The sequence below is a fragment of the Mucor mucedo genome, assembly GCF_025094135.1.
Source record: "Mucor mucedo strain NRRL 3635 chromosome Unknown EV154scaffold_80, whole genome shotgun sequence".
NCBI lineage: Eukaryota > Fungi > Mucoromycota > Mucoromycetes > Mucorales > Mucoraceae > Mucor > Mucor mucedo.
Window position 1 is genome coordinate 1 of NW_026252364.1, and position 104,363 is coordinate 104,363.

General features: G+C 35.6%; 26 protein-coding genes and 3 non-coding genes across 29 annotated transcripts; 11 read left to right on the forward strand and 18 right to left on the reverse strand.

Moving 5' to 3' along the window:
• Nucleotides 1-2,071: 2,071 nt before the first annotated feature.
• On the forward strand, nt 2,072-3,402 carry EV154DRAFT_604503 (uncharacterized protein; the record flags this gene model as incomplete). Its single annotated transcript, XM_051607404.1, has 2 exons — nt 2,072-2,759; nt 3,335-3,402. The coding sequence occupies 2 exons, from the start codon at nt 2,072-2,074 to the stop codon at nt 3,400-3,402; spliced, it is 756 nt and encodes a 251-aa protein (XP_051455205.1).
• Nucleotides 3,403-5,853: 2,451 nt separating this feature from the next.
• Nucleotides 5,854-7,898, reverse strand: EV154DRAFT_544778 (ribosomal protein L1-like protein). Its single transcript, XM_051604622.1, has 6 exons — nt 7,431-7,898; nt 7,282-7,371; nt 7,110-7,208; nt 6,988-7,047; nt 6,313-6,805; nt 5,854-6,232 (listed from the first exon to the last, which is right to left on the reverse strand). Exons 1-6 carry the CDS (start codon nt 7,876-7,878, stop codon nt 5,911-5,913), a joined length of 1,512 nt encoding a protein of 503 aa, XP_051455206.1. The 5' UTR covers nt 7,879-7,898; the 3' UTR covers nt 5,854-5,910.
• A 571-nt stretch (nt 7,899-8,469) lies between these two features.
• EV154DRAFT_516479 (uncharacterized protein) lies at nt 8,470-9,214 on the forward strand. Its single transcript, XM_051602393.1, has 3 exons — nt 8,470-8,542; nt 8,604-8,759; nt 8,812-9,214. Exons 1-3 carry the CDS (start codon nt 8,488-8,490, stop codon nt 9,174-9,176), a joined length of 576 nt encoding a protein of 191 aa, XP_051455207.1. The 5' UTR covers nt 8,470-8,487; the 3' UTR covers nt 9,177-9,214.
• Nucleotides 9,215-9,327: 113 nt separating this feature from the next.
• On the reverse strand, nt 9,328-10,417 carry EV154DRAFT_425032 (uncharacterized protein; the record flags this gene model as incomplete). The annotated part of the gene is made up of 2 exons (XM_051596221.1): nt 9,328-10,298; nt 10,381-10,417. The coding sequence occupies 2 exons, from the start codon at nt 10,415-10,417 to the stop codon at nt 9,328-9,330; spliced, it is 1,008 nt and encodes a 335-aa protein (XP_051455208.1).
• A 271-nt stretch (nt 10,418-10,688) lies between these two features.
• EV154DRAFT_516482 (histidine phosphatase superfamily) lies at nt 10,689-12,504 on the reverse strand. Its single transcript, XM_051602394.1, has 9 exons — nt 12,427-12,504; nt 12,328-12,353; nt 12,061-12,268; nt 11,926-12,006; nt 11,709-11,864; nt 11,454-11,638; nt 11,124-11,361; nt 11,019-11,063; nt 10,689-10,955 (listed from the first exon to the last, which is right to left on the reverse strand). Exons 1-9 carry the CDS (start codon nt 12,483-12,485, stop codon nt 10,730-10,732), a joined length of 1,224 nt encoding a protein of 407 aa, XP_051455209.1. The 5' UTR covers nt 12,486-12,504; the 3' UTR covers nt 10,689-10,729.
• A 1,022-nt stretch (nt 12,505-13,526) lies between these two features.
• EV154DRAFT_516487 (uncharacterized protein) lies at nt 13,527-14,886 on the forward strand. Its single transcript, XM_051602395.1, has 2 exons — nt 13,527-14,256; nt 14,323-14,886. Exons 1-2 carry the CDS (start codon nt 13,554-13,556, stop codon nt 14,748-14,750), a joined length of 1,131 nt encoding a protein of 376 aa, XP_051455210.1. The 5' UTR covers nt 13,527-13,553; the 3' UTR covers nt 14,751-14,886.
• On the reverse strand, nt 14,731-17,168 carry EV154DRAFT_516488 (uncharacterized protein). Its single transcript, XM_051602396.1, has 4 exons — nt 16,533-17,168; nt 16,175-16,458; nt 16,014-16,111; nt 14,731-15,938 (listed from the first exon to the last, which is right to left on the reverse strand). Exons 1-4 carry the CDS (start codon nt 17,146-17,148, stop codon nt 14,861-14,863), a joined length of 2,076 nt encoding a protein of 691 aa, XP_051455211.1. The 5' UTR covers nt 17,149-17,168; the 3' UTR covers nt 14,731-14,860.
• A 964-nt stretch (nt 17,169-18,132) lies between these two features.
• EV154DRAFT_425029 (uncharacterized protein) lies at nt 18,133-19,050 on the forward strand (the record flags this gene model as incomplete). Its single annotated transcript, XM_051596220.1, has 4 exons — nt 18,133-18,213; nt 18,264-18,352; nt 18,419-18,558; nt 18,620-19,050. 4 exons carry the CDS (start codon nt 18,133-18,135, stop codon nt 19,048-19,050), a joined length of 741 nt encoding a protein of 246 aa, XP_051455212.1.
• Nucleotides 19,051-20,847: 1,797 nt separating this feature from the next.
• EV154DRAFT_425071 (PIN domain-like protein) lies at nt 20,848-22,154 on the reverse strand (the record flags this gene model as incomplete). Its single annotated transcript, XM_051596228.1, has 5 exons — nt 20,848-21,110; nt 21,180-21,561; nt 21,626-21,749; nt 21,821-21,940; nt 21,994-22,154. The coding sequence occupies 5 exons, from the start codon at nt 22,152-22,154 to the stop codon at nt 20,848-20,850; spliced, it is 1,050 nt and encodes a 349-aa protein (XP_051455213.1).
• A 6,143-nt stretch (nt 22,155-28,297) lies between these two features.
• Nucleotides 28,298-28,379, forward strand: EV154DRAFT_t87. The gene has a single exon. It is a non-coding gene; the product is annotated as a tRNA-Ser (tRNA).
• A 3,492-nt stretch (nt 28,380-31,871) lies between these two features.
• Nucleotides 31,872-36,388, reverse strand: EV154DRAFT_593328 (raptor N-terminal caspase like domain-containing protein; the record flags this gene model as incomplete). The annotated part of the gene is made up of 10 exons (XM_051606945.1): nt 36,074-36,388; nt 35,992-36,022; nt 33,346-35,942; nt 33,065-33,291; nt 32,880-33,004; nt 32,611-32,828; nt 32,427-32,557; nt 32,164-32,373; nt 31,945-32,113; nt 31,872-31,889 (listed from the first exon to the last, which is right to left on the reverse strand). The coding sequence occupies exons 1-10, from the start codon at nt 36,344-36,346 to the stop codon at nt 31,872-31,874; spliced, it is 3,999 nt and encodes a 1,332-aa protein (XP_051455214.1). The 5' UTR covers nt 36,347-36,388.
• Nucleotides 36,389-38,419: 2,031 nt separating this feature from the next.
• EV154DRAFT_425038 (PCI domain-containing protein) lies at nt 38,420-40,294 on the forward strand (the record flags this gene model as incomplete). Its single annotated transcript, XM_051596223.1, has 11 exons — nt 38,420-38,461; nt 38,513-38,591; nt 38,660-38,738; nt 38,807-39,251; nt 39,306-39,405; nt 39,455-39,542; nt 39,597-39,665; nt 39,715-39,806; nt 39,858-39,991; nt 40,043-40,155; nt 40,204-40,294. 11 exons carry the CDS (start codon nt 38,420-38,422, stop codon nt 40,292-40,294), a joined length of 1,332 nt encoding a protein of 443 aa, XP_051455215.1.
• A 13-nt stretch (nt 40,295-40,307) lies between these two features.
• On the reverse strand, nt 40,308-41,411 carry EV154DRAFT_425019 (Vta1 like-domain-containing protein; the record flags this gene model as incomplete). Its single annotated transcript, XM_051596218.1, has 5 exons — nt 40,308-40,808; nt 40,856-40,931; nt 40,991-41,118; nt 41,172-41,266; nt 41,321-41,411. 5 exons carry the CDS (start codon nt 41,409-41,411, stop codon nt 40,308-40,310), a joined length of 891 nt encoding a protein of 296 aa, XP_051455216.1.
• A 1,960-nt stretch (nt 41,412-43,371) lies between these two features.
• Nucleotides 43,372-44,206, reverse strand: EV154DRAFT_425064 (uncharacterized protein; the record flags this gene model as incomplete). Its single annotated transcript, XM_051596227.1, has 3 exons — nt 43,372-43,539; nt 43,598-43,744; nt 43,799-44,206. 3 exons carry the CDS (start codon nt 44,204-44,206, stop codon nt 43,372-43,374), a joined length of 723 nt encoding a protein of 240 aa, XP_051455217.1.
• Nucleotides 44,207-44,304: 98 nt separating this feature from the next.
• On the reverse strand, nt 44,305-44,559 carry EV154DRAFT_425026 (uncharacterized protein; the record flags this gene model as incomplete). Its single annotated transcript, XM_051596219.1, has 1 exon — nt 44,305-44,559. The coding sequence occupies one exon, from the start codon at nt 44,557-44,559 to the stop codon at nt 44,305-44,307; it is 255 nt and encodes an 84-aa protein (XP_051455218.1).
• Nucleotides 44,560-44,656: 97 nt separating this feature from the next.
• EV154DRAFT_516513 (kinase-like domain-containing protein) lies at nt 44,657-46,943 on the reverse strand. The gene is made up of 7 exons (XM_051602397.1): nt 46,752-46,943; nt 46,454-46,671; nt 46,182-46,400; nt 46,046-46,124; nt 45,671-45,962; nt 45,238-45,617; nt 44,657-45,183 (listed from the first exon to the last, which is right to left on the reverse strand). The coding sequence occupies exons 1-7, from the start codon at nt 46,780-46,782 to the stop codon at nt 44,762-44,764; spliced, it is 1,641 nt and encodes a 546-aa protein (XP_051455219.1). The 5' UTR covers nt 46,783-46,943; the 3' UTR covers nt 44,657-44,761.
• An 889-nt stretch (nt 46,944-47,832) lies between these two features.
• Nucleotides 47,833-49,317, reverse strand: EV154DRAFT_483755 (uncharacterized protein; the record flags this gene model as incomplete). Its single annotated transcript, XM_051598598.1, has 4 exons — nt 47,833-47,895; nt 48,073-48,327; nt 48,350-48,735; nt 49,191-49,317. The coding sequence occupies 4 exons, from the start codon at nt 49,315-49,317 to the stop codon at nt 47,833-47,835; spliced, it is 831 nt and encodes a 276-aa protein (XP_051455220.1).
• Nucleotides 49,318-50,362: 1,045 nt separating this feature from the next.
• Nucleotides 50,363-52,852, reverse strand: EV154DRAFT_301038 (acetyl-coenzyme A synthetase). Its single transcript, XM_051594859.1, has 4 exons — nt 52,571-52,852; nt 51,707-52,506; nt 51,221-51,650; nt 50,363-51,159 (listed from the first exon to the last, which is right to left on the reverse strand). Exons 1-4 carry the CDS (start codon nt 52,751-52,753, stop codon nt 50,563-50,565), a joined length of 2,010 nt encoding a protein of 669 aa, XP_051455221.1. The 5' UTR covers nt 52,754-52,852; the 3' UTR covers nt 50,363-50,562.
• A 1,976-nt stretch (nt 52,853-54,828) lies between these two features.
• Nucleotides 54,829-59,251, reverse strand: EV154DRAFT_424999 (uncharacterized protein; the record flags this gene model as incomplete). The annotated part of the gene is made up of 12 exons (XM_051596216.1): nt 54,829-54,953; nt 55,016-55,097; nt 55,152-55,313; nt 55,365-55,529; nt 55,592-55,690; nt 55,763-55,870; nt 55,961-56,098; nt 56,155-56,597; nt 56,656-56,778; nt 56,918-57,103; nt 57,160-57,307; nt 57,401-59,251. 12 exons carry the CDS (start codon nt 59,249-59,251, stop codon nt 54,829-54,831), a joined length of 3,630 nt encoding a protein of 1,209 aa, XP_051455222.1.
• A 3,684-nt stretch (nt 59,252-62,935) lies between these two features.
• Nucleotides 62,936-68,082, forward strand: EV154DRAFT_447271 (uncharacterized protein; the record flags this gene model as incomplete). Its single annotated transcript, XM_051597128.1, has 4 exons — nt 62,936-63,492; nt 63,544-63,584; nt 63,641-66,748; nt 66,806-68,082. The coding sequence occupies 4 exons, from the start codon at nt 62,939-62,941 to the stop codon at nt 68,023-68,025; spliced, it is 4,923 nt and encodes a 1,640-aa protein (XP_051455223.1). The 3' UTR covers nt 68,026-68,082.
• A 1,559-nt stretch (nt 68,083-69,641) lies between these two features.
• EV154DRAFT_516524 (uncharacterized protein) lies at nt 69,642-70,939 on the forward strand. The gene has a single exon (XM_051602398.1). The coding sequence runs from the start codon at nt 69,687-69,689 to the stop codon at nt 70,797-70,799; it is 1,113 nt and encodes a 370-aa protein (XP_051455224.1). The 5' UTR covers nt 69,642-69,686; the 3' UTR covers nt 70,800-70,939.
• Nucleotides 70,940-71,884: 945 nt separating this feature from the next.
• On the reverse strand, nt 71,885-73,803 carry EV154DRAFT_424989 (Endonuclease/exonuclease/phosphatase; the record flags this gene model as incomplete). The annotated part of the gene is made up of 5 exons (XM_051596215.1): nt 71,885-71,987; nt 72,039-72,659; nt 72,709-73,024; nt 73,075-73,137; nt 73,197-73,803. The coding sequence occupies 5 exons, from the start codon at nt 73,801-73,803 to the stop codon at nt 71,885-71,887; spliced, it is 1,710 nt and encodes a 569-aa protein (XP_051455225.1).
• A 1,690-nt stretch (nt 73,804-75,493) lies between these two features.
• EV154DRAFT_468329 (exocyst complex component Sec6-domain-containing protein) lies at nt 75,494-77,924 on the forward strand. Its single transcript, XM_051597795.1, has 2 exons — nt 75,494-75,832; nt 75,886-77,924. The coding sequence occupies exons 1-2, from the start codon at nt 75,539-75,541 to the stop codon at nt 77,827-77,829; spliced, it is 2,238 nt and encodes a 745-aa protein (XP_051455226.1). The 5' UTR covers nt 75,494-75,538; the 3' UTR covers nt 77,830-77,924.
• An 845-nt stretch (nt 77,925-78,769) lies between these two features.
• Nucleotides 78,770-79,980, reverse strand: EV154DRAFT_516530 (uncharacterized protein). The gene is made up of 3 exons (XM_051602399.1): nt 79,933-79,980; nt 78,862-79,864; nt 78,770-78,807 (listed from the first exon to the last, which is right to left on the reverse strand). The coding sequence occupies exon 2, from the start codon at nt 79,643-79,645 to the stop codon at nt 79,166-79,168; it is 480 nt and encodes a 159-aa protein (XP_051455227.1). The 5' UTR covers nt 79,646-79,864; nt 79,933-79,980; the 3' UTR covers nt 78,770-78,807; nt 78,862-79,165.
• A 216-nt stretch (nt 79,981-80,196) lies between these two features.
• Nucleotides 80,197-80,562, reverse strand: EV154DRAFT_516533 (uncharacterized protein; the record flags this gene model as incomplete). Its single annotated transcript, XM_051602400.1, has 2 exons — nt 80,304-80,562; nt 80,197-80,217 (listed from the first exon to the last, which is right to left on the reverse strand). Coding segments are annotated over exons 1-2 (251 nt in total), but the record flags the coding sequence as incomplete, so codon positions are not given.
• Nucleotides 80,563-81,552: 990 nt separating this feature from the next.
• On the forward strand, nt 81,553-82,410 carry EV154DRAFT_516542 (uncharacterized protein). Its single transcript, XM_051602401.1, has 3 exons — nt 81,553-81,691; nt 81,756-82,036; nt 82,208-82,410. The coding sequence occupies exon 2, from the start codon at nt 81,786-81,788 to the stop codon at nt 82,023-82,025; it is 240 nt and encodes a 79-aa protein (XP_051455229.1). The 5' UTR covers nt 81,553-81,691; nt 81,756-81,785; the 3' UTR covers nt 82,026-82,036; nt 82,208-82,410.
• Nucleotides 82,411-88,495: 6,085 nt separating this feature from the next.
• Nucleotides 88,496-88,567, reverse strand: EV154DRAFT_t90. The gene has a single exon. It is a non-coding gene; the product is annotated as a tRNA-Glu (tRNA).
• Nucleotides 88,568-95,173: 6,606 nt separating this feature from the next.
• Nucleotides 95,174-97,054, reverse strand: EV154DRAFT_483764 (uncharacterized protein; the record flags this gene model as incomplete). Its single annotated transcript, XM_051598599.1, has 1 exon — nt 95,174-97,054. One exon carries the CDS (start codon nt 97,052-97,054, stop codon nt 95,174-95,176), a length of 1,881 nt encoding a protein of 626 aa, XP_051455230.1.
• Nucleotides 97,055-97,212: 158 nt separating this feature from the next.
• EV154DRAFT_t88 lies at nt 97,213-97,284 on the forward strand. The gene has a single exon. It is a non-coding gene; the product is annotated as a tRNA-Asp (tRNA).
• Nucleotides 97,285-104,363: the final 7,079 nt, after the last annotated feature.

Sequence of the window (104,363 nt, forward strand, 5' to 3'; positions counted from 1 at the left end):
AAAAAACTTACTTAAACAGAGTAAATGCGGACGAATGGGCGAATAGTCGTCTGGGGGTAAGCATCCGTTCAAATCTGAGCGGATAGTCGTCCGTGAGCGAGTATCCGTTCATTTTGGGTAAATAAACAATGGTACACAAAAAATAAAATTACTTCATTTACTCAAAAAGGGCAAATATTCGTCCAGGGGTAACTGTTCGTTCATTTTGAGTAAAATATAAACGTTGCACAAAAATTTAAGCTTTTTTATTCGTTCCATTTACCTGCAGTAGACGAGTATTCGTCTATGGGCGAGTACTTACTCACATTGGGTAAATAAAAATTACTTTATTCGTTCCATTTACCTGCAGCAGACGAGCATTCGTCTATGGGCGGATACTTACCCAGATTGGGTGAATAAAAATTGAGATCCACTTAAAATTACTCATTCATTCCATTTACCTGAAGCAGACGAGTATTTGTCATAGTGTCCTGTTGTCAAGAAGCCGCGTATACAAAAAAATTATCTGCCTCCAGTCATCCCTCCGTCGTAACACCAACCTCTAAAAAGTACATATAAACGGAGTCTTTTTTTTTTCCTTTTCTTTTTCATTTTCCTTTTTCCTTTTTTCTTTTTTAATATCTATTTTTTATCTTTTTACCTCAATAAATCAGTTTTTTTTTAAAAAAAAAATTACTTCTATTCGTTCTTGTTTCTCGTAACCATGTAACTGAATAAACGTCTGGGCTTACTTCTTTTGCAATTACACTCTGGTAAACTCACCATTCCATCTCTGAAGTCCCTCCCCTTGCTTATCTCTCTTTAAAATCAGCATAGACAGGTGTATAAAGGCCGTGCTTGCAGTGTACTACGCCAGTGCTATAAGTAAGTGTTTTTTGTTTATGGCTTTTCCTTTCTCTAATTATCTCTTCAGACTTACGCTTCCTGCTTTTACCGTTGTGGCGGCTACTCTGTTTAGAAAAGGAATTAGTACGTATCGATTTTGAGTCTTCTTATCATAAACTAACCTAATATTCATTTAGAAAACTTTGGTTATCTCCCTTGTTTTTAGATTATACGTTGCTTCCTACACAGAATAATCAATGACTTCATGTTATGCCATGTACCGTTTACTTTTTAGCTCATTTAAGTAGTAATCCATCTACATAGCAATTTGTCCTCAAGTATCAAAATATAAATAAATCTTACTTTCATTCTTTTAAATAAAATATATAATCAACTTTTAAAACTGCAAACCAATTTTTTCAAACGAATGAATGTATTAAATAATTCAATATGTATAAACGAAAGTTTTTTTATTTCGCTGAAGGCTGAAAGGGAGAGCTGATTTTAAAATATACACCCCCTTAATTATGCATTTAATCCGGTTTTTTTTTTTTTTTTTTTTTTTTTTTTTTGGGTAAATGGGTTAACGCTTACTATAAATTCGTCTAAACGAGTAAATGGGTAAATTTACCCAATTCGTTTTTTTGGGTAAATGGGTAAACACTTACTAAAAAATTCGTCCAAACGAGTAAATGGGTAAATTTACCCAATTCGTTTTTTTTTTTTTGAGTAAATGGGTAAACACTTACTAAAAATTCGTCCAAATGGACGAATCAGGCGAAACATTATAGCCTTGGTGCATACATTTATTCCAGATAATACAATCCAATGATATGATCGCTCGTCAATAACAAGATTCTCGAAGGTACCATGAGATGCTCGATCTTTAATTGACAATACGCCTATTGTATATTTGACAGGTTTCGCTTTAATGATTGATATTCAGCCAGTCCTGAATATGTATATAAAGAACCCAATTTATTGTATAATAAAGACTTTAGTTTATTTTTGCAGTTTGATAATTTTACTTCGTCAAATTTCTTTATTTTTATTCTTAATTCGTAGCTTTATCTCTCGAATTTCTCAGATCGCAGCAAATAGAAAAAATTCTTGCTTCATTGATGCGACTTTCGAGCTGTTGTGGAATGCTGTCCTGCCTTTTGTCTCCTTGGAAGGTTTGAAATACAACAGGTACAATTCAATTTTAATTGATTCGTACAAAAAGTATACTTCCACTGTTGAAACCATGGATCAAAAAAAGCTTGTTGTCAGGGAAGCATCAGCAATGATCAGGGGGTTTGTTTGGGGAATACCCAGTTCCATCGATGATGATAACAGCCCACACCAATTCACAGACGGTGAACCTGCCTGTGCTATAGAGCTGTTGATGTTATTTTTTAACAACATGTCTGTTGAGTTTAAAGCACGAATCGGAGGGTTTAAAGACAACGTGAGCCGCATTCATCTTTGCTCTGAAAATCACGAACATAATTACATCAGTGATACACGTTTTGTAGATCTTCTGGACATTGATGACTTGATGCGAGACTTTTTATTAGATACGCAAGAGTGTAGCTCGGAGGAGGAGCAAGAAAAAGAATTTTGTTCCGTTCTTTTACATCATTTAGTTGTCAGGGAGAAGAAATTCCCCTGCACATACGAAACTGATTGTAAAGGAATGGTAACCGCAACAAACGAGATAATTGACTCTCATACACCTCCTTTTCTTTTCATCACCGATCCCACCAATTTTGTGAGACGCCATGAATCATTTTCAAGCAACAGCGAAAACGCCAACATTAACCACTCCAACATATATTTTCCAGAAAATATATCATTAACCAAAAACTCTCAATACCAATTACACGGAAGAGTTTACTCTACCTCTTCAACAGGAGAGCATTTCTTTACAGTCTGTTACAAAATTATCGATGGTATTAATTTTTTCGTTCGCATTGACAATCTCGATAAAGAAATCAAAATAATCACATCAGACATGAACAAAGCCCGGCAAATCATTAAAAGATGCCGTGGAACAGTTTATGCCTGCTACAAAAAAAAAACTTATAGACATTTTCTTTCTTTCTTTCTTTCTTTTCTTTTAAAATATATAATATAATCAATAAACATTTAGATAAATTCACTTTGCATTAAATTCATGCACCTGTGAGGTACATGCCTGAGTGACCGTTTTTCCTATAAACTTCGGTTAAACTAAATCCCGCGAAATTACAACATTTTTCCCCACCCTCCAAAACCAGAAAGGTTGACTCATCATTAAAACTCAGGAGAGTTGTGCAATATAAAAAGGATCAATTATTTCATAGCAGCAGAGTTTTTTTAGTCTATTTTTACCCCTAATAAAAATATACTTTTATCTCATTACTTTTCTATGTAATATTTTGTCAAATACCACAGATATTATCACAATTGCTATATGGATAAATGATTTCTCTGCTAAAGATTCCGGACATACGAACATAGGCTTACATAAAGTATATTTTATTAGCCGTTACTGATTTATATCTCAAATCCATCAATTCCCAGTCTCTGGAAATGTTAATTCGATCTACGTAGAAATTAATTAAAGTATTAATTTAATATAAAAGGACATATTTTTTTATCATGACAAACTCTCCAACTTATAATAAAGGATTAAAGAGTCTCATTTCTTTACTTCTGTTTATTTTTATATTATATTTTTACCCTTTTGTACTCAAATTATCACAAAGTGTATTATTTTTGTCAGATACCACAAGCTCGGCTCGGTTTTACAGACGAAAGATCGAGCTTGATCGCGTTTTTTATTACACAAAATGCACGTGAAAGTGATGACAATTGCAGAAAGTTATGATTATTAAATGTTATTTATTAAAATGCGACTTGACTTAAAATACTAATTATAAGAATAAAATTGAGAGGTCTCAAAAGGTATTATAAAATACGGCGTATAATGTAATACATAGAGTAAAGTGTAAACGAGTAGGATCCTGTAACCAAGAAAACTTATTGATGGTTTCTACTAAGTACAACCAGTACAAGTGCTCGGCTTAACCAGGTTTAGCTTAAATTTTTGTATCGTTTTTGTAAGAAGTCTGAATTTTTTAAACGCGTTTCTTGATTTACATCCGATTTTAAATTTGTGCCATTAGAGTTAGAAATTAAAGAGCAAAAAGAATTATGAAGTTAAGAGAAAATTTTATTATCCGTCCTTTTACAGCCTTGAATTTGAAGTGGCTACCTTCAATTTCAGAAGTTGTTTTTCTAATAAATAAAATATACAAAAGACTATCTGCTGAGTGCTAAAATTGCACTTATAATATAATAAAATAAAATGAATAATCGTCGATCCCACATGATCGACTCAAATACCAAATACAATATCATAAATGAAAAGAACTCATCAATGATAAATTCTGAGCAATTGCTTTAGAACTTAAATTTGACTTAAGATTTTCTAGAATCATCGTCCTCTCAATTCTGACAGAACAATAAATACAGATCATTGTTTACGAATCAATCCAATTATAAAGGCAATGTCTGCTTAAATTTAAGGGACCATCGGACAAGTACTATACCACCCAATGGTACCTCCACTAATAATTAGATACCGTTTTAACCACAGATCCCATTAACTATAAAAACCCTACCTTCTACCATAATGTAGAAAGGGATTCAGTTTTAAAAAATTATTAATAAGAATGAAAGCCTTTAAGCACTATTAATCTTATTTACCTGTTTTTTATCTTTATTTTTTGTACTGTGCTAAACCGAGTTTTTCCACATGCTGTATTCTACCTCTTGTGTAATCTTGGACTTATCATTGATTGACCAAATATGTCAATAAAACCGGTGCATAGTCACTATTTTAGATTTGTACTGTAAGATATAAGTGTCCTAAGCTCTGTTTGCTTTAAACGTAATCTCAAGAGTTCCTCGGGTGTATTAGAGTAGTCTTGTGATGTAAAGTCTTATTTGTAATAATTATCACATTTGGCATTTATCTTTATATCACAAATGAATGAATTTTTGTCAGCTCAAATGTACCTATGGCCTTGTTACATCACCACATGAAAAGAACAAATTTAACGAAGTAGAATTATTGTATTGTGGAAATAAACTAAAGTCTTATTGTTATACAAATAAGTTGAGTTCTTTGTATACATATTTAGGGCTGGATGAATATAAATCCCTGAAATAAAAATTGCCAAATAGACAATAGGCGTATTTTCAATTAAATTTCTAATACCGTCATGGGACATTTGAGAATCCAGTCCTCAACGAGCGATCATATTTTTGGAATATATTATCTGGAATAAATGAACGACTTGTTGTATTTGATGCCTATATAATATGTCTTGAGTCATAAAATACTTCGTATATTTTAATAAAGACTATCGAGAGTGCAATCCCTATCATCTACAGATACACCAACTTTCATATTTTTTTATCTTAGAGATCACATCATATATTTGACTCGGGTTGGCTGTATCTTCTAGCATCTATTCCAATTATTCAAGTAATCCAATCACCGTAACCATTGCATGAATGAATAAACTAAACGTATAGATATAGTCTTACATAGTATTATATCATAAGTTTTATTACATTTCGTCAATAATTCATGATCTAAATCCAATAAGTCTTACTTTTCTAAAAACATTGGACCGATCTACACAGAAAATAATTGAAGTAATAATTTTGATATAATGATAAACTCTCCTAACTAGTGATAATAAGGACTTAAGATTCTAGTATCTCATTTATACATATCAAACAGCACTTCATATATACAAACGTATATTTTAAATGACTGAATGAATTTTGCAGTTGTTCAAGATTACTTTTTATTTGTATAAATTGATACTCTTTTGTGTAGACTATGATCCTCTTCTATTCTATCACACTTAATATACTATACAAGTTGTGCATGCTGACTTCAACCTTTTACTAACAATATCACAAGTATCTGTCCTCTGTCGTTTTAACATTCCAATTAATCTGGGAAAACCATCCTCTCTTGTTTTTGTCTAAATTTTTAATATTTTTTTTTTTATTTGATCTTTTAAAAAAAAGTGCAGGAGATTATTTCTTAGAAGTGGTGAATGGTACAGAGAAAGCGGAAAGTAATAAACGACCATCTGTGTTTGTATAAGCAGTGGTGTTGAAGATGACATCGAAACCAGTCATTTTGGGGTAGACATCAAATGAGCCTTCAATTTCAGGGAAAAGAGCAAGAGCAGAAGGAGGGAAACCAAGTGCGATATTACCGTTACCATCACCAGCTGTCATTGAAAGGCCAGGCCATTCTTTAAGACGAGGAAGAACAATTTCGACTAATTTATCCATGAATTGATACATTTCTTCGCCACGAAGAGTCACCTTTACACCTACGGGCATACCCTCACTACATAAAAAAGAGAACGTCAGTTCATCGTAATTCTTTTTCTTTTTTTTCTTTCACGCACACACACATGTATAATTTACCGTAATTTCCAATTAGCAACAGAGTTTCTTGCATATACAACATCAGGTCGGATACCTGTGATACTTTGGAATGCCATAAAGGCAGATAATAAATTACTCTTGCTGTTGATAGAATCCTTAATCATGGCATGAAGTGTGATTTTATCGAGACTGGGGATCACTTTAGCGCTCTTAAGGGGTTGAATGGGTTTGACAGGTTTACCACCTTTACGAGTACGAACAGCGTCAGGGTTATATGTGGAAGATTGTACAGTTTTTTGTTGTTGTTGTTGTTGTTCTGTCTCTAAGGCGTTTTTAATTTGTGCTTCAAGGTCGGGATATCTTGAAGTAGGGGGTGCAACACGAGTGTGATCATAACCTAATACCATTAAATCTTCAGACAGGGTATGATCGTAATATTCTTTCATTCTCAATAAGCCATGAGAAGAACTGGCCTTGACGGCACTGGTGCTAAAACTGCGTGCAGCTAAAGGTCTGCAAAGTCTTCTTAACGCTAATGAGGCCATGGCAAGTTATAAAGAATAATTCCAAAGAAGAAAGCAAAATTATCTTCTAAAAAAAAAGTTACCCTGGCAGTTTTACAAGAGTCACATTTTAAACTTCAGCATCCGGGTTTTTGTACATTGGGTGAGATTTTATTAATTTTTTTTTTTTACACAATCTAAAGAGAAGAACCACCAGCAATAACAATACCAGGTCCACGGGTTGATGAGATAACTACGTTTTGAATAAAAGCTGTAGTAGAAAGTAGAGATGTTAGTTATGGTAATTAGAGCAGATATACACACTTTATATACCTTTCAAGTTGTTGGTCTTTCCAAACACCTTTAATTCTTCGAGAATTGCCTTGAGATTGGCCTCGATATCCTTTTCTTCAAAATTGACTTTACCGATACCTACCAAAAAAAAAGAAATTGGGCAATTAATGCTTTTTAATCCTTTCTTTTCTCTCTCTGTTGTTGTATGTACCTGTATGCAAAACACCAAATTTATCACCCTTAAAATCAAATGCTCCCTTGGATGTAGTGACAGTGTTGGTAATATCGTCAGTAACAGTGCCTACGATCAAATATGAATATCTCATTCTCTCTTTTTTTTTAATCACGCATAAATTTTACCCTTCTTGACGGTAGGCATTAAGCCCTTGGGACCCAAAATACGAGCAATTTTGGTAACCTTGGGAAACATTTGAGGTGTGGCAATACACTTGTCAAACTTTAATTCACCATTTTGAACTTGCTCAATCAATTCCTCACCACCCACAAAGTGGGCACCAGCAGCTCTGGCTTCATCGGCCTTTTTACCGGTGGCAAACACTAAAATAGTAGCTTCTTGCTTGATATTTTTGGGCAAAACAATAGATCCACGAATCAAGGGAGTGGACTTTTCGATTTTACATTGCACATGGGCTTCGATTTGATGACTGGGGTTACCTACCTCAAATGCTTTTAAAATTTGAACAGCCTGTGAAAGTTCAACAGCATCGGGGTTGTGACGAACGAGCTTCTTTTTAGTGGCGTAACTGCGAACTTGTGTAAAACAACGGGCACTGGTGCGTGAAAACATTCTATATTATTGACAATGGAGTTCAGCTAAAAAAAAAAAAAAAATTCATACAGGGTTTGTATCATAGAAGAGTGTGCGCGGAGTTTTTGACTGCCTTTTTGCTCCCCCTTTTTTTCAAGGAACACATAACAATTGGCTTGAATGTCATATCTGATATGGCATGACCTATTCATATCTAGCTTAAAGGGTAAAAGAAACACCTGCTTAATTTTCCTTTTGTTTTCTATCAGTTTCAGTACCTTTATATTATCAGGGCAGATACAAATTATCACGTCAAACGGGTCATCTTTATTGTTAGTGTTTTGTGTTGAATGTAGCAAACTCGGAATTTCAAATATGTTTACATGCATGCGCAAATGAAAAATTAGTGTTAGAAAGAGTCTGTTACTTTAAGCTCTTCTCAAGTGACAAAAGGGTGTACAAATCAAAATACACTCGTGCGGGTTCCCATCATTAAAAAGTAAGAAAGGACAATTTTCTTTTAATAAATAGATATCCAACAAATGGGTCGACTTTTTTCATGCGCTGTGACTAGTTTAAAATTCAATTTGTGTGTTTTTTCCTACAATAACTTTTTTTCTCGGTTCTTTGTTTTTTTTTTTTTTAATAATGTGGAAACGAGCAATTGCAAATACAATTTTACAACAGAATCCCGGTCTCGATGGTATGGAAAGGAGAGAGAAAAGATAGCTAACGCTCTTTGGAAATTAATTTTTTGTTTTCAGTTGATTGCAGTCAGTTTCAGACTTGTGGGTCTTGTATAGCACAAGAAGGTTGTGGATTTTGCGGAGGGTCTGGGAGCTGTGTAAGCGGTGGATGGTTTGGGGCATTAGATAAATCTACATGCGGTTTAGGCGATTATTATTACCACCAATGTCATAGTGAGTGAAAAAAGAAAATATAAATGTGTTATATATGGCTAAATCATCACAGTGTCTACTTTACCGCTGGGTATTATCATGATTGTGCTGACAAGTATAGTGGTTATTGGTGTTCTGATTGGCATGGGAATATTGTGCTGTTGTCTATGTTGCAAATGTTGTGGTGATAGCGATACAGAAGAAGACGATACAGGCGAGGATAGACCGTTGTTAGGGTCCCGTTATTTAAAAAGATCGTCTACGTACTACCAATGGAATCGACCCCCACCCCAGCAAAATGAAGAGACCAACAAAAAAAAGATGGCAGTATTAGACGAGACGAGTCATAATGAAGGGGACACGAGCACTAATAAGAACTGGGAAGATAGACGTAAAGCACTCTTAAAGAAATATTCACGTGAACCAGTGACAAATTAAAAAGGCTTGCATGTGAAAAAGCGAAATAAAAAAAAAAGAGGTTTATTTTACATGAGAAAGAGACGGGTGATACAAATAAATATATATAAAAGGTAATATTATTGAATATAATAAGGGTATTAAAAAGTGTGGAGGGGGGGTGGAAAGGGATTTAAGCAGACACAGTAGGCTTATTATCTACTACTTCTTTATCATTCCATCTTCTTTGCTGTTGAGCAATCATCTTTTGATGTAGTTGTAACTTTTCTTGTAATTCCATCAATTGTCTTTGCTGAGTTTTGTGCTGAAGTAAAGCCGCAGAAGCAGGTGCTACTGAATCAGTTGTCTTTTGTGGGTAGTTACCATTATATCGACCTAAAACACCCATACGACCTTCAACTTCAACACGAACTTCCAGATTTTTGATCTTTTCTCTCAGGTTTCTGTTTCTCTTTTCAAGATATTTAACATAATCTACCGCTTTGAATAATACGGTACTCTTTGAATTATTAATGTTCTTGAGAGTAGGTACAATCTCAGTCAGATCCTTGAATCCTGATCGAATCATGCTACGTCTCTTTTGCTCTGATGCAATATGATTACTTCTCTTTTCTTCTTCAGTCAATAATTCTTTATGAGGCTTTCCTCTTCTGATGGCACCACCAGAGGTAGGGCTGCTACTTGTGCCATTATTGCTGTATTCCTCTTCCTTTATTGGGCTGGTTGTGGTGGAAGAGGACTCACGTAAAACTGGTTTTATATAAGGTGCTGTGATACTATTGCTTTGCTGAAGGTAAACCACCCCAGGCTTTTCATCCTTTTGGTTGAAATATCTCTTTTGCTCATCCAAAGATTGAAGTATATGTGTTTGACGATGATATTCTTGATAATTAAGTGACATGGGTGGTGGTTCATACATGTTTAATTGTGAATCAATTTGCATCGTAGGGTCAACAAAAAATTGATCTAAAAATTGACTAAAAGCCTTATGATCATGTTCATCTAATACAGCGTTATTCATTGGTGTGGGTATATCTTGTACAGAAAATATCTCATTTTCTGTCATGGGTGGTGGTGGTGGTGGCATATCAAGTGGAATAGGCATAGCAAACTCTGGGTCAAGTCCTAGACTAAACTGAAAATCTAGTAAAAAGAAATGAACGTTAATCGCCATGTCGACTTTTTAACAAGATGACCACTTTTTTTATTGTAATATGTTTATTACCTTCAAACGCAACGGGTTCCTGTAAAGGCTCGTTCATGTTCTGTGAATAATTCATAAAGTTCCAATCATTATTATGATGGCTGCCTGAATATATATTATTTGAATAGTTCATACTGTGGGGGGTTTTTATGTATATATGTAAATAAGAAGGAAAGGAAAGAGAGAGAGAGAGAGAGAGAGAGAGAGAAAATAAAAAAGTTTTATAAACGGCGCGAGCGCACCACCACACACACACACACACACACACACACACACACATTTTATAAACACTTGTAATTTGCCCCCGCAAAAAAGTGTTACACCTAATCTAATTTTAAAACCAATCGTTTTAATTTGTACTTCCTAATTTTTAAATTGTGCATTCTTTTTCCCAATCAAGCGGTACTTGGTCTTTGACAATTTTGTTGAATGCTTCAAGCGTGCAAAGACTCTTGTCGCCATCCTTGTGTTGACCCTTTTGGGAACATCCGGGTAACTCTAATGTCTTTTCATTATAACGAACTCTGACAAAATGCTGTTGGCTTTTCTTTTGTTTGAATAGTTCGAATAAAACTGCACTACCAAAAGGAGGCCATCTATATATGTACACATGATAGCTTGTTAGTACGTATTCTTTTTTGTTTATATATTGGATATACCTATCATCAAATGCGTTTAATATGATTAAAAGTGGACCCACAGTACTAAAAAAGAAAGTTAAAGACTCAGTTTAAAAATATATAAATAAAGGGTGCACCACTAACGTATCATGACCAGAATAAATCGCCAACTTTAGCTGATCGTTCTTTCCCTGTTCTTGAAGAGTCATACGATCTCTTATTACACCCATCAATCTACCCAGTCCTAATCGGCGTACTTCCTGTGATTTCATAGAGCCATAAAACCACTCCTTTACCACAATCTCTTCTAAATCCTCAAACACCTCATCCGTAATATCGGCAGGTATCTTGAATCCATGGACCTTGGCTGCAACAAGCGTGTCTGAAGGGATAGATGTGTGATTATTATTATTATTTTTTTTTTTTTTTTTGGTAAGTTCGGCTTCATTTCCTAATGGAGCATGTTTGACCTACCTAAAATTCCATTTGCTGAGGGATGACTATCCAAGGAAACACCAGAAACATATTTTTCCAATTTCTTGGAAAGTGACTTGAATTTATCTTGCATCATGTCCGACACAGTCTTGTTAAACTCTTTGGTCAATTTACGAAGTCGATAACAGTTGGGATTAGGAAACATTAAATCATCCCTTGGATCTCTAATCCAGTTTCAGTGATCACTTAGTTACACACAGTTTAATCTTTTTTTTTTTTTTTTTTTTGGCCTACCGGATTCGAAGCTTTAACAAAAAGTCGCTTGGTCGCTTATCCTGTGGGTATAGGCCTCCTGCTACCAACTGCTGTACAGATTCCTGCGTACGAATATAATCACTGCTTCTCACATAAATGCTTTTCTCATCATACACATCAGGTAAAAAGTTTAACCTATCATAACTAAATAAGCATCGTGCATCGACATACTATATATCAACTTTTTCTTTTTTACTTTTCAATGTACTGGTGTCGGATACGTTGGCCCAAAGTTGTCATTCTATATCTTCCTAAATTCGTCAATTGACCATAATAGCTATCGGGATAGGTTATTTTTCTTTACTTCTTTTATTATACTTGTTATTTTTACCATCCACCTGATTCGATAGGCACTGAACGACTTTCTGTTTCTTTTGTCTCGACCAAGCGTTCAACGGGCGCTACATCTAAGCGAGATACAATCTCATTTTTCTGTTCAAACTGAGCAATAGTAGCAAACATGGCAGAGTTGGCTGCACATAAGTTCCAGACAGGAGGGATAATACCCTTAAGTCTTCTTCTCACAGGTGAGCGCTCACCTGATATGTAAAAATATTTAGTATGCAAGTTCTTGCTTATAACGTGTAAGTTTACTTACCGTGTCGATGGACTATTTGTAATAGCCTTTTTTTGTTCAAGTAAAAAATTATACCGGTTAGTTTGTGGTTTGACATGACAAATGACAAATGGGGTTTACTTCAATTCCAGATCAGCTGGATATTGTTCTTTTGTGAATTCAGGCAATTGTGCAGACATGGCGAACAAAGAAAGAAAAGAAAAATTAGGGCGGGAAAATTAAGCGATGACTAAACATTGGGTGGGGGGAGGAGTATAGAAAATCTGGGGAAAACTGAAACCTTATTCAAAGGGACAATAACAATATTAATGTCAAAATCACATCAGCATCAATCATTGTACGGACAGCAAAAATTGTTTGCATAAGTAAACAGTGTTGCATATGACTATGAAATTCCTTATAAGATTAAACCTATGCCTGAATTGACTGTTCTATTTATACAGTCGACATTTATTAAAATGTTATGGATAACTGACCATAAAGGTTGAATGTTATCACACACAATGGACAATTACATAGCTACTTGGGAATGCCAATGAATGCTTTATTGTAGAAGATCGTCTGACGCGATGAATTTTAACATGGCAAGCGCGTCAAGAAGAAAAAAAAATGGTGATATTTATGATAAAAAGACTAAATTGTGGTTTATTATCACCCAATCTCGCGTTACACTCTTGTTACAATGAACCACTTAATTAATTTACAGTTTTTATGTTTATTGTGTATGAACACCACGTGAAAACGTAACCTTCCTTATGTTGTTTTTTTATATGAGCACCATCAATCATGATTCAATATTATATGTACAAGAAGATGACCGACTATATGCTTGCAGTGAGCTAATATTACTGTCATAATACCTTAATTGTATCGATATAATGCGCATGTTAAATGACTCTAGAAATAAAAGTAGTGTCAACTACTTTCCATGTTTATAATTTTAAACTGACAGTGAAAAAAAAAATAACCCAGTTTGATATGACGCGCTTGAGTTTTTTTTTTATTATTAACGTGTGTAGAAAAAAAATACACACACAAAAAACTTTTTTTGTAGTCTTCATTTAATATCAGTCAGTCAGAAAAAAATATACAGTGGAACCTATTGAACACACAATGTAAAATAATGAAAGAGGAAAAATAAAAAAAAAAGTTTGACAAGCATGTTAATTTGTTGTTTTGCCCTTTCCCTATTTTCATTTAATTTTTTATTTCTATTTCTCTTTTTTTTTTTTTTTTTTTTTGTAGTCATGACGACAGCATTAACAAACGAAAATTGGACTTGTGGACAAGCACCAGATAGTCCTGATTATCACGATAAAGAGTTTACTAATTCAGATGATCTTGAAGCCACCTCCAATCTGTATGGTTCATCTCTTTTATTGAATCAACAAGCAGTACATCAACGTCGTCAACATTTAGTGATTGTAGGTTCTTTTGATAAATCAGTCACTTTGGGTAGAGGTGGCGCTTCCACCGTCAAGATTGGTAGACGTAACCGACAAATCAGTCGTATTCATGTTTCCATTACCTATTCCAAAGAAAATGAGCAGTTTGAATTACTCGTGGTTGGCCTCAATGGTGCTTGCGTAGATCAAATTCAATATGCTCAACATCAAGTAGCAGCACTAGAGAACGATAGCTTTATTGATATTTTGGGTGATCACTTTTACTTTAAAGTGCCTCCTTCTCCTATAAATTTTGATAATATCAAACCCGATATCATTGTCAACAAGAAGGATATTTTCAGAGAATTATCTCCTGAAGCCGAAGAGGTAGTTCAAGAAGAAGAAGAGGAGGAGGAATATCCAGCTGAATTGGTACCAGAGGACCCATTATCGAGTGAAGAAAAGGAACTATCTCCTGACCCACCTGTAATCGAAGAAGAAGAAGTGAAAGAGACCTGTGATGAAGATACGAACGATTATGCCGAAGTTATTATTGATGCACTTGGTAAATAATTTCATCACTAACAAATTTTGTTTTATTTATTTATTTATTTTTAATTTTGGACCCTAGTATTCTCTCGTACTTCATCCATGCCAATTAGCGACATTTGCTCGCGTATATTAAAAGGAAATCCAACATATGCTAAACAACCTCGTGCTTTATGGATTGAACGTATTCGCACCGTGTTGAAAGAAAGACCTTTCTTTGGAGAAATCCAGCGTAAAGGAAAGACGGCTGATGGATCACCCACCGAAAACTTATACTATTATAACAGCGAATTGGATCCTGTTGAATGGCGTCGTTCTACTTACACTCAGGTGGGTCGTAGTGCTCGTAAATGTACTTTGAAAGATAAACAATACTTTTGGAAGATCCCTCCAAAGCTTGGTCGTCATAGAAGCGCCTATATTCCTCCCCCTGCAAATGACAAAAGACAACGACTAGATACAGGAGATCATCAAGATGAAAATGTTGATCCTAAAAAGACAAGATATTAAAAGAAAAAAAAAAGTGAAAGGACCTGTCAAAGTACATATCATTATTTCCCCTTCTTTTATTTTTTTTTTTTTTATTATTTATTTTTATTTTATTCGTAATAAAAAACATTTTAAAGCTTTGCTTCATTCTTTAAAATAGAATCTGCAACATGTAAAGCAATGGCTTCCACGGTCACCATTGGATTCACTCCAGAAGCTGTTGGAAATACGGATGCATCAGCAACAAATAAATCTTTTACTTCCCAAGTCTCACCGGTAGGCTTAGTCACAGAGACCTTGGGTGAAATACCCATACGATTACTTCCCATTTGATGTGCACAAAACACACCAGCTCCTTCGTGTGGGAATCCGTACTTGATCACGCTTGCTTTCCATTGGATAAATCTGGGGTTATCTGCTCTAGATGGCTCATCCTCCTTAAAATTGAAAGGTTCAACACCAAATTGGCCTGTATGAATTTCACGTGCACCAGCAGCAGCCAAGATATTAAGAGAACGTTCAATACCATCCATCAAGGATTCACGATCACGGTTTGAAAGAGCATAATCTACCACACAATTATCATTTTCATCATAACGAACAACACCAGTGGAGTCCTTATCACGACTCAAAACCAAGATAGGTGAACAACGATCATAACGCATCATCAAGTCTTTATGATGCGCAGCTCCACGCCAAGGAATAACAGAGCAATAACTACCAGGGGGGAGACAAGGCACTTCCAACTTAGCACCATAACCATCATTCTTGATACTTTCAGAGACAGTACTCACGGCGGTCATGATAGACCCTTCAAATGTACGAATAGGACGATCAAAGTAACCAAACGTAATCGTACAAGGATGGATTTTTAAATGACGACCGATATTCTTGTTCTTTAAACCACTTCTTAAAAGAACTCCAGGGGATTGCAATGATCCAGCAGCAACAACCACCTGACTGGCCTTGATGTTAAACTTCTTGTCATTGGCAATACACTCAACACCTGTCACTTTACCTCCCTTGATGAGTACACGGTTTACTTTGGTCTTGTCCATAAATTTCGCATTATGTTCGTAGGCATCACGAAGCCAAGTATTCATCGATCCGTTCTTGAGACCGGCTTTACAACCGGCAAAGCAAAAGCCACAATCATGAGCATTATTTCCAACGTTTTGAGGAATATCTGCTACGGGATAACCAAGAACCCTAATAAAAAAATTGTTGTAATATTAGAAAGAAAAGTCATACAATTTAAGGAAAAGTATAAAAAATAAAACTTACTTGCAACCATCAATTAAGACTTGATTTGAGTTGTTATGAACAATACCTTCTGTGGAAGCACCAATACGTTCAAAGACACGATCAAGGTCTTGAGAAAACTGTGAATAGTTAGAATGAATGAATAAAAATAGCTCGTGGGCGGGGGAGATCACTAGACTTACTTTGGGAGACACAAAGTGGGACAAGCCTTCTTTGGCCCATTCCTCGCGAACAAAGTGCTGAAGTTTAAGAGATGCACACCAATTGATTGTGGTACCACCACCAAATACACTACCAGCAAAAATAGAAACAGAACCTTCATAACTTGGTGCAATGCCACCGTGTTCATATAGATTTGTCAAGGCTTTAGATTCATCCATAAGGAACTCGTCTTCATGATGATAATCACCTTTTTCGATCACCAACACCGATTTACCTGCTTGAGCTACCTTACTTGCAACAACACCTAAAATTTTATGTGTTACTACTATTTATATTTCCCCCACACTTTTTTTTCGAAAATGAATGATATATGTATACCTCCTCCAGCACCGCTACCGATGATGACTACATCAAAAGTAGCATCTTCTCCAATTTCATTGGGTGAGAGCATAGGCAAACGTTCCGGTATATTTTCATACTGAGCATCTAATTTTGGGTTGAAATGCATAGCGGCGCTCAATTGTGTCGAATGGGCAGCATAAATAGGATGACAGGCCAACGAATGAAAAGTCTTGTAGAGCAATCTTAACTGGGGTAAAAACGAATTTTTCCAATTTAAAATAACCTTTTCACGATCGGCAATTGATAAATTCTTAAATTCGTCGAAATGACCTGTCAGGGCAAATGTGCCTGCACGAGTAGATAAAACAGACAAGATCATCAAAAGTTCTTTGCGCTTTTCAGGTAAAACAGTGCGGTTAATAAAACCCCGCGTGGTTTGGATTGACTCCAAGCTGGAGGCGGATAATTGACAAAATTGACGGACTTGTTCTTCTGTATGTGTAGCTTGTAATTTAATCACAAGTGCATCTTCTTGCTCTTTGCTAAGTGGGGCAATAAAGGTTTCCACAATAGCCTTTAATGTACCTAACTGATCATTATTTAAATCAATATCAGCTGAGACACGGTAACGAAAATTCTCTGTAGAAGACATTCTCTAGAATAAGAAAGAAAGGAAAAGCTAAAGAAAAGAAAAAAAAAACTCCACCCCTTTGTACGCCATTAATTTTTATAGTAGGGATTTACATCACGTGTTTTTTGATAAAAGCGATACTATTATGCATAAGTTTTTTTTGGCTCTTTTGAGAACCTATTATTATTTTCCCACAAAACCTTGAATTTTCTTCTCACTGAATATATTAGTTTGTTAAAACACGATGTTTGCTATTTTGTTACAGGTTACACAGTATAGACAGAGGGTCAAATCTAAATAAGAGGTATATCAGCCACGTCTTATTTTTCAGCTTTACGTGTATGGGCATTAGGCAAATATGTACGTTTAAGACTTATGTCATATTCGTTTTCTTTTGATTTAAATCAGTTGATTCTGTACCTAGATCCCATTTATCAAATAATTAGGCTACCGTGCGCTTTTTTGTAATTTATACATTTCTGGCCTTAAACATATAAGCTCGAACCAATGTACTATTTTTGCTTTTGTGTAAAGCAACAGAACAGGTTTTTGTAATGATAGCATAGCAATCGGTTTCATCAGAGACAAATAATTAGTTAAGCAGATATACCAATTACGCCCTGGAGCTATTTTATTGATTTATACAACATATCTCTCTCTCTCTCTCTTTCTTCTAACCCCAGTTTTTGTTTTTTTTTTTTTTTTTTTTTTTTTTTTTATCGAAAGATTTAATTCTATGTAATGGGATTCTCACATTCTCTTACCCAAATACAATGGTGGTTGTTCAGGTGTTCAATGAGTACAATGATGTGTCTGAAATAGAATTCCCCGATCTGATATGGTCCTCCCCCTTCTGTAAATGAATCTTTTGTCCAAAAGACGCATATTCATTGATATTGATTCTACCCAATCGTTCGGATTTGGCTAGTCTACCGGGAACAGGTGCCTAATTTGAGTTATTATGGAAAACTTTAAATTTTATTTTTTCATTCAACATTTGACAAAATGAGTAATGAACGAGATAATTTAGACAAGTTATTGCTTGTTTTTGTTCATGGTTTTCGAGGTTCAGATACCAGCTTCAAGGTAAATACTTGCAGCTTTGTTGAAAGACAGTATATTAACAGTAAACCCAGGACTTTCCGAATAGACTTCAGACCATTCTTACAAACACAGTCAAAGCCGATGTGAATGCTATTGTTTATCCATCTTATAAAACGGCTGGGTAAAGTTCAGCCAAATATAACAAATCTCTTCCTCCCATCCCACAGTCTGACATGTATTCATGTAGAGATCTTCGAGTTGCAGTAGATAATTTTTCGACCTGGTTGTGCAATGAAGTTGCCACTTTACAGCAGGAGCTTGAACGGTTCAATAGTACCGGGAAAATCATGGTTGTACTATTAGGTCATTCCATGGGTGGCATTGTCTGTAAGTTCCTTTTTTTTCAAAATCTCATGTCCATTCCACTTAAAGTAATTGTTTTTTCTAGCCGCAGAAACGATTTTACGCTTTCACGACAATAAAAACAATGAATTGCTTGGCGCCAAAATTATTGGCATGATTGCTTATGATACGCCGTTTTATTCCATCAATCAAAATTTTGTTGCGGATAAAGCTTGGTCAAGTGTCGACCAGATGAATAAAGAAGTTGGACGATATTGGAATACAGGTAACTCGGCTGCTGCTGTGACAGCAGCGACGGTGACTACAAAAGCGATTACTGCGGGCACAAGTAGTAGTAGTAGTGCCAGCAATAGTGTAAAGAAATGGGGTCTGTTTGCTGGTGTCTTGGGGGCTGCTGCTATTGGGGCTGCTGCTTATATGGCAAGAGATCAGATTTCGGCTACTATCTCTGAGGCGTTCGACCAATTGACCTTCATTAGCGATTTGACAGACATGAATGGCTGTGATCAGAGGTAACTTACATAAAAAAACTCGAAATCCAAAAAAAAAAAAATTTAACGCATGACCATAAATAGAGTGAAAAAACTGCTTCAAGTGCCAGATATTTTCTTCAAATGCTTTTATGTACAGGTAAATTACAATGACAAGCAAAGAAATGATATAAAAAGATAAACTAACTGTTTTTATATGAAATACTTATAGCTGAGTGCATTGGGAAGTGATCATCGACCCAAAACTTTTATAAAGTTGCCTCCAAGTGATATTTCCTACCTGTTTGTTCCAGTTCACTCCTCTGCAGACAACGAAATTAATGCTCACACTAGTATGTTTAACCCGAAAAAGACCGATCACTACTATGAGTTGGGAAGTGACTCGATAGCATTAATCAATGAAATGGTGGCAAGATTTCAGCGCCAGAAACAACATGCTATTGCCAATTACCCGTATTATCCTCCCCCTCCCTTCAAACCTACAGCTCCGTCAAACCCTGTGTCTCCAAAAGCTGAACATATCGAAACTCCTAGTATATCCAAACCACCCTCATATCCCTATTACCCCCCTCCAAACTGTGCTGGCTCTTCTTCGACAAATGCTCTCCCATCCAATGGCCCTTCTTCTAATGTATCTTCATCTGATATATCTTCTTCATCTTCCCTTTCTCCTGTCCCCTCTCAACCTGATTATGGATATAGTTATCCCCCTCCCCCGCTGTCTTAAACATATACAATACCATGGCAAACAGCCAAATTAGATGACATTCATAAAATGAATCTGGCTTTTATAAATTTAACTTCTTACACAATTTTGATTTTTACAAAAGAAAATGAATTTCGTGTGCTGTTAATGATTTGTTTGTTTATTTGTCTATTTGTTTGCTCAAAACAATTTTGCCTCCTTTTGTCTTTGAACTATCGTCAATAAAAAGAGATTGTGTACTTGAATCCCATTAAGAACCATAGAAAGGATTCTAGCAGATAGTAAGACATCAATGTAACTCGTCATAAAGCTTTTTTTTTTTTTTATTCCGTCAAAAATAGAAATCATTAAAAAAAATAGAAATTAATGATTACTGTAAGACATATCAGAACAAATCAAGCCGCCATTTTGTGTAGTGGATAATTGAGATAATTTGTTCAAATGATAAGCGGTAATGTAAGTATTCAGATAAAAATTCTTAAAGAGTGACTACCAGACTGTAAGTCATCAGCTGAAATGCTATGACAAATCAGATATAAGTATCTTCGAAAGAATACAGTAAAATAAAACTGGTAGTACTTTTCGGTGCTGATTTATGAGGGATTTTTTACATCTACAGTAGTTATATATATTTATAATAAACCAGGCTTATATGAATAAAGATTTTATTAATAAAAGGATCGGTGGAGCAATATTCAAATTTTTCTGAATTTGTAATTGTGTTGATTCTCTGATTCGTTTTTTCGTTTAGGACGAAGGGCCTCACCATGCATTAATTTCCATTCGTCGAAGTCTGTGAGTCTTTGTGGAGGATGAGCGTTGCCGTTGCTTACATGCTCTTTTTTAACTCGGTCTTTACTAGGCGGTGGGACTTTAATAGGATATGCTTTTGTGTCGTTGAAAATAAAATTTTCTGGATGTAGTTCTGTCGCTACAACATCAGTGGTTTGCCAGTTGGCACGTTTTCTTGGTTCTGGTGAAGTTTCATACTTTTTCAAGCAAGATTCTAACTGATCTATTGTTTCATCGTCAAACTTAAACTCATCAAACTCGTCCTCCGTTAGTCTGACAAAGGGCTAAAACCGCATATTTAAAACAAGTTAGCAGCGATTTTTTTTAAAAAAAAAAGCATATGCTGTAAATACTTGCGTCCTTTTCCAAATGATTACATAATTTTGGATCAATGTATCTAGCCTTATTTGATTGAAGAATAGGAATATCATGGTTTTGGGGAGAATCACCAAGTCCTACCAAATCATCCACCTTGATATCTTCTGGCAATGGATTTAAACGAACATAAGTTTGAGTCTCGATATCAAAAACAAATTGATATAAAAAAGCAGCATTGGCTTTACTAAACTTTTTTAAATACGCATCGGCTTCTTTTGGCATTACATATTCAAAGTATCTTGTAATCTAAACTCACGATATTTTATAAACAAATAAACAAATAAACATATGTATCTTTTTTTTTTTTTTTACCCCATTGAAAGTTCGACTCTTTCTAGCTATAAAACGAGCATTTTTTAGGTTGCCATCGGTAATCGATGAAATATAGTCGCATCCAGCAAGAATACACATGTATCTGAACATTTCGCGATTAAAAGTACCCATGCCGAGTTCACTTTGCTGAAAAATATCGTCATAAACAATTTGTCGACCTTCTCCATAACGGTCCAATTTATAAAAGACTTTAGAACACCCGAAGACTAATAAATCGGAATCTTCCGTAATTACTGCTTGTACTTGATTTTTCTGAAACATGTACGTCATTTGCGAATCTGCTTCGAAGGGTGCGACAATGTGTCGAACATTTATTTCATCAAGCGCCTATGTATATACCATGAGTTGCTGTAGTTATATTTTTTTTTCATGTATATATTAGTAATATTACTTCAATAACTTTATCAACCATTTCAGGAGTGATGTTGATAGCATGCCTAAAATATTTTTCGGCTTGACTATTTTTTTTTGCTTCGTGAAATTGAACGCCTTTTTCATAATTGTCCTTTCGGTTTCTAAACAAGAGAGACAAAAAAACGCAATGTTAAACAGAGATCAAGGTAAATCAGAATGAGATCTAAATTACTTTTTCCTGAGATCATGCACGGGTTTTTTGATGGGTAAGCGTTGGCCATCAAATACAATAATTGGTGTTACGTTGTTATAAAGTAACATTTTAACGAGATGCATAAAAAACTTGACATAGCTTTTTGGTCATGTTAATTAATTATTACTAGACTAATTTCTAGAGTCACTTACGAAGTCGTTTGCAATCCTTGAGCAAGATCATATGCACAGCCATAAGCACCACGATAAAGCCAGCCATAGCCATCCACTGCGACACACTGACCGGCATATTCGTTGATCACAATAGCCTTCTCTACTGGTTTCAATACAGGAAGTAGACCTTTGATACCCATTTTTTTTACTCGGATTTAAAGTATAATGTTTTTTAATAGTAAAATAAAAGATTAGTTTTCACAGAAGCAAAAGACTTTTTGGAATTAGCAAAGAAAAAGAAAAGAAAAAGGAAACATTTTTTATAGGAAATGAATAAAGTTTTTGCCAATGAGCTGGCTATAAACAATACAATGCTAATGAATAATCACATGGATCAAGGATTACAAATAATATGCAAGATCTAAACAATACGCCTTTTTGACAAAAAGGTAGTAGTTACATCATAATAACTCTCGATTATTTCTAATTCCGAATTATGTAAGAATACGCATGGCATTTTTCAGGTTTATTTTTTTGGCAAAATGTGTGATTACATTCACATAACCTTAATATTAACACAGGTGCAAGACCATCACGTCTGACCATAAAAAATTTTGTTTGAGAGAAAATATTCCATTGTATTTAAGAAAATTAAGACTTACCTTCATACGTGGATTTCCGAATTATCTGTTAAGCTTCCAAGCCATGCTATTAAATAACTGTCATATTTCGAGTTTTAATCACTGGGTTGTATGGTGGAGTTAAGTTGTTTTGTTGCAATTATGGGTATATATAGGAAAGTATTTTTAAGTAATAACCTACTGGAACCCTACTCAACTGAAAATATTTGATAATGATAATAAAAAGACGGAAGGATTATGTAAATCTAGCCTTGTACAAAAACAACTTAACGGAAAAAAATATAATACACTGTTCACGCCATTTCACACCAAGTTCAGGGTATTCAGAGAGACCAATGCTGAGAATGGCATTGCACTCAATGTATCAGAGTCGTTCCATATGGGTGGGCTAATACTCACAAAAGTGAGTCACCTGACGGGAAGAATGCTAATGGTATTGATGACTTATGCTCAAATTTAGAGTTAGGTGAGGAAGCGATTCAAGAACCAAATTATAAATGCCACCTAAACGTGCTATTGAATTCGTGTGTTTTACCAGGAAGCCAACGAAATAACCGGCTACAATCATTCAATTCTAGTGATGGGGAGATTAAAATTGGGCCAACCGATAATGTTGGTTGACAGGCCTTCGACAACACCAACGAATTGTTTATTGCCTATTTACAACGTGCAGGTTAAAACGCTTCATTCGTAGCATCTTATTTAAAGAAGGAGAGTTGAGGCTTTCAACATTAAGTTTCTCTTTCTTATAATTCTTGCTTTGATCTTAGAAGATTCTCGTCTCGATCGGTGATATCGTAACTCAGTGGTATAGCATTCTGTATCCAACTGTCATTCGTATATCGTATTTAGGCCAATCATGCAATCTTTAATATAGAAGTATGTACTCGAAGTAGGAGAAGTTGTATAGCAGTATACAAGCGTATGCTGATATGCAACATCAAAGGTTGTTTTAATTTCATAGTTTATTTATTTAAACGATTTGCTTAATTATTCTTTAAGTGGATCGTACCCAAATACGACAACGTGAACTCTGAAATTACCAGCTGACATATGATAAATATGACAGCAGTGAGAATACTTCAATCGTCGTAGCACAAGCGTATTACTTTAGCTAAGGTGTATTTACAGCTCGCATACAACAGTTATTATCTTCCAGTCCTGTTTTATAAGTTGTACGTATGGACAAACCTTTCCGTATTGAAGTTGACGCTTCCGATCGTGGTTGTGGCGTTACTTTACTCCAACCTGATGATGATCCAAACTTGCCCTGGCATCCACTTTGTTTTGAATTCAAGAAATTTGCTGACTCTGAATCTAAGCTTCCTGCTCAAGAAAAAGAACTACTCGGTATCTTACATGCGCTACGTATCTGGCGTTGTTATCTTGAAGGTTGTCCTAAAGGTTATACTGTTTATTCTGATCACTTGCCTTTACAATATTTTTGTTCAAAAGAAAACCCACCGAATCGATTAGTAAGATGGATCAATGAATTAGAATTATACTCACCTGAAATTTTATATAAACCGGGAAAAGAAAATACCGTTCCTGATATTTTGTCTCGCATGAATTTCGAATCCAATAGTCAATCTACCGCTGATGTTAAACCAATGTAACCCGATTATTTGTATGTTACTTGGACACAATTACCTGTCAAACTTCGAAGTGACTGGCCCATGTTACTCCTCCCAAAAACGCGAGAAAGGTAAAATCGGCGGAAGTCAAAGCCATACTTGATAAAGAAGAAAAATACCTTCTTGTTACTGCTAATCAAGTGTATCGAAAGATCGCTGTAGTTGCAAAGACTGGTATAAAACTTGTTCCTTTTTTACCTTTTGCTGAACGTGCTGATACTGTTGCTCGATATCATGATTCTTTTGGTCATGCTGGTTACAAAACTTTGCTTAAAATGTTGATCCCTCGTTTTTGGTGGCCATCTATGCGTTTAGATATTCAACAATGGATTAGTGTATGCCCTTCTTGTCAAGTAAATAGTCGTAAAGGTCTTGCTCATCATGATGAATACACCCGCTGAAAGTTCCTACTGCTTTTGATCGCTGGCATCTTGATTTTTTGGATTTACCAACAACTCTAAACGGAAATCGCTGGCTTTTGGTAGGTGTCGATTATGCTACAAATTGGTGTGTAGCTCGTGCTGTTCCCGTTGCTTCCAAAGAAGTTGTTGCTGACTTTATCTATGAAGAGATTGTCATGAATTTCGGTGTAATGTCTGAAATTTGCACCGACAGAGGAGCTAATTTTACGAGTGGTCTTGTTCAAGAATACATCAAACGAATTGGATCAAAGTTCAAGTTGACTTCTGCCTACCATCCCCGTACAAATGCTAAAGCTGAAAGGTTTAATGGTGTAATTAAACAAATGTTACGTAAATATACAAATGGCGCTCTTCATCGTTGGGATGATTTGGTACATGCTGCTCTCTGGGCATGTCGTATTCGTTTGCACACCACTACTGGATTTAGCCCATTGTATTTAACGTGTGCTAAAACCACATAATAAATGCTACTGTCTACAAAAGGAAAGATGTTTCACGGATAAAAGATCGGGAATAAGTAACCCGGCTTTATGGAAATTTCTTCATTACAACACAACTCTAGGCTCCGACCAATGAGAGATCAGAGAATTTAAGGAACAATAATAAATCAAGGACAGCTATCTTACGATCTTCAATAAACCAAATGAATGGTCCATCATATAAAACTACGATGGATCTGAGCTGTCAAAAATACAAGCCACAATATCTTCAATCTTCTATAAATATCAGGGCAAACCTGCCCGTCTAGTTAGCTCTTAATCAATTTTTATACAAATAAATCGACAAGACTTATAATTGTATTCTCTTTGTTTTTTATCTATTTTTTTCTGTAAAACTATTCTCTCTTAAAGTCTACTTTTACTACATAACGTATGGTCGTGAACCTCGTCTTCCTGGTGATGTTTTACATCCTTATATTGATAATGCTACTTTCAATGATCTTCGTACTGTTGCTGATATTACCTCTCGTGAACTCGCTCATTTAGGCCAGCATCGTGCCGCCGCTGAATTTAGACTCAAGGCTATGGCTGAAAAAGACAAAATTCGTTGAAGTGCTGCTATAAACAAAATCACTTTCAAACCTGGTGATATGGTTATGCTCACTCATGAAGGTCGTTATGGTTTAGAGCCAAAATTCAAAGGTCCTTTTATTGTAGTAGAAGTTTTTCATGATTTTGGTACGTATAAATTACAAATCCTTGCTGGTGAACCGTTAAAGTCACTTGTTCATGTTGATAGATTGCGTATTGCACGTGATGATCGTCCTGAAGAACCTTGGTATGATCCTGCTTAGTGTTCGGAATGAAGATCGAAACTCTCGAGCGAGCTTCGATCGTGTTCCAGTCGAAGCTCGCTCGGATGCGTTTTTCTGCAGCTCGAGCTCGCTCGAAGTTTCTTAAGCTCGGCTCGGTTGCAAATACGATAGCTCGAACTCGCTCGCCCTTTTTATTACACAAAGTGCACGTCAAAGTGATGTTAATTACAGAAATTTATGATAATAAAATTGTTATTTATTGAAATAGAAGTTGGAAAAAGAAAAAGAAAACTTTTTTTTTCACCAGCCTTAACACCAAATTCGGATAATTAAATCAAACTATTACTGCATCTATAATTATAATACATTTGAATTTTTGAACATGAAAGTTTAAATTAATTCTGCTACGTCATGTTACTATGGTTGCTGTAAAAATTTGGCTTAGTTGGGCATAGTGTGCAACACTGTATCATTTTCTATGGTAAATGTGTTTGTTGGTTGTACAATTAAATAAAAGTCCAAAGCATTTTAGTTGGAATTATTAGAGCATAAATAAAAAAAAATGGTAAAGGGAAGAAAAGATTATAATCAAGGGGAAATGCCATCTGTAGTCTTTCAAGGACCTTAACTTTAAAGTTACTACTATCGACATTTTAGCCGAGCGAGCATCGATCGAAGCTCACTCGAACCCAAAAAAAGTGGCGCAAGCTCGAGTACAAAAACTCGGTTCGAGCTTCGTTCGAACTGGCGCAAGATCGGTGCAAGCTCGAAAAGTTCGAACACTAGTCGAGTAGCTGCCGAATCTTCTAGTTTCTCATAAATTTATTTTAGTAATCCAATCAAGTACCCTTGTCGTGATCGAGGCTATATACTTAATATATGACTCTATCTACACTTCTTAAATCTTCCATTTGATAATCCTAAATATAATTCTTATTGATACTGTTATATTAAATACTGATCATTTACTTTATGTACAGGCTTGATCTCGTATCATCCTTCATACAAGTATAAGACATACATTTAAATAATAACATTGATATGAACACATATGAAGGTTACATCAGCCACATTGAGGTGCCACAGCTATCTGAATTAAGAACTACATCTTCCCCTGAATATTGTGCTACAAGACATACACAGTTTAAGAATGAATGTTATTGTTATTGTTATTGACATCTCATTATGGTCTTTCTATATGGGATCATTACATCCGAGTATTATCTGGATGAATCTACCCACTACCGTCATCAGCCCATCTGTGATCAATGTCTGAAATAATGTGTATATAAAGACCCCCTTTTATTTGTTTAATAAAGCTTTAGTTAATTTTTGCAAGTTTGATAATTTTCTTGTTTTTTATTTTATAAATCTACACCGATTTCCACAACCCTGTCATTAAATGGATAAACTATAATGCTCTAGAAGTGCCGGATATGGGTCAACTAGCTCCTTGTATATAACAATAAGCTATGTTTCATATGCAACTGATTTCCAAATCTAATTCTATCATTTCCCAGTTTGCGGGTAAATAGTCAATTCGATCTGCGTGAGAAATTCGAGAGATAAAGCAACGAATTAAGAATAAAAATAAAGAATTTTGACGAAGTAAAATTATCAAACTGCAAAAATAAACTAAAATCTTTATTATACAATAAATTGGGTTCTTTATATACATATTCAGGGCTGGCTGAATATCAATCATTAAAGTGAAACCTGTCAAATATACAATAGGCGTATTGTCAATTAAAGATCGAGCATCTCATGGTACCTTCGAGAATCTTGTTATTGACGAGCGATCATATCATTGGATTGTATTATCTGGAATAAATGTATGACTATTGTTTTCTATATGTTGATGAGTAATCAATGCGTAGTAAATAGAGTGTAATAGCATGTATTTGATTTAAAGAGTAATGCAATAATGATTTATAGAAAGGTTATCAAATAAGAAAGAAAGAATTGATGATAGAGTTATATCTGTATATAAGCTCGATCACAACACTGCGCAGGAAAAATCTTGAAGTAATAATTGAATATAAAAAGGACCTCTATTTTTATCGTGACAAACTCTCCAACTTATAATAAAGGATCATAGAGTCTCATTTCTTTACTTGCTTTATTTTCCAATTTACATTTCCCTTTTTATTCTCAATTATCACAACTATGGTATAAATACAATTACTATTGTGAAGCTGATATATCTTTAATTTTAATGCGACAAAGAGACTATTCTATCATTCGTTCTTATAGACGGCGAAACTGCAACTAGGGTACTAATAATAATCTCTATATAGAAATGGACGACGTATAAAATATAATGATCACGTGACACAACATTTTTTGTTACGTTGTATATATTTAATTATGTGGTTCCATTTCTCATCAAAAGTCGCTTTGTCCGAGTGGTTAAGGAGTATGACTAGAAATCATATACGCTCTGCGTGCGCAGGTTCAAATCCTGCAGGCGACGACATATTTTTGTGAATTTTTAACTTGTGTGGTGTATATAGTTGCCGCTTTTTTTTTTTTCTTTACATAAATATTGATTGCTTTAATAACACACCAAACGCAAGCTATTCTTCTATCCTTATAATACATTGTTATAATGCGGATTTTTAATATGTAATAATTGACTTCAACACTAAAAGCTTTACTCAGACAATTTATATTTTTCATGCTAACTTTTAGCATTGTACTTCTCTAACTTGAATCTTTACCTTTTTATATTTAAAACCTTTTGACAAATTTATTATTATTATCATTTATCCGAAATCAAGGGTATCGTTACCGATCCTTTGATTTCTCAAAAACTATATAAACCTTAAAACAAAACATATTTCAATAAACATTCAGATTTTACTATATACTTTTATCATAACTTGCCTAACCAATATTATATCTTCTATATATAATTGGCTTATTATCTTACTGTCTCCCTAGTTAAAACTGAAACCTTAGTCTCTTTTTCTCTGTATCTGTCTATCAAGACCTTTTATTTTATTTTACTTAACTGGATCGTTACCATATATATTTATTATATATTTATATAAAACAACGTGGTGCTCACTTAGAACTGAATAATTAACTACAAACGTGTATTATTCTCCTTCTACCTTACTGTCAAAACTCAATCTAAACCAATCACTACTACTCACATTGTATCAACATTAAAGGAAATATTTTGCTACAACCCATAAGTTAATTTTAATAGCATGGAACCAGATAATATGTAAGTTTATTCAGTACTTGTTTTTGTTTCTCTAGCTCTGTATGCTATGCTTTAAGTTCAAAGGAGCCAGAGGTGTGTGTTCGAAGATTGTCAATTTTATGTCACCGTTTATACACGATAAATCCTATAACGTATACCATCATTATCAGATTGCCATTCATGTTAATGTGGGACGATATCTTCCGCTATGTAGGCTATGGCAAGTTTCGAAAGAAGTTATTATCTTTAGTGAATGTATCGACCATTCTTCCACTCAAGTTAGACGCGCCCACAATATTTTCCATCTCTTGAAACAATGTTAATCTACCAATGAATTTATATAATTTTTATAACGAGGTTATTAGATAACGTCAGGTAGCAACCGAGCCAAAAGATACTGTTTCTGGTTCTTTCTTTGACTTGGATAAAGTTCAAAGAATTTACATTAAACATGGCGGTTAATCTTTGCACATAGTATGATGGTTCTCCTGGATGCAAAACTGTGCGAGTAAATGGATACCGTTAAAACTGCAAAATGTAATATTCTGTAGCAAGTTCACCCAAGAAAGACAAGAAGAATATTACTATTAGATAATACCGTTGATTCAAAACACGCTGAAATGATACAGTAAGCCAAAGTTGATGTTTTACGAAGGAATTAAATGGAAAGAAGGAGTTTTTTTTTTTTTTTTTTTTTTTTGCGAAACAACATTTGTGATTAATAGAAAAAATGGATTGTGAAAGACGGTTTCGGTCAGTTAACACCTACCCAGAAGGAATATAATTAATAACTGTACCAAGAAATACATTTAGTAAAAGCAAGACGAATCCATTGTCATGGGGATCAGGGTTTAGTTTTTTTTTTTTGGGTGTTACACCATTGATTTTGTATAAAAGCCGTAACGAGAGATGCAATAAGGAGCCTTTTTATCTGCTCCTTATATTAAAACTTTTGCATCTTTTGTTACAGTTATAAGATCATTTCAATTTTAAATTCAAGAATCCAGTTACATTTACTATCAAAGTTATTATCCCCGCAACACCATCTTGACGCAGAGATCCAAAAAAAAAAAAAAAATAAGCGGAAAGTTGGCTGCAGAACGACAAATGATGTTTAATAACTTCATTGGTGCAGAATTGCAAAAGAATGATACCGAAATGACATTTATGGTAAGTGAAAATAACTATAAAGGAATGGGAAAGGCAGAAAACTGTACAATCACTCCAGGTTTACTAAACCCAAGAAAAATTCCTTTCTCTGGATCGTATATCTATGACAGATACCGTAAAATTTTTGAAGGACATGTTTAAATTTTATTTACAGTTGTATAATGAGTTTTCTGCGTTAATAGAAGGTAATGATACATTACAGAAATTATTTTTATTGATTGGTAGATGCTAAATATTGGATTTTTGCTTCTAGATGCTCATGCAGCAGAACCACAGTCAGACCCATTGGAAATAAAGTCAGACCAAAGAGCTATCGAACTTACTCATGCTGACTATGGTAGTGAAAATAGGTTATATCGGCAAGGATTAGAGAGAGAGAAAAAAAAAAGTCGAAATAGGGATAGAGATTTTAAATATTGGGTCTAATGATGACCAAAAAAAAAAAAAAGCACAAGAAACTTAAGTACAGTCACCGAATGGAAGCAAAAAATGTATTCCAATATTGATACGCTCCTCAATTTTTATAATTCTTCAAAAAAATTGAAAATAAAATAAAATAAAGATGCTACAGAAGCAAAAGTTTATTGATCGGCTTTGTCAAAAAGAAAGATACCACATGTCACTCATCAATAAGTATAAAAAGAAATCATGTTTGTTCGTGACAGAGGGTGCGGTGTAGGTTCAAGTCTAAAGGGATTTAGCCGTTATGGTCGGTTGTGGAAACTGAAGCAACATTTAAGATATGCAGCTGTTTGTATCACCAATGAGCACAAGCAAGGGTAAGACAAAGTTAAGACTGTAAGCGGCTATTTCATATGTCATAATACGTATTGTTAATCACTTGCTATAAGTCAAGCCACTCTTGGGTGAGATACACTTCCGACAGCAGCTATAGACTTTTCTGGTGCTTGCTCGGTTATACTTGGTTTGCCCTGTCCTTCCTTTAACCCAAAAGTCACAAAAAAATACTAATGAGTTTTATCAAACTGACATCTTTTTCTGTAAAAAAAACAAGAAGCGGCCTACCGTAATAACTTTATATAGGATAGGTCTTAAATTTTATTATTTTATCATTTTTCTATCGCCCCAACTAACAGATTATCTTTACAGTATTATTTGGTTTTTAGCAAAACAATGGAAGGAAAGTGCATTAAAACTAAAATTCTAAGGCTTCAAGTGATTCAAGACGAATGAAAATGACATTACCCCCATAAACTTTCTTAAGGTTCATTGGAAACGTCATAAACGTTGCCCAACCAGCATAAACAATTACAAGAATGACCACATCCTTTATAGTTTTTTGTTGTATCTTTGATGCAGCTATCACACAAAGCTAAAAATATGTCTACACTCTTATTGTTTAATTATTTGGCCTAAACACCCAAAATTATTAAGCGATTCGAAATAATCTATTATAGTTTTAATTTTTAATCACTCAGTACTTATAATGGCTATGATCTGAATGAGGGGTTACACTTTAATTCTATATTGGATGGCTGGATAAAGTAGTGATATTAAAATAATAACATATAAGAATACGGGAAAAACTTTAGGGGTAACATGTTTATATATCATTGTCACATTTTAATGTGTTCCATATAACTACATGTTTACGGTTAGTGATACAATATAGGTGGTATCGGAGAATATAACTTACATTAATATAGCCATCATCACTACTAGCAGCCATGAACATAAGATTGGGATGGAAAGCTAATGTACGAGTAGACGATGACTTTTGGCCCAGGAAACCAGAAGAAGGACGGATCGTTGAAAGTCTTTGACCATCCATGTTCCAAACTTTGATAATTTGATCATCGCCAGCACTATAGAAACATTTAAGTACACATATAAGCATCTTATTTTGAGCCCTTACCTTGCAATGATTTGACTATGATCGTGTACTGCCAAGGCAGTCATTTCATTATGGGTGTGAGCTTCGATTGTCCTTAAAGATTGGGTTTCACGAATATCCCAGATCTTAATATCACCTTCAAATCCACCTGAAATTAATTCTCGATTGCCCTCACGTTGTAAGTGGACACCAGTTACCCACGCCTTGTGTTCATCCCATTTCTTGACAAGTCTATTGCTCCTTTAGTAACAAGAAAAAAAGGGTTATCGTATTGCTTTACTTACGATTCATCTTGGCTGAGACGACGATCATACACAGAAATAGATCCATCACCGAAACCAGCAATGATGATGTTCCCGTTCACTTGGTCACTGGTGATACTAGTAACACATCCAAGTGATTGAGTAGGTATATCCTATTAATGAATTAGCCATATGTTATAAAACTATGAAGTCTAATGTCATTTACCATTACAGGCATTTCTTGATGAACGTCCCAAACTTTAATAATTCTAGCATCGCCACCGGTAAACAGTAAACCTCTTGCTTGATGCCAATCGCTGACAAGGCCACTTTGTCTCGAATTACTTTTCTCCATATCCTTAAGTGCCCGCCATGAGCTTACTAATACCGCTTGTTCTTGGTCACTTCCGTCGTAATTTTTGTAAAGTCTAACAACGCCATCGTCTAATAGCCGCAAGGTTAAACATTAAAAATTAAAATACATTGTCTTCATACCTGATCCAGTCAAGAGCAATGCCTCATCTTCCTCATTGATAAATTTCATATCCGAAATTCGACTGTGTGCTGGATTGTGATTATCAATTACACTTAGAGGAGTACCAGTTTTCCAATCCCAAACACTATCAAGTCACATAGTAAGTTTTTTTTTCCGAGCAAAAAATGACAATGATGTTACTTACACCAAACAATTGTATGAGTCAGCTGCAACTAAATGAGGTTCAAATTGATGTAGCAGCAGAAGAGTTGCTTCCGTATCGTTGTACATAGAATTGATTTGTTCATCCCATCGGCTGGACCCAGCCATGCCTTTGGTTGAATTAGATTCTTGCAAAATTTTTTCGTTACGACTTCTACGCCATTTTCGTTGGGTATAAACAACACTTCCAGGTTCATCTGCTTCAGCAGCCTATTAAAGAAAAATTAGTTTTGACGGGAGAAGATATCTCAACAGTTCACTCACTCTCATCTGAGGCTCTGTAAAGTATTCGCAGCTCCAGTCATAGAAAGTAGATAGTAAAGGTAAAGCACTATCTTCGGTAGGTGCTGGCTGACCCGTATTTTTGTTTAAAGAATTATGCTTTGTTGTAGCAGTGGAGGCAACATTCCGACTGTTTTCACTACTGGGACTTTGTTGCTGAAGGTCGTTTGCATTGGTAGGGGGAGCGTTTAGGTTGGAAGACGTGTTACCAAAATTATATATGGTACGCAGAGTGGAAGCAAACGAGACCGATCTAGTTAGTTTGACCGGTCTACGCGTCATTGGTGATGACTGATTTGTTGCGGATAATCTACTACTATTTTCCTCAAAAGTCTGAAAAGATGATGATCTATCTAATCCAAAGGCAGCGTTATCTTGAGATGCTTGTTGATGAGCAGATTCCCGTGCTAAATTTGATGCATATTCACCAATCATTGGCGTACTTAGCAGAAGAGCGTTGATGTGATCTACAACAGTTGCAGCTGATTTGGAGACATCAGGATGGGGATCAACCGAGAGGTTTAACAAAGCTTTCCAAATAACTGCATAAACAGAGTCATAGCTTGATGAGCCAAAGTGACCATCCAATGCAGCTCTCCATTCAGACTGCCTGCCACGAATAATCTTTCCACGATCTTCTCCAAAAACAGACCTCTGAGACTGATCTTCTTCAATAGTCTGGCTAGCAGCTGCTAAAAACTTTCCAGGGCCTGCTTGATCTACTATATGAGACAAAGCAATGATGAACTCTCTACGAACCATAGGAGAGCCATCTGACATAACAGTTAACGCTGAGATGGCAATGTTATGCTCAATATTAACAATTTGTTCTGTTTTGTTGGGATCTGCTAAGAATGTACCAAGTGCATACATGGCTGATGCACGTACTTCGGGAACATTATCACTAAGTAAGGCGCATAACTTTTCGTGTCCATTTTCGGCAATAGCGGCAGATTTTGCTTCGCTGTTGTTCATCCAGACTTGGGCTAAGCATAAACAAATCCATTGACGCAATAATGGATCAGGATCCTTTACGTGAGCTAAGCAGGCACTAATTACATTGCCACGTAAACAAGCTTGCTGGCCCATCTTGAAATTCGTACAAAAGACCGACAGGATAAAAGCACTCATGGCACGGTGTTCAGACACATGGGGTATACTTAGCATTGCATTGTTCGGTGTCAATATATTGATAAAGTAGGCATACCCGTGGTCTTTCAATAAATCATTTTGACAAGACCTATCTACGGCTAATATTCTAGCCCAAATAAACACCAAGACGGGTTTTAGTTCCGCTGCAGGACTTTGTAACAGTTTCAAAACATAGGGGAAAATACCAACAGATAAAGCGGCATTAACAGCCCAAGGACCTAAATCTAGAAATCTACTGAGTAAAATTAAAGCACGAAGTCTATGCACCTGACTCAACAAAACTTGTAAAACAATAGGTAACTGTTCAGGTATCTTTGGATTGACAGCACCTTCTGATAACCAAACCTCGAAAGCAGTCAATTGCTCCGAAAAGAATGTACTCGATTGATACTCATGAGGAGGACCACCATTTTCAGCAGCTTTCAAGGCAGGCAATTGGAATAAACACATGTCGACAGCTAGATCCCAGGCTTGCCACATTGGATGGTCATGGGTTTCAGGTAATTTTGGAGTCGACATTGGAGTACATTGATATGATCGCATAATTCTTTCGGCTAATAAATAATTTCTAAACATGGAAGCAACAGTCAAATCCTGTCTAAACAATCTTTTGAATAACTCCGGATTATCTTGAAGTACACACCAAGCAATTGTATCAGTTACAGCAGTAAAGATCCAGTTTAATTCACCGAGGGGAGTACGCCTTTCAGTTGATCTTCCTGGTAATTGAAGTACCATATCCATTGTAATATTTGAGGTTAATAGAGGGTTTCTCATTACGACCCATCGCAAAGACATTTCGATTGGGGTAGTTAAACAAGCAGTAAAGACATCAGCTGGTAAATCGGGATTCATTGGTAAGGTTTCTGTAGGGCCACAAGCAGCCAGCTGTATACTATCCTTCCAAGAAGCTTGGGTTGTTGAAGTGCTTTGATGTTGTTGCGCCATTCTTAAAGCTTCTGTATCGCGTTGTTCAGCAAATCTATTGAATGCATTAATGATATTACCGGCAGCGGAGCAGTCCCAAACATAAATGACGGGAGAACCAAGCCAAGATTGCAAATCAAATAATGAAACAGGAATGTATTGTGTATAATTCCTATTAAAAACCCATATTTCTCCACTTGTGGTCGGTTTTGGTACACCATGTCCATTATAATGAAACAAAATTCGTTCTTCTTTCGCATTTCTTCTCATTTGACAGCACACCTTTTTGGTTTCTTCAACAGAAGGGTCCAACGACAATTTAAATCGTGTACGTCCGTTAATTGTTTCGTATTGATTATGTAGGTTCTTTCCAATGGCTTCCAGCGATTTTTGTGGAATAAGTAAAAAGGGATCTATCCAACATTCCAACTTGGCACAAGGATTCGTTTTGACTACATCTGGGGGATCAGTACCAATGTTGAGACACACCACCAACAAGCCTATTTAATCATGTTAGGCCTTATCCAGGTAGTTTATTAAAGAAGTTACCTGACACAGTCTTTATTCTTTCTCTAAGTCGCTACATGAAATAATCAATATATGATAACAGAGCCAACATCAGAATAATTACCCAATCTTTCAAAGCATTGCGCACAGTAACACTTGGTTGAGCATTGGTGTCATGTCTTTTTTCGGAAAAGTACAAAAACCGAATGATATCTTCTTCATATAACTCTTGGTCAAAACCGTGTCTGATTTGAGGTAGGTTCAAATTAGTTGGGCGAGGGTCTTCGGTTGTCGTTCTTTCGGGTACATCTGCTTCATTTCTAGCGCTATGTTCGCCGTTTACTAAAGTTGAGCTGGTGCTTCTTGCGTCCTCATTATTATTAGAATCAGACTGCATTGCAGTTACCGTTATAAAAGTTTTGTGTAAAAACGAAAAAAGAGTGAGAAAAGAAAATAAAGATTTGTCACTCAGCCTCAGTGGAAATCTAAGTGCACCGCTGAGGATGCTCTAAATTTCTTACCCAAAGGTGTTTTTAAAAAGACAAGCGTCTATATTCATTATAGCTTATCTTACCTGTATAGTGTGCGCGTTTATAGTAAGAAAGACAATTGACTTCATCTGAAGACTAAAGAAAGACGCCTTTGCCGATACACTAAACAGGCGAAGACTCAGTAATGAAGAACCTCTATACCAAATTTTACGAAAAGGATAAAAAAAGCAGCACAGCAATGATAATTTTTACCTTACTTACTTTAATACAGCAAGGCATAAACATATCCCTGCTATGATGTCTAATATAATAAAAGACAGCAAAAAACTCGAATCGATTCTCTTAAACTTAAAAGACGGCTTGTCAAACAAGAAGTGAGACTACATACTCGAATTATGACTGATGCTGCGCTTATTAATGGCCTAAGAATGAATATCATGAACAAAAATAGCAAGAAGCTACCCATTAATATTTGAAAAGATTGTGTAAATTAACATTTTGACGTGATTTTGGAATCCCTCTAAAGAGAAACTGTTAATCAGGCTAAAGGGAACCTCTTCCACCAGTATCAAGCAGCATCAAAACGAAGAACAACATAGAAAACTTTCTGTATCATTGAAAAAAAGCTTTGCGGGATAAACTTTTTAAAGATATGGTTGTGTTCGAGCCAAATTAAGTGCTTCACTCGAAAACTCAAGCATATGTCAAAGCCAGTTTTTTTTTATCACTAATGCTATGTTAATGGTAATCAAGAAAGCCACTTTTGTAACAAAGTTATTCTGAAAAAATGTAGCGGATTTGATATATCGCAAGTTTTGCCTTCTGAATTTGTTCATAGAAAAAGAATATAAAGTATGCTCTCCGTAAGTACACTCAAAACCCAAGGAAGTATGTTGAATTTCTTGGTGTCATTTACGAAATTTCATGGAAGTAACATTTACTAGAGAAACCAGTGAAACAACCCCCCTTTCAGGATTTCAGTTCACTAGATCTCAGTGACTAGTACAGATGTTTTTGTTTCTAGGCGTACCTTAACAAAAAAAACAGGGGCTGGAAAGTTGGAGAACTTTGCTTTCATCATGAACAGAGCTTCAATAGCATTCAGGATGCCCATACTCAACTCAAATCCGGTTCGGATGACTCAGTCCGAAATTAGCTACCCAGTGCTAAGGCTAATAAGTCCATGGAAGCTCCTTTAAAGAATTTGGGAGTAAATAACGCGTTAAAAATTAAGACCTGGATGAACTTGCTGACTTCCTAACTCTTGTCTTTAGGCATGTCTTCAATCAACCGATGGCAAAGGACAATCAACAACCGAAGAAAGCAGTAAAACCATCCTCTTCAATCTCAGTAAGCTTAAATCCTTTCAATAGTACAAATATGCTAATTGTTTAGCCACTGGGTCTAACAATTATTTGTGTAAAATGGCTGCAATACTTTAAAACCAGTAATTGAACGTATCAATTCTTTGTATATCATATCATTTCTACTTGGTGACCATTTTTTCAATGATCAGTCTAACAGGATGTCCAACTGATCCCTAAATTAGACCCCTGTATCAAAGCTGCTTCAAAAGAAGGTTTCAGGCTATACATCTATACACTCGGATGCCATATGTACCTTTTTAAACGGTAAAGATATGTATATGAAACCGTTCTATTCGAGACCAATGTGGGATTTTTGTAGGTAAAATATTGAATTTGAATCGGCAAACCATTAATTGAAGACTTGTCGAACTGCTTAAGTTGAAGAAAACCTTGTTTTTATGCTTCATACAGAGGCAGGGCGTACGCGGAGAAACAAAGCGTGTCGCATATTTTACTTGAGGTGTGGATTCGTCCAAGCATGATGGCTGTGATATTATAAGCTCCGGACCGGGATGTGTGACTGAAAACTACTCCGTGCATGCAAGCATTGGCAGACAAAGAAAAAAGACGAAAGTACCTTTTTTAAACTTATACCAAAGTTAATTTGTAATAATGAGTGACGACGACGATTTTATGCTTGAAGATGAAGAGGAGGTTTGTATACAAGCGTATATAACACGCGATTTTAACTGACTCTATTGGCAGGACTACGACTTTGATTATGAAGATGACGAAGAAGAGGAACCTGACGTTGATTTAGAAAATAAATACTATAATGCTAAAGGTTCGGCTGCTATCATTTCGCAAATTGTTTCGATGACTGATACCATTCTTTTTTTTTTGTAATAACAGCAAGGAAGGAGGATGATCCAAAAGAAGCCTTGATAGAGTTTCAAAGTGTTGTTGATACAGAAGAAACAAAGGGAGATTGGTAAATAGCGCAAAAGTAGAAAATAAGTATGTATGCAAAAAAGATACAAGTATTAAGTACAGATATAGGGGGTTTAAATCCTTAAAGCAAATGATTAAGATATCCTTTCAACAAAACAACTTTGATGACACTTTGAAATATTACCGCGAATTATTGACCTACATAAAAACAGCAGTGACAAGAAATTACAGTGAGAAGAGTATCAACAATATTTTGGATAATGTATCATTAGCAGACAACATGTCATTTATGGAAAAATTCTATGAAATTACGCTGGAATCATTAGCAGAGAATAAAAATGAAAGATTATGGGTCAAGACTAATTTGAAACTAGCGAAACTTTGGTTGGATCGAAAGGAATATGGAAGGCTAACTAAAATTATAAGACAACTTCATGCCGCCTGTCAAAAGGATGACGGAACAGATGATCAAAGAAAAGGCACGCATTTACTTGAAGTTTTAGCTCTTGAAATTCAAATGTACACAGAAACAAAGAATAACAAGAAGTTAAAGGTTTGTCACTTTTTACTGTTATGTTATGTCTTTTACTAATCACCTTGCTATCAGGAATTATATCAACAATGCCTTTCTGTTAAATCAGCCATTCCTCATCCTCGAATTATGGGTGTTATCCGTGAATGTGGCGGAAAAATGCACATGAGTGAAAGTAAGTGTATAAGGTTTATCATTACACAGACATACTGATCGTATTATAGAAAAATGGGATGACGCTCAGACTGACTTTTTTGAGTCCTTCAAAAATTATGATGAAGCTGGTAGCCCTCAGCGTATTCAGGTCTTAAAGTATGTTTAATATGGTATTTTACTATGCGATTTACTGAATTTTATTGTCATCAGGTATCTTGTTCTTGCAAACATGCTTACTGAATCTCAAATCAATCCATTTGACTCTCAGGAAACTAAACCGTAAGCATATAACTTAGTTATTGCTCCCAATTTTAACATGCCCGATTAGATACAAGAACGACAAGGAGATTGAAGCCATGACCAACTTAGTTAGCGCTTATCAAAAGAAGGAAATTAATGAGTTTGAGCACATATTGAAAGGTAGATTATGCAAATATGTGTCTACTTTAATTCTTATTTCTTTTACAATAGTCAACCAAAATTCGATTATGGGAGATCCTTTTATTCGTGCCTATATTGATGACGTACTGAGAAACATTCGCACACAAGTGCTTATCAAACTGATTAAGCCATACACAAGTATAGAGATTACATTTATTTCTAAAGTAAGATCTCCAATGTATGATCCTTAAAGAAAAAATTAACACATCATTTAGCAATTAAATATACCCACTGACGATGTGGAGGAACTTCTGGTTGGATTAATTTTGGATGAAAGAATCTCTGGCCAAATTGATCAGGTTTATAGCAGATTAGTATTGGACCGAAGGTATGTAATCATTATCTATTCTGGTGTAGATATCTAATCGTATTTTAGGTCTACGGACGCATACAAATATGAGGCATTGGACACATGGTCTAATAATGTATCGCTCCTATGTAAAACTGTCATTGGAAAAGCGACTTAATTTTTCTTTTTATTTAAAATCCAAAATTATTTTCTTGATTAAAACCAATGTCATTTAATGCAGACAGCAATTGCAAACGTGCAGTTTTAATATCCTCATAATCCAATGCGCTGATGGCCCATTTAGCATTCTTTTGAGCAGAGGCGATCTGTGCATCACCTACGGTATTAAGATTGACAGGAGTTGCTAACTGAGGAGCTACAGCAGGATTAGCAACAATGGTTGGCTGAAAAATAACTGGCGGTTTAGCAGTAACATGTGGTTGAGAATTAGCAGACGGTTGAGAAGTAACAGGCTTTGGTAATTGTGGTGGTGTATGAGTTACATCAGAGGTATTACTGGGTGGTAAAGGCGCTGTAAAGTTAGAGGGTGGACTAGGGAACTCCGATATGGAAGGTATATTTTCGCTTTGTTCTTCTTCTCCGGGTGAACCTGGCGTAGGTACACGTCCTTCACGCAAAGCCTTCATAATATCAGCTGCTTTCCATTTAGAGTATTTGATCTTGGCCTCAACCTATTCAAAATTAACGCTATATTCACTCAACTGATTTCAGAAATTACCTCGGGATCAAGATCGCCAAAGGTTTTTAACAATTCTAAAAAGATGGAAGCAGCCAAGAAAGTTTTTGCTGTTTTTCTTAACAGAAAAGCAGCGTGAGTCTCGGTAATCTGTGTCAAAATCAATAAGAAACTTACTTGCTTGACTTTCCAGAGCGGTCTTCATTATCTGCATTCAGGAATATCTTCAGAGCGAAGTTCTCAACATGAGCATATCCAACCAAGTCATCTGTAATGGCTTCGTTTTCCCCAATGGTTTTTTTTTGCTAAAGGGCAGTGTTAGCAGGTGTTTAAGCGACGGCTATTATACAAACGTTACAGTTTCTAAAGCGTCGAGTAAATGGGACAAATATTCGTTCGTTTCTTTTGTTCTAGGTCCTCTTGCAATAGCTAATTTGGCGGCATAATATTGGGCTTTAAAGCAATGTGGTTAGAAAGTCCATCTGGATAAACAATGCTAGTATATACCATAATATGATACTACAGGATCTCTTGTGGCCAATTCCTGACCACGCTGAACGTAAGGAGTTATGTATTTCAATTCGACTGGAATATCCATTTTTATAATTTGTGAAGAAGAAAAAATATACACATTAAAGTTGTCCCAAGAGCAACTGATTTTAGCTGAATCAAGTCCGACCGGTTTGCATATTGTCACATATTATTTTTAAGTTAATTTTGAGCGTCCTCAATTGTGTGAATTTTTATATGACAGAAGTACAGCATTTTGATCCTTATGTGTTAACGCTCGATATTTGATAAAATAATTAGATATAGGATTTTATTCTTCGATAACAAGCTCACTTTGTTTAGCCTTTAAAAAGGCGGCACTTTCTTCTGCCTCGATTTCACTACGCAGTTCTTTTAAATGTTTTTCTCTTTCCTCTGCTTCATCATCATCGTCATCGTCATCATCACCTATTTCAAACGATGCAGATAAATTTTCTTCTTCTTTAACCCTATTCGTGGTATCAATATCCAATATCTTGTCTGTTGTCGTGTTAAAGCCTTGCATGGCGGTTGTAAGTCGATCATTTATAGCAAGCATAATTTCTGTATTTGGATTGGATAAAACATCATACACTGTATCAATTTATTTTGTTTCTCTTACCTAAATTCGTTGGATCAGATACAAGGGGTATCCTAGCACTGATATCTGCTTGCACCTTCTTACAACTATCAAGTATATTACCCGACGATATGTTTCTATCATTGTCAGAAAGTGCATCCTCAAGGGTGCCAACACAATCAAATGCATTCCTTATTAAAATAGAATCATCAATGTTTGCTTGTTGCTGCTTCGTTTCTGTACGAGTGTAAGATATACTGGGTTCAGATGAGAAAGCAGGTACATTCTTGTAGGCTTTTCCTTTGGTAACTGCTGCCAAGCGCTCCTGTAATGTAAGTCTGGCGGTTGTTTGTGCTGTAGTCACAGGAGGGTTCGGCGTTTGCTGAGTGCCCTGCTTACTAGATTGCCTATTTATATCACATGTTGCTAATATACCGTTATAAATCATAACCATTTCTGAATCATCAGTCTATTACATACGCCGTTAGTTTTTGTATCGATACGTTCTAAGAAACTGTATTATAGCTTACGGGTATATTGATATCAACGTATGTTATTGTGTGATTCATTTTGATGGAAGCATATATTGCCATAAGGCCAGCAAGTTCAATACGAGGATTTCTAGATAAGTCAAGTCTTACCAAAGCGTTGTTTTCGGGGATACACTCAGCTAAAGCGATACAAGCTAGTTCCGGTGGTAAGTAGCCATTGTTATTTCAAGTTATTTGGTTTTTACCTTCTGTTGTCAAACCTGTGTCAGGCATGCGAAAATCCAAAAGCGATCTATTGATGTTTAATCCTTTCCGGATTAAGTTAATCTAATAAATGTCAATAAACGATAAATAAAAACACTTAATTGGCTTTGACTTACACCGTCCAAGTTAGGCGAGCACAGAGGATTATATCCTATATCAAGAATTTGTAAATGCTGATTATATCTCTATTGACGTGTCAGTGCCAATTGATCTCGTTACTATTTTTTGTATCACTTTGTCTTACCAGTGCTTCACCAATCAAAACACATCCTTTTGTATCAATTTTACAATCACACATGGACAAAGTTGAAAGGCTTTGATTTCGTCTCAATGCTTGTGCTATGTATTGGATACCTTGACTCAAATCGTTATTATCCAAATAAAGGCCCTCCAAGCTATGTAAAGAGTCATCATAATCCCGTAGCATAACACCAATAGATAATGCACCTCCATTAACAAATCGGTTACTTCGTAAATATAATTGTCGTATAGACGATTTTCTGATACCAGCAGCGAGCGTTTCTATTTGTTGATTACGTAATGAGCATCCATTTAATATCAGTGTAGTAAGCGATGGCAGTAGGTTATTCTCGGTCTTTGCTGTTGCACTTGTGATATACTGAATGCTTTTTTTATCGGGCTGGGTAAACGATAGATCTAATTTTGCTAGTTGGGAAGACTACATGCAATATATCTTAGCAAAATAACAAATATTGAATATATATATACAATGTAGATCTTACACCCTTTATATATACGGCAATGTATTTAAACCCGACTGCGGTAATCTTTGGATTGTTTGCCAAATTTAATTGTGTAATCTTGTCGTTATTTAATAAGCTGTGCATTAAAACTTTAATTGCCTAAAAAAGAAAAAGCTGTTAAGTAAAAGAGAAAGTATGTGTTTTATTGTTTACTTACATCATCTTCCAGTCCACAATTATTAAGAACGAGTTCCTGAAGACCAAACTCAACAGACATGATATCGGCGAGGGGTTCAATATTGTATCTATCAATATGTTGGTTGGTGAGGTCAATCCTGGTTAAAAAACTAGTCTGCTGCTGATTCTATTGTAAAAGAAGAGTCAGTAACTAGGACAAAAAAATTATATGGATATTTACAATTAGGGTGGAGACTAACAAGTCGATTGTCTGCACTTGTTTGTTTCTACAAACCAGCTCGTACAGGGATAATAACTGAGCCAATGTTTGTATATTGATAGGCTCAATAGCTGTCGGAGACTTTCTTTCAGTAATGGGATCCTCTTTCATAAAGAGATATTCTTTTGTTATTGAAGCAACTGGAAATCGAACTCTTCTTAACTCTTTTGCATCTAATTCAGAGTTGACATTAGGCTGTTCACTTTCAGATTGTGGTTGCTTTCTCAAGCCATTGAACAAATTATTTATTCTGGGAGAGGTGGGAGAGTTCACATTCGCATTTGCTTTAGGTTCTAATTTTGAAAACCAAGAATTATTCGAACTGGAATCTTTTTTTTTTAAAATACTTTTCGTTTTAATGAGAGACATGATAAAAAACAAAAAATAAAGAAAAGTCTAATTTCAAGTAAAATGACCGAGGTTTAAATTATTAAACGTGTACTACATTGGAAGCTCGTTTTATTTATTTATTTTTTGCCAGAAATAGCATTAAATACACCTTTGACGGTGCCTTCAACTTCGTGGCTAATCTTGTTGAAGATCCCGGCAATATCATGAGCTTCTTCTTTACCGTGACCATGCGCATTTTGTTTAGCACCTTGAGATTCAAGTTCCGAGTTACCGGCTGCGTTACCAAATGTTTCCTTGGCAGATCCAATAGCCTGGTCCGCCTTTGCTTCAGCCTTATTAGGCACAGTGTTTGTATTATTATTTTGGGACATGATAAAAATAACCTTTATTGTTGTTTATCTTTTTCTGATTTATATATATATATATAAATATGAAACAGCCCTCGCAAGAACATTGTCTTTCAAAAAAAAAAAAAAAAAAAAAAAAAAGGGACTCCCTAGCTTATTTTCACGTCGGAGTAAAATAAAGAAGACAAAGGATGGATATTTTTAATGGTATGATACAAAAATTACATTACATTTCATGAGCTTTTCGAAGGTCCCTGCTTGCCTTAATTAATGGAATTAAGCTTTTTACGTTTTCTCCTCGTTGCAAAAATGGATGTTCTAGTAATGTCTGTGCGTCAGGTCTTTCCGCACTTTCCACTGTCAAAGCTTGTTCTAAGAAATCCTTAAGTTTATCTGATAGTTCATCCGGATGCTGCAATGCAGGTGTACCATTAGTAGCAATTAAGTACAATGCTCTCAAAGGATTTTCGTGTAAATAAGGTGGTTCCCCTTCAATCATCTCAATCACCATAATACCCAATGACCATATATCAATTTTTGGTCCGTACTCTTTTCTAGTCACCACTTCAGGTGCCATCCAATAAGGTGTACCAACCATTGTTGTTCTTGTCTCGGAATCGTTGAGTCTTGCACAAAATCCAAAATCAGCTATAAAGTAACGGTTAACAGATACAGCCATACTAAACAACTCCTATATCTTACTTAATTTGACGTGGCCGTTTAATCCAAGCAAAACGTTATCTGATTTAATATCACGATGGATGATACCCAATGAGTGAAGATGATTTATACCTTGAAGTGTCTCTCTACAAACAGTGGAAATCTGATTCTCGGTCATCATACTGGTTGTTACCACATCAGTTAAAGATCCACCTTCCATATACTCCATAACAACCCATAATTCGTTGGTAACCAAAAATGAATCAATAAAATTAACAATATTCTTGTGATGCGCTTCTCTCATAACCAAAATCTCATTGATAATCACTTCCTTTCTTGTTTGTTGATCCAGATTCATCTGCTTGATAGCTACAGACATGTTAGTGTCAACTGACTGTGCAGTATATACACCACCGGAAGCACTAAGAAGATGGCACCATCAGCAAGCGTTAAATAAATATGTGTTAATCATTACCCTTGTCCAATTTTTATCATATTTCGGTATAATTTGGTTGGATCGGCATCAGTGCAAATAGCCTGTAAATCAGCTATTACCTGGGCGTCCTTTATTGCTTCTTTTTGTTGTCTCTGTTCTCGTCGTAACTGTCTGGCTTTATCTTGAGTATTGTCAAATGCGGGATCCAATGGAGCTGCAGACGGAGCAATATAAACGGATGATAGTGCTCTGTTGTCAGCTTGCAAAGCGGGCTTATTGGAGCGCGGTGGCGGAGTAGGGGATGATGTTAATGCAGATGAAATATCCTGTTCTATGGATGGTTTCTTTATCACGACATTTTTTTAGGAATAGACGGCTTAGTCGATAGTGGTGGTTTGGGTGGTGGAATTTTACTGGATACATCAGGTCGAGCTGGTATAGGAGGAGGAGGAGGAGGAGTTGATGTTGATGTCGAAGACGAAGTACTCTTGTACTTAACAGAAAAGGAAATGCATTAATTTTAAATCACAATAAACTTGGTTGTACTTACATTATTAGCAAGTGGTGGGCGGCTAGGTACCGGAGGTTTTGTGCTGTCGCTAGAGTTTACAACTACCAACTGAGGCCTAGTTCTTTGCGGTAATGGCGGAGGCGTCGTTGATCTAACTACTGTGTAATTTCTAGGATGTACATTATCGAATTTATCCCACACTGTGTCCAACGATTCATCTTTCGAGTCCTTGTAAAATCCTAATACATCCAGCACTGCCTATTTCTGTAATTTAGTTCCAGCAGGCAACTTTATATATTTATATCTTCTACCTGTGGATTTTGTCTCTGCTCCTTTTTCGTGATACCACTCTGCTGGAGTAGAATATGCCACTCTCTTGGCATACCAGTAAACTCACCTGTTTGGGGATTAAAGCCGACATGTGTTACATGAACCATATTGTATGGCGAGGATATCTTGGCCTTTCCATTTTGAGAGGTGGATACTGATGCAGAAGAAGTCGAAGAATTACTTTGGACAGTCCACAAATCTGATATGAATAATAATAATAATAAAAAAAGAGTCAAAAAAAAAAAGGGAATAAGGTTGGTCCTATTGAAAGTAACATACCGCTAACACTACCGACAACTTTTCCGAGCATGACCTTTAATGTTGATGAGCCACTCTTTTGAGCAATAATGGGTGAGGCTTGGTTTTTTTTGTATTGGTTTTTTGAAGGTTGTGGTCTATTAAGTGGTCTCGGAGGAGTCAATGGTAGTGGCGGAGGGTTTGAAGCGGGTGGAGGAGGTGGAGGTGGAGGTGGCGGCGGCGGCGGTGGTGGTGGGGTTTGCACCTGAACAACACTTCTATAAGAAGAAGAATTGGAGGAGGTTAAAGCCGTAATCTTTATAGGTTTTGGCGGAAGAGGTGGTAATGTGTTATTTATAGGTGCATTATCAGTTGTTGCAACGGTCGAATCATTATCAGACTTGCTGTTGAATAACTTAATTTTTGCAGATACAAGACCTATCGCTGGAGAAGTAGGTGAGGACATCTTTGATTCTCTCCAATGACATTAGAGCAGTTTGGGTTCTTCAAGTGAAAAAGTGGTATTTATAGGGTGGGTGACGCACAGAGACTTTCCATTTGTCACTCCGCAAGTCTTTACAATATGGCCTAATCTTTCATTATCTCTAACCGAACACTGTGCCTTTTTTTCCTTACATTAATGCAGACATGTTTTATTGTGTTTTAACTATGTTATGGACCGTGATATCAGGGATTCCCATGATCCGGTGAATTTTGGCTGGTGTTTTCCACGTTTAGTTGAGTAATTACTGGAGTAATGAGTAGTAATTACAGGAGTGGTGAATAATACCGTATTTCTCATAGTGAAATTCATTAACTTTTCTAGTTTTTTAAATATTGAGAGATTTCGTACTGATAAATGTTTAATTAACATAATGTAAGGATTAAAATTCTGGATCGCCAAATTGAGTAAGTGTGACTGATTAGGAAGGTTTCTGGTACATGCGTTTCTTCTCCTGGCATGGCGACTTCTGGTGAAACCGCTCTGGATGAAGACACTATTATCAATTATGCTCCTGCTTAAAGCGGTAAAGATTATGAAAGAAATAACAATTAGGTATTTATCGATGCTGATGATTTTCTGAACTAGCCATTGTAACCTTCCTCGTTTGTTTATTTGAGCTTAATTGTCAAAAGTGCGACAGCTTAAATTTGTTCGTGCGACATCACTTTGGAAAAACGTAATCTTGTTAAATTTTTTTAGAGAGCTTTAATATATAAAAATTTTATAAGTGTGATCTTTTACACCATTTTCAGAAAATACTAGATCAAAATGTAAAAAAAAAAAAAAAAAAAAAAAAAAATTGTTCACAACGTAAGAAAAAAGATCGATTTAAAGACCGTAAAAAAAAATTGAGCTTACCACTTCTAAATACACGAGGATTTGTTCCTCATCTATGAGGGCGCCGGTTATCGACCATCCGAAACATTTCAAGACTTCTACGTTCACAGACTGGACGGCACTGACTATTTCTAAATTCATCAATCCAGTGCACCTTTTTACCAGCTTTTTGAAACAACCAACGGAATCAAAGGCCCCGGATCGGCTCATGAAATCTTGTATTAGGAGTAGACCAGTTGCCCATGACATAAACAGCTTCGACACCGAACTGTTCATCTAGTTTTGCAATAAGATCCACGTTTCCTTGCTGTCTTCTAAAATAGACAGATAGCCGCAGTTTTCTGTGCAAGGGATGAGCAGTACGATGGTTGGTTCGGAAGTTGACATAGTGGTTTTGGATGATGCCTGTCATATTGGACCTGTTTTCAAGATACTGTTCAAATTCATCTCTATTCAAGGAATCATAATTAACCAAAAGCCTTTCAGCGGCTGCTACTCTAGCGGGTTTCACAGCTTCATGGATTCTAAGGTATTTTTTAATTTTTTCAAACTTGTCTTGGTATTGTTTGGTAAAGCGAAACTTGTTAGGATTGTTTGCAGTAGAGTTTTCATGCACACAGAATAGCAAATCTCTTCGTCCAGGATCAATCGTAGCACATCTTCCAACAGTTTCTTGAGCAATCTCTTGTGAAATTTACTGAGTATGTTTAATAAAAACAGCAGAAAGAGCAGTGTATCTGCTTTGCCAATCCATTCTTTTCTTATCGTTTAAGGGTGTCAGGTAAGGAAGGAAGTCTGGTGCATGCATATCTATTCTTTTCGATATGCTTATCCACTCATATATCTGTTGCAAATAAGCGTGTTGTTTATAATGAGGTAGTGGTATTTAATTTACTCACGGTAACGCAACACATCTAGAGTGCTGACAAGAGTAAAATAGGGGGGGGGGGTTGCTACTCCCCCCCCCCCCCCTTAAGGGTGAATAACAACAATGTCAAGTTTTGCTTGCTATTGTGTGTCAAATCAGGCCAAAAAAAAAGACAATAATTTTTTGGTTGAAACCCAATCGTTCAATCTTTAAGAGAAAGCATAAGCAGGTCAGTCTTTTGGATGAAGTAAGCTTTTAGAATGAGATTTACGTACGCATGCCATAGGGCACTTATTCGTGCCCTTCAATATGATGATACACTTTCTAATGATATTGTTCACCCTTACTCTGGCAGTGTACCTATTTAATGATAACAGATATATTTCTCTTTCGTTCATTTCGCTTGTAGACTATGCATGGAAAATTAATTGTTTTTTGTGCGATTATTTATTTCGTCGCTGATTGAAATTTTATCCTAAGCGTACACGAATGATATATGAAAATAGTGTATGACTTAGCAATGTCTTCATGGTCACTTGATCGTGTACCTGGTTACAGATGTCAGCAAATTTATAGACAAAATTTTCTCAGTTAACGACTGGGCTTCAACTTCCTTTTCACTAATGACTACACTGCTCGATAGGGTTAAGCCTAGGCGAAAATGGAGGCAATAACATGATTATGTATCCTCTACTTTCGATTTTCTGTCTCATTGGATGGCTCTTATGAATAGTGAAATTATATGGAACTGGGTAGCTGCTTTTAAATTTGGACCGAGATCTATAAAATACAGAAGTTTATAATTGAATTTGAGGAAATGAAGGGAGGTTGTGTCTTTAAATATTAAAGGGGCTTCTTCATAAGATGCCTATATCGCTTCCGCTTTGTGTTATTGTCGAGAGCGGCCATCTTCCAACCATTTTATTCCTTTTGCTTTTCTTAGGTTTGACAGGCGTTTGTTTTTTGGGAGGTGACTTCTTCAGTACTATGTGAATAACACTGGTGGGATGTATACCACCTATAACCGTGTAAGAAGTTGCCCTTTCCTTTAGAATCATAACTACAGCACGAGATCCAGCGGGGTGTCTAGCGTGATTCTTCCTCACATCTATGGAAACTCAACTCCGCGTAAAATGCGAGTCCGTGTACTTCCATTTTATAAACCAACCTGCAGGTTTGTCTCATTATTCTTTGCTTCTGCTTCGAAAATGGGGGGGGGGGTTGCAGTCATTATCAGGTTTTTCTAAGGTGGTAATTGAGATGAGTTTTTCTGATGGCCATTTGATAACTGCAGATACCGTGTTTCAGGATTGGATATATATAAATAAAGAAACTTTATTAATCACATCAATGATAGACATATCTGCGGGCGTGTAATTTTAATTTGTTTTCAATGTGCGTAATCCTTTCATTTTTTTAAGTGGGAATCACTTGGCCCTATCATAAATTTGTCATAAAACTATTTATTTAATTTAATTGATTAGAAAAAAGAATATCGGTGCAAACAGGGTAAATTAGTATAATTTATACAAAAAAATCAAAACCCAAAAGAAGTTTTGAAGTGTAAATTGTGAGTATGGAGAATCTTTTTAGAAAGTTAAAGAGTTCATAAAGGCTGGAAGTATTTGTTTGATGCCTTTAATCTATTTCTTGTGTACCTGAGAGACAATAGAGGGAATGACAGAGGGATCAGCTAAGGTTGAAGTATCACCGAGTTGACCATGTTCGCCGTTAACAATCTTGCGAAGAATACGACGAACAATCTTTCCGGATCGGGTTTTGGGATGTTCACGGACGATATGGATACGTTTAGGTGCAGCAAAAGGACCGATAATTTTACGGACGGTCAAAATCAATTCACGATCAAGACCTTCATTGAATTGATAGTGTGATTTTAATGATACAAAAGCATGGATAGCTTGACCGGTCAAATCATCATGTGCACCAACAACCGCAGATTCAGAAACAGCCTCGTGTGTAATGAGCGCAGCTTCAATCTCAGAAGTTGAAAGACGATGACCAGAAACGTTGATAACATCATCAACACGTCCTCTAATCCATACATAACCATCTTTATCAATAGAGGCACCGTCTCCTGTGTAATAGTAGTTGGGATAAGGCTTAGTGTAAGTATCCAAGAAACGAGAATGGTGGTTGTATACTGAACGAGCCATGGAAGGCCATGATTGCTTTATGGCAAGAACACCGGTCTCATCGACGGCAGTGATGACGTTACCAGTCTATATAAGTAAGTTATGTGAATACGAAAAAAAGAAGAGAAAATTAAGATGTAGTACTTACGGAAGGCTCAAGAATAACAGGGTTGATACCAAAGAAGGGAAGAGTGGCGGAACCAGCCTTGGTAGGAGTGGATCCAGGGAGAGGACTGATAATAATAGACCCGGTCTCAGTTTGCCAGTAGGTATCAACAACAGCGCATTGCCCCTTACCAACCATCTCGTTATACCAGTTCCAAGCTTCAGGGTTAATGGGTTCACCAACAGAACCAATAACACGCAAACTGGAGAGATCGATGTTATCTAACCACTTATCACCCAAACGCTGGAGAGCACGAATGGCAGTGGGAGCTGTATAAAATTGAGTAACCTTGTGTTTTTCAATTAATTGCCAGAAACGGCTAGGATTGGGGTAGGTAGGTGTAGATTCAAATAAAACAGTGGTTACACCAAGAGTAAGAGGACCATATGTAATATATGTGTGACCAGTGACCCTGTTTATATTATACATTAGATGTGACAAAATGATAAAAAAATTATTTACTCTTACCATCCAACATCGGCCATACAAGCATAAACATCCTCTGGATGAACATCAAAGATATACTTAACAGTGGCAGCGGCACCCAAAAGATAACCGCCAGTAGTATGGACAACACCTTTAGGAGCGCCAGTAGAACCGGAAGTATAGAGCAAGAAAAGAGGATCCTCAGCACTCATACGTTCATAAGGGCAAACTGGACGTGCCTTCTCCATCTCAGTATGCCACCAGAGATCACGGTTATCCATCATGGGAACTTCAGAACCAGTACGCTGATAGACAATAACATGTTCAACTTGATGGGCTTCTTCCTTACTTAAAGCATCATCAACAATTCTCTTAGTGGCAATATTCTTACCACCACGTCTTCCTTCATCTGAAGTGATGACAACATGAGCACCACAATCAGCAACACGATCAAGAAGGGAATCGGCGGAGAAACCAGCGAAGACAACGGAATGAACAGCACCAATACGGGCACAAGCCAACATGGCAATCAAAGTTTCGGGAATCATTGGCATATAAATAGCAACGTTATCACCTCTACGGACACCAAGGCTTTTGAGAACATTACCCATACGAGATACTTCACGTAAAAGCTCACCGTAGCTGATGCGACGGACTTCGGTAGGCTCATCACCTTCATGAATAATAGCAATCTTGTCAGGGTTGGCAAAAGCGTGACGATCAACAGCATTGTAACAGGCATTTAATTCACCGTTTACAAACCAAGAAATATCACCATTTTCGAATGAGCCATGACTGACAGTCTCGAAAGGTTTATCCCAAGTTAAAAGCTCACGGGCAAGCTAAGACAAAAACAAGACAAAAATAAATACACAGGGGGAGAAAAAAGATTAAATTAAAACATACGTTGCCAAAGAAAATATCGGGCTGCTCAACACTCTCTTTCCACATGGAGCGATATTGCTCCATAGAGTTGACATGAGGTGTGGGACATTGTTTTGAATCAAGAAGACGACTAGGTACTGGATGTGTAATGATCTCAGGAACTTGATTTTGTTCGTCAACCTTATCGCTGGTGGAGTGAGGCATGATATTTAAATAGTGTAGTATAAAAAAGGAAAAGAGAACAGGTCTAGTGAGAGGATTACCGAAAAACTAATTTTTTATATGGTTCACTTTTTTTTCTTAATTTTTTTCAACCAGTAAAAAAACTGTTTCACATTTTGTCACTTAACATTGGCTCAAATAGAGCGATTAGCTGTACATTCTTTAATTTCTTAAAGTTTGACAGGTCAAAAACCTTTTTCCGCATTAGAGTTTCCCAATCAATTTTTTTTACCCCAAAATAATGTTTTCTATTTTGGGGACAATCTAATACAATCGTGTAACCAAAAATGTAGTTACGACATGTCAAATGGCAGCAAACAACATCGGGGTTATATTTACGCCGTTTAAAAATAGGGAGGCATGTAAATGTCTGTCACTTGCGCCTTGGAAGACCTTCTTAATATGGATACTACCCCGCGGCCTTATTTCTGTCAATGAATTGTTTTTTTAATTTTTAGGATTAGCACATCATAGCTACGCAGGATATGCTTCTAACTTTAAAATGCTACAGAGACATAAAATAGATCTTATTGAAAGGATCGCAAACGGCGGCTAAAGTTATTGCAGATTTTTTCATTTAAACTCTGCCTTTCTTAGATATGATCCATAAACCGGAGAATGTTTAGTTTGCCAAAATTCGTCAACATCAGTATTTGTTTGAAATGAAGGTCGCAAATGTTGCTACATTTAATCACACCAATAATAATGCGTATCATTAATAACAATAGAAGGATGACTGGCTAAATTTTTTTTTTCGCCGCGTCGGCACCCATCACCAGCCAAAATTGTATTTTTCAAATTTCCATTGATAATTTGACGAATGAACATAATAATTTTACGGACTATTTTAGAAAGTTTTTTCGTAATTACTGCATTAATTATTCGTACATATAAACATATTATGTTGGCAACAAAAACGATCGTAAATATTCCCAAAAGTGGTATCATACGTATTCCAAATATGCTTCCGGCATTATTATATTGAGTTTTGGAATATAGAGGAAAAATAACATGTTTATATTGTGTCATCCTGAGAATGCCAAACATTTAGCCTGTAAAAATGATCTACTAAAGCTGATTTCATGTGATTAATTTGTTTATCTTGGGTTGTCTGCAGTAACAATTAGCCATACTTTTTCTCAAGCTACTAAAGTGCTCCGAATGATGTCACACAAGTAACTTTCTTTCTTGGTTTCCATAAGCATTAGTGTATTGTCAGCCAGAAAAGGTCTGCCAAATATGAAGAACAATTTTACTTTACTAAGAACATACATCTATGGTTTTTATATCGTCAAAATGTGCCGTTTAAATTTTTTAACGCACTTAGATTACAAACCACGTTAAGCGAGCTCGTTTTGTTATTCTTACCTTTGTACGGTTACGTTTCCAGATGGGGCCTGACATCACGCTCGGTTTATTAGTGATCAATCTCCAATTTTTGAAAGAACCAGGCCTCAAGAGTTTTAATGATTTTAAAACAATAATAACGATAGTTACAGTCCTAAATTTGGGTACTGATGCATCCAAAGATGAAAAGGTATTTTTTGGTGATTCAACTAAGGCATTCCAATAAAAATCCGTGTTTGTTGTGCTTGCCTAGAACGCCAGTTAACATGTTTCGTGCCCTGAAAAGAAGACTAAGATGCTAGTTAGTATCGGAAAAATCTGTCATATTAAACTTTTTAAACTTTTAGAAAGTTCTTTTCGCTTTTCAATAAAGAGAATGGAAAGCACACCCGAATCAGTTATAAACCTACAACGCTAGTAAATTGATGCAGGTAATGTTCTTTTATAAATTGAAACTTGATAATCTAATGTGGTTAGAATTTCGATTTTTGACTAATTTTTTAATTTGTTTCAATTCATAGTTGAACAAAATATCTATGCAGTCAGTCATCGGACTAAAAAAAATGATGATATTATGTATCATTTCTATTATGAATCGTTTGAGAACTCTTAGACATGAACTTTATAAAACATTGCTTAAGTAGACACTTATAGGTTTGTATAAATATTTATATAAATACTATCAGTTCCGAAGAATTATTATAAAATGTTTATCTATATTGTTGAAGGGCACTAAAATGTTGAATTTGGTTCATCCATTGACGCTTTTGAGATGCAGAGGAGGTCTTAACCGCTATAACATGGCTTCCAGAAACAATTTGGAATGATAGATCATCTAAAATTAAACAAAACATGTAAGGTTTATATCTGTCAAACTTCATCCTTCATAAAGTCTACCTGTATTATTGTTACCCCCAAAAGAGGGTTTTAAAGTCATTGTCTGTTGCTGACGAACACTGACTGACTCTATAGGCATAGGCTTTAAAAAAGAAAGTGTTTTAGTAAATATTGTAATACATAGAATCATTTATACCTCTCTATAAAGACTATATAGATAGCCTTTGGGACTAAGGCTTTTTAATGGTTCTGCAAGGATTAGAAGATCGTTGAACAAAAAACCGTGTAATTTACGACCACTTTTGGCTTTAAATAGAGCTCCATCCATAACAAATTCTCGGCCTGGAACGTTCAAATTCTAAATCGGAAGATATTAATTCAAGAGCACTTTCTAACAGAAATAACTAACCACTGTTCCTTCTAAATCCAAAATTCTAGATAGCTCAGACATTTTTTGAATGTTTTCGAACCGTCTCGTTTCTTCGTTTACGTCTTCAAGAACCTTTTGAGCTATCGACAACGCAGATCTGACTAGCGAATGGTCGGGATGCTTCTTTGGTGTATTATTTAAAATCTGTATTTAGAAATATTAGGGTGTGCCCTAGTATATATCGCTTTCTAATCCTGAGACATTACCTGACGAAGTAGAAGAGGATATCTAGTGATACGCTGTACAGGCTCTAATAAAAAGTGCGAAAGGTCTAAAGAACGACATTCTGCTCTAGTTTGCGCGGTCTTTTTTTTAAGAAAAAAAAAGACAAAAATGAGTTTGGATTATACTCTATCAAACTCGCGAGACCTGTTTACCTTTAAGAAAACTTCAAACCATTGGTCATCTTCTCTTTTTTTCTGTAAAAACTTAGTGGCGTACGACTGATTTCGGCAATAAGTAGAATAACACTGTAAGCTATCTGCCTAAGTAAAAACGTATATTTTCAGTACAATCATGGAAAGATCAATATTAGTTCTTACATGTTTCAAAAAAACATCACCAATTTTATCCACAACATTGGCCTTTTCGTTTTGTCTATTTTCCATGTCGCTTAAAAGTGCTGTATTACATATCAACAGATCATCTATGTTTGAAAACACGACATCGCGTTCATCTTGGGTTAAATACTTTCCAGAATCCGCATAAAAAATCTGGAATATTGTTAGTAAGGGAATACTTTCACTGTAAAGTAACATAAAATTCCTACATTGATAATCATCTGGAGATCGTTTAGGTAAGTTTTCTCTGTAGCAATTAGTTCGAATATAGCTTCTTGTCTTTTACGTTCCTCAGGTGGTATAGCTTCAAGCTCCAATGGGTCCATCGTACTAGCCCAAGTTAAAAGTTCTAAATTCTCTGATACGCTGCCAGAGCGTGGAAATATTAGCTGTGGTGAACCAATGTTGTTTTGATTGGTGGAACTGACAGTACTAGCTGCTCTACGACGTTTAGATAATTGCGCTTTATCCACCCCTAAATTTACTTTTTTCATTATTGGGGTGTTGGGCGCTGACAATCCACGAGGTAGATCATGATCTGAAACTGTTAAAAAGACGCCCGCAGAGTGAGAGTTGTTTTGTGATGATTGTCCTCCGCTAATCGAAATTGACATTGACGTTGCTGAAGGTGATATTTGATTATTTTTGGATACTATAATTTTTTAAAATATGTTAAACTAACTTTCATTTGTTCGTCCATTTTACATTACCAGAATTAATCTTTTCCACATACGTCTTTGGAAAGTAACCACTCTCTTCTGTGTCTTCACTTGTTCCATACCACCAGTCACTATTTTCATCTTGGAAAGGCTGGACAATAATAACCTCGTCAGCTGAAAACCCCAAATCGTCAGGGCGTGTTTTGGTAAAGTCATATAATGTTTTGACACGGAAAGCTAAAGTTTTTTTTTAAAAAAAAACAATACAAATTAGATAGCTTTTCAAAGAAAAGAAAAAAAAAGCATTGGTTACCTTCTTCTATAACTTCAACGTATGTTCTAGGGAAAAATCCAACTTGATTTGTTGACAAGGATGTGCCATACCACCAATCACTTCCTTTATCTTTGGAAGGATGCGCTTTAAGTGTTTCGTTAGCTGAAAAAGATAAATCATCCTCACGTACCCCTTGATATTCATATAAAGTTTTCACCCGATAGACTACATTTGTAATATTAGTATATAACATCATGGCAGCTACTTCAAATTAATCCTACTTATTGTAAAATTAACTTCATCCTCTACATCAATTCCATATCCACTTGTACCCGCTGTAGTACTGTTTTGAGTAGCCAATAAAGAGCTAGCAGGGGAAGAATAATACATAGAATCAATTTGTGATGTTTCGGCCTCTATATCTTCTACCTGTCCAGTTTCATTTACTATCTGCTTAGCTTCGAATTCATCCTGCTGCTTTTGTTTTATCTCTTCGAGCCTTTTTTCTTCTTGCAATTTAACTCCAGCCTCATACAATGCTTTCTCCTCCTGTTGCTTCTGTTTTAATATTCTTTCTTCCTCCTCCCGTACCAGAGATTCGGCTTCTTCTTTAAGACGCTTTTCTTTTTCGCGCTTTCTTTGCTGCTCGAGTCTTTCATCTTCCTCGTCCAACTGTTTACGAATTCGAGCTGCCTCCTCTTCTTTTGCTTTAATTCTTCTTTCCTCTTCAAGCCTTTTCTGATTTTCTTCTTCCTCCCATTGTTTGCGTCTTTTTAACTCTTCCAATCTAGCGGCTTCTATTTCCCTTTCACGACGTTCAATTTCCATTCTGCGTAAACGCTTTTCCTGGGCAGCTTGTTCTGCTGCTTTGCGAGCTTCATTTTGACGTATTTCTTCAGCAATCCGTTCCTCCTCCTCACGTTTCTTAAGTTTTTCTGCTTCTAATCTCGATTTCTCTTCGCGCTCTAATCGTAATCTTTCAAACTCTGCTTCTCGTAGTACACGTTGTTGCTCGGCTAATTTGCCGTGTGCTTTCTCTGTTCTAGCCATACGATCGTCCTCTTCTTGCTGTTTCACTTTTTTTTCAGCGAGCATCTCTGCTTCAGCAGCGGCAGTGGCTTCAGCAGCTGCCCTCTTTTTCTTTTCTTCTGCTTCGGCAGCTTCTTTTCTTAATTTGTGCCTTTTTTCGCGCATAGCATCTAGTCGGGCGCGGGCATCCGCTTCCGCTTGTCTCATTCTTTCTTGAGCTGCTATTTCCTCCCCACTAACATATATGTCCTCTGTCAATCGACACGGATCTTCTGCTGAGACAGTGGATTGTGTTTTACTGGAATCTTTGACAAAAAGCAATTTCCGTTGTTCAATACGCTTATGAGCTTCAGCTTTAATATCTGCAGCGGATCTAGGTGTCCCTGGTCTCTGTGATGTGGGTATTGGAGGAGGTGGTTGGGAATATGGCGGTATAGATGATAATGGAAGCGGTGGAAGCAGTGGCATCTTTTGGGTTGGTAAATAAGATCTCTTATGTGAGTTGGTCACTAACGATCTTTCCAGCGTATCAATAAAGCGAGCCAATTCATCATCAATATATAGACCTTGTTCAAACATCTGGCGATCTTTTAATTGCTTAGCACCTAAAACCAAATCTTGATCTACTTCACTTAAATTTGCTTCGACAATTGACTCTACTTCCCTCCGAATCTGCTTGATCTCGCCTATAAATTGAGTTACTTGATACATTCTTTGTCTGGCGCTTTCGCTTTCGGCATTATCATGTTGCAATGAAGTGTTTGAGCTACTACTTCTTCCTAGGCGAGCGGCTACCATGGCTTGTGCCTTTGCACGAATACGCTCTGATTCTGTCATTCCAGGTTGATCATAATTGATAGAGGAAGGCGTATATACGGATTTTTTTAGTTGAGACGCCTTTGATTTAGCCGTATTCAATTTTTCAGTTTCCTGAATCAATTCTTCCTCTAGATTTTTCATGTTAGTGCCAACAAGATAATCAATTTCTTTTAACAGAGCCCGTCTTTGGTCTGCTATATCTTCTAGTTGTCTCATATTAAGCTCGTAACGCTCCCACCATTGAGCAGGACTTAGAGTTGACCGACCTGCAGAAGCAGCCATTTGTTGCTTATCGTACATTTCTTGGTTTAAAGAGATAATGCGTCGCTTCAATTCTTCGATGCTAACATCGAGGCCTTGGTGCTCACTGTATTCTTCAACAGAATCTTGGCCAGTTGTTGCCAACAAAATTTTTTGTTCTCTGATTGACTTCTTTAGCTCATCGATAGATGTAAGAGAATTATTGCCACTGAATCGTTCAAATGAATTTCCCCAAGGATTCCTGGAAGAATTAGTACTGTACATGAAGTATAGGCAACGTATTTAAAGCTATTTTTGTAGGTTGAACCTCTTTTATAAAGGTTTGCGGAGTTTTTTGTACAGGTTCCTCCTTTGACCCAGATGTCACGTTCTGCAAATATTTTCGTGCTTCAAATGGTCCTCAATTGTTAGTTTTCTTATTCGGACGAATCAGAACTCGTTTTCAGATAGTAGCTTGCCTTTTTTGGACGGAATCGAAAAATGGAGATTCAGATATGGAGGTTTTTAGGCCAACCGTTATTACTCTCCAGTAGATTCAGTGACGGTAAACATGTTTTTGGAGGCCAATTTAAAAGAAAGTAGATAAATTCCGCGGTCGCCATATTTCGGGCTGTTCAAACTTTTCGCAATAGCTGTTACAAGTCTAAGCAGGAAATAGTATATCATCGATTTCTGTGTAATTCGTAGATGTTACGTCGGATCATTGATGTAATGGATATATCTATGCTCAGATATTGTAACCCACCAAGTCTTTCAGGCCGCCCTAATTGTACGTTGCACCTGGTTTAAACCTTCAAACTTTAAACCTTTGATGTGGTTTGTTCATCGAGACACACAGCGATACATTATTCTGATCATATATGTGAGTTCTCTCTGTACAAGGTATTTTTTTAAAAGCAAACTAAAAAAACAGGCAAACTTCTAAAAAAAATTTCAGGTTTCAAGTTTTTTTTTTTTTTTTTTTTTTTTTTTTCGTGTTCGACTAATTTTCTTCATTACGAAGACAAAAGGACAAGTGGAAAGATGTGACAGAAATTTGAGGAAGCACGTCCTCTTTCTTCTGCGCCATCCGCCTCTTTGGACTGTCCAATTAAACCGAAAGGCTGCCTTATTATCCGGATTTTATCATTAAATTATTGCCCCTCAATTGATTTGGTTTTTTTTTTTTTTTTTTTTTTTTTTTTTTTTGTTACCAAGAGTAAAGTAAATACCAATACCTCGTCATGAACGACATACTTATTGGCAACAAATGTAGATGTTGATATATTAAACCTAGTGCTCTTCTGTCGATATCTAGAAGCAGGCTCAAAGAGAGAGAGAGAAACAAAAAGGTCGATAATTATTCAAACTACAATAGTTATTGTTGTGACAAGAAGAGCTGCCAAATTTTAAAATCTTAAAATGAAGTATGTAACCACTGTAGAGATCAAGCCGTATTTTTAAATGTTTAAAGCATTTTAATTGGTTTAAGGCGGATATGAGCTTGGCTTGTCCTATTTATTTCGTATAATTTACTCAAAACAGTAAGCTATCACCCGAATTTATTTCTTTGGTCATTTGGTATAGATAAAATTATTGTATAGACCCAAAAGCTTCAAAAATTAACTAAATAATTAACCAAACTCCCCCGCTTTTTTTTTTTTTGTAAAGGAGCAAAATTCAGGACTTATAAAGCCCCCTTATTGTCTTATTGAGAAGACTGTGACATTTAAACATCTTTTTTGTCACAGTGAAATATCAAGGTTACTTTTTATTTGAATCGGTAGTACGTCATGACATCATTTTGTTGTTTCAAATAATACCCAGTTGTGCAAATAAATTACAGTGTCACCTCATTATAAAAGTGGTGCAATTCTTGACCAGGTGTTTATTATGGATATACGCATCACAATATTCTCAAAATTCACTTTACGCTATCTCATTTTACTACCTCTTATGACCATATTAGTTGAAAATATGCTGATCTACATGAGAGTCAAAGTGGCACACGTATACATCAAGTATGATTTTAGTATTTTTATTCACCTAGCTTTCGTACATATTCTGTTAAATAATTAGAAATTCGGGCCAAAATTATAAAATATGTTGCTGGTTTTGATATATAAGATTCCGCACTTTTTATTCCGTAGGCTTCTTTTCATTGTGAGCTATGTCAACCAGTTGACCAGATTTTATGTCATCAGTTTTATTACGTATTTGGGTTTGTTATTGCCATACCATGTTAACGCATTTGTAAATAATAAACACAAAGCCATGTCGTTTAATAAATCTATGGAGTCTGTAGGGAAGAAAAATTATGAGCTAGCGTTGAGTACTACTTAATTTAGTATAGCACAAGTTTTTTTTTTCATCGTACTTCATTTATACTTAGTTATAAGAATTCTCTTGTTGACAATTGAATGATGATTAACCATGTCTACAATATCTGTGTATATCCGGTAGTATATTCCGGATTATCAGCTATGTAAGCTTTGGTTACAATGGTTCAAATCTGTAGGTAACACAAATACTTTAAGATCACGGATAATGACAAGATGACTATTGCATTGTATCCATCTTGGTAATGTTAATAATCTAAATACCCAACCAAAAGAACTGGATTTTTTATTTTATTTTTTGGCATAAAAAGGAACAATGAGGTACACTTTTTAGACACTCTTTTTTATGCAGTTAAAATCACATAAAATGCCTTTGTCTGACATAATTCCGCGAATTGTATTGTGTCCAAACATGTAACTGTGATTGAATAGCTTTATGTTGCATTTTCTCAATTTGGTGGAGATTGTCAGCAATATATTTTTTTTCTCACGAATTTATACAAAAAAAAAAAAAAAAAAAAAAAGAGAAAAGAAAATTCACATGGAGGAATATATATCAATAAGGTATGGTATTCGTATGCACGTTTCGCGATATTGAGTGGCTAACCACAATCATCCTTTTGTCGGAGATGACTTTGCAAAGGCCTCTAAAATTAATCACCGTGTAACGATTCCTTCTTGTTGATGATGTGGTTTGTGTAACTGCTTTATTGGTTCCTGGCAAACAAATAAGGAAGATCTTTTTTATCAATGTACTTAATCAACAAAACAATAAATAATAATATATTTTATTTAAGTTAAGCACGTCACATTGCAAAGAGCTAATGACATTAATATAAGTGTGCTTTTCTCTGTGCAAGTTTTAAAAATAAACACATACATGCTAAACTATAATCATATTCATACATTTCACAAGTCTAGATACAAAAGGGTAATAATGAATGCGTTGGCCGATTTCCAATGTTTTAAAGAAAACTTTTTTCGCATACACTTCAGCCGCTTCATGTGAAAATTGTTTGTTGTTACTGTTTGTTAAACTTCTGTTATATTGAGCACTTGATTATCTGCTCTTAATTATATGTAGCGTATTTATTAATCAAATAAGATGTCTTGGTAAACTTTTGCATTGTTTAGAAGAGCTATTACTTTCTCATTCAGTGTGGGTATTTCACATGCACCTGAAATATTTTTAATTCTATGCAATAACTTATCGCGGTTTGTAACCCCAAAGGATGACTTAGGTATATTTAAAAAAAAGCGATCCAATTAAAGTTACTGGTGGAGAACACTGATCTAAATCCTCAATGTAACAAAAAAAAACATAAGCTACAATTTTGAGTATATATATATAAAGTGTGTCATTTAAAAGAATTTAAAGCATTCATTCTTCTTCTCTCCTTTCCTATCAGTCTAATAACTGGGCTCAGTAGTTATATTCAGCAAATCTTTGAAGCTGCTAATATCATCTATCCCACTGTTATTATTTACTTATACTATAATATACAATCATTCATAAATTTTATTACATCTTTCCATTCTTTCAATGACTAATCAACATAACCATGGCAATGATGCCCTTTTGGAAAACCGACAATCAGACGAATATTATCAACGAAGCACAGAAGATGCCGATATGATGGAAGAGTATTCCGAAAAACCGTCGGCTCCCTCCAAGGTTCCTTTTTATAAAAAAAAAAAGTACTGGATCATTTGCTCAATCTTAACAGTCATCACCACTATCACAGTTGTTCTTTTAGCAATTTTTGTTTTCTTCCCTATGATTGCTCAAAACATAATGAATGCTGCAAAAATTGACGTAGATGCTGCTCAAATTAGTTTCAGTAAACCCGAAGCATTGAACAGTCAGACATACAGCAAACGTGATGGTGACAACATGAATACGACCTTTTATATGAACATGGAAAGTTCGCTTAGCAAAACCGGCCCTTTTTCTGCAAACATTCGTTATCATAACCCCATTGAAGTACTTTACAAAGATCAGGTTTTGGGTAATATCTTTCTATTTAACGATAGTAGCATCAGTCATGGAAAAGGTACTTTAAACGCTATCACTCCTTTCTTAATCAAAGATGAAGCTGCTTTCGCCTCTTTTTCTCGGGATATGATGGCCGTTGAATCTTTCGAATGGACTCTTCGCGGGAAACTTGATATTACTGCTCTTACTAGGTAAGCATACTATATTCTATTAAGTAAACTATGTCTAATTTTGTTTTATAGAACTGCTACTATTAATCTAGACAAAAAAATTACTTTAAATGGTAAAGTTTTTTACATTAATGTCTTTACATGTTATTGACTTTATTATTTCTTTTAGGTATGAACGGATTCCCAAATGTACACATTGAATCTTTTCAACTCCCTGGTGATGATCCCAACGGCGGCATTTTTGTAGAACTAGGTACCGTTCTTGAAAGTCCTTCTCCAATTGGCGTTCAACTCGGTACTATTGCACTTTCTATTGGATATGACGGTGTTAATATTGGTACTGTTCAAGCAGAAAATGTAAATCTTGCTAAAGGGGACAATCATATTCTTCTCAAGGGTACCCTGATTCCTCAAACTGACTCTAATGCTCTTGAAAAAGTTGGTAATCTTTTTTCTAACTACGTCTCTGGTAAAGTCTCGAACACCTCTGCTGTCGGAATATCTGCTGCACCTGACGGAGTTAATCCCATTAGCTGGCTCTCTGAAGGTTTCAAAAGTGTCCAACTTAATGTAGCTTTGGCTGCTGCTGAACCTCTCAAGATTATAAATTCTGTTCAAATGGGTTATCTCGATTTAAATTTTGATGACGCCAATCCGTATAAACCTTCTGCCAATGCTCCTAGTGTTAATGCAGACTTCAAAATTCCATTTGGTTTTAGTTTAAATATCACTGAGGTTACTCAGAATATCACACTAGCTGTCAACACTTCTGACACCGAAACTACTGATTTTGCTACGATTCATGTTCCCAATGTGGCTGCCATCAGTGACCAAAAGGCTGGTACTTTGAAATTTCCTCTTAAAAATGACGCCATTGCTGGAATACCTGAGCGAGAGAGTTTCTTTGATCAGTATATCTACTCTTTAACCGCTTCGAACAATTATACATTCATGGTCTCTGGAAATGCATCTACTAAAACAAATACTCCAATTGGTCCTATCACATTGGGTGGTATATCATTTTCTGTTCCTACCACACTTCGTGGCCTCCAATTTCTCAATAGTAGTGCGACTGTCATAAATTCTCTTGATGTTTCTGGTGGTACTACACAAAATCTTTTGCTCGACATCAATGTTACAATGATTAATCCCTCTGACTTTGGCATTTCTACTGGCGATGTAAGCTTTGTAATGGGCGCTGATGGTACTGATCTTGGTCTAGTAACTTTGTCAAATCTAACTTTGGCTCGTGGAGAAAACACAGTTGCTGCTACTGCTACCTTTGACCCCAAATCATCTGATGTAGGAAAAAATCTCTTAAGTACATTTGTCATGGGAAGCGACAACTCTGTGTCTATCTCTGGTTATAGCAATTCTACCAATATTAGCTCTTTGGTAGGATCTTTGGGTGCCTTAAATCTTGTCTCGACTCTTCCTGGTCTTAAAGCTGCGTTGATCCAAGGTGGAGCTATGACAGTACTTCCTGATACAGTTACATCCGGTACGGTTGGTGTCAAAGTGTCTATCGCAAATCCGTTCTCCTCCGGTTTATCAATTACAAAGGTTACAGCTGCCGCTACTCTTTCCGGTATGCCTGTTGGCAATATTGATCAGGATATAAGTAATAATCCTTTTGTTATTCCTGGCAAAGTTACTGCAGAATCCCAGGATCTTGATATGAATTTAAACGTTGAGCCTGCCTCTATTGCTCTACTACTTCGTACTCTTGCTGTAAAAGCTGATATGGATACCCGCTCTCTGGACGCTTTGCTTGGTTTAGGCGGGTTTGAAATTGCCGGAATGGAAGCTGTTGGCTCAGATTCAAGTTTGTTTGCTAATTTCAACATCTCGAACTATGTCATGGAAGCTATGAAAGCTTTAAAAGTTGATCTGTCTCTAACTTCTGGTTTAAGTATTGGTCAATATCAGCAAGACTTGTCTTTTTCTCAAGGAAGTGTAGCAATAAAAACTGACAGCTCTGTCACATCTTTGATTCCTATTGTCGGACAACCAATTGTTCAGCAGATTGTCGACGGTGCGGTACTCGGCTTTGAAAGTATAGTTATGTCTGCTCCTACTGAAACGGGATTTTCTGTTCAAATGAAGGGATCGATTACCAAATGTGGGCCTATTGACGCTATAATCAGTTTCCCTTCACCTCTTTCGGTGTCGTGGCAAGGAAAAAAACTTGGTACAGTTACTATGGCTGCTATTTCCTCTAAAGCTGATGTTGGGGCAAATTTTGATGTCGCCGGAAAGTTTGTTATTTCAAATGGTGATGATATGGCTTCTTTTGCAGCATATATGATCAATAACAAAGATTTTGTTTGGGATATTGCTACCAAGGATGTTTCTGTCAATGCTCTTGGGTTTACATTTACTAAGATTAGTATGGAGAAGTTTGTTGCACTAGCCGGCGCTCAAGGATTTAAGGATTCCGTTACCATTAAATCATTCGATTTACCTTCTAATGACCCTGCTGGTGGAATCACCCTTACAGCCGAAACTTCTATCAAGAATCCTAGTCAAATTGGATTTAATTTTGCCGGTGTTAGTTTTGAGACTATCTTCAAGGATACTGATCTTGGACCTCTTGCTTCCAATGGAGCCGCAGTATTTCCTCCTCAAGGCGCTGCCTCTATATCTATGAAGGGCCGTTTGGTTCCTCAAAATTCCGCTTCCGGACTAGCTGCCATCAATGAAGTTTTTAATAATTATCTCGGTGGTAATAGTAGTATTGTCCAAGTTAAAGGTGTCTCTGCCTCTGGCCCCGGAGGTGTTGTTGGGTGGCTTTCTACGGCGTTCAAAACATTACTTATTGAAAATGTTATTTTGCCTGGACCTAAAGTAAAGCCTCAGTTGATTCCTGCTGTTACTTTAAAGGACATGTCGTTAGATTTCACCAAAGATCCTTGGGCTCCACCCGCTAGCTCAAGCAATGTTCAGGCTCAAATAAAAAGTCCCTTTGGATTCCCTCTCGGTGTTAATGAGCTTAGTATGAAAGTTGAAGCTACTTATAAGGGATCCGGTGTTGCTACTCTTGATGTACCTACTGAAAAAGCCACAACTAGTTCTACAGGCTTGGTTTCAACACAGTTTACTGATGTGCCTTTTAAGGTTATTGATAAAACTCTTTTCTCTGGCTTTGTACAACTTTTGACCTTAAGTCCTAGTGTTACTTTTGGATTGGAAGGTGCCACTAACGCTGTTGCTCAGACCGCTGTTGGAGAAATCAGTCTCAAAAATATCGGTTTCAGTGTTGATACTTCTCTTGCTGGTATGTATATGCATATATGTGTTAATATAGTATGTTTACTAACATTCTTTTCATAAGGTTTCGCCGACTTTGGAGGAAAAGCCACCATTCTTTCTATCAAAATCAGCGGCGGTACATCTGATTACATTCTTATTGATTTAACTTTTTCTCTTGACAATCCATCCAATATTACTATCACTATCGGCGATATCAATTTTGATACGATCTTAAATGAGTTTAACTCTGTAATTGGCAGTGTATATCTCAAAGATGTTGTTATTCCTCCTGGATCAAAAGTGTTTAGTGCCCAAATGCATTTAGGCGAACGTGTTACCAACTCTAAAGGAGTCAGTCAAGTCCTCAGTGACTATTTAACCGCAGCAACGGTCCCTGTTACTATTGTTGGCTCCGAACGCTCTACCACAATTGCTCCGCTTTCCCCTGCTTTGTCTTCTGTTAAGCTTGCTTCTAGTATGAGTGGCATTCAAGCAAATTTGATTAGCGGTATTGCAGTAAAAGGCAGTCTTATAGGTCTCATTTTCCAAAAGAAAGCCACAAGTCAAATTACACTTCAGAATCCCATGGATACATCTTATGCAATTAAGTCAGTCAAAGCGTCTGTTGTTTTTAAACCAACTTCTGGTGCTGAACCATTTACTGTCGGTACTATTGACTATAACCTTCCAAGTCCTGCCGTAGTTCCTGCCAAAGGCTCTATGAAAACTGAAGATTGGCCTGTGACTATTGAAGGTTCGGGTCCTGAGCATTTAATCCAACTTCTAGGCATGCTTTTTGATAAAGAAAAGTATTTCGATGTTCAACAAAATGTTACTGTTATTGTTGGTGGGGCTTATGAATCAGAAATGTTCTACTACCAAGATCGCGTCCCTTTTACTCTCTCAATTGATAATCTTCCACCAATAGGTATTGAACCTTCGTCAATCTCTGCCCAATCTCTTCCGAAGAATCTTACTTCTATCACTGATCCTGATGAATTTCAAAATATGCTATCAAAGTTTTTGTCTGGAAAACCTCTATTTGATGTATCTTCGTCTTCTAGCAATCCTTCGTCATCGACTGTGCCTTCCACAAGCAACATATCTGCTTCGCCTACTCAAACTTCTAGTTCCACTACCAAAGAGGAAAAGGATCTTACTACTACTACAACTGAGCCCTCAAAAACTACTGTCAAAGAGCCTACGACGACATCGGAAGAGAAATCGGATGTGACTACCTCATCCGAGGCGAAGGCAGCTGCGACTACCTCAGAAAGGCCTTGGTTTAAATTACCATTTTAATATACATAATCAAATAAGAATTTTTTTATATTCCTTAGCATCTATTTTATCTTATCCAATAAATTTAAATATTAATATCTAATCATAATATAAAGACTTCTGCGAGCGAAAATAAACAGCCTCAATTCCCTCTAAACCAAAGATATGGTTATCTATGTGTACAAGTTAATCCAAATGATATCTTGAATATAACCTCAGGGCATCAAAAGATTTTGCTCCGTAAGCCCGAATGTCAAATTGCAAAAAAAAAGAAAAATAGCTTGTCTTATAATCTGTAATTGACTTCTCTGTGTTTCCTCAGCCTTCTTATTTACTGTATACCACAAATATTCATGCTTTTCATATTCTTACATTCGACTTGAACTCATTATTTATAAGATGTCATTGGGAATTATCACAGGAGCTTTTAATTTTAATCTTTGCTGTCACTTTATATTTATATCTTATTAATGCTCCATATTGCTGACTATCAATTTATTTCTGAACCAAATTTGACATCACAGAACCTGACTTATAAGATTCTCCCAATAATTAGGTAAAAGGGAAATTAAATACTTGATTCTGACAATTGTTGGTCATTTAAAAACTTCAAACGTGTCGTTGAATGCCTTTAATTGTAAAATATAACACTTATTTTATATAGACTTATTGAAGTGCCATACAAAGTTTTCAGAAGTTCATGCTGTCCTTGTTTGCTAAAACTATGGAATGTGAAAGTGTATCGAAATAATATTTCGGGATATCAGAAGCAATATATGGCCACAATTGACCTTAACAGTTTTGTAGAGGTCGTATCAAACACGATCTCCCTGGATTTAAAGAGTCAAAAATGTAAGCCGTTCCATAAAAGGCAGTTAGACATTGGAACATTTGATAGAAATCGCCGATACACAATTTGTCCAATTTAAAGAAAACGTCGAAGAAACATTTTACTCCAAGGAGTAAAACAAGTCTCGCCCAGAATATCGGGATCGGTTGAAATCCGATCTGATTGGATTTCAGCCGCATTTTTTTTTTTTTTTACCTTTTTGAGAATCGATATCCGTGCCGAATATTCAGGATTATGCGCCATTAATTTTTATTAATCTATAATATTATTTTGCCAATGATGTACTTTTTACGGTGTTAAATTGAGAGTAACGAGATGCATCGGAAAATGTTCGATGATTTATATTCAAATTCTTGTGATAAATACTGTACATGTTTTGCCTAGACTGTAAATAACACAATAAATCATAAAGCTTTCAAAGCAACCACATAAAATAAACATTTCAAATTAATTGCTGTAGTGTATAATTTTATCTTTCTTGGGGGATTTTAACTGTTCCTATCAACCTAACTGGATTTAAAATGATAAAATCGGAAGGAACCTCAATGTGCAAATCTAAGACCTTTTATTCTCCCTGCACTTTTGATACCTCATAATAAATTACAAAAGAAAGAATTACTGGAGACTATGTCAAATGACCTCTTAAAATGGTATGCAATTGTTTGAATACTGTCAAAGATAAGAAATGGTGGCTTGTGTTGTTACACAGAGTATCGGAAGAAGGGGTCAGTTCAATAAATATGTGTCTTGCGAAATTCAATTACCAATTCTTTTCTTCCACTTTCTTTTTTCTTTTTCTTTTTATACTTATCTATAAAGCAATTTCTGACCAATGCTTAACACTACTGAGAATATCATTGACAATGCTGCTAGTATATTATTAGAAGAGGCCTCAGCTTTAAATGATGCTGCCCAAAGACTAAAGACAAACCCAGCTTCCAGAGAAGGTTATCAGGAAGCCATTTATCTTATGTTTAAATCTTTGGATGCTGGTGGCAAAGTGGTTGTCACTGGTGTTGGAAAATCAGGAAAAATTGGTGAAAAAATTGTCGCTACCATGTTATCCACAGGTACATGTGCAACCTTTCTTCATCCTGTTGAAGCATTACATGGCGATCTCGGCACAGTTCAACCTAACGATGTCGTTTTGGCATTATCTTTTTCTGGAAACACTGAAGAGCTCTTAATGCTGTTGCCAAGTCTGAAGCATCGTAATATTCCAGTCATCGGCCTGTGTGGTAACCCTAATAGCAAGCTATCCAGAGAGTGTGCTGCTTGGATTGACGGTTTTGTAAAACGTGAAGCTGGTGGTTCTATTCCTGCCCCTACATCATCCACCACATTGACATTAGCTCTCGGTGACGCATTGGCTTTGACTCTTGCAAAGTTAAGAACGTTTACTACTGATGGATTTGCGTTAAATCATCCTGGGGGTTCACTTGGTAGAAGGTTATTGCTGAAAGTGAAAGACATATACATAAATTCATCAAAAGTTGCATGTGTCAGTCCAAAGACATCCCTCGATGTCATAATTATGGAAATGACAAAACATCCAAAAGGTTCAGGCGTTATGGTACTGGATGACGATGATTTAAACTTGGATGAGGACAACCAAACTAGAGACATATCTTTGTTTCCATCGCCGCCACTATCAGAGACATCTTCTTTAAATGAATATGAATGTCAGAAACAAAATAGAATAGTTGGTGTTATTACACATGGCGACATCCATCGTATCTTAAAAGCATCGACGCGAGAAGGCATTTTCCAAATACGTGCGATGGATATAATGTCACAACACCCGATTGTATTTGAACAAGAAGGATTAGCTTCGGAAGCTATTGCGACAATGCAAGAAAAGAACATTCCGTTATTACCGGTGATAAACAGTGACAAGGATTGGGTTGGTGTTGTCACCCTGAAAGACCTCCAAGAACTTTTTTAAAATGTTGTACTATATGGTACTACATTGTATTTTTATAACATCATTCATTACATTATCACATTAATAATATCCACCCTCCATCACCTATTTATTTTTTTCCAATTCTTATTAAAAATTAATCGTCGTTAATTTCCAAGTTATTCTTCTGTTGTGTTCCTTAAATTTAACCGGATATGGCTATTTACTTTAAGCGTGATTTCTGATCATCGCGAGATGAATACAAAAATGATGCGATTTGGATTAAATTAACTTTTGCAGAATTTAACCTAAACATAATATAATAATTCGTTTACACCTATGTATTAAGCGCGTCTTCTTGTACTAGACACGTGTAGTATTTTTACACACATAGATAAGCATAGCGGAATAGATGTCCTCGGGTTTTGCCACTCCTTAAATCAGAAACGATAAGACTATCGTCATCAACACCACGGTTTAGCTGCATATAGATTTAAATATAATTACACTTATGTCCATATCAATTGGTTACAGGAATATTTCGTTTGATTAATAATAATCTCTAAAATTATCGCGTCTTACTGATTCATGATGGCGTTCATAAACTGCTTAAAGATGTATGTCTTACAATTTTAAAAATAGCGCTTGTGGTTTGAACTGTGTGAAACCGAAATCCATCAATTCATTCGCCAGATTATCTCTGTTAAAGTGTGATGGATAAACACATTCAATGTTTCTATATCTTGTTTTCAATACGGATAGTGTATTGATGTAGGACAGAAGATTATTGTACGAAATAATAGATAAGCAAGACAAGCCCAAAAAATCTAAAAATATGTAAAACACCTTTTATATTTATTCAAGGGGATCTTTCTTAAGTTATACAGTTTTCTTTTATATTCGAACTTGATTTTTGTTCAATTTGCATTAATTCAATATTTCACGTGAATACACTTAAAAAACAAATGAATTTATCAGCTTTTTTAATTTAAAAATAAAAGAAACTGCCCCGGTTTTCCATAGCTTCGCCTTCTCTAAGTTTATAGATGCATGGTACATCTTTGAATTGGAATGAAAAAATAAACCGTAAGGTAAATTTTTAAAACGATATATTCGTATCTCATAGATTATTTATTTGTTCTATTGTGTCTTGTACTGCCAAAATCTGCTTTGACGGATTCTTTCCTGTTTGTAATTTTGAACTTGAACTCCGCCATGATTGGGATATGGCTACAATAAACCAAGTTAGTGTTTGTATAAGAATTATGATTTAAGACTTACTCTGAAGGAAAATGAGCGTTGGGAAATCCAATAACTTTGCTGAGATAATCACTATCTATGGAACCCAAAAGAGAGAAAACGTCTAGTGTATTGGTCGTATACCATATATAATCTAAAACACCCTTAAATCCGGGTGTATAATTTGTAAACGGTAACTCCCCGACGTTACTGTATGCACTTTTGAGTGAAAGAGCATGAGATAATCCTTCTGTGGTATATGTTCCATAAGAATGGTCGCCAAAATCATCGTGGTCTTGTTGAATCGTACCCTTAGAGAAGAATTCGTACACACCTGAATCTGGTGCGGAATTAAAATCACCGCAAATTATAGTTGACATTTTATCTACTGAGGATGAAAGATGCTTTCTAGAGAATTTATTTATTTCGTCCATCAACACTCCCACTTGAACAAGCTTGACATCGGCATGAGCAGGATCCCAATGAATATGTGAGTTTGCCACTAGGATGTGTTTGTTCGTATTTTTATCCTCTAACATTGCAAACACGGCAATGTTATCCTTATTCATCACACGGTTATAAATGTCCACGGTCTGTTTAAAGTCTGATCGTTGTAGTGCCTTTTGATTGTATTCGATCAATTCCTTATCGATCAGACGGTATCTTAATAGGAACGTCAGTAAGGGTTTATTATTATTTCTCTAATATTTACCTTGTAGTTTTATAAAATATTGCACAACCATCAACTACTCGTCTTTCTTTTTCGGACATGGTTTTTGCTCGGGTTTTGGGGAAGAAAATTCCATCATAGTCGCACACTTTTTTAAAGTGGTCCCTAAAATAATCCTCATACTGCCCCATCTCCATCTCTTGTAGACAAATGATATCTGCGTTATAGCCTAAAATTTCAGAAACCAATAATTCTCTACGATAATCCCAGCTTAATGCCCAAGATGGCGTGTAACCATAAGCTTGGCTAGTTGCATATTTTTGACAAAGAATGTTGTAAGACAATACAGTAAATTTGTCTATAGGTTGCAATTAGTAGCTACATAGCATTTAAAAGGATAAATAATACCTGGATCCTCCGTAGTATCACCTTCAACCAACAGCCATTCTCTATGAGGAGGAGGTATGCCTACTGTAAAAGAAAAAATGCTTAATTAAAAAAAGGTCATGCCGACACCATATCATTTGTACCTGGTGCATTTTCGCGAAGGGATATTATCAGTGCCTGAGTTCCCTCTTTTATCAATGTGGTTTTTATTTCAGGTTGAATTGGGTTTCCTTCCAGACCTAATGTCTCTAGTTGGTACAGATTGCCAAACTCAGAAGGTAGGGACACTATTTTGTTATCGAATAGTAGCAATTCACGCAAGTTTGACAGTAAACCCAATTCAGGTGGTAACATGCTTAACTTATTTCCCGATGCATCTAGAATCTTAAGGTTCTTAAGCTGAGATAAGTCTGGCGATAAGTAAGTCAAGTTATTGTGATTAATATACAGTGCTGTTAAAAAAGCATAATTGCATATAACAGGTGAAATATTCTTTAATCCCATTCCGCCCATATCCAAAGAGGTCCATATGTGCTCTTCTTCTTCTCCATTTTTTCCACTGGAGAACAGTTTATTGGGGTCATTGGGGTCTGTTATAGTGACACTCGAAGACAATGGTGTGTTGCGAGCCATGGCTGCTGCCGCTCTTGCGTGATGGTGAGGAGAGGAAGATTGTCGAGATACTTGTGCGCACGTCAACTGACGAGTAAGGTGCGTGGTATCACTTTGCTGTTGCTGATAATGATACATTGGCATTGCGTAATTACCAACAGATGGCGAGGTGGTAGGTGATGTGTTGTACATTTATGTAAAGCATGGAAAAAGAGCATAATCAAACTCAAATAGAGCGACTTTAAATCACTAACAGTCACTAACAATGGAAATTTTATTTCCGCCTCTGTATGCTTTCGCTCTAAAATGAGATGTTAGTTTTTCTTCGTTACAAATTGTGGTATATTATGCTTTTTACAACTTTATGATCCAATTATATTTAAGTTGCACTATCAAGTACTAAGGTAATATTTGTGGGCATTTATATATTGACCCACCATTACTGTCATTGACCAACAACGAATTTACCAAAGGCTAAGATGTACAAGTACACCTGTCAAAAGCCGAAAATTATATAAGTGAGACAGTTGTTGCGAAATATAAAACATAAAACAGGTATTCCCAATCAACACCCATAGTTTGAGGCTAAAGCAGCTCTAAATGTTTGCAATAAACTTTGAGAGTAACCGTATTATACTTGTATTTGGGTAATGTTTCTTTACAATTCACTCTTTTAAATCATCGTTAAACTCGTTTTCCTGTTCTAAAAAGTGCATAAATTTTGACTAATACCTCTATACTGTCTTTCCGTAAATTCACTTCAGCAGTGCTGGTCAAATTTTAATTCATTTTTTTTTTCTCAAGGAATTATTACACTCCACTTGTGGCATTATTATCACTACAGAAAGCTACCTCGACTAGATGGTTATTTTAATCGGAAAACTAACTTACGTTTTAATGTCTGGACACTTTTATTGAAACTGCGAAGAAAATATATCGGTTTGCTGAAGACCTTCTTAAGTTTGCCTGTTTTAGGGAAGTGCCAATTCTTCGGCTTATGCCATATACCCAGAGTGACAAGTCACAGAGAAAAATTATTAGCTGGCTCTCCAGGAGATCCTTGCATAGCATAGGCAGCAAGTTACAACAGTATGAGACAAAAAAATCAACTGATCTATCAGAGGATAATATAAGATCAGCTAATATAAAAAAATGTCACCGTAACAAAATATGAGTTGATGGCATTCATTTATTAGGACTTATTATTTGGGTTTTCAACAGCATTTATTTGATTAAATTAAAAGAATCAACTAGGAACATAAAATAATTATTATGGTGACCTAATTGAGGAGTTATGGGGGGAGATTCAACAACTTGTTGGTTAATTAAAAAAAAAAGAATAGCAATACTAAACAGAACGTTTTGATAATGATAAAAGTAATAAAGGTAAAAGATAAAAAGAATGAAGAAAAGATATATAAATCAAGGAAAAAAAGACAAGAACTTCATACTGGAAAGTATATCTGTATGATCTGCATGTCATGGAGAAAATAAAAAAAAACCAAAATCAAAAGATTATCCAAGCAAAAACGAGGCAAAGACTGTTTAGGTCAATCCTAAAACTAACACTAGTAAAATGAAATTGACTACAATTCTCAAGCAGGAATACAAGGAGTTGCTTACATTCAAAGCTAAATATCTAAACTTAAGTGAAACCTAATCCTATGTGAACAGCTATCGTAAATAGCTGTGCGGTAGGTCATGAAGTTCATACTCTAACAAACAAGTTTTCACACTAAAATTTTGAAATTGCTAAAGGTATGTCTGAGGTCGCACATTAGTTTGGCCAAAATTATAATTTTGAATTGTCTGTATTTTAAGTTAATTTATATGTAGTCCCTTTGAAAGTTTAAATATTCTGTTTTCCTTCACAATGGAAGACGCTAGAGAAGTTGCAATAAACAAACTTTCAGAACTGCTGAAACATCCAGATGACCTTAATTCCAAAGTCGGTCCACTTACTCGAAAGCTGGCAAAAGAGAAGGCTTCTATAGACGCTCAGCTTAATTCAGGCGTTCAATCTCAACTGGACCACGTTCAAGAAGGTCTGGAAACATTAACCATCTCCAGCCGCAACATAAACAGAGTTAAAGAGAATATGAGAAACATTGATAAGCTCTGCTACGATGCTCAGTCAATGATTAAAGATTTCCCCAGAATAAATATGGTAATAATGTTTACAGGATCACCTTCTCTAAGCTCATCATCTTTTATTAACAGATATCTCAAGTTCATCAGAATTTTGTTGCAACACAAGCAAAAGTACAAGCTTTCCAAGAATTATACCAGCAACTGGATGACTTGGAAGACGCTTTTGCACCTATGCAAAACGACATATTTCAACCTCATGAATCTTTATTGCATGTACATTATCATCTTTACAAATTAGAAGAATTTCGCGATAAAACCATGCACCAAGCCCGCGATTCTCCTCATGACGTTATTATCACTTTGAAGACATATTTTCGCAGAGTGGATGTTCTATCAGACGATTTTACCCAGCACCTTTGGCTTCTTGCCCGTAACTTGATCCCCCTCGTAGAAAATGGATGTGGTGCTACCATTGTCAAATTGATTAAGATTATCGAGTGTGAAGAAACAGCTGACGAGAAAGCCTTGGCGGCTAGACAGGCACAGTCTAATCATCATGACTTGCAAGGGCACAAAAAATGGCGTTTGGCTGAAGGTAATCCACGTACAATCAAGTCATACCGTGTGGAATTTTATGAGCAGTTACATCAGTCGCTACTGGAGCATTTTGAAGAGGAGTTTGCACAATTCAAAGAGGCTGAGGACTGGCAAGGGGCGTTGGATGCAACTGATTTTATATTTAACGAGTTAGAGCTGGTGTACGATCAAATTGTACCTAAGTTCCCGAAGAAGTATAAAATATTTCCATATTTTGTGCTGGAATACCATAGACATACTTATGATCTGTTAAATCAAATGGTGCAACAAGATTTAGATGCTGGGACTATTCTGCGACTCCTAAGATTTGTCAGAGACTATTACACAACGATGAGCACTAGATTGGGCGTCACGGAAGAGCTTTTGGAACCGCAATTACTTGATGGACAAGAACAGTCACTAGTAGATGAATATCTCAAGTTAGTGCGCAGAAAACTTGTTGAATGGACTTCAAATCTCATGCAATCAGAATCGAGAGATTTTGTTACTAGAGAAAACCCACCGGATATGTCTCAAGATGGTCAATTCGGTCTATCTGGTGCTGTAGATCTATTTCAAATTATAAACCAGCAGATTGACGTGGCAGGTGACGCGAATCAAGGAAAGCTATTGTACTTGGTAGTGAACGAATGTCATAAAGTTATGAAAGACTCTCAGATTTTTTGGAAAAAACTTTTATTGTCTGAATTACAAAAACAACTGGATCAACCTGAAGATGTACCAGAAGGTTTTGTGGAATATGTTATGGCTTTGGCTAACGACCAAATAAAATGTTCAGACTTCGCCAATGACATTTTGATTCGCGTGCCGCCGATTGTAGACGCAAATTATAAATCACAAGTAGAGGACAAACTGTCAACGGCAATTGATGGGTACTTACAAATTGCTGCTAGTGCTAGAGAAGCTTTACTGGAGGTTACATTTGGCGATATTAAACCTGTATTTGCTGACTTGTTTACAGCGCGTTGGTATGAACAGCCATTGATTCCTTCTGTAATCGAAACATTGAAGGATTACTGTAACGATTTTGCCCATTTGAATAAATTTATATTCGACAAACTTATTCATGATATGTTGGATCGATTCCTCATGCTATATCTGGAAGCAATGCGGCACAAAAATGCTAAATTCCATATGGATACATGCCTAGAAAAGATTCAGAATGATGTTAGACTATCTTTCAACTTCTTTGCAAAATATACCTCGGTCGAAGAGATGGAAGAAAGATTTGATGTTATCGAAAAGGTGCACATTCTACTGGAAAGTAATCGCCGCATGATATTTGTTGATTATTATACTTTAAGACAGGCTTATCCGGATGTTCCTCTGGCCTTTGTTGAAAATATATTAAGTAAACGTGATGATCTCGATAAATCTGCTCTTAAGGACATTATGGAGGGAATCAAGGCAAAGGCTCGAGAGTATGAACCTGATGCTAATACTCCACCAACGATTTTCAGTAGGATTAAATGGTAGTATAAATTTTTGCAATAGGTAATAAACTTTTGTTAAAGATTATAACTAAGAGGAAAAAATGTGCTCAATAAATTTAAAAAGATGGTGTTACTGGCGAATTTAAGTGAATAGTAGTAATTTGTAATTAAAACAAAGAGTAAGATAAAAGTTCTTGAGAGGAGAGTACCAAATTATAAATTGTCAACTGAGAGATATAAAATATAAAGAAATAAAGGAGAATACTGCGACGAATATAAGTGTCTTTGGAAGAGTATAGTGTTAGGGCACTAGTAATAGTTCTTTAAGGATAAGGAAGATAAAGGTTATTAACAGTTATGAAAGTGAGCACCAGACTGGAAGTAGTCAACTTAAGAAATCTTATGTTTTAAAGTTTAAGAAATAAAAAGGAAAAAAAATATACATGAAGTAATCGCTCAGAATAGGATGACACTTATAGGATGGAAATATGGGTTTCCATAAGCCCTGGGTAAGATTGTTTTGAAAACTTTCGAAATATGTAGCTCCTACAATAATGTGTGAAAACAAGATATTTTTCGATAAATCAACAAGCATATATGCTATTGATGATATCAAAGTTGTGGTATAGTTTTAACATTTTTTTTTTTTTTTTTTTTTTTTTTTGACTCAATTAGAAATGCATAAATATCGACACGGGGACATGTCTGGGGGTGGAAAATAAATCGTAAATATTATAATTTTTTTTTTTTTGAATTTAATATATTGACTTACCGAATTATCAACATATGTTTACGATATGGATGATTGGGGGTCTGTTGCAGGTCTTTGGAATCTACTTGGACGTAAGTTGTTGTTTTTTTGCATAAAACTTGCAATAGAGTAAATATTTCGAGCCGCGTTGGTATCTCTATTCCATAATTTGTTACAACCTTTGCAAGTCAACAAATTGTAGATCTTTCCGACATCAGGGATTCGAACATTTTCCGGTGTTTTTAGCAAGCAGAAAGGATTGGAACACATCTAAATTAAAGTATTAATATCTAGTACAACAATCCGATTCGTTCATTATTTTACCTGTGAAGTAAGGTACTCATCGGTATACACCAGAATTAGCCTTTCATCTGCACTTGCTTCTTCCATCTTTTTCCTTAACCTATGAAGCATACCAGATTGCTTTCCTTTCATTGTAACGTTAAATACTGCATTTCCTAAGGCGATCAAAGGCACTTTCTTCTCGTTCTTGAAGGGGGCTTTCTTCCATTTCTGATTTTGAGTCTCGGTTGAAGGGCCGCTCGTTGTTACAGATACAGTAGTGTAAGCTGTTGCTGGCGCCGAGAGTGAGCTTTTTCCCACCTGCAAAGTCAATTTTTTCTTATTCTTATTCTTCCTTTTCTTTTCGCGCCTTTGCCTTATTTCTGCGTGGGTGGGTTTTATTGTCCGGATTGTATTTTTTACCGCCTAAACAAAATATGTTTACAAGTTCATTATCCATTCTTTGCTGACCACGGTAATTAGAGAAGCGAAGATCCGTAAATCGACCATCATAGAATTGTAATAGTGTGTCTAGATGGGTGAAGTAATATTGTAAAGGTTGTTCAAAGGTTGATAGCTTTGAAGTTCGATGGGTTGGAATATTCGTTTTAGTTGTAGTAATTCCTTCTTCTTGCTTTAGCGAATTCATTGTTACCTGATTTTTTTTATAGCCGGCTTTAACGTAGTAGTCCGCTGTCGATATGGACCTTATTTCATGCGCATCATTTCCATTTCCTTCGCTCGCAACAAAGATGTCAGTGACACCCGGATCGGCACCCCATAATCTGACTACGTCTTGCATCTCCCATGTTTCGAAATCGTTCATTTCAAGCTTTATATCTTCAATGTCTTTGGGTAAACAAAAAGTCGGCCGAACGCCCGTCTGTACAAAAAATATTACGCATCATGACTTTTCTTCTGTTAAGCATTTCAGTGACACTGCAATAATACAAAATGTTATTTTTTCTATATGAACCAAAATTATAAGACAGAATCGTTACCTTCTAGATTGTCCTAGTATTTTCAAATCAAATAGACTCATGAAGTAAGTCGAATCTCGGGCATATGCATCCAGCGATTGATCATAAATTGCAATACGTTTGATAATGTCAGATCTATTAACAAGAGTCCTTAAAGTAGCAATATCAATTGTTACGTATTGGCGTTTCAGTCTGTAGTGAGGCATCATGGAAAACGTTTTACGGGAATGGTGAATAGAGAAATTTTCTGGTATAAAACAATCTTTTCTTTCGGGTATAATAACATCTGGGTCTCTGGTTTTAGGATCGGAGAGGTAGATTCTAGACTGTGCTAACTGCAGACGTGTTGCACCAACGTTTTCTTGTACCTTGTTAAAGTTCACTTCGGACAGGAATGATGGTTTACTTAAAGCAACAGGCGTTGTTGAAATGATAGCGTTTCGAATCTTCCTTGCCAAAGCTGACCGTCTTCTTTTGTTGGTATCTTCAACTTCATTTTCACAGGTTATGCTCAACATATTGTAAACCCAAGGTAAAGATACAGAATCTTGAGGCTCCTCCGCAGCAACAGTTTGAGCCACATTGGACATTTCCGTAGCTCTTAAGATTTTAAACAAGCTTGTAATGACAATACCGGGATTTTCAGAAATTTTGGAGACTGTCAAAGGTGTATGGACGCTGCTGACCTTGAACATCATTATTAATGCCAGCAAGTATTCCGTGAGTGCAGGAGAGGACACCATATTTGTTGGCCAAACAGGTGTTTTGAGTGTTGAGGATATCATAGATATAATAATAAAGTTAATTGTCACATCACTTTAAGGATGGATAATAAATATAAAAGTTAATCCTGAATCACGCATTACCCCGCTTGTTCTCATCCTACCGTTGGAGTCTGTACACAGGGCACATCCCTGTGGCGAGTAACTATTTATTCTGAAAAAGCAATACAATCGAATGTGCCTGGACTATAGAATATTAATAGATCCTGAGCACAAATATTACGCTTGTCATTTGATGTTATAACTGTTGATCCCTCTGACTAATATTTATATACTCAGTATGGAAGGGCTAAAATTAAAGACATGTTGATTATTTACTATCACCAGATTATTACATCATGATCCAATAAGGCGCTTACTATTCTCCCTAGAACTATCCCAGTTCTTTATATAAATATCCATAGTTTTTTCTCATAGACCATCAATACATTTTTTTTATACGTTTTTAATTATATTTTTTCGTCCATAATAAAGTGGTATCCAAGTTCTAACAGTATCACTTTTGGTTTTTTTTTTATTTTGTTCTCCATACAAAACATTAAGCATTGTACATTTATTAAACAAGTATTCCGCTACAGCAACTTTTTCCGGTTTTGTGAACTTAAACTAGATACAATAATAATGTAAGCATATGATTAAATAATTAACACAGTGGGTCACTTACATTGGCCAGACGAAATATAAAATATGACTTCATTCTTTTTTCAAAACTTTCTACTACATGATTCGAGAAAATTGTGGCGCTCTGTGTTGCTAAACTAGATTGGGCACTGCCGTCAAACATTCCGCCAGTATCGGTAGAAACTTGTGAGCCTCCCGGATACAGTAATTTGTACTGTCTGAAACTTTTAATTATATCGGCTTTATCAAACATTGTGTTATTGTTGCTCATATCACGCCCACAAACCAGTTGCTGACAGGATTTGAAAAATACAGGAGAAAAAAATATCATTGGCAGCACCCAGTCGTCGTCAGCCTTGTTTTTTTGTAATAGCTTTAAAATATAGAAATTTGCGAATAACATTGATTTTATTGCAGTCTCGCGCATAAAGTTGACGAGCGTTAAAACATCGCCACAAAAAATGGTCTTTGCTTCCCCATCCATGTTGGAAGTAATGGATGCCTCCAACCCAATTTTTCTGGTAAATTTTGAAGTGATTTTTGTCTCTAACGCAACAGTTATTGCCTCTTGCTTCTTAGTCTGATGAAAAGGACACAATGGGGATCTAGTCCTGGTATGAGCTCTTTCCTCATTATAAACGCCTGCCTCTGTGCATCGTTTACACTTCTTTGCGTCATCACCAGCAACAACTTTAGATTTATTTTGAAGTCTTCCCGCTTGCTTCTCCATTTTTTTCTCAAAAAGTTCTTGGTTTTTTCTGTTTCTGCTTTGCCTTCTTATTTTAACTGGTGTACTCGGGCCAGGATCTTCAGCATATTCTAAAAAAAAAAGGGTAAGTGTCATCACCAAAAAGTTTTTAAATTTTGAGACATGTAATACCTTCCTATTCTCCGTCGTTATCCTCCTCTTTGTTTTCTTCTTCGCCTTCCTCCTTTGCTTGAATGGCCCTTTTCTTTTTCTCCTTCATCATTTGTATAATTTCACGCACCGATTTGTTTTTGTAAGTATCGTTTAATCTCATAAGCAAAGAGTCAGTCAATTCAAGACAAAAAAAGTATGTAAAAGTGGAAAGGGATGTTTACCTCCGTAATGTACTTCTTAATTAGTTTTCCAAAGAGCCAATGGGTTCTTGGTATTTTAAAAAACGGTTCATTTTCTAAAAATAAATATCACGCACATGTATTTTATTGTTCTATAATATTTTATTATGTTTTTTGATTATGTTTTTTTATTGTGTTTTTTTGATTGTGCTTTTTTTGTTATTATTATGTCTCCTTTTTGACTCCGTTTTTTTTTATCATGATTTTTTTTTATTGATGCAATAAATTCAACAAGTCTTTATCTTGATGCAGCAAATTTCAGAGAGCCCATTGTTTAAATGAGGAGACAGAACCGTATTCGATTGTCGATTAACTTTCAACAGTTAAATTAATTAATAGAAAGAAAAGCATATAATGAGCCCTTTTATATAACATTGTTGTCATAAAGAAATCATATCAAATGTTACCCCATTGGCCAAATTTCTTATTGAAGTTCGATAACTATGGTCGGCTCCAGTGAATTTTATTAACCACCAATTATAAAGATGGTGTACTGAATATGTCCATACATTCATGCCAAGTTAACAGCAACTGTCGAACTTTGAACTGCAGCCTTTGGATTCAGAAACTATTGGTCGATGTATTTAATAACAGCCTTTGGATCAAAAGTATATTGGCTGCTGAGTGTCACTTTTAAATTCAATATCCAATCACTGAAGGATCCAAAGGTCTGAGTAACCCCCAGATATGTTATCCCAGCCTAAATATCCCCTTCTTTTTCCTTCAAATAAAACTTCGGACTTCTCTTATCTCAATTTTACTTTTATTTTTTCAGAGCCTATCTTGCTCATCCCTTTAATTTTAAATTTTATCTTATTTTTCTTTATGTAATATATAATTAGAAAACATCCTCACAGAAACCTTTAATTATATTAGTGATCTTATAGCTTAAACATCTGTCATAAGAAACCTACCTATTTTAACCAGTCACTGCAAAACCTTCTCAATCTATCTTTAATATAAATAAATAAGAAGACATCCTTACGGAAACATTCATTTTGTTTTAGTGATCTTATAGCTTAAATATATGTCATAAGAAGCCTACCTATTTGAAACAGTCACTGTAAAGACTTATCTACTTCATTATCAAGCATAGTATAAGAAAACTTCTGTAAAAAGAGACGTTTTATATTATCTAGGATTCTGTATTGTAAACATTTGTGAAAAAGAAACATACGTACTTTAACAGTCTTATAAGAATAATTATCTTACTTTTCCTTTTCTTTGAAAATATTTATTATCACTTATTTTCCTTGCACCGAAAAGTTTTTTTGCGGTAGAAGTCTAATTTGGACCGCGAATAAATTAGACCTGAGGTCGAGGTACATTATTTTGTACCTGGACCAGCTGTCGTGGGGTGGTATTTGACAAAATAGTTACAATAGAAAAGTTATGAGATAAAAGTATATCTTTATTGGAGGTAAAAATAGAATAAAAGAACTCTGCTGCTATGAAATAATTGATCCTTTTTATATTGCACAACTCTCCTTTCTGGTTTTGAATAGGTCTATACTTTGTTTCCCGCCTTAGGTTAAATGAATACTACTCATTAGAATTGTTTCCAGATAACGTTGTCCCATATTAGTGGATCGGGAGCATGAGTATGCTAATAAATCTTTAGTATTACGAGATACTTATTTATCAGATCATGCAACGGTTACTGTAAAAGATGCATACTTGTTTGTCAAGTGTAATTGGCAATAGAACATAATAGTTGATCATTTATTCATTATCTTTGTAATGAATAAAATACGATCCCAAATATAAAATGTCTTATCGATATTTGTATATTTGGTTGTAGAAAATAGGTATCCATGAATTTATACACTATTTTTTTATACTCTTTATCAGCAGTATAAATATATCAATATATAAGTAAATGAACCATTGACATTAATAGCTGTTCTATTCTCTCTCTGGGTAACTAATCCATTGAGAGAACTATTAATATTAAGTTTCTCTTTCTCATAATTCTTGATTTGATCTGAGAAGATTCTCTTCTCGATCGGTGATATCGTAACTCAGTAGTATAGCATTCTGTATTCAACTGTCATTCGTATATTGTATTTAGGCCAATCATGCAATCTTTAATATAGAAGTATGTACTCGAATTAGGAGAAGTTGTATAGCAGTATGCAAGCGTATTGTGGTGACCTAGCAAGGCTATAGCCATATTAGAGCTAACAAATATAATGGCAACAACCATCGCTTCAGACAGCAACTGAATGCATTATTGGATAAGTTTGACCCTTTGGAAAATAATACTTCTAACAATAATTTTAATGAAGATAATTCTTTTGATAATAAAAATTTGATTGACTTGTCTTTTGGTGGTCAAGATTCTTCCCATTACTCTAATGTGTCTTCTGCTACTATGGATCATGCCTTAATTCCGGAGGCGGATATTGTGTTTCTGAATAATTTGAATAATTCTGCTCCCGGTTTACCACTATACAAGGCAATGGTTGGTGGTTCGGATTTCAAAATTTTGATTGACAGCGGAGCAAGCACAAATTATGTTCATCCGAAACTAGTCTCACATGCGTTAACGGTACAAGATGTTCATAACCAAGCAGTCGAAACAGCCGATGGTAAACAATCATTTGTCAATCAAAAGATTTCGTTCAGAATGTTTTTGGGTGATCATCACAAACATGAAGAAGTTATAACAGCTTTTGTATTTGAATCGAAGTTTGATATTATTCTGGGTCGCAATTGGTTAAAATCAACTGCACCTGTTCCAGATTGGTTTGAGGACAGCTGGGAAATTCGAGATAAGCAATTTGGTAATGTCAAGATCTATCCGATAATACAAAACAAGACAGCCAGTTCGCTACAAGTCAACAATGCTAATGTGGTACATGAAGTGGTGTTGGATAAACAAGAAACCAATGTGAATTACTTGCTTTCGGCCAACCAGATGGCTCGTTATTTGAAAAAGGAGAAGATCACTGAATGCTATGTTGTTAATTTTATTGACCAGAACACAGGTAATTCGGCATCGATTACGCCTATTAACCCATCACTTGCTAGTGATTTAAAAATCGATCGGGAATGGAAGGAAGAATTTGCAAAATTATATCCTTATGCATTTAAAGGAGAACTTACTGAATTACCTCCGCATCGTGCGACCAGAGATATTATTGTCACCAATCCAGTAGATGCTCCTCCAATATACCACCCACCGTATCGAATGAGTCCATTGGAATTGAAGGAATTGAAACGACAGTTAGAAGATCTTGAAAAGAAAGGACTGATTGTACCAACAGCTTCGCCTTATGGATTTCCTATTTTGTTTGTCCGAAAGGGTTCAGGTCCGAATGCTCAACTACGAATGTGTTGTGATTTTCGATCTCTTAACAAAATCACCATTGCTCAACGAATTCCTTTGCCGAGAATAGATGAATGTTTAGATCAACTCAACAAAGCAATCTGTTTTTCACAAATTGATCTGACGAGTGCTTTTAACCAAACTAGATTATCAGAATCGGATTCAATCAAAGCTACAATCTCACATCGATTTGGTCAACATCGTTTTCTAGTTACACCTTTTGGTTTGAAAAATAGTGCTCCGTACTTTCAGTCGATCATAATGGATACTTTAAAGCCTTATATTGACAAGTTCGTATTGGTCTATGTGGATGATACTTTAATCTATTCAAAATCGGAACAAGAACACAAAGAACACGTCAAATTAGTTTTACAGAAATTGAATGATGCAAAATTTGTTATTAATCCCAAGAAATCTCACTTTCACATCAAGGAACTTACCTTTTTAGGTTATAATATCACAAAACATGGTATACTGCCGTCCAAAGAAAAGACTGACGCTATTCGTAATTGGCCTACACCAACCAATGTTCAACAAGTCCGACAGTTCTTAGGTTTGGCTCAACACTACAAACGGTTCATTCATGATTTCTCTGGTATCGCTGCTCCTATTACTGATCTAACAGCTGGTACTGGATATAAGACAAGGCCGATCCATTGGACAAAAGAGTGTCAAGCTAGTTTTGAACTACTGAAGAATAATTTATGTAATGCTCCTTTGCTTCAGACAGTAGACATGGATAAGCCATTTCGCATCGAATGTGATAGTAGTGATTTTGCCTGTGGTGCCGTATTACTGCAAAAGAATGACCAACGTGAATGGAAACCACTGGCCTATGAATCCAAACGGTATTCGAAAGAAGAACGGTCTTTTCCAGCTCAAGAAAGAGAGTTATTGGCTATTCTGATCGCTTTGTGTAAATGGCGATGTTTTATTGATGGTAAAGAGTATCAAGTGTTTACGGATCATTTGCCACTTAAATATTTTAGGTCGCAAAAGAAACCAGCACCAAGGTTAATTCGATGGATGTCTGAAATTGAATTGTATAACCCGGATATTCAATACAAGGCTGGAAAGGAGAATATAGTTCCTGATCTTCTTTCACGTCGTGATGGTCCAGATTGTGTGCCGGCAGAAAAGTCAATTGAGCCAAGATACTTGTACAATGTTGTTAATCAGTTGAATTCTACAATGCTTAGTAAACCTGTTCGCTCATTGAAAGAAGACCCGATTCAAGATTGGCCGTTGATTTACTATCGAGAGGAAGAAGATTGGCCTGAACAACTCAAGGCAGAACTCAAACTCCAACAATCAAAATTTGTGGTTCGTGATCGTCATGTTTATAGATTATCTCAAGCTCCAAATAATGATATCATCGAGTTAAAGTTTGTCCCATTTGCTCAACGTGCGGATTGCGTCGATAATTTCCATACTGCTTTTGGTCACTTAAGTCAACATACGGTTTATCAGCAAATGAAAAGTCGAGTTTGGTGGCCTGGGATGCAAGAAGATATTGCTAATTGGTTAAAAACTTGTCCAAAATGTCAAATGTCTCACCGTGCGGAAAAGAATGTGCATCATGCTCCTATGAAACCTTTAGATGTCCCTCCTGCCTTTTCAAGATGGCATCTCGATTTTATCGGTGAGTTACCTACAACTAGTAACGGTAATCGGTGGATCTTAGTCGCAGTAGATTATGCAACTAACTGGCCTATCATTCGTGCGCTTAAAAATGCTACTGGGGAAGAATTAGTCAAGTTTATTTATGAAGAAATTGTGCTCAAATTCGGTAACCCCGTTGAAATTTTTTCGGATCGTGGAAAGAACCTGATGTCCAAAGTTCTCAAGCAATATATGAATAAGATACGTGCAAAACATACATTCACCAGTGCATATCATCCTAGAAGCAACTCAAAATGTGAACGAGTGAATCAGATCATCAAGAGTATGCTGAAAAAGTATGTCAATGGAGATGTGCATAGCTGGGATGAGTATATAGATACGGTTACCTTTGCTTGTCGGGTACGAAAACATACTACCACTGGTCATAGTCCCTTCTTTTTGGTTTATGGTGTTCATCCACGTATCCCTGGTGATTTCCATCGTCCACATATGAATGAGTTCACAGAATATGATGCCAATTTAATCACTGAAGATGCATTGCAACGAATAAGACATCTACCAGAAGCTCGCTTTCTAGCAGAAGAGAACATGCGGAATCAAGCAATTAAAGACAAGGAAAGGTGGGACAAAACTGTAAAAGGACAAGAAGCCCAAACATTTGCGATAGGTGATTATGTATTACTTCGACATGAATCAAAGAAAGGCCTAGAATACAATTGGATGGGACCCTATCAAGTCATAAACAGCAATACTGATTACAATGTCTACCAAATCAAGGAATTAGAAGGAAAAACATACAATTCATGGGTCAATACCGATCGCCTCAAACCTGTCGCTTTAAAAAGCTCAAATATTAATAATAGCTTATCCACAAGCTGGTATATTCCGCGTATTGCAAGAGCTCAATAGTACTTCAATTTTTTAACAAAATTTTTAGGGAGGGGATATTGTCGTACTTATAAATCATATCACCTCCGCTCACCTATAAAATAGAATCCATAATTAAATTAAATAAAGTCATCTTTTATCTACTCTACTTTTATTTTATATACTAAAATATTATAACGACTATCACTGTCGTAAGACTTATAGTAATTAATCCAAGATACAAATTATTTAGTTAGGATATCAAAAAGATGATTTTATTACAAATATGAATTATACTATTTTATATCTAATTATTATTAAGAGACCGAAAAGGTACGACACCAAAAAAAGATTAATAAATAAAAGGAGTGTTCCCCAACGGGGAGTCGAACCCCGGCCGTATCGGTGAAAGCGATAAATCCTAGCCGTTGGACCATTGAGGAATTATATAAATTGTCAAGCCCACAATTGTCGATGGTTCTGATGCTTCTCTAAGCCACATTCCGACCCGGACTCTTGAACCCGACCCGGACTCTACCATGGACGTTGAAATGCCTTTGGAGATCGAATTACGACTAAAGAAAGCTAAACTTCTAAAAAGGAAGTTTGTACCCAAGATAACCAATGCCAATAGAAAACGGCCAAAGAAGTAACACCACTTTATTATAAATATCACAACACTACTTCTACATTCAATAACCTGATTACTTATATTTATCACAATCAATCTTTATATCTATCACCACACTTTTATTATATTATCACCATACATATCAACATCATATTATCACATTATTATCACATTCTATATATTCTCCAAACTAGTATAAATAGCTCCTAGCTTTGTATCAAATAAACATTATCTTCTATTTTATATATCTTAAGTATATATCTACTTATTAACTGATTAACCACTGAGAGTTGAATCTTAACCCTATTAAACCTATTACAAGACTGATATTTGGTAGCACCAGAGTCCAAAAATGACTGACAACACTAATTACAAGAATGACTACAATGCTGATATGGCTGAACTAATCAAAAAGTTCACTACCGCTATGACTGATAGCAAACAAACAAGAATCAAAGAACCTGAGGTGTATGATGGTACCCGTGATGCTCTTATAATTGACGGCTGGATTAGATCCATCGAGAGATTTACCACTTTTAACTCCTGGACGCCCGAACGTAGCTATCTATACGCTACTACCTTATTACGTGATCGTGCTGACGCTTGGTTCAGAACCATTGAATTAACTGAGGACGCCCCTACTACTTGGTTGGAACTGAAAAGACTCATTATCGAATTTTTTAGACCCGATAACTCTACAAGAATTGCGCGTGATAGACTTGCTGTATTGAAACAGACAGGTGATCTAGTCACTTACATCAATGAATTTATGGATATCAAATTGGCAATTCCCGGTATGACTGATGAAGAAGGATGTGACAAGTTCATCCGTGGTTTGACAAGCAAACAAATGAGATCCCATATTCGTCAATATGATGCAGAAACACTTAAACAAGCTATTCAAGCCGCACTTGCTTTTGACAGTGCTCAGCAAGAAGAAAATTATTCGTATATTCCTCGCTCATCCCATGTTAAAACTAGGCTTGATGACCCTATGGATTTGGATGTTGCTGAAGAAATTAACTATGTCCGAAATGATAGTTACGGACGTGGAAATAACAACGGTTATTCACGTAACAACAATAACAACTTTTCTCGTGGTAACAATGGTAATTACTCTCGAAATAATGGAAACAATTATGGTCGCAACAATGGAAATTACAATTCTCGCAATGGTAACAACAACTCTAATAGTAACACTTCGTGTTATTATTGTCACAAGTCTGGTCACATCAAAAGAAACTGTCGCACTCGTTTGTCTGATATCAAGAAGTTGGATGATCAACACTCCAAGCGGGATTTTCAGTCAATGTAGTTGAAGACCAGGAAGTTCACCTACTTGACATTGATAACAATAACAATTTTCCTGAAAATAAAAACTTGATTGATTTTGACCTTTATTCCACTGATTCCACATTTTATCCTACATTAAATCCAACTAAATACAACAATAATACAGCTAATGTCGACCCTACCAACACTCCTCCACACGTGGTGATTGAAACGCTACCCATTATATATCCCAAATCTTTTATTGATGATTTACAACATCTTTCCGATTTAAATGCTATGGCTACTACTCTTCCACTCTATCCTGTCATGTACAATGGTCAAGTTTTACAAGTTCTCATTGATTCCGGCGCTAGTGAAAACTATGTCTCTCCTCATGTTATCAAATCCCTTGATAATCATCGTCTTATCCCTGTTACTGATCGTCATGTTGAAACTGCTGGTGGTATGGTATCCCAAATCAAGCACAAGGTGGAAATGATTCTCAATTTAAATGGTGTTCAAGACAAGATCACAGCCTTTGTATTCACTACTAAATTTGATTTGATCCTTGGTCGTTCTTGGTTAAAGCAGACTAGACCTTTGCCTGATTGGAACACAGATACCTGGTATTTAAATAATGGACGTGTCAAATTAACACCTTCTACAAACATAAAACGTTACTCACCTACCTCTCTTCCTAATTTAAATTATCTCATCACTCACAAACAAGCAGATCGTATTATTAAAAAAGGCGGTGAAAGCTTCCTTTTTGTTATCAAACCCGTTCACCCAGATACTGCATATTCACTCGATAAAACCACCTATTGGAATGATTTAGTCAAAGAATTTACTGATGTTTTCAAAGACACTCTACCTGGCCTTCCACCTGATCGTGGTATTCATCATTTGATTGATACTGGTGATGCTCGACCTGTCTCTCGTCCTCCTTACAAAATGAGTCCACTCGAACTTGAAGAATTACAAAAACAATTGACCGAACTTCTGAAATTAGGACTAATCAAACCTAGCTCTTCTCCTTGGGGTGCTGGTGTATTGTTTGTTAGAAAGAAGCCTGATCCTGGATCCAATAAGCCTGGTTCACTTCGCATGTGTGTCGATTATAGATCAGTCAACAAATACACGGTTCGTAACAGTTCAAGCTTACCACGTATTGACGAATGCTTAGACAAGTTGAGTGGCGCGCGTTATTTTACCAGTTTAGATTTACGTAGTGGTTACCATCAAATTCGTATTGCTCCTGAAGATGTTCCTAAAACTGCTTTTAATACTCGTTATGGACAATTCTCATGGCTCGTTTTACCTTTTGGTTTGTGTAATGCTCCCCCGGTTTTTCAAACGTTGATGAATAGAATTCTTGGTGATTACATTGACAAGACTACCATTGTTTATCTCGATGACATTCTGATTTATAGCAAGACATTAGAAGAACACAAGATTCATGTTCGCCAGATTCTGGATGTGTTAAGAAAAGAAAAACTCATAGCCAACTTGAAAAAATGTGAGTTTTGTAAAAAGGAATTAAATTTTGTCGGTTTTAGAATTACAGAGACTGGCATATCCCCAAGCCCTGAAAAAGTACAGGTGGTACAACAATGGCCAAGAATGAAAAATGTGCAAGAAGTACGTCAGTTTATTGGTTTTGCTCAATTCTACAAAAGATTTATCAAGAACTTTGCCTCTATTGCTGCTCCTTTAACAGACCTCACCCGAGGTACAGGTATTAAAACACGACCGATAGTTTGGAATAACGATTGTCAAATCAGTTTTGATAGGTTAAAGCAATTATTATCTTCCAGTCCTGTTTTACAAGTCGTACAAATGGATAAGCCCTTCCGTATTGAAGTCGATGCTTCCGATCGTGGTTGTGGCGCAACCTTACTTCAACCTGATGATGACCCCAATTTGCCCTGGCATCCACTTTGTTTTGAATCTAAGAAATTTGCTGATTCTGAGTCCAAGCTTCCTGCCCAAGAAAAAGAACTATTAGGTATTTTACATGCGTTACGTACCTGGCGTTGTTATGTCGAAGGCTGTCCTAAAGGTTACACTGTTTACTCTGATCATTTGCCCTTACAATACTTTCGTTCCAAAGAAAACCCACCGAATCGATTAGTAAGATGGATCAATGAATTAGAATTGTATTCACCTGTAATTTTGTATAAACCCGGAAAGGAAAATACCGTCCCTGATATTTTATCTCGCATGAATTTTGATGCTACTGATGCTGTTAAACCGATGGAACCTGACTATCTCTATGTTACTTGGACCCAATTACCTGCTAAACTTCGAAGTGACTGGCCGATGCTACTCATCCCAGAGACGCGTGAAAAGGTAAAATCTGCTGAAGTTAAAGCCATACTTGATAAAGAAGCAAAATATTTTCATGTTACTGCTAATCAAGTATATCGTAAGATTGCTGTATATGCAAAGACTGGTATAAAACTTGTTCCTTTTTACCTTTTGCCCAACGTGCCGATACTGTTGCTCGATATCATGACTCTTTTGGTCATGCTGGTTACAAGACTTTGTTAAAAATGTTGATTCCCCGCTTTTGGTGGCCATCTATGCGCTTGGACATTCAACAATGGATCAGTGTTTGCCCCTCTTGTCAAGTAAACAGTCGTAAAGGTCTTGCTCATCATGATGAAATGCACCCTCTGAAAGTACCTACTGCGTTTGACCGTTGGCATCTGGATTTTTTAGATTTACCTACAACTTTGAAAGGTAATCGTTGGCTTTTGGTTGGTGTGGATTACGCCACAAATTGGTGTGTTGCTCGAGCTGTTCCTGTGGCTTCTAAAGAAGTTGTAGCTGATTTTATTTATGAAGAAATTGTCATGAATTTTGGTGTAATGTCGGAGATCTGTACAGACAGAGGCGCTAATTTTACAAGTGGTCTTGTACAAGAGTATATTAAACGAATTGGATCTAAATTCAAGTTGACATCTGCATATCATCCTCGTACTAATGCAAAAGCTGAAAGGTTTAACGGTGTAATTAAACAAATGTTGCGAAAGTATACAAATGGTGCTCTTCATCGCTGGGACGATTTTGTTCATGCTGCTCTCTGGGCATGTCGCATACGTTTACATACCACTACTGGATTTAGCCCGTTCTACTTGACATATGGTCGTGAGCCCCGTCTACCTGGTGATGTGTTACATCCCTACATTGATAATGCAACTTTTGCTGATCCTCGTACTGTTGCAGATATTACCTCTCGTGAACTCGCTGATTTAGGTCAACACCGTGCTGCTGCTGAATTTCGATTAAAGGCTATGGCTGAAAAAGACAAGATTCGTTGGGATGCTGCTATTAAGAAGGTCACTTTTGAACCTGGTGATATGGTTATGCTCACACATGAAGGTCGTTATGGTTTAGAGCCCAAATTTAAAGGTCCTTTTATTGTAGTAGAAGTTTTTCCAGATTTTGGTACGTATAAACTACAAACCCTTGCTGGTGAACCGTTAAAGTCACTTGTTCATGTTGATAGGTTACGTATTGCACGCGGTGATCGCCCTGAAGAACCTTGGTATGATCCCACTTCTGCTCGTCGTGAATACAATACTATCATGAAAGACTTGAATAACACTACTGAACCTCTTAAAGGTGACCATATTGATCCTCTACAACCTGACTTTGTACAAAATTTTGCTCATGATATCACTGTTCCTCCTGTCTCTAATTCTGTCCCTCCTGTTCCTACGTCTGTCTCTTCTGTTTCTTCTGTTCCTTCTGTTTCTTCTGTTCCTTCTGTTCCTTTTGTCCCTGATTCTGTTCCTGATTCTGTTCCTCTTGTTTCTGATTCTGTTATTCCAACATCGTCAACCGCCATTCCGCAGGAAGACACACTCATGTTGCCTGAATCTCCCAAACTCGCTATTGCAGTTGTTCCAAAAGTTCCTAGTTTACCTCCCTCGCCTATTGTTTCTAATGCTGTCTCATCTACATCTGCCAGTGTTCAGAGTCGAACACAAGGTTTAAAAGGGGGTAATGTCAAGCCCACAATTGTCGATGGTTCTGATGCTTCTCTAAGCCACATTCCGACCCGGACTCTTGAACCCGACCCGGACTCTACCATGGACGTTGAAATGCCTCTGGAGATCGAATTACGATTAAAGAAAGCTAAACTTCTAAAAAGGAAGTTTGTACCCAAGATAACCAATGCCAATAGAAAACGGCCAAAGAAGTAACACCACTTTATTATAAATATCACAACACTACTTATACATTCAATAACCTGCTTACTTATATTTATCACAATCAATCTTTATATCTATCACCATACTTTTATTATATTATCACCATACATATCAACATCATATTATCACATTATTATCACATTCTATATATTCCCCAAACTAGTATAAATAGCTCCTAGCTTTGTATCAAATAAACATGATCTTCTATTTTATATATCTTAAGTATATATCTACTTATTAACTGATTAACCACTGAGAGTTGAATCTTAACCCTATTATACCTATTACAAGACTGATAATCTACTCTTCTCTTCGATAGTATAACTTAAGTGTTTATTGTTTGAGGATTTATGAGTACTAATTACTCCCTCGAAAATGTTTCATTAATAAATCGTACTAAGGTAAATTGTTTCGGGTGGGGGGAAAAGCTTCTGTGGTGTAAATTATTCTATATTATATTTCTAGCCTAGATTGTTAATTTGTTTCGGGCGGCACGTAGATAGGGATACTTAGAAATGGTCATATGTTATAATTTTATACCAACTGGCGTTAAAAACCTAGAACCCATGTTACTTGTTTGAAAATGAATGTGTTCCTGTCGAGAATTGAACTCGTGCTGTGCATAGGGGTTTATATTTTGGGCATATGTGTTAACTGTGGAGCTATGAAGCATAGCCCCTCTTCGATAGTATAACTTAAGTGTTTATTGGTGAGGATGATGAGTACTAGTTACTCCCTCTTATGTTTCGTTTTAAATAATGAAAATATAGTAAAAATAAAATAAAGTAAAGGTGTGTCTAAAAAACTTCATATGTGATGAAGGAAAAAAAGTTAAAAATGGGAAAGGGAAAATGTTGCATGAATTTGTTGTTATTTTGACAGGTGATCTTCAGGGTTTGTTTTCGCTGATTATATAATCAATTTTAATTTGTTGCTGTTGTTTTTTGAGATGCTTCCGGATTACCTCCGATTGGTTGTTCTTCTGTTGCTGGTTCTTGAAAAATGTCCATTGCTTCGTTCGTATTTCTTCCTGTCAATATTTGTTTCAATTGGTCTTCGCTAATAATGTTTTGACGGTAAAAGCATCTTGCTACTGATTTTTTTACCGGCTCTCTAATAAATTCTAATGCTCTCATTGAACAGTTGTTCCTAATTTGCTGCAGTTTTGCTACTTTTTCTTCTGTCGATAGTCCTGCTAATTTGCTGTCTCTTAAATGTGAGATATGTAGGTAGTTATATTCCTTTGTGAATATACCCGCCTGTTCCAATTTTTTTTCTGCTGTGTCTTTATATTTTTCGTGTATTAATAGTAGTACTGTATCCCAATCGGGACAGTATGTATCAAGTACTTGTATGTTGTCGATTCCAACGTAGGCTAGTTTTTTTCTAATTTCGGATGGTTTCATTCGTCTTTTGCACGGTATATGTATGTTTATGAAGTTGTTGTCTTCTTTTTTTTCCTCGAGTGTTCTTGTTGCTATTTCCAATTGTTTCTTGGTTGGGTTGTTTTGTCGAAAAAATTGATTTTTTCTTCTTTTGGTCCAATTGTTGTTGTTGTTGTTTTGTTGTTGTGCTATATTGCTTTTTGTTGCTTTTAAGTATGGGAACTCGTTATGTGAGTTTGTGTTGCTGTCCTGAATTTTACTTTGATTTAAGTTTTCTTCTTGATAGTTGTTGTTGTTGTTATTTGTTTCATTGTACTCTTCTGTTTCATTTTCTTCTTCCATTTCTCGCATTTTCTTTTTTAGTTCAATATTTTCTTTTTTCAGGTTGATGTTCTCCCTAATAAGCTCCTGCATTTTTTTTGTTTCTTTTTCTGTTTTTTCTAATCTTTTTTTTAGTAGCTTCATTTCGTTCCAGACATTTATTTCTCCTGCTAGTTCTTCGTCTTGTTCCATTTCTGTGTCTGCGATATCTGGCACATCATTTTCGTCGTCATCTTCAAAATCACTTTTTTCTTCTGTATCTGTTTGCATCTGCTCTTCGTTTTTTTTTGTTGTTTCATACTTCAAAATAGTTTTCATCTCAGCAAATGTTGTTCCTTTTTCGCATTGTTTACATTTGTATTGTGGTTTTGGTGGCTTTCCTTGGTTTCTTCCATTTTTTTGTATAGTTCCAATTGTTCCGCATTTGTTGCATGATATTTTTTCTCTTGCTCGTTCATATTGTTCCATAACAGCTTCTACGTCTGCTGTATACTTTACTTCACCTGTTTTTTTCTTGTCATTTGTTGTAACTCTTGTATCTCCTATCTGTCTTTTCTTTTCTTTTGTTACTTTAGTGATTAATTCTTGTACCTCTGCCGTTGTAAATTTCTTTGTACATTTTTTGCATAATAAAACAATCTCTGCATATTCTTCGTCTTCGATTTCGATATGATCGATTCTGTCAATGTTTAACCATGTACCTTTGCATTTGCTACATTCTATTTGTTTCTGATATTTGTTGAATTTGGTGATAAATTCCATTTGTTGTTCATTCAAATGTTCTTTATTTGTTAGTTTCAATGTGTCTAAGGCCTCGCTTGTTCCTATTCCGGGGGAAATTGGTGCACTCCTTTTTTTTCCTGTTGTGCCGTTTTTTGTTTTGTCCTGGTCTATATCCATTATGCCTAGCGCGGTTGATCGTGTATTGTTTCCTGCTTCATTTTTTTGTTCTTTTTCATTTGTTTTCGTATTTTTTTGTTGGGTCTTATTGTTTTTTCTGATGTTTCTAGTAACTGCTGTTGTTTCATTTAAGGTAGGTGATAAATAGGGGATACCTATCGTGACCTCCTGATCGTTGGGCGTAGGGTCGTGTGACATGCTTTGCTTGTGCAGGTGATATCTACTGCCCGACTTGTTTTTTAATTAGTTCCTTTTCTAGTCAAATTGATTTTATCGCTGATTTTAACGGGTGGCTTAGTCGAAAAAAAAGTATATACGAAGGTGGATTTTCAACGCGCGATAAAACTATCTTGTCATCTTCGATAGTATAGTGGTGAGTATCCCCGCCTGTCACGCGGGAGACCTGGGTTCAATTCCCAGTCGGAGAGCTTCTCTTTTTTTTCCTTGTTTTTGCGGAAGTGTCGGAGTTCAAATCAGATACATATATATATTTCTTAATCATACTGATACAATGTGAGTGGTAGTGATTGGTTTAGATTTAGTTTGACAGTAAGGTAGAAGGAGAGTAATATACGTTTGTAGTTAATTATTCAGTTCTAAGTGAGCACCACGTTGTTTTATATAAATATATAATAAATATATATGGTAACGATCCAGTTAAGTAAAATAAAATAAAAGGTCTTAAAAGACAGATACAGAGAAAAAGAGACTAAGGCTTCGGTTTTTCTAGGGAGACAGTAAGATAATGGGCCAATTATATATAGAAGATATAATATTTGATAGGCAAGTTTATGATAAAAGTATATAGTAAAATCTGAATGTTTATTGAAATATGTTTTGTTTTAAGGTTTATATAGTTTTTGAGAAATCAAAGGATCGGTAACGATACCCTTGATTTCGGATAAATGATAATAATTATAAATTTGTCAAAAGGTTTTAAATATAAAAAGGTAAGGATTCAAGTTAGAGAAGTACAATGCTAAAAGTTAGCATGAAAAATATAAATTGTCTGAGTAAAGTTTTTAGTGTTGAAATCAATTATTACATATTGAAAATCCGCATTGTAACAATACAAAACAATAAAGATCTTATTTTATCTACTACTCTGTCAGGCCGTAATTTAGGATAGGAATGGTAAAGCTCAGGTCACATGATTATAGTTTATGCTACTTAAATTAGTCAAAAATATATTTTAATAAAAACAATTTTCTTTCAATCAGAAGCTACTTGAGGCTCACATTGAGACCGACAACTTTACTCTCGCATATATCTTACTTAATACTAGATCAGACCCGACAGACGTATCGGAGTACAGAATATTTAGATATATATTGATACAATGTGAGTAGTAGTGATTGGCTGAGATTTAGTTTTGACAGTAAGGTAGAAGGAGAATAATACACGTTTGTAGTTGATTATTCAGTTCTAAGTGAGCACCACGTTGTTTTTTTATAAATATATAATAAATATATACGGTAGCGATCCAGTTAAGTAAAATAAAATAAAAAGGTCTTAATAGACAGATACAGAAAAAAAAAAGAGACTAAGGGCCCTCGCAAGCACATCAAACTATTTTTTAAAGATCCCGATTAAGGACATTTTTGTGAAAGGTTACAGTTTTTCCAAATAGAATCTTTTAAAATTTTAATAATATATATGGACGATTAATAACAGCATTGAATATTTTCAGTGCTAAAAAATCCGAATTGTCCAAACGAAGAATTAAAATCTGCAGGCCCCAAAAACCTTCTATCAGATTATTTAATCTCCAAATCCGATTACTGAAATCACAAATGTTGTTTATTTTTCAATAAGAGCCTTTCATTTTTATCGATTTACTTTTTTTCTAACATCTCCATTTTATTTTACAGATATGAGTTTCCAAAATTATTCAAGTGCTGATTTCATCAATGGCCAACGCCCAAACCCTCCTGTGGTAAGAGGCCGACCCAGAGTAAACACTTCGTCTGCTGCACAGATTCCCACTGACGTACCTGTTCCATCCTCTCTACTGGAATGAAGAGTCGTCATATTTTCTACGAGGTGTTGTCCCGTAGAATTAAGAATTTCCATTCTATCTTCTTCGAGAGATTCAGATTCTTCGTTGATTCGAACTATTAGGAGCTGCAACTGAGACACGATAAACGCAATTTGTTGTGGGGTCATCATTCTTAAACTGTAATTTTTATCTTTTTAAAATATAATAAAAAAATCGGTTAAACTGAAATTTTGTCTTTAAAAAATAAAGGAACAGATATTTTAGTAATCTGCAAAAACTTTGTTATTAATCATTCAAATTGGGTCATTTAAAAAGCAACGTCATGGATTTCAGAAAAAGATTTCTTTTGGAAGTCTGAAGTAACCTTTCAAAAAAAAAAAAAAAAAAATTAATGTCCTTAATCGGGAACTTTAAAAAATAGTTTGATGTGCTTGCGAGGGCCCTAAGGCTTTGGTTTTTCTAGGGAGACAGTAAGATAATAGGCCAATTATATATAGAAGATATAATACTTGATAGGCAGATTATGATAAAAAGTATATAGTCAAATCGAATCTTTATTGAAATATGTTTTGTTTTAAGGTTTATATAGTTTTTGAGACATTAAAGGATCGGTAATGTGGTATTTGACAAAATATTACATAGAAAAGTAATGAGATAAAAGTGTATTTTTATTAGAGGTAAAAATAGACTAAAAGAACTCTGCTGCTATGAAATAACTGATCCTTTTTATATTGCACAACTCTCCTGAGTTTTAATGATGAGTCAACCTTTCTGGTTTTGGAATAGATCTATACTTTGTTTCCCGCCTTAGGTTAAATGGATACTACTCGCTAGAATTGTTTCCAGTTAACGTTGTCCCATATCAGTGGATCGGGAGCATGAGTATTCTAATAAATCTTTAGTATTACGAGACACTTATTTATCAGATCATGCAACGGTTACTGTAAAAGATGCATACTTGTTTGTCAAGTGCAATTGGCAATAGAACATAATAGTTGATCATTTATTCATTATCTTTGCAATGAGTAAATTACGATCCCAAATATAAAATGTCTTAACATTTAGTAAGTTGTTCTTAACCTTCCTGGTTGCAAAATCACCTTTTATAGATTTTTGTACTTCCGAAGGAAGTACTAGTCCTTTTTTAAGCTTTGTATACCTTCTATCTACGGCGAGTAAAATTTAAAGAAAAATAAAAAGTTAGAGTAAAGCCCCAGTTTTTATAGGATTTACCTGTAACTAAAACTACGGCCTTTTCAGAACATGATACGCTTAATATTATCTTAATCCGAGGGGGTCAAAATTTACTCGCCGTATATGGTCATCTGTATACCTTCTATATACGGCCACCAAATTTCAATGTTTCGGTATATATCAACAGTTTTTGACTTACATACTTTGGGATTTTTACCAGGTCTTATTGATGCTTTCTTAAAGACATAAGCAAAGTTTCAGCTCAATACAAAGATTAAAAATGAGTTCGTTAACTCGACATATATGGAAATGTTTTGTGTATCCATTTATATCGCACAGCAAAGAAGAACAAGTATACGAAATGTTTCTAACATTTCTGGAAAGTTAATATCTTCAATCGTAATACAACAACAAAAAATGTTCTGCATTATGAAATTCAGAAATTCAAAAATAAAAAAGGAAGACAATTTATTGTACACGCCTTGCAACAATAGGGATTAAATATAGTATTATTTTATTATGTTAATCTTTAACCTGGTTCATGCCTGGCATTTTTTGATGCCATTGATGCTTTTACAGTGGATTCAAGTTTTGTAAAAAAAAAAAAAAAAAAAAAAAAAAAAAACTTTGTACAAACTTCAACACTTTTTCAGCGAGCTAAATCATTTCTACCCTGTCCACGAGGAACAAATAACAGGAATAGCCAACTACAAAGCTCTAGTTATAGCAAAATTTGATAAGTAAATATCTTCTATTCAATTAAGCTTTTGAATTTTTATAAACCCATATTCTCGTTTCAGTTTGTTTTTTAACATCTAAAATTATATAAACCAACATACTAGATTGATACATCAAGATAGAAGCAATAATAATCAGACTGAGTTTTGGCATTTCAAAATAATATCTCTGCCAGATAAACCAACACATAGAACGGATTCTACAATACTAACTGTATACACGTTGCAATGTTTTGCATACAGGAAATAACAGTATTACGTACGGCTTCTATAACATCTACTGCGTGTAAAAATGTTGTTTTTGCTTATCGGGTGAAACCTAACGTGAGATAGTTAATTAGAACATCCAATGACACGAAGCAAAAAAGTTAACAATTTATTCTACAGATAGTCACTGTTGATATGGCTTATGTTAACATAGTAACTTATTAAAGTGCCTGTTAATGTGTAAAAGAATTCGAATTAACGTCACTTTGGCACTTTTCTCAAATTACATTACATAAGTAAGGGAAACAAACTAATACAAAAACTAAGAGAAGTTAATTACATTACTGGAAAAAAAAAGTAGCGGCCTAGAGGCAAATAGGATAAAATTCCTTTCAAAAGAATAAAAATATATGTCTAAAAGGTAACTAGTACACCACGGAAAACAGGCAGCTCAGCTCTTAATCCAAAATTCGCAAAAAAACTCATGACGACAAAACACTCAAGCTTAATGTGCAAAACACACCTAAACTTGAGCAAGTACAGCACCTAATTCAAATCGAGTGCAATCAACTATTTAAAATTGAAGAATAGTAAGATAATCATTAAAAATAAAAGCGCCAATAGTGAGAAATTCGAGAGTGATAATAGCGAATTAAGAATAAAATGTAAAATTTAACAAAGTGAAATTATCAAACTGCAAAAATAAACTAAAACTTTATTAAACAAATAAAAGGGGGTCTTTATATACACATTATTTCAGACATTGATCACAGATGGGCTGATGACGGTTATGGGTGGATTTATCCAGATAATACTCGGATGTAATGATCCCATATAGAAAGACCATAATGAGATGTCAATAACAATAACAATAACATTCATTCTTAAACTGTGTATGTCTTGTAGCACAACATTCAGGGGAAAATGTAGTTCTTATTAAAGATAGCTGTGGCACCTCAACGTGGCTGATGTAACCTTCATATGTTTTCATATTATGTTATTATTTAAATGTATGCCTTATACTTGTATGAAGGATGATATGAGATCAAGCCTGTACATAAAGTAAATGATCAGTATTTAATATAAAGTACCAATAAGAATTATATTTAGGATTATCAAATGGAAGATTTAAGAAGTGTAGATAGAGTCATATATTAAGTATATAGCCTCGATCACGACAAATAGCTCGTACTAGTTGTCATTATCGAACATCATAACTATTAATTTTTGGGGAGAACCAGATTGCTTAATAATTAAAATAAAGATACTGATGCTTTTGTGACAAATTTTATTCATTCGATTTTATTATTCATCAAACTATTAAAAAGGGAAACTCGCTACAACAACCCAGAATTGTTGAAGTCATAAAATGGTTTTGCTTTATGATTACTTTAGACCATTAGTCGACGGGGTTTATAAAATCAGTAATTCACTGTCGAAAAGTGACAATGAATCTTTGGTTATAGCAGCCTAAAATGCCGCTGCATTGGGTGGTATTTAAATAATCTTTTTTTCTGATAATGCCCTCAATTATCGTGTTAGCTGTATGTGCATGCTTATAAAAGTTGAATCTTGGAGCGAGTAAATCTCATACAACAAACGTGACAAATCCGCATTGTATGCACCAACGTAACAAGGAACAAGTAAATTAGATAAATAATGACGTTCGTAACAAAGTCTGTTTATGAAATTATGACAGATATGTTGTAAAACCTCTCATTATTTTTCTAACAATATGCAAAGCGACTTCCCAAATTACTGGTTTTTTCGTCTTTGCCTAACGGGAATACATTTCAAAATAACAGTATTGAAGATTGGTAATGTCGTATGCAATTTAAAGCCATGTTATAATATGAATATTTTCAATAACTTTGATAATCGTAAATTAGGGACAACAATATTAAAAAGGATTTTACATCTTAAAAACTATGTTGGTTTAATTAGGGATGTCAACTTTGTGAAATGTCGAATAGAAAAGTTTGTGTTCTAAACAGAATTTCCATTTACTTCATGTACAAATTATTCGCAATCAACTTATAAATCAACTGTATACGTTCACAATTTCCAAACGTCTTCAATTTTCTTACCGGCATCAATATAAATCACAAACGAAGTAAAATATTCTCTATTGCAACTATATTAATGATATGCCTACTCATAGTAACGTTTATATAGTAATGCTTTGAGTGACAAAATTTAATGATATATACTTTATATAGAAGGATTGTACCAGTCGAAATTGAAAAAAAAGCTGTGTAAACATAACATAGGCAGTGCAATACAAATAAAAGTCAATATATATTTAAGCCATTCAATTAGTAATTAAACGCTTAAACGTCTATAAATACAAGTTGAAATTTACCATTAATAATATTAAAAAAATAGAAATCGTAAAAAACAGTCACAAGGCGAGCTAACTTTCAGTCACAAAAGTTACAAAAGTTAAGATTTTAAAGGGGGGTGCGGGGGTTTCCCCGGCAAGAGGGGTGGGGGGTTTGGGGGGAGGGGGAACCCCTCCACCCAAGAATACGGCCCATAGTATTAGCATGAAATTGTTACCTTCTGAAAAACAATGTTCCTTTTTTTTTTCTACAGAATAATATCTTAAAGTATAATTTTTTTTAATACCGTGAATTTTTTTACAGCCGTATGTTTTTAAAGCGTTCATTTTTTTTACTTCGTAATATTTTTTAGCAGAGGTACAAAATTAGAGGCTGGGAAAAACCCTTCTTCGAAAAATACGACCCATAACTTTAAGCATTAAACTGAAAAAAAGAGCGTATATAAAAATTGACTATTTTGGAGAGAGTCATAATATAAAAGTGACTTTACTGAAAAAGTCATTCAAAAAAAAAGTAACTATGGAGATTTTGTGGCAAAGGTTACCCTTCGCCCCAGTATAGCAGTTAATAGCATTAAACATTGCGCATAAAATAGTTAATCAGATATATAAACAATTAATACTTTTTGCGTACATCAACTTTCTAGCCTGGGTTTAGGGATATCGTCTTTTATTTAAACATGTAATGAGAAACATCAAAGTTTTCTCCAGTGTCAAACTGATAATCAGCAGTGCAGCTTAAGCTATAATGGCGCGTGGGCTTCATGGTTAATCAATATATGTGAAGTTTTTGATTTCAAAAACAGGCCTGCGGCAGCACGAGGCTTTTTCGAAGCGCAGCGTACCGAACCATAGTGCAGGTCAAAAATTTACCGCAGCGCAGCGAAGGTCAAAATTTTTACCGAAACGGAGGTTTGGTTTGAAAAAGCCTCGTTTGTATATAAATTGATTAAGAGTTAACTAGATGGGCGTATTTACCCTGATATTTATAGAAGTTAGAAGATATTGTGGCTTGTATTTTTGACAGCT

What these genes read in the sequence shown, in the direction of transcription:
- EV154DRAFT_516524 (XM_051602398.1), top strand. Translation starts at nt 69,687, where the DNA reads ATGCTTAACACTACTGAGAATATCATTGACAATGCTGCTAGTATATTA.
- EV154DRAFT_544778 (XM_051604622.1), bottom strand. Translation starts at nt 7,878, where the DNA reads ATGTTTTCACGCACCAGTGCCCGTTGTTTTACACAAGTTCGCAGTTAC. An exon ending in TGGTATTGTTATTGCTGGTG is followed by an intron (nt 6,806 to 6,987) that starts GTTCTTCTCTTT and finishes TGGCCTCATTAG; the next exon opens with CGTTAAGAAGACTTTGCAGA. An exon ending in GTTGCTAATTGGAAATTACG is followed by an intron (nt 6,233 to 6,312) that starts GTAAATTATACA and finishes TTTTTTATGTAG; the next exon opens with TGAGGGTATGCCCGTAGGTG.
- EV154DRAFT_468329 (XM_051597795.1), top strand. Translation starts at nt 75,539, where the DNA reads ATGGAAGACGCTAGAGAAGTTGCAATAAACAAACTTTCAGAACTGCTG. An exon ending in ATTTCCCCAGAATAAATATG is followed by an intron (nt 75,833 to 75,885) that starts GTAATAATGTTT and finishes TTTTATTAACAG; the next exon opens with ATATCTCAAGTTCATCAGAA.
- EV154DRAFT_516513 (XM_051602397.1), bottom strand. Translation starts at nt 46,782, where the DNA reads ATGCTCGGAAAAGTTGTCGGTAGTGTTAGCG. An exon ending in AGCAGAGACAAAATCCACAG is followed by an intron (nt 46,401 to 46,453) that starts GTAGAAGATATA and finishes TTACAGAAATAG; the next exon opens with GCAGTGCTGGATGTATTAGG. An exon ending in ATGATAAAAATTGGACAAGG is followed by an intron (nt 45,618 to 45,670) that starts GTAATGATTAAC and finishes CCATCTTCTTAG; the next exon opens with TGCTTCCGGTGGTGTATATA.
- EV154DRAFT_301038 (XM_051594859.1), bottom strand. Translation starts at nt 52,753, where the DNA reads ATGCCTCACTCCACCAGCGATAAGGTTGACGAACAAAATCAAGTTCCT. An exon ending in CCGATATTTTCTTTGGCAAC is followed by an intron (nt 52,507 to 52,570) that starts GTATGTTTTAAT and finishes TTTTTGTCTTAG; the next exon opens with CTTGCCCGTGAGCTTTTAAC. An exon ending in TGTATGGCCGATGTTGGATG is followed by an intron (nt 51,651 to 51,706) that starts GTAAGAGTAAAT and finishes TAATATAAACAG; the next exon opens with GGTCACTGGTCACACATATA.
- EV154DRAFT_516479 (XM_051602393.1), top strand. Translation starts at nt 8,488, where the DNA reads ATGTGGAAACGAGCAATTGCAAATACAATTTTACAACAGAATCCCGGT. An exon ending in ACAGAATCCCGGTCTCGATG is followed by an intron (nt 8,543 to 8,603) that starts GTATGGAAAGGA and finishes TTTTGTTTTCAG; the next exon opens with TTGATTGCAGTCAGTTTCAG. An exon ending in TTATTACCACCAATGTCATA is followed by an intron (nt 8,760 to 8,811) that starts GTGAGTGAAAAA and finishes AAATCATCACAG; the next exon opens with TGTCTACTTTACCGCTGGGT.
- EV154DRAFT_516482 (XM_051602394.1), bottom strand. Translation starts at nt 12,485, where the DNA reads ATGTCTGCACAATTGCCTGAATTCACAAAAGAACAATATCCAGCTGAT. An exon ending in ACAAATAGTCCATCGACACG is followed by an intron (nt 12,269 to 12,327) that starts GTAAGTAAACTT and finishes TTTACATATCAG; the next exon opens with GTGAGCGCTCACCTGTGAGA. An exon ending in ATTTATTCTGGTCATGATAC is followed by an intron (nt 11,064 to 11,123) that starts GTTAGTGGTGCA and finishes TTTCTTTTTTAG; the next exon opens with TACTGTGGGTCCACTTTTAA.
- EV154DRAFT_516488 (XM_051602396.1), bottom strand. Translation starts at nt 17,148, where the DNA reads ATGTCTTCTACAGAGAATTTTCGTTACCGTGTCTCAGCTGATATTGAT. An exon ending in CGGTAGCGGTGCTGGAGGAG is followed by an intron (nt 16,459 to 16,532) that starts GTATACATATAT and finishes ATAAAATTTTAG; the next exon opens with GTGTTGTTGCAAGTAAGGTA. An exon ending in GTCTTAATTGATGGTTGCAA is followed by an intron (nt 15,939 to 16,013) that starts GTAAGTTTTATT and finishes TTTTTTTATTAG; the next exon opens with GGTTCTTGGTTATCCCGTAG.
- EV154DRAFT_516487 (XM_051602395.1), top strand. Translation starts at nt 13,554, where the DNA reads ATGACGACAGCATTAACAAACGAAAATTGGACTTGTGGACAAGCACCA. An exon ending in AGTTATTATTGATGCACTTG is followed by an intron (nt 14,257 to 14,322) that starts GTAAATAATTTC and finishes TTTGGACCCTAG; the next exon opens with TATTCTCTCGTACTTCATCC.
- EV154DRAFT_516542 (XM_051602401.1), top strand. Translation starts at nt 81,786, where the DNA reads ATGAAAAGGACACAATGGGGATCTAGTCCTGGTATGAGCTCTTTCCTC.
- EV154DRAFT_516530 (XM_051602399.1), bottom strand. Translation starts at nt 79,645, where the DNA reads ATGAACGATTTCGAAACATGGGAGATGCAAGACGTAGTCAGATTATGG.